The sequence below is a fragment of the Miscanthus floridulus genome, chromosome 1 (assembly GCF_019320115.1).
Source record: "Miscanthus floridulus cultivar M001 chromosome 1, ASM1932011v1, whole genome shotgun sequence".
Lineage (NCBI taxonomy): Eukaryota > Viridiplantae > Streptophyta > Magnoliopsida > Poales > Poaceae > Miscanthus > Miscanthus floridulus.
Genome location: NC_089580.1, coordinates 76,051,974 through 76,196,152, shown reverse-complemented (window position 1 = coordinate 76,196,152; position 144,179 = coordinate 76,051,974). Strand labels below are relative to the sequence as shown.

General features: G+C 45.2%; 4 protein-coding genes, 1 long non-coding RNA gene and 1 other non-coding gene across 6 annotated transcripts; 4 read left to right on the top strand and 2 right to left on the bottom strand.

Annotated features, from left to right (window-relative positions):
- Positions 1 to 26,592: 26,592 nt before the first annotated feature.
- LOC136487391 (uncharacterized) lies at positions 26,593 to 28,781 on the bottom strand. Its single transcript, XR_010767240.1, has 3 exons — positions 28,330 to 28,781; positions 28,027 to 28,134; positions 26,593 to 26,961 (listed from the first exon to the last, which is right to left on the bottom strand). It is a non-coding gene; the product is annotated as an uncharacterized lncRNA (long non-coding RNA).
- A 41,347-nt stretch (positions 28,782 to 70,128) lies between these two features.
- On the top strand, positions 70,129 to 78,349 carry LOC136458956 (actin-binding protein wsp1-like). Its single transcript, XM_066458858.1, has 3 exons — positions 70,129 to 70,568; positions 72,218 to 72,365; positions 77,771 to 78,349. Exons 1-3 carry the CDS (start codon positions 70,129 to 70,131, stop codon positions 78,347 to 78,349), a joined length of 1,167 nt encoding a protein of 388 aa, XP_066314955.1.
- A 25,643-nt stretch (positions 78,350 to 103,992) lies between these two features.
- LOC136487384 (peroxisome biogenesis protein 12-like) lies at positions 103,993 to 110,311 on the top strand. The gene is made up of 10 exons (XM_066484545.1): positions 103,993 to 104,369; positions 105,555 to 105,660; positions 106,228 to 106,376; positions 108,189 to 108,441; positions 108,764 to 108,873; positions 109,030 to 109,104; positions 109,199 to 109,285; positions 109,618 to 109,704; positions 109,879 to 110,016; positions 110,098 to 110,311. Exons 1-10 carry the CDS (start codon positions 104,262 to 104,264, stop codon positions 110,167 to 110,169), a joined length of 1,185 nt encoding a protein of 394 aa, XP_066340642.1. The 5' UTR covers positions 103,993 to 104,261; the 3' UTR covers positions 110,170 to 110,311.
- A 5,346-nt stretch (positions 110,312 to 115,657) lies between these two features.
- On the top strand, positions 115,658 to 119,306 carry LOC136487371 (eukaryotic translation initiation factor). The gene is made up of 5 exons (XM_066484537.1): positions 115,658 to 115,938; positions 117,771 to 117,939; positions 118,052 to 118,177; positions 118,863 to 118,928; positions 119,020 to 119,306. Exons 1-5 carry the CDS (start codon positions 115,721 to 115,723, stop codon positions 119,068 to 119,070), a joined length of 630 nt encoding a protein of 209 aa, XP_066340634.1. The 5' UTR covers positions 115,658 to 115,720; the 3' UTR covers positions 119,071 to 119,306.
- A 786-nt stretch (positions 119,307 to 120,092) lies between these two features.
- Positions 120,093 to 124,314, top strand: LOC136536396 (cellulose synthase A catalytic subunit 7 [UDP-forming]-like). Its single transcript, XM_066528706.1, has 7 exons — positions 120,093 to 120,249; positions 120,381 to 120,579; positions 120,723 to 120,911; positions 121,007 to 121,776; positions 121,850 to 122,914; positions 123,102 to 123,452; positions 123,536 to 124,314. Exons 1-7 carry the CDS (start codon positions 120,166 to 120,168, stop codon positions 124,121 to 124,123), a joined length of 3,246 nt encoding a protein of 1,081 aa, XP_066384803.1. The 5' UTR covers positions 120,093 to 120,165; the 3' UTR covers positions 124,124 to 124,314.
- TRNAG-GCC (transfer RNA glycine (anticodon GCC)) lies at positions 122,986 to 123,056 on the bottom strand. Its single transcript has one exon. It is a non-coding gene; the product is annotated as a tRNA-Gly (tRNA).
- Positions 124,315 to 144,179: the final 19,865 nt, after the last annotated feature.

Below are 144,179 nucleotides of genomic sequence, written 5' to 3'. Positions count from 1 at the left end.
ATGAAATTGCCCAGCCCTCAAGCTTTTCTGGCTTGTCGTCATGACGGCGGTCGCTATTGTCACAACACCGTTCTTCACGGTGGTCATCATCGCGGCATGGCATGGTTTGCTTACAACTCAGGTGGCTCGCTTAGCAGCTCGCTTGGTGGCTTGGATGACTCAGCGGCTCGACGGCCTAGGCAGCTCGAGTGGCTCCGTGGCTCAAGCGGCTATGTGGAGTCGTAGGCAAACGGGCGTAATTGGAGCCTAACGGAGTTAATTCACATGGGGAGGCGAAGCCCTTGAGTGCCTGTGGGGGTATGGCCCCCAGTATCCTCAAGATAAGACATGGGCCGCACCATCAGAGGTGGCCTGGCCCACAAGATCAAGGCGTGCACGGTGCTGCTCGGCGTGCACCGCAAGACATTGTATAGTACCAAATAGGCTACTTTACTTGTAACCCTACCTCCTCCAGAGTATATAAGGAGAGGTAGGGGTCCCCTAGCAGGGAGGATCCATCAGGATCTATCAGATCTCATTGACATATAGCAATACAATCAGATGTAGGATGTAGGTATTACACCTTCACGGTGGCCGAACCTGGATAAAACCTCATGTATGTCTTGCGTCACCATCTCGTTCGTAGCTTGCGCACCTGTCTGCCGATAATCTACTACCTTCGGCATACCCCTAGGTAGACTGCCGACCATATTTTGTCGACAGTGGCGCACCAGGTAGGGGGTGTGTGTACTGCTCTCCAGATGAACAAGATGGTCATCATCCCCGGTTCCATGGCTATGCCGAACGGCCTCACGTTCACCATCGGCCAGATCACCTAGACTACTGGCTCTGACAACTTCATCGTAATGACCACAGAGGAGGCGTAGATCCAATCTGCATCGACCACTACTTCACCATAATCAGCTATGGCTCTGACCATGTTGGATTTGGCTTCGGCCACACCAGCATTGTCTTCAGCTACACCAACAACCCGTCGCTCGCTTCCTCGCTACAAAGGGAGGCAGATCGACAACACCGACCTGCTCGACTCCATCGATCGGGTCGGCACCAAGCTTGCTGAAACCCTAGCTCTGGTAGATTTGATTCAAAATCAACCTATCGAGCAGGTAACCACTACCCACAATAGATCTACCTGACCAGCTCGGGCCAGTTGTCCTGCATGACTCGGTATGGATCTTGTGGTCACGTCTACTCCTGAAGGGCGCTCCATTCGTCACCGACCGGCCCCCGCAACGGGTCTCTGGCTCTCCGAGTGCGAAGCCTTGATGGAAAATTACCAGGCTCAGCCCTATGGCCTACGAAACACTGCTTCCAACTATGCATACAATATACAACGCTGCTCGGATCTGTGTTTTATACATCGACCTTGGCCAAAGCCACGCAACTTCATCAACATGGTTCGGATTGAGGAGTATCAAGAAGGATCGGCCCACACAGTTCAAGAGGGCGGTTCAAGCTCCCTATCTAGCATTGCATCTATTGGCTCCATCCACACTGAGCTTTAGCATCATGACAATGAAGAAGTTGAATACGATCTGGATATCCTAGACCACTCCCCGGGTTTCCCACGATTCCCATCCTTCCCACAAAGGCGAGGAGACTTGATCAATGTCGTCAGTAATGACGAGCCACCAGCAGTTGGCAAAACAGAACAAGAAAGGCTAGCACACGAAGCACGCAATATTGACCGGTTTAATCGCAGACAAGCCGAAGCCGAGGTAGAAGAGGAGGCACGATGCATAAGGGTCCAGCCACACGATCTCAACAATGCCTTTGATAGGGTAGGGGAAAAGTAGGTCTTTAGGACTCCAAGCGCTAATGTAGCTATTGCTATGGCGACAATGCAATGACTACCCAATACCCTAAAAATCTAGGTAGTTCGTGATGATGTACAAGCTTACCTGACGGCTGCTATAGCCCAGACCACAGAGAATGCAAACCAAGCCCGGGCTCCGTCCATCTTAGTCGAATCAAGTCATAGCCGCCAGTACTCAAGTCGCTCACAGCCACCCAATCAACGTGGCCCATGCAACAACGACCCATCAGACAACCGTCAAGGCGGCAACGGTGGTCATGATGGTGGTCAGGACGACAACCGCCGCGACTACCAGGACGACAACCATCGTGACTACCAGAACGACAATCGCTGAGACAACCACAACAATCGCCGTGATAACCACGGTCGCGGGGTCAACCAGGGGGGCAATCGGGATCGCCGTGATGGCAATAACGATCTCCACCATTACCTCGGAGAACGCAATCTGCGCGATCGCATTAACCAAAGAGCCAATGATCGTGCATCCCACGAAAGCTACCGCCGTATGGAATATGATACCACCCACGGCCCTCTGGGTTTGAAGCAGTTTACTCCTCACCTTCGCCAAGTCATATGGCCCAAAAACTTCAAGCTCAAAAAACTCTAGAAGTATGACGGCAAGGAGAACCCTGAGTTATGGGTCATGCTCTACGAAACCGCGTGCAGATCAGCCATGGCTGACAAGCAAGTCATGTCTAATTACTTCCCAGTCGCCGTCGGCCATGCAGGCCACCAATGGCTGGTCAGCTTGTTGGTGAACTACTTTGATTCTTGGCAAGAGCTCAAGCAAGCATTCATCGACAACTTCATTGCTACTTGCAAACAACCTGGCAACAAATATGATCAGCAGCGGATTCGAGATCGCAAAGATGAGCCACTACGTGAGTACGTCCGATGCTTCTCAGAGATGCGCATCAAGGTCCCGTCAATCTCCGACAATGAGGCAATCGAAGCTTTCATCACTGGTCTCCATTTCCATGACACCCTAAGGGACAAGCTCCTCCGCAAAAGACCTGAATCGGTCACAGCGCTCCTAGCCACTGCTAAAAAATATGCAGATGCCGATGATGCTAAAAAGATAATCATCGAAGAAGCAGCAAGGGTTCCACGCTCCGACCACCCCCCACACCATGACGACTACTGTGGCAACCGTGGTCGGAACGACAATTTTGATCGCCGCAACCAGCGCAACGATTCCCGTGACCACCACAACCAGCGTAATCAGCGGCATAATCGCCGTGACGATTACAGGGGCAAGCGTGCTTGGGAAGATGACGGCGAAGTCAACACTGTTAAAAAAAGGTGGCGGACATCGCAACTACGAAGAAGACTACACCAAAGCATTGAAAGGACCCTACCAGCTCCATCCCAAGTCAAACCATACCATGGAGAATTGTCGTGTTCTCAAATCTATCTACACGCGCCAACAGGCTCCGGATATATCCGACAAGCCTAACGACGTAGGGGAGCAGCGTAACGAGGACAACGATGATGAAGACGTAGATCCCCGTCACAAGTACGTCAAGCCAACCAACCGCGTCCACACCATCATTAGGGGTATAGTGTCCATCGAGACTAAACGAGAACGCAAGCTGCTCGCCCGCGCTTGCTTGAACGTGGCCAATGCTGACAACCTCATCGCCGATCCACGACTCTCTCCTTGGTCTCACCGTGAGATCTCCTTCAGCAAAAAGGACCAATGGGCTGTAATACCTGAGCCAGGACATTTTCCTCTGGTTCTCGATCCTTGTATCAACAAGGTTTAGTTCAATAGAGTGCTGATTGATGGTGGTAGTTCCATCGATATACTGTTCAAGAACAGTTTGCCATCCCTAAAGATAACATAGGCTGACCTCAAGCCATACGAGGCATAGTTCTGGGGTGTTCTCCCTAGACAGAGCTCCACACCTCTCGGGTAGATCACGCTACCTGTGCAATTTGGTACCCCAGACCACTTCCGCACCGACTACGTCAACTTCGTGGTCGCCGACTTCGAAGGCACCTACCATGCTATCCTTGGTCGACCAGCGCTCACCAAGTTCATTGCCATACCTCACTATAGGTATTTGGTGCTCAAGATGCCTACTAAGAAGGGGGTTCTAACTCTCAGGGGCAACATATACGCAGCTTACACCTATGAGGATGACAGCTTCAAAATAGCAGAGGCTCACAACCTCTCTATTCGCATGGCCAAGACCACGCTCGATGCCAAGAAGACCCCAGCCGATCACCTAGAGATCCTAGAGCTCGAGGCCCCACGCAAGAACATCAAATCCAAAGAGCATAAAGAGATCCAGCTGGTCAACGGTGATCCCAGCAAAACGGCCCTTATCGAGGCCAACCTGGATCCTAAATAGGAAGACACGCTCGTTAGGTTCTTGAGAAGCAACGTGAGTGTGTTCACATGGAAACCCACTAACATGCCCGGTGTACCTCGGAACTTGATTGAGCACTCCTTAAATGTCAATGGCAAGGCCAAACCCATCAAGCAGAAGCTATGATGGTTCACTCACGACAAAAAGGAGCCTATTAGGGTAGAAGTTACATAGCTTTTAGCAGTCGGATTTATCAAAGAAGTGTATCATCCAGAGTGGTTAGCCAACCCGGTTCTTGTACACAAAAAGAATAAGGAATGGAGAATGTGCGTTGATTACACTAATCTCAACAAACACTACCCTAAAGACCCCTTCGGCTTACCTCGCATAGACGAGGTCGTAGATTCAACTACTGGTTGTGAGCTGCTTTCCTTTCTCGATTTCTACTCCGGTTATCACCAGATCGCTCTCAAAAAGAACGACCAGATCAAGACATCCTTCATCACTCCCTTCGGCACCTACTACTACACAACCATGTCGTTCGGGCTCAAGAACGCTGGGGCTACCTACCAACGCGCCATACAGGCCTGCCTCAAAGACGACATAAAAGGCGACCTCATTGAGGCTTATGTTGACAATGTAGTTGTTAAAACCAAGGAAGCATACACCCTTGTTGACAACCTAGAACGTACCTTTGCAGCCCTTAACACATTCCAATGGAAATTAAACCCAAAGAAGTGCATCTTTGGTGTTCCATCTGGTATACTGCTCGACAACATCGTCAGTTATGACGGCATACGCCCTAACCTAGAGAAAGTAAAAGCTGTCTTGGACATGAAGCCGCCCAAAAAGGTGAAGGATGTTTAGAAGCTTACCGGATGCATGGCTGCTCTCAGTCATTTCATATCAAGATTAGGCGAAAAAGGACTACCGTTTTTCCAGCTGCTCAAAGCATCCGAGAAGTTTGAGTGGTCGAAGGAAGCAGACGCTGCATTTACATAGCTAAAACAATTCCTTACATCACCTCTGGTCCTCACTGCTCCCAGAGAAGATGAAACCCTCCTGCTTTACATCGCGGCAACTAATCGAGTGGTCTCCACTGCCATGGTGGTCGAGCGCGACGAGCCTGACCACGTCTATAAGGTATAGTGACCAATTTATTTCATCAGTGAGGTGCTCAATGAATCCAATACCAGGTACCCATAGATTCAGAAACTGATCTACACCATACTAATCACATCCCGAAAGTTGAAACACTACTTCGATGGATATCGTATGGTGGTCATGACTGAGTACCCTCTAGGAGATATCATTCGCAACAAGGATGCAAACGGGCGCATCGTTAAATGGGCAATGGAGCTATGCCCTTTCTCCTTGGAATTTTCAAGCCGTACTACAATCAAGTCTTAGGCACTTGTCGATTTCATCGTCGAGTGGATAGACTTAAGCACACCTACCTCTCAGGGGCCCGCCGAGTATTGGAAGATGTACTTCGATGGCTCTCTCAACATCGACGGCATAGGAGCAGGCGTCCTTTTCGTATCACCATCCAAGGAGTAGCTCTGATATGTCCTCGGGATTTATTTCCCGGCATCTAATAACATCGCCGAGTACGAAGCATGCCTACACGGTCTACGCATTGCGGTCGAACTCGGTGTCAAGCGTCTCTATGTCTATGGAGACTCGGCTCTTATCATCAACCAACTCAACAAGGACTGGGATATGACCAGCGAAAAGATGGACGCATACTGCAAAGCGATCAGAAAGCTGGAAGGCAAGTTCTATAGCATCAAGTACACACATGTGGTCCAGGACAAAAATCAAGCAGCAGATGCGCTGTCAAAGTTAGGATCATCTCGAGCCAAAGTCCCATATGGCATATTTGTTCAAGGCCTGCTCATGCCCTCCATCAAAGAAGAAGATCCCGCGGTCGACAAGCCTCTGGACCAGCTATTGGTGGCTACGGTTCCGGCGTCAAAACACCACCAAACCACCTCCAACCACCTGCCGCGTCGCTGACCAGATAACGCCATACGCCGCCGACTAGACACTTCATCCAAAGCTAAGTCACGCTTTAATATTCTTCTAAATATTCTCCAATCTTCGTATATCACCATAATGTTTCTCCGAGCTGTTTTCTCTATGTTTGCTCTCCAAACGTTTTTCTTTCATGTATACCATCTTAAAGATGACATACAGCTAAGTCTAAGGCGAACCCTCAAACAGTCCTATTGATGCTCGGACGCCTCCAAAGATGGCCCTGTCTCCAACTCCTCCCTACACATGCACGAGCGTCTGCCCACTGCATTATGGGTGGTCGGCAGTGGCTCCTTGGTGACGCCTGTTCCTCCTACACGTGCACGGGCTCCGCGCTCGACGTTATGGACTATGGGCTAGCTAGGGCTGGAGACTCAGCTACACACTAACTGTTTGGGTGGTTTATATTAAACATAAATATATTTTCACGTCAACTAATCACCAAACTGCATACGCCTTTTCATCACCATTGCTGATTTTTCTCCGGAGTTTCTTTATTTGTACATCATGTACTACCCGTTCTACATATTTGTATTGCAGGATCGTCATCCAGGTGATCAGACCACCTGGTGCTCGGGCTTCTCCACTGATCAACTGGTCGGACCGATTGGTTCATGGACTCCGTCGCCGACCAGTTGATCGGACTGTTCGCCGATCGCTTCTACTCAATGTTCACTTCACCGCCGACCAGTTGACCAGAATGTTCGTCGCTCGTGCTTCATCGCCAGTTACGTCGGTTACTCCTCGGCCCTTGGATTCTTCATGCTCGAGGACTAAGTGGGCACACCTCACTGCATGGACATCATCAGCTACGTCGGTGCTCGGACCTCGCCGCCTATGCCGGGGAGTCCTTGGTGCTCGGACCTTGCCACCTACGCCAAGGACTCCTCGGTGCTCGGACATCGCCGCCTATGCCAGGGACTCCTCGGTGCTCAGACCTCGCCGCCTACGCCGGGGACTCCTTGCTCCTCGGTGCTCGGACATCACTGCCAACGCCAGGGACTCCTCGCTCCTCGGTGCTCGGACCTCGCCGCCTACGCCAGGTACTCCTCGCTCCTCTGTGCTCGGTCATCGCCAGCGACGTCGGGGACTCCTCGCTCCTCGATGCTCGGACCTCGCCACCAATGCCAGGGACTCTTTGCTCCTCGGTGCTCGGTCATCATCAGCGACGCTGGGGACTCCTTGCTCCTCGGTGCTCGATCATTGCCAGCGACGCCGGGGACTCCTCGGTGCTCGGACCTCGCCGCCTACGCCGGGGACTCCTCACTCCTTGGAGCTCAGACATCGCCGCCTACGCTGGGGACTCCTCGCTCCTCGGTGCTCGGACCTCACTGCCTACACAGGGTACTCCTCGCTCCTTGGTGCTCAGTCATCGCCACCTACGCCAGGGGCTCCCTACTCCTCGGTGCTCGGACCTCGCCGCCTACGCCGGGTACTCCTCGCTCCTCGGTGCTCGGTCATCGCCAGCGACGCCGGGGACTCCTCGCTCCTCGGTGCTCGTACCTCATCGCCAACGCTGGGGACTCTTCACTCCTCGATGCTCGGTCATCGCCAGCGACTCCGGGGACTCTTCGCTCCTCGGTGCTTGGTCATCGCTAGAGACGTCGGGGACTCCTTTGCTGCTCGGATCTTGCTACGTCTCATCGGTGTGCTATCAAGCTGCTCCATGCTGTTCGGATCAAGGTGCTGATCTTGGGCAGCACGTCTAGGGTCTTGATACGCGCATGTCGAACGACATCGGCAAGCTTTCAGACTTCTTTTTCTTTGACCCTGCTACAAGATTCATTCTTCATCTTCTAGTAGGCTTGGGGACTAAGTGGGCACACTTCACCTTGCGGTGAATGTGCTTGTTCTCATCTCGAGGCTACGCCCGGGGACTGGCTGCCTGCTCGGCTGGTCTTCTACTTTCTGACCCTGGCACCACGTGACTATGTCACCTACTGTCAGGCTCGGGGACTAGCTGTGGGGGTATGGCCCCCGATATCCTCAAGACAAGACATGGGCCGCACCATCAGAGGTGGCCTAGCCCACAAGAGCAAGGCGTGCACGGTGTTGCTCGGCGTGCACCATAAGACATTATATAGTACCAAATAGGCTACTTTACTTGTAACCCTAACTCCTCCAGAGTATATAAGGAGAGGTAGGGGTCCCCTAGCAGGGAGGATCCATCAGGATCTATCAGATCTCATTGACATACAGCAATACAATCAGACGCGGGACGTAGGTATTACGCCTTCACGGTGGCCGAACCTAGATAAAACCTCGTGTCTGTCTTGTGTCACCATCGTGTTCGTAGCTTGCGCACCTGTCTGCCGATAATCTACTACCTTGGGCATACCCCTAGGTAGACTGCCGACCATATTTCATCGACAGTGCCCGACTGTGGCGAGGGCATAGTCCGATTTGAATGGCGGTAGTATGCGTCATCTTAAATATGTTTAGCATGGAGAAAAGTAAAATATAATCGGGGGAAAATTATGGAGAAAACAAAAAATGAAGAAAACAACATGGAGAAAATCATTATTGAAATGCATAAATACATAAGGGATACATATCTTAGTAGGATGCCTCAAGGCTAGAAATGCCTGAGGTGTTCGATGTGCCAAGAGTTAGGGATGTCTACATCGTCTTGATCGCAGAGTCTCTAGGATCTTAGTCGAGTCATAGCCAGGACAATGTATGGACCCTCCCAAGGTGAAGATAGCTTGTGCATATCGTCGGTCTTCTATTTTCTATGGAGTACCATGTCGCCGATCATGAAGGATCACTCCTGGATATTGCGGTGGAAGTATTTACACAAACTGCCTAGGTACTTGGCCGTCCAAACACATGTGACCAAGCATTCTTCCTCAAGTCAGTCGACATCATCTTGTCATGCCTGATCATTGTTCTCTTCATCATAGTTGTCCATCCTTGGTGCTCGAAAAGCAACATCGGTGGGTAACATAACCTCTGATCTGAACACTAAGAAATAGGGGGGAGACTCCAGTGTTGCGACTAGGCTAGGTCCTTAGTTTTCAGACCACAGTTGGTAGTTCTTTGAGCCATTTGCCCAGATGTTTCTGATCCTTCTCATATAACCTCTTCTTTAGGGCGTCTAAAATCATGATGTTCGCTCGCTCAACCTGGCCATTAGCCCTGGGGTGCACGACTAATACATACTTAATGAATATGCACCGCTCCTTGTAGAAATATGAGAAGCCGCTATCGATAAATGTAGAACCAAGGTCGGTGATGATACTATTTGGCAGCCCAAACCTATGGATGATATCGTTGAAGAGCTTCACTGCTTTCTTTGTTGTAGACTAGACGAGTGGCTTGTACTCGATCCACATGGAGAATTTGTCAATAGCGACATAAACCCATCAGAATCCGCTGGGGGCATTCTTGAATGGCCCAATCATGTCTAGTCCCCAGCATGCGAATGGCCAAGAGGTAGGAATCATCAATGTGGATCTGTTTGGCAAAAAATTGGCATCCCTCACACCGTCGGACAAGCATTTCAGCGTCTGTGACTGCTAATGGCCAATAGAAACCTGCTCAGAAAGCTTTACCAACTAGACTTCTAGAGGCAGCATGGTTGTCGCAGGATCCAGCGTGGATTTCTTGAAGCAATGCCACTCCTTCTTCCTGAGATATGCACTTTTGGAGCAATTCCTCCTTTGCATTCTTCCACATTAGCTTGCCATCTTCTAGCACATAATGCTTGTTGCGGCGAATTAGGCATTCCATCTCAGTCTTGGCAGCCAGCGAATTGTGCAGGTTCTCTATGTATCTTGTCATCTCTAGTAGGTACCTGCAGTTTGGTTTGAAGATAGAAATCGAAAGGAGCAAGTTTGGGGCTGTTCTGCAGAAACCGTGTATACCGGACACGTCCGGTATTTCCTACCTGTGCTGAAAATATTTATTCTCTATTCTAACTTTGTGTTGCAGGGTTGTAGCTTCTGGATATATTCTTTATACCTTATATTCTCTGTTGGCTAACTCATGAGGGGTTTATTTTTCTGATTAGGAGTTTCCAAGTGTTTGGAAACTCCAACACTAATCGTTTCCGCATTTTAAAGGGTTGAATTTTAGAAACGTCTATTCACCCCCCCTCTAGGCAGCATCCTTGGTTCTTTCAATTGGTATCAAAGCAAGGTTCTCACCTAAAGCTTCACCGCCATGAGAAAAGGATGTCGACGCCTATCGAGTTGGAGCCGATGCTTCTCTAAAGTGATGGTTTAAACTTTCTACCTTGGTCAATTCATGTACTCAATGCTTTTAGAGATATTAATCCTCTTGTTGAGCATATTGTGGATGCAAGCATACCTCTTCCTATAGTTGATTGGAGCAACTACAAAAATTTGTCAAAAGAGGAAGAGATATGCGTGCAACTCAATGCTCAAGCTATTAATATCATTTTGAGTACATTGAGTGCAGAGGTTCAAGATGAGGCAATCTTTAATGGATAACCACCTCCGGAGAGTGCTCATCTCATTTGGACTAGACTTATTGAGTTATATGGAAAATCCAAATGTGATGATGCACTTGAGATCGAGTCAATGGAAAGTATGTACATTGTGTCTTCATGCAGCAAAGAAGCCTCACAAGATCTCAAGAGCGCCAAGCCGGAGAAAGAAGTGCAAGCAGCACATGACTTGTTGTCTACCTGCACATACCAGACATGTTTGGTATGGCCGAGGCAGCAATGTAGCAAGCAGCTATTTGCAAGGATGCTCAAGACCGGTGGCGACCAAATGATCAGTCAACCTCAGTATCTCATGATTCTCATCACTTGTGTCTCATGGCCAAGAAAAGCAAGAAGAAGAGTAACAAGAATGATCAAGAAAAGGAGAAAGCACAAGTAGATGATCAAGATAAGAGTGATGTTGAAGTTGAAGACAACTACAACCTTGATCATCTCAACCGCAAAGACAAGTTCATCATCATGAAGATAGTTGAAAAGAATGATGAGCTTGAAGAAGAGATTGAGAAGCAAGAGCAATCACTTCAAAAGCAAGAATTGTTTCTCATCTCCAAGATGGAAGAATTAAAGGCTCTAAGTGAAAGGTATGAAAAATTGTCAATTCAGCATGCTTTAGTTACTAACTCCTCTTCTAGTGTTTCACAACTATAGAAGGAAAACTTTGAGCTCAAGGTAAGGCTAGATGAACTATCAAGCAAGTATAATGTGCTACAAGCAAACTATGTTCATCTAAAGTGCTCACATGAGGAAGTAGTAGAATCAAGCATCATGATTGAGGTGGCTCATGAGGTTGTGATCACATCAATAAAATCTTCTCAACCTCTCACACATTCACTCACTCGTACACCATCTCAATTAAATATTTCTTGTACTAATGAGTGTGCTTCTCAAGCAAGCCAATCTTCGATTGAGCTAAATCTCATAGAAAACATAGAGCTCAAAGAAGAAGTGGAAAGATTAAAGAAAGATATGATTCAGTTGAAGGGTAAGGAGAAAGCACAACCTTCTCAAGATAACCGTGATAACATGGTGAAGAAGATTGAGAAGGGTTCAAACCTTGCTTCCTCCATAGCCCAACAAAAGAATCACATTTCAAGCAAGGCCAACACAACCAAGAGCAAGAAACATGGAAAAAGGTTATGCTATGGTTGTGGATTATATGAACATGAGCGGGAAATGTGTCCACATAAGAGTTGGGCTGACAAGTGTGAAGTGGCTGAACAAAAGGCCTCAAACAAGTTGGCCAACCAAAAGAAAAGTGACGGACAAAGTGCTTGTCTCATGAGCAAGAAATTGGGGCATCCTACCAAGAAATGCCCAATGTACAAAGAGGCAAGAAAGGAAGCCCAAGTTGCAACAAGAAGATGCTATGGATGCAATGAGATGGGCCACAAGGTTGATAGATGTCCATACAAGCAAAACAAGCATAGAGCAAACAAAGGCCGCATATGCTATGCTTGTAGAAGAAAGGGGCATCTAAGCTATGAATGCCCAAATGGTAACACTTCTAAGCTGAACACATTTGTTTATAATGATATGCTTAGGAAGACCACAAATGGAGTTAGCACCAGCAAAGTGATGTGTTCACCACAAACTAGTACTAAAGTCATTTGGGTACCTAAGCACTTATTGACTAACCCAAAAGGACCCAACAAGAGTTGGGTACCAAAGTGTGCTTAGGTTAATGATGTAGGTACTTGGTGATGAGATGAAGGCATCGGGGTGGTTGAGCAAGCAAATTGAAAATATTCACTCAATCTATCAACCAATTCTTATCATAATCTCCTATATGGTTGACCCAAAGATAATTTAATGAATATATCATCTACTTCATCCTCACCATTGGTAACAAGTACCTAAGCCTTATAGGATAGCCACTTTGTATATTTCGTGCTCAATGGCTCACAAATAGGTCTATTTGTGAAATATTGAAAGTGGCTAATTAGATTCAATTGAAAAGTATTTTCTTTTGACATATGGTGCTTTTAATGGTTCTCTAGTAGAGCAATTCATTTGTTGAGATGCAGGTATACAAGAAATATTAGAGCTAAACGAAGAATCATAAGCAACGGAGTAATTGTCTCTATCCTGCACCTACCGGACGTGTCTGGTATGGACAGGGACAGAAAGAAAGTGTTTCTATTTTGTGTATTCCAAACGTGTCCGGTATACCTACCGAACGTGTCCGGTATTGTAGGAACCAGAACACTGATTGGATTGCAACTAAGTCTTTGATCCATATATTTTCATATATCCTTAAATTACTCAGAAGCTTGTGATTTACCAAATCTAAGTGGATTGTGAGCATCTCTTAAACTCAAATCTAAGTATGGCATAATTACTTCGTGTTGGTCAAAATAAAAAATTGACTCCCAAATTCTTAATAGAATTAAGTGTTAGATTAAAGTCATTCAAATTACTTAAAGCACTTATTTAGGGGGAGCTAAGTTTCTATTTTGCGCCATTGTGTACTAACAAATTTATCTAGCATTCTTTGTAGTCCTTTGGATGAAAACCGATTTTATATATGGCATGACTACTTGGCAAATGAGGTCAACATAAAGATTATCATGCTATGTATCTTTTTAGTGAAATTCTTGTGGGCTCAAGGCAAATGTATGTATTTACATGCATGCATTGTAAGTGCATCTAAGGCCCTTTATATGTTAGAATGTGCATTTGTGTGACATAGGAGAGATGTTTTTCAAAACCCATAACTAGCATGTGTAGGTGGTGTGAATTTGAAAAACTATTTGAATCTTGGTCTGTGACCTAGCCTTGTCATGTGATGATTATAGCTCTCCTTGATTGTTTGATTGGCTAATCACACATGACCTGGCTCTCTTAAGTCCTCAATGTACTATGTCTCACAATATCTCTCTCAAGTAATAAAAATCTATATATGCCAAATATTTGGAAAAGAGAAGTGATACTCTTGGCATTCGGATGAGAAAAATAATTACACCTTATTTGGATCAAGAACAGATATTATTTTGGAGTAAGAAATACTCCCTCCGTTCCTTAATATAAGCCATATAGTTTTTAGCACCAATATTAACGCATGGCTTGGGGAAGGATGTGAGACCGAGGAAAAAAAGGAAAATCAGGCCATCTTCTCTCTCCCAATCAGATTGCTTCATAAATCTAAGGGATTGGTTGGGGCATGTGCCATGTACGGTGGGAAGGTTTCCAAACTAATCGGCGTGGGAGCTGATACGTACCTATATTTTGGAATTTTCTTTAGAAATCTATATGGCTTATATTAAGGAACGGAGGGAGTATTTGAGAAGGGTTTTGGAATCAAGACATGGAAATTTTGGAGCAAGTGGGATCTACCCACAAATACCGAATGTGTCTGGTATAAGTACCGGACGTGTTAGGTATCCGTGGGGTGGTTAGGATAAGTTACCCCAACAGCCCAGTTCTGAGGCCCATTCTTTATTTCCCATCTTCTTCACCAAGCAGCGCCACCGCTCGCCCTGCTCTCGCCCTCACGGCATCGGCCGTACCTCTCTCGCTCTCCCTTGCCTCCACACCGCATGCCTACTGTCCTACGGCTCAACTTCGCCTTCAGCCGTAGCGACAAAGTGTAGGCCCTCAACAGGACCCGTCGCAGCCCGCACCGCCTCCTCAGACCACGGCCAAGCAAGGAGAAGAAAAGAAGGAAGAAGGGGAGAAGGAAGAAGGATTGGAGGGTTCCTGCAACAAGAATCAAGGTTCTCCTCGGTGGATTTGAAATTGATTTCAAGTTTCCCATTTTAGGTATTTCAAATCCCAGAACCCGTCCGATCTGTTGGATAGTGTTTCAATTTCGAATTCCTTGTGTCAAGATGCTGCATTGGTGGTTTAGAAGTTGTAATTAAAGTTTGAAATGGATTGGTGAGGATTGGATCAAATGCCCTCCGTGAGGGTGCTGCACGCCCATACCAGACGTGTCCGGTGTGCATACTGGACACGTCCGGTATTCCCCAGCAGAGGAGGGTTTCTGATCCATTCAATAGTTGATTCTAGGGCTAAGATTAGTTGTTGGCAATGCTTCATAAACCTTATGACCTAGGTTTGGTTAAGGTGATTGCAAAGCACTAGATGATTGGTCTTATTCCTATATTTCAACAAAAATGAGATATCTTTTGGACATGCTTCTAAGACCGATTCTATATGGAATATTTTTTATATAGGGCAGCAACCATGAGTGGAAGACAGGAGCCCAGATCCAAGCACAGGCATGATCCAGCATTAGAAAAATACAAGAATGCAAGACAGGACTTGCATCCTAGATTTAGTTAGCAGGAGCAGGGTAGCAGCAGGAGACCCTCTAGAGCCACTAGGGGGGCTCCACAGTATAGAGAGAGTGGTAATGGTATTAGCAGCCCCTCTTTTGATGATGAAATTGGGGATTACAGAGTTGAGAATAGGAAGAGGAAGAGCACTGATAGAGATTCAGACAGAGTCAGATGATGGTGATAGCTCTGAGGAGATAGAGGAGCAGCAGGCACCTCTAGTGCACCACCCAGGTGAGGGCATGCACTATGGCCTTCTTGAAGTACATGCTCTGGTTTTACCCAACTATGTTGTCAGAGTCAACTACAAAAGAAAAGGGTATGACTAAGAGAGCAAGAGATCAGAGGAGGATTGATCCTAGAGGTTTACCTAGAATTCAGTATGATCATCGCTTTCACACTATGTTTCTTCTAGATTATTACACTAGTGTGATACTTGCTAGGAATCCTGTGGTAGCCAAGTCTCAGTGGATAGATTGCAAATATGTCAGAGAGCAACGGAAGTCCTCCATTGACCATGCTATTGCCACTTGTCACCGCACAGGTGTATACTCGCTCATGGAGTTAGTACATGATTGGAACTCTAAAGGCATTGCACAGTTCTATGCCACTTTGTTTGTGGAAGAGGAGCTGAGGCGTATGCATTGGATGCTTGAGGGCCAGTGGTATAGTGTAGACTATGATGCCTTTGTAGCTTTTCTTGACTTCTCAGAGGAGGACCTTCAGAGGGATAGGATCCACATAGAGCAGGTGTTACCTCCCGAGTAGCTTGCCTATGTGTACCCAATAGGAGGTGAGAGAGGAGCAGTTGGGAAGGTAGTTGGTCTTCACCCTACCTATAGGTACCTGGACAGGATGTTTAGGAAGACCATTGATTGCAAGGGAAGAGACAAAGGGAACATTGCTGATTATTCTAGAAACTTGCTCCATAGGATGTCACCGGGTGCACAGTCATTTAGTGTTTTTTACTTTATTTTGTTAGAGATTAGGAGTGTGGGAGAGAGGCCCCTCAAGGGCTGTGGATTTGCACCCTACATCATGTATATGATTGAGAAGGTCATAGGACACACATTTGAGTATGACAAAAGGCATAAAGTCCTAAAGATAGTGGACGACTTGATAGAGGTTGGAGTACCCCCACCTAGTTCAGGGGGAGCAGCAGAGGTAGATGCACCTGAGAGTGGTGCAGCTGCAGCATGAGCTTCACCTCCACCACATGCTCCTTCACGTTCTTCTTCACGTCACCGTAGTCCTCCTTCTCCTATTCATAAGATGTTTAGTGCTATATTTGGGATGTGCAGAGACATCCAGACTAGGCAGCAAAAGGAGAAGGAGGCCAGGAGGAAGGACACTCAAACTCTAAAGCAGATTGCTGCTAGACTTGAGCTTGATCCTACTAGGTCTCCACTATCAGATGAGGTAGCTAGTGTGCCTAAGACTGAAGAGCAACAGGAGGCCAGGTATGATAGAGGGTTTGCTGAGTTTCTTCAGTGACAGGAGCAGCAGCAGCAGCAGGCACCAGAGCACCCTGACACTTTACCACTATAGGCTCATTTGCCTACTTACTCTCAGCCACATCCCAGTGCTGTAGACGAGTATGCTTTAGACTGGTGGGGTGACCTCATAGGTGGCTTTAGCTACTATGGGTCTAGTGGCTATGACTCGTCTAGTGAGGGTGGTTCTCGTCCAGCTGGTGCTCCACGCTCAGATGATGAGGATGAAGGTAGAGACGGAGATGAAGATGGTGATAAGTGATCACAACTTTTAGAGATAGCTTGCAGCCCCTTTGTGCTTAGTTTGTCATTGTTGGACCTTTGTGGTGATGGATGACAAAGGGGGAGAGAGACTGATTAAAGTTTCAGGACGTTCGTTTCATTTACTTATCTTTGTACCTGGAGATATGTACTGTAGCTGTAGGTTTTTTAGCTTCATTGATGTATCTTGAGTTTGAAATAAAGAAGCTATAGTTTTTTAGCTTCATTGATGTATCTTGAGTTTGAGATAGAATGTATCATGTGAGAGATGAGACTTATACTTATGCTTTATCTATGTATCTCTTGAGGCATGATCTTTATTTATATTAGTGGCTTGTGGACTTGAGAAAATGTGTAATGAGTGCTATGTGTGACATACATGTGTTGTATTTATTCCCATAAGGACCATGCATGCTAGAATGAAAATGTTTGATGTGATGCTTTTATATTTATTCTTGTGTGATATATCTTGTCATATGCATCACGGTTTTTCTTTGTCACACACTTGCACCTCACGGATGCAATGCTTTAGGGGGAGTCTCCTTTATGTTTTAGTATGTGCAATTGACATTCGAGGTCTTTTGTGAATTCTAATCATAAGCACATATTAAGGGGGGGCCTCTCATAAATCATTGAACCCAAAAACTTAAATGTTTATATCCTTTTGTAAGCTTTAATCAAGTTATCATCAATCACCAAAAAAGGGGGAGATTGAAAGTGCATCTAGCCCTTTAGTGGGTTTTGGATGATTTGAATGACAACGTGATTAAAGGTCCAACCTATTTGCTGAGTGTGGACAAGTAATAGGTTATCTCACAGGTACTTAATGAAAGCCAAAATGATGTGTTGTTGTATAAACAATCTAGTTCAAGCACAAGACAACTATGCAAATGGAATTCAAGCAAAGGCTTATTTATTGTGGGATTTCTATGTACTATGTGAAAGCAAGCACGGTAAGAATTAATTAATGAGACATGAGGGATTGTATATGGAATGGTCTCATATTTGAAGCTTGCTAACTTGAAATGAAAAAAATAACAATACAAATGAATGGATGATTCAACACAAGATGTGACTTGATGGCTTGAGATGGTGAAGATAGCAAGGAAAGGCTTCGAGGTACTAAGCAAGGGTGAAGGGCATGAGACGGCTTGGCGGCCAAAGAACCTAGCTAGGGTGAGGAAGGAAGTACTTGCATTTAGTTGAGATACTAATCAAGCTATGATGGTCATGTTGATGTAGAGGATCAAATCACTATTGGAGTGTTTGATGAAAGTGACTTGATACATTTGGGATTATTCATATTTGATGAATGGAATCAAGTCACGTGCTCAAGATGGCTATGCCCAAGTAAAAAAAATCAATATCGACATGTTGGCACCCTCACTTGATGAAGATTGAAAGACACGGCATAAATTCAAAAGAGATCAATTCAAGCGGTATAAATTCATTTTTCATTTGATCTTGAGTTTAATAGGTATGACATACTATTAAGAGGGATGCATCATGTTGATAGATAATCATTCATAAGTTCTCATGCTAGCCCATGTGAGTTTTGAGTGTTTGAAAGACAAAAGAGCTAACTTGTTTTTTGCTGGTCTGGCCCCGGTATTGATATCGGACGTGTCTAGTATTTGCCCAGCCACGGCAAAATTCCTAGTGTTCTCGGGTTGGTTCATCGGGAGTTCCGACGGTCAGGTGTTTCGGCAATCTTCGAGAGTTCCAACGTCTCATGCTTAACTGACTTGGAGAACTTCACTGTCCTGGTCATACCGGACGTGTACAGTATGGATGGCCAGAGCCCAACAGCTAATTTTCAAATAAGCTAAGGGTCGGGAGTTCTAGCATGCATCGGGAGTTCTAACACCTCGCATACTTTAACTCAGTGGGAGCCCAATGGATAGTTTTCAAATGAGCTTAGGGTCGGGAGTTCCGATGGTCAGGAGTTCTGGCATTCGTCGGAAGTTTCGATGCCTCACAATGATACTTTACTTAGTTACCGTGGCGCAGTGCAAGTCATACCAGACGTGTTCGATATGGCAACGGCTATAAAACGGCTTGTTTTTTCAAGGGGCTATAAATACCCCCAAGCCTCCACCTTTGGAGACTGCTAATTCTGCTGATCCTCCAGCACGTTTTTGAGCTTTGCCAACTCTCCCAAACCCTCTCTTAGTGAGTGTATGATCCAAATAGCCAAATCCATTAGTGGGTCGAGAGAAATTCAAAAAGAGAGCAATCCAACCACTTGAGCACTTGTGCATATTGTCAATCTCGTGATTTGCATTTGTTACTCTTAGACTCTTCGGTCCTAGACGGTTAGGCCTTGCCGGACAGCACCTGAGAGATTGTGGTGTGCCTCGGAAAGTTTGTAACGGCCGATTCTGCCGCCTCGGAATCAACTAGTGGAAGGAGGAAAAGGAGTAGGAAAAGACTCTGGCTAGAGTGACCTTCGTGGTACCCTCTAGGGCTGACCTTTACTGGGTCACCCATAGCCCCCTCAACGGAGAGTAGGACTCGAATGAGTCCGAACTTCGGTAAAATAAATATCGTGTCTCAATTAGGATTTCATTTGATATTTGTATTGCCCCAGCTCTTGTGCAGGTTCTCTACGTATCTTGTCACCTCTAGTAGGTACCTATAGTTTGGTTTGAAGATAGAAATTGAAAGGAGCAAGTTTGGGGCTGTTCTGCAGAAACCGTGTATACCGAACACGTCCGGTATTTCCTACCTGTGCTGAAAATATTCATTCTTTGTTCTAACTTTGTGTTGAAGGGTTGTAGCTTCTAGATATATTCTTTATACCTTGTATTCTCTATTGGCTAACTCGTGAGGGGTTTATTTTTCTGATTAGGAGTTTCCAAGTGTTTGGAAACTCCAACACTAATCGTTTCCGCATTTTAAAGGGTTGAATTTTAGAAACGCCTATTCACTACCCCCCTATAGGCGGCATCATTGGTCCTTTCAATTGGAGAACATGAAGGGTCCTAAGCACTATACCGTGGCGAAATTGAAGAACATAGAGAGTGCTAAGCACTATACCATGGCAAAATTGGAGAACATGGAGAGTGCTAAGCACTATACCATGGCAAAATTGGAGAACATGAAGAGTGCTAAGCACTATACCATGGTGAAATTGGAGAACATGGAGAGTTCTTAGAACTATACCGATGAGACATGTGGGGCATTCTATCCCAAGATTCTTGTGCATGCTTAGGAATATGGGCATCACCGAGGAGCCACTGTCGCCCACTCATGACATAGGGCGCTACTGCTCATGCACATTTAGCTGCTAAATCAAGGACAGGGCTGCTTCTGGATAACACAAATTAAAACGTGACTGGTTGGCAGCGATGAAATTTCCCAGCCCTCGAGCTTTTCTGGCCTGTCATCATGACGGCGGTCGCTGTAGTCACAACACCGTTCTTCACAACGGTCATCATCGCGGCGCGGCGCGGTTTGCTTACGACTTAGGTGGCTCGATTAGCAACTCGCTTGGTAGCTTAGGCGACTCGGCGGCTCGGTGGCTCAGGCAACTCAAGTGGCTCGAGTGGCTCGAGGGCTCGAGCGGCTATGCGGAGACATAGGCAAATAGGCGTAATCGAAGCCTGACGGGGTTAATTCGTGTGGGGAGGTGAAGCCCTTGAGCATGCCTGACTGTGGCGAGGGCGCAGTCCAATTTGAATGGCGATAGTATGTGTCATCTTAAATATGTTTAGCATGGAGAAAAGTAAAATATAATTGGAGGAAAATTATGAAGAAAACAACAAATGAAGAAAACATCATGGAGAAAATCATTATTGAAATGCATAAATACATAAGGGGTACATATCTTAGTAGGATGCCTCAAGGATAGAAACGCCTGAGGTGTTCATTGTGCTAGGAGTTAGGGATGTCTACGCCGTCTTCATCGTAGAGTCTATAGGATCCAGGTCGGGTCACAGCCTTGACAATGTATGGACCCTCCCAAGGTGAAGATAGCTTGTGTGTCTCATCGGTCTTCTGTTTTCTACGGAGTACCATGTCGCCGACCTTGAAGGATCACTCCTGGATATTGCGGTTGAAGTATTTACGCAAACTGTCTAGGTACTTGGCCGTCTGAACACATGTGACCTAGCATTCTTCCTCAAGTCGGTCAACATCGTCTTGTCGTGCCAGATCATTGTTCTCTTCGTCATAGTTCTCTATCCTTTGTGCTCGGAAAGCGACATCAGCGAGTAACACGGCCTCTAATTTGAACACTAAGAAATAGGGGGAGACTTCAGTGTTATGACTGGGCTAGGTCCTCAGTCCTCATACCACAGCCGGTAGTTCTTTGAGCCATTTTCCTAGATGTTTCTGATCCTTCTCATATAACCTCTTCTTTAGGGCGTCTAAAATCATGATGTTCGCTTGCTCAACCTGGCCATTAGCCCTAGGGTGCGCGATCGATACATACTTAACGGATATGCACCAATCCTCGTAGAAATCCCAAAAGCCGATGTTGGTAAATGTAGAACCAAGGTCGGTGATGATACTGTTCGGTAGCCCAAACCTATGGATGATGTCATTGAAGAGCTCCGCTGCTTTCTTTGCTATAGACTGGACGAGTGGCTTGTACTCGATCCACTTGGAGAATTTGTCAATAGTGACATAAACCCATCGAAATCTGCCGGGGGCATTCTTGAATGGCCCAATCATGTCCAGTCCCTAGCATGTGAATGGCCAAGAGGTAGGAATCATTTGCAGAGCCTGAGCTAGAATGTGGATCTGTTTGGCAAAAAATTGGCATCCCTCACACCATCGGACAAGCGTTTCGGCGTCTGCGACTGCTGATGGCCAATAGAAACCTACTCAGAAAGCTTTGCTGACTACACTTTTAGAGGCAGCGTGGTTGCCACAGGATCCAGCGTGGATTTCTTGAAGCAATGCCACTCCTTCTTCCTGAGATATGCACTTCTGGAGCAATTCCTCCTTTGCATTCTTCCGCATTAGCTTGCCATCTTCTAGCACGTAATGCTTGCTGCGGTGAATTAGGCATTCCATCTCGATCTTATCAGCTAGCACATCTGTAGTGGTCAGGTACTTGATAAAAGGCTCTCGCCAGTCACTGCTCGGCGCAGGAATTATCAGGATCAACTACTCGGCAAGGGAAGATTCTCAAACTTCTTGCTCTTGCTTGATGGATGGGGTTTGAAGATCCTAGACGAAGACACCAACCAGGACCTCAGCTCTGGTCAACCCTAGCTTGGATAGCTAGTCGGCTGCTTGGTTCTGATCTTGTACGACGTGGTGGTATTCAATATCATAGAATTTGCCCTCCAACTTTCTAATTTCCAAGCAGTAAGCATCCATCTTGTCACTAGTACAAGACCAATCTTTGTTGACCTAATTAATGACCAGTGTAGAGTCACCATACACTAAGAGGCATTTAACGCCAATGTCAACGGCAATACGGAGACCATGGAGACAAGCTTCGTACTCAGCGACATTATTGGAGGCTAGAAAATGAATTTAGAGGACATATTAGAGGTGATCCCCTGATGGAGAAATAAAAAAGATACCTGCCCCAGCACCATCAAGGTTGAGGGAGCTGTCGAAGTACATGACCTAGTGCTCGGGTCGGTCGGCTAAGACAAGAGCTTGCATGTCGATCCATTTGGCGATGAAATCGGCGAGCACTTGAGATTTTATCGACTGGCGGCCCCTAAAATCAAGGGAGTATGTGTCAAGCTCTACCACCCATTTAATGATGCGGCCATTGGCTTCCTTATTATGGAGGATGTCGCCCAGCGGATACTCAATAACCACTGCTACTTGATATGTCTTTAAGTAATGGCGGAGCTTCCTGGATGTAATACGGACAGCATACAACAGTTTCTGGACCTGAGGATACCGAGCCTTAGACTCATTCAGGACTTTGTTGATGAAGTAGATAGGGCAGTAGATAGGGCATTGAACTTTATAGGTGTGCTCGACTTCTTCTCATTCAACGACGATGGCAGTACTGACGACACGGTTGGTTGCAGCGATGTTGATCAATAAGGTTTTGCCAGCTTGTGGTGCTATCATGACTGGAGGCATTGTGAGGAATTGCTTGAGCTCGGTAAAGGCCTTGTCCGCTTTAGGCATCCAGGTAAACTTCTCCAAAGCTTTGAGCAGTGTGAAGAATGGCAAACCCTTTTCGCCCAATCGGGATATGAAACGACTTAAAACCGCCATGCATCCCATTGGCTTCTGGACATCCTTCACGCAGGTCGGTGGTTTCATCTTGGTCACTGCTTCTATCTTCTCTAGGTGTGCTTCGATGCCATGGCGACTAACGACGTTGCCTAGGAGTATACCAGATGGAACACCAAATGTGCACTTAGTGGGATTCAGTTTCCATTGGAATTTCTTCAGGTTTTGGAAAGTATACCAGATGAGGTTGTCGGTAGTCTTAGACTTAACTACCACATCGTTGACGTAGGCCTCGACATTCTTCCCAATTTGGTCCTAGAGGCATTACTAGATAGCACTCTAGTAGGTGGTGCCGGCATTTTTTTGCCCAAAGGACATGGTGGTGTAGCAATAGGCATCGAAGGGTGTGATGAACGAAGTTTTGATCTGGTCTTCCTCCTTTAAGGAGATCTGGTGATAACCAGAATAGCAATCAAGAAAGCACAAGAGCTCACAACTGGCTATTGAATCAACGACCTCGTCAATGCGAGGTAAACCAAAGGGGTCTTTGGGGCAGTGCTTGTTGAGATTGGTGTAATCAATGCACATTCTTCATTCATTATTCTTTTTTCGTACAAGGACTAGATTGGCGAGCCACTCTGGGTGATACACCTCTTTAATAAAACCGGTTGCTAAGAGCCATGTTATTTCTACCCTAATGGCCTCCTTTTTGTCTTGCGCGAATCGTCGTAGCTTTTGCTTGATCGGTTTGGAGGTCGGCGAGACGTTTAAGGAGTGCTCGATCAGCACACGAGGAACGCTGGGCATGTCAGCAGGTTTTCATGCAAACACATCAATGTTTCTATGGAGGAAGCGGACGAGCGTGTCTTCCTATTTGGGTCGAGATGGGCCCTAATCCGAGCTGTCCTGCTTCTATCGCCGATCACGAGCTCAACCTCCTTTGTGTCTTTGGACTTAGTCACAAACCAAGGTGACTCCTGAGTTGGGATCGCCTGCTCCTCCGCTAGGACCTTCTTGGAATCAGCGATGTAGGCCTCCATTTAGGCCGAGAGATCCATCGCATCAGTGATGGTGAGTCCTTCTCTTTCGCAGTCGTAGGCGGTGGAGACGTTGGCACGCAGGGTGAGAACGCCCTCTTCCGTCGGGATCTTCAACACCAAGTAGACATAATGGGGCACGACCATGAACTTGGCAAGAGCTGGTCAGCCAAGAATGGCATGGTAGGCAGTGTCAAAGTATGCCACGAAGTTCACGTACTCAGTACGGAAGTGGTCAGTGGTGCCAAACTAGACTGGCAAGGTGATCTGCCCCAAACGTTGGGACGCTCTACCAGGTACAATACCCTAGAATAGAGAATCAATAGGGACGAGATCATCCTTTGTGAGGCCTAACTCAGCTAGGGCTCCGACGAAGAGGATATTGAGGGCACTCCCACCGTCTAATGCATCCCATATTCAATATAATCCATCAGACACAAGACGTAGGCTATTACGTCGATCAGACGGCTTGAACCTGTCTAAATCACTTGTCTCTACGCTTGTGTTACCATCTGGCTCCTATTATGCGTACCTCCACCGATTTATCTACTACCATGGGCATATGCCTTGGTAGACTGCCAACCATATTTCGTCGATGGCCCCATAATTCCTTGGTATAGATCTCGGGTTCGACACTTAGGTATCAGACCTTTTTTGAGAAATTAAACTCTGACGGCCCACAGGTCGGATGGAGATGGAGAAAAGTCCCATAGGTACATGTGACACGTAAGCCGTCGGGTTCCACAGGTCGGATGCAGAAGGGTCCCACAGGTACACGTCAGATGCAGAAAGAACCGAACGGAGACTTTTATGATGAATTGCAAGCGTCAAGTGACATGCAAGCCATCGGGTCCCACAGGTCGGATGGAGATAGAGAATGGTCCCACAGGTACACGTGACATGTAAGCCGTCGGGTCCCATAGGTCGGATGTAGAAGGGTCCTGTAGGTACACGTCGGATGGAGAAAGGACCGAGCAGAGAATTTTGACGTATTGCAAGCGTCACAGATGAGTAACTGTAGATCCCACAGGTACACGTCGAATAGAGAATGGTCCCACAGGTACATATCAGATGGAGAAAGGACCGAGCGGGAGACTTTATGACAAATTGCAAGCGTAACAGATGAGTAACCGTAGGTCCCACAGGTACACATCGGATGGAGAAAGGACCATGTGGAGATTTATGATGTAGTGCCATTTTTTACAGATCGAATACTTCATCACAGATGTGTAATTAGTTCAATGATAAAGCCCTAGTCGTCACAGTTCTAAAGAGGATCGTCACAGATGAGCAAGAACAGTCACGCGAGAGTTTTTGCTGACGAACCTCGTACTGTTCTATGACGTTTTTACGTGACGATGCTTGATTTTGTCATAAATAGGGAGGGTTGGAGGACCGTCACCACTGATATATGACGAAACGTAAATATTCATCATAAAAAGCGATATTCTATGACAATTTTAAATTCGTCATTAAGATTTTCGTCATAGAAGTGGATATTTCTAGTAGTGCATATTAAATTTAAAAATTAATATAGTTTCATATTGAACTCATGGTTGTAGCCACGAACCGGTAGTTATAGACTGACTTTCACTAGCCACGAACCGACAGTGAAAGCCCATCTGTTATTGCTAATTGAAACTCTGAACCGACAGTGATATTCCCCGCAATGATGGCCTGTTATATGATAGTGTAAAGAATCTCTTTGAGTTTATATCATTCCTAATTGATAGGAATAGAGATTTTGGTAAAAAAATCAATAACTGCTTTAAATAGATCTTCAACTTTATTTCAGATTTCTCGCTAGCCATAAATAAATAGCATGACGGGCTTTTTAAAGTGCACACAAGATATAAAAAGGCTATAGAAGGGGAAATGTTTAAGGAATGATTTATAAGTGGTTTCTAAATTATGATTTAGAGAGTGAGTTTAAGAGAGACTTTTGAAGAAAAAAGCTAATCTTGACAGTCAAATGAACTATTGATCTCAAGACAAAGAAAAGGGAAACTAGCATCGGATCAAGGCAAAACCTCAAAAGCAAGAGTGGGGACTCACGTTGTACCATGATGACTCGAATCATTTCTACTACCACACTCCCCTCCATGCATTAATATTCACCGACTGTTAGAGGAGTCCAAGGGCCTATCCTCTAACACCGACCATCCTTTTTTGTGATCGATCTACCGATCATCCGTTTAGGCTGAAGACGTACGCGCGCATGCAGCTAGAAGCTTCTTCGCCTCTTCTAGCTCGAGATTTTTGCTTTAACATAACACTAGTGCCGCGTCCCCTTTCTCTTTTCTTTTTGCAGTATTATACATGGATGACTCAGCTCAATGGTATCTTTTTCTTTTCTTTTCCTTTTTTTCTTTAAAGGTATCAAAAGAGTGAAAGACCTCGTTTTTCGTTGATACTACAAAAATTCCTTTGATACATGACGGATTGCTTTCGTCACAAAAGCCCTGAAATCCGTCATAGAAATTTTTTCTGTCATTTATCGAGCATCACAGATTGACTACGAGCCATCTGTAACTGTTTTTGACCGTCACGGATCCTTAGCCCAGTAGCCTGTGACGAAATTTACCATCACAACACAAATTTAAATCACCACATAAATGCCATGTGTTCGCCAATGTGGAAGCTGACGTGTTACAAGCACCACGCAGGATTCAGCCCAATTGTATTTCAGTTCAAATACGGTTTTTAATAGCTTTTTTCTCTTGGCAAGACTAGCCGATTTAGTCATCAGATGGAACGGCACATTTACGTTCTCAAATAGAATAATATCAATTACAGCCCATATATAAATCCAAAATTCTTCCAATTACAGCCCATATTTAAACCAAGGATTCTTACAGCCTATATACGTATGGGAATCACAGCAAATATACATACAATTACAACAATCACATATATCAACCCATACATTTACAAAAAGATGGCCAATAGAATTTCAGTGCACCACAAAGCACGAAACTAATGTAAACATATTTATATTTATTTGTTCCACCTCGTTTTTCAATCGACCGTGGAATTTTTTTTCCAACTTTCAAGCACATGCACATTCAGCTCTGCATAATCAAGTGTTCTAGGTTTTCCTGAAATTGCGACCCCAAAAACACCATCAGGAGCTATAGTCACTAATAGTCAACACAAAATAATACATAATTAACGGAAAGACAAAAGGTAGAACAAGTTGCTTCTAATAATCACTCGGTCAATAGAGTTTGAACTTAGCACAGAATCTTGTCTATGGATTGATATCACCACAAGCAATTCACTATTTATGAGTAAGTCCAGTAGGCTGCATGGTTCAGATTTGGAATTGTTATTAAAAGAATTGCCCACTTATAATAAATGCATGGATAGTCATAAGACGAATCTTTATACCTACAGATTTGCTTTCCATCAGATCTTGCACCAAAGCAGATTGAGTAAAAAAAGTTTATTCAGTAGATGACCAGCACACATCATCACAAAATTCTTCCTCAAATCAAATTAAATAAAAAGTTATCCCCATTCAATCTTGTTTTATTTTACTCCTATGACAGCAAAACAGCCAACAGCTTAACGAGCATTTCATGAAACGCCTATAGGCCAACGGAACTACTCAGTAGCCGTATAGGATAGCAAGTCAAAGACGTTCGTCGCAGCTCACTGGATACCACAAGTTAATTTAACAAGCAACAGTACACTGAAAATCCAAAGATTAATTTATCTAGCAGTAAACTAAACAATTATCGACCTCTAGTGCAGACTTAGCAGTAAACTAAAAGTCATGACATAGAGATAACTGGTAATATTATATGAAATAAAAAGTTTGGAGATTACAATACGAGTACGAACAGCGCCTTCACCAAACTAGTTTGGCTGCAGGCTTCTAAAAACAGAACCAAACTACTTGCTTGCAAGTTGCATACAAGAACAACTTCTAAAGTTTGCACAGCTGCTGCTACTAGCCAGTTTGCACATCATATCCCTTGAGAGGAGCATAACAAACCAAGCAAAAATACATGTGCTTGCTGGCAATGGACTCATGAATGCTAAATAAAAACAGAGATGATTAAAAAAAATCTATGATACATACATACATACATGCATGTGCTGCATTTAAGTAAAAATTAAACATCCAAGCATATGTCAAGTGCATCTTTAGTCTTTACCATCTGGACAAACCACCTCAGGGTTGTCTGTTGTTGCCGTGCTCCTACCGCCGGCAGTGGTGCCGTCAACCACGATGCCACTGCCTGACGCCATGTCATTTGCTTCTGCTATATTATTATGAGACTATTAGGAAGCAAGTCAGCAAGCATCTACTACTGCTAAAAAACTAATGTCAGCGAGCAAGAATTTCTCAAAAATTACCAGCAAGCAAGAACATCTAAAGATTTGCCACATCTCTAGGAATATTCTGAAATGCAACCTAGATAAGAAAAATCATGAATGGTGACGGGCTGAGGGCGTACTTCTTCTTGGACTGGCACAGAGCTTGGGGGCGTTCCGCACTGCCGACCGGCGAGACTGACATGCTCGAGCGGCGCAGGCAAGGGACGAGGAGAGCCAGCGCCGGTGGTCCAAGGCAGGGCGGCGGCGGCGCGACGCAGAGCTGAGCCGCGAGCGCGCGACGGCTCACGGCCGCGGCGAGCGCGCGACGTTTACACGAGCTCGACGAGTGCGTGAGATGCGGCGGCGGCGGCTGGATAGCAGGGAGTCGGGAGAGGAGCGAATGAGGATTTTAAGGATTGGGTTCTCAGTTTTGCACAGCAGGAAGGGAAGAGAAGGGGCCGGTGAACCTAGTGCGTGCTCATCACCGACGAAGACCTAGGCACGGCTCCAACCTCCCCGCGCCGCCCAAGGCTGGATCGAGGCCAGGCGGCCTCAGCCGGCTGGAGCAGGAGAGGGGCATCGGGAGGTAGCGGTTGGCTGGAGCAATAGAGTCAGGCCCGTTTGGCATGGCACTAACTCTAGGTAGAGCTACTCTACTTCAGAACTCCAGTGAAGCTAGTTCTAGGTGGAGTTGGAGCTGTCTGATTGATGTATTTAGCTGGAAGGATGTCCCCAGCTTCATAAAAGAGGAGTTTGAAGGTGAATTGTCATTCTTGCCCCCAACTCATGGTCCCATCTATCATCCTCTTATTCTCCTCTTTTCTTCCTCAGGGACAGCAACGCCTCACTTGCGACGTCGAAGCTGCTACATCGACCATCGAGTACAAACCAAAATCATTGCTAATGGACGCGCTCGCCATCGCGCTGCTCCTGGTGGGCGGCCTAGACCGCACGGCACGCACGCCCTCGACGAGATGTGCCACAGGAGCGGTGGCTGAGCGGCTGTTGACGGGGGTGGGGCACTGTTGATGGCGGCAGCGAGGAGCCGAGGAAAACATTCGCAACCAATGCTCGAAAGAAAACACATCAATGGCAGCTCAGATCCCGCATCGCCAGACCAGGCCCGCGACCAGAACTAGCCACGGACCCCGCCCCCAGGGTCCCTGACCCCAACCCCAGCCGCTGCAGTACCGTCGCCCGCGCAAGCGTCCGCAATCCGGCGTGGCGCGGCATGGCGGGGAGAGGGGTGGCCCCGGGAAGGATTGGATCCGAGGACGGCCGCTGCTCGAGAGCCAGTTCGGCGCCAACCGCGGTGCCCTTCCTCATCCCCGCCATGCCCAGGGCTGTGGGTTTCAGTGGTGTGGTCACGGGCTCACGGCGGCGGTGGTCGGGAGGGGCAGCAGGAAGGGCGGCAGGAGGGGTAGTAGGAGGGGTGGCAGGAGGGGCAGCGGGGGAGGAAGACAACGGCGTAGGAGGGAGGGAGTCACGGCACGGGGGGCTCAAAAAATAGAATCGAACCGTTTTTTCTGTAATCGGTGGCATTGGTGGGTAATTACCCACCAACTCCACGAGGAGGTTCAAAAGAGAGGGTTCTGGAGCAGCAAAAGAGGTGCTCCAAAACTCCACCCCCATTTGCACTATAGCTCCATGGAGTTGACAGCTCTATGGAGTTTTGGAGCTGGGGTGTTTGGCTGAATTTTTTGTTGGAGTTGCTGGAGTTCTGGAGTGGAGCCATGCCAAACAGGCCCTCAGATAGTGAGAGCCGGCTGAAGGCCACTAGGGTTTCATCCGCATTTTATATAAGCACCATTTGAATCATGGCCATCTATCCGAGATCAATGGCTGAGATCGCCCAAACATTTAGGGTTCTTCAAATCGGGCCGATTTTTGGGCCGAAAGTGCTGCTGGGCTCTTTTTCTTTTAAGAGCTAATGAAGCCTTAATTATTTTTAGAATTTAGTTTTCTTTGAAAAGCCAACGAAGCCTTAATTATTTTGGGTTATGAAATGAATTCAAATGAAAAAGTCATAAAAACAAAGTTGTAGAACTCATGGAGATGTAAAAATTTATTTTGGTCAATTCTCCATCTGACTCTGTTTGAATAATTTGAAATTTGAATTTCAAAGTTTGAGAACTTCGAATAGAATTTTTGAATAGAAAATGATTTCAACTGAAAAAGTCATCAGCAATAAAGTTGTAGAATCCATCTAGATCTACAACTTTTATTTTGATCATTTCTTCATCCAACAAAGTGGTAGTATACATGTTCAGAAATTGACATCTCTCATATATGTCAATTTGTGAACATGTATACCATCACTTTTCATTTTGGTCATCTTTTTATGTGACTTTGTTTGAACAATTCAAAATTGAAATTTAAAAAAATGGCAACTTGAAACAACATATTAAAAGAGTATATGATTTCAACTTAAAAAGTCATGAATATAAAAGTTGTAGAATTCATTAAGATCTACAACTTCAATTTTGGTTATTTCTCCATCCGACTTTGTTTGAATAATTCAAAAATTGAATTTCAAAATATAAGAACTTCGTCGAGATATACAACTTTTAGTTTGGTTATTTCTCCATCTGACTTTGTTTGAACAATTTAAAATTTAAAATTCAAAATTTGAGAATTTTAAATAGAATTTTGAGATAGTAACTGATTTCAAATGAAAATATCGTCAACAACAAAGTTGTAGAACCGATCAAGATCTACAATTTTTGTTTTAGTCATTTCTCCATCCGAGATTGTTTAGGTAATTCAAAATTTAAATTTTTGAATATAAGAATTTTAAAAATAAATTTTAGGATAGTAATTTTTTTCAAATGAAAGCGTCGTCAACAACAAAGTTGTTGAAATAATCGATATCTATTATATCTACAACTTTTGGTTTAGTCATTTTTTCATCCGACTTTGTTTTTACAATTCAGAGTAAATAATATTACGAATAAAACAAAACTATTCTAGATTCTAACACATAAGAGCACATTATTGCAGTGGTCATGTGTGCGGCATTGGAATTAGGAGGTCGCAGGTTTGATTGTCCAATGCTGCACAATTTTTTTGATGACCGAGAAAACCAACATATGGCTCCACGGCCACGTCAGCATGCCATGGTGGCATCAACTGTGGCAAAGAGGCATCGTGACAAAATTTAGATGTCAATAGTGATGGTGAAAGCTCTAGTTTAGTTTTGGTGAATTGATGAAACCCTAAGTGCTAACCTAGTTTATCAAGTGATAATGACATAGGTAGCATATTCCAAGTGATGAAGCAAATGAAGATCATGACATGATGATGGTGATACCATGGTGATGATCAAGTGCTTGGACTTGAAAAGAAGAAAGAGAAAAACAAAAGGTTCAAGGCAAAGGTATAAATGGTAGGAGCTATTTTGTTTTGGTGATCAAGACACTTAGACAGTGTGATCACATTTAGGTTTGATAGCCATACTATTAAGAGGAGTGAAACTCGTATCGAAATGCGGTTATTAAAGTGCCACTAGATGCTCTAACTCATTGCATATGCATTTAGGATCTAGTGGAGTGCTAACACCCTTGAAAATATTTGTAAAAATCTGCTAACACATGTGCACAAGGTGATACACTTGGTGGTTGGTACATTTGAGCAAGGGATAGGAACTTCACCGGTGCCCTAGACAGAAAATACGGAGGTCACTGCAAGTGACCGGACGCTGGTCTCGGTTGGTCCGGCGTGTTCGGTCAGTGGCAGCAGAGGGCGCGCAGCGTCGGTCTCTGACCGGACGCTAGGTCACAAACTGACTGGACGCTAGAAGGCTTGCGTCTGGTCCTACTAACATGGCAACACATAGTGTTGAAAGTGACTGACCGGACTCTGGCTGTGTCCGATCAAGCATGACCGGATGCGTTTGGTCATGAAAAGTCGCCTCTGGATGCTTAATGGAAATGACCGGATGCTAGGGTTTAGCGTCCGGTCACTTTAAGCTGCAGCGTCCGGTCATCACTTGACCGTTGAGATCGGGCGATCAACATTGGAAGAGAGGGGACACGTGGCACGCATCGTATGACCGGACACTGAGGTCCAGCGTCTAGTCGATATGATCGGAGCGTCTGGTCACCCTGTGTTGTGCCCAGTGAAGGGGTACAATGGGTCTATTTCGTGGGGGCTTCTATTTAAGCCCCATGGCCAGCTCAAGCTCATTCTCTTGGCCATTTGCATTGACATAGCAACCTTGTGAGCTTAGCCAAAGCCCTCCCACTCATCTCCATCATTGATTCATCATCTTTGTGAGATTGGGAGAGAATCCAAGTGGATTGCTTGAGTGTTTGCATCTAGAGGCACTTGGTGTTCGTGTTTTGCTGTGGGATTCGCTTGTTACTCTTGGTGGTTACCGCCATCTAGATGGCTTGGAGCATCAAGGATCATTGAGCGGAGGGTGGTGATTGTCTCCGACTCCGATCGTGATGATTGTGAGGGGTTCTTGACCTTTCCCTAGCGGAGAGCCAAAAGGTACTCTAGTGGATTGCTCGTGGCTTGTGTGATCCTCATCTTGTGTTGGTTGTGCGGCACCCTATTGAGGGTTTAGCGTGTGATGCCAATTAGCGCGTGAACCTCCAAGTGAGTGAATCACCACAACGAGGAGTAGCTTGCCGGCAAGCAAGTGAACCTCGATAAAAAATCATTGTGTTCATCATTTAATTCCGAGGTGATTGGTCTTCATTGGTATTTATTCATGTGATTGTTTGGCTCCTTCTTCGACACGGCGGTATAAACGTCTTGCTCACTCTCTTTACATTACCGCAAACTAGTTGTCAAGCTCTTTAGTGTAGCTAGTTATGAGAGCTTATTAGTTTGGTTAGTGTGGCTCTTTAGTTAGCTTTTGAGAGCACACTAACTTAGTGTAGTGTCATAGCTTGTGTGGATAGAAACTATATAAACTAGAATTGTGGTAGGTGGCTTGCTATTTTAGTAGGCTAGCGCAACACTTGCTTCATCTCATAATTATCTAACCGGTTTGTTAAGTGTTGTTATAGATTTTTTAATAGGCTATTCACCCCCCTCTAGCCATTAGGAACTTTCAAGTGGTATCGGAGCCAAGGTCACCATGATTTGAGGCTTAACAACCTTCGGTGTAAAAATCGCTCAAATCAACAACACCAAGAAGCCACCCTAATTTGATGGCACAAATTATCCGTATTGGAAATCAAAGATGACCACACATATCAAGTCAATCAATAGAAAGGTGTGGAAGGTGGTAGAAACCAAAATTGAGATTGGTGATCTGGAGAATCCCACCATGGCCGAAGAAGTGCTTCTCCAAAACAATGACATTGCTCTAAGTGCCATTCATGATGCAATTGATGAGAGAACATTTAAGCAAATCAAGAATATTGAGATGGCTCATGAGGCTTGGAAGAAGTTGGAAGAATCATTTGAGGGCACTCAAGTCATGAAGGGTGCAAAGGCATACATTCTCAAAGAGAAGTTTGTAAGCTTCAAGATGAAGGAGGATGAGAGTATGCCGGAGATGTTTCATAGGCTTCAAGTGCTTGTCAATGATCTCAAAGCACTTGGAGAAGAGGTGAAGGACAAGAACTTCTCCTACAAGTTCTTGAGATGTTTGCCTTCAAGATTTGGTACATTGGTCACTATTCTAGTGAGGAGCAGTTTGGACACCATGACACCAAACCAAGTGTTGGGAGATATAATGACCGATGATACATATAGAGATGATGATGAGAAGGAAGAAACAAATGAGAAGAAGAATGAGAAGGATGAGAAGAAGAAGAGTGTGGCATTCAAGGCCACATCATCCAAGGGCAAGGCAAAGCAAGATACATCAAGTGAAGATGATGGCTCATGGGATGATGATGATGATGATGAGAAGATGACTCTCTTTGTAAAGAAATTTGGCAAGTTCATGATGAAGAAAGGGTACCATGCTAGAAGAAAGAAATCTTCATCCAAGAACAAGGAAGAGTCAAGAAGGTGCTTCAAATGTGGAAGCAAAGATCATCTTGTTGCTCAATGTTCATACAATAGTGACAATGATGATGACAACAAGAAGAACAAGATGGACAAAAAGGAAAAGAAAGAGAAGAACGACAAGATGACCTTCAAGTGATGATGATGATAGTGATGATGACAAGACCACCAAGAAGAAGGCACTTGCAAGCATTGCTATCAATGAGAAGCCTTCTCTCTTCGACACTCCATCATGCTTCATGGCTAAGGCCACTAAGGTACAAACTTGTGATGATGATGGAAGTGATGATGAACATGATAATGAAAATGATAGTGATAGTGATGATGATGAACCTACTAAAGATGAATTATTTGACATGCTAGAAGATGCCAAAGAACACTTTGACATTAAGAGAAGGGAATGCAAGAGCTTGAATAAGGAGGTAAAAGCCCTTAAGCAAGCCCTTGATGAGCTCAAAGCAACTCATGAGAGGCTAGAGGAAGCCCATGAGAAGCTTGGCAAGGCTCACAAGAAGCTTGAAAAAGCTCATTCCTCTTTGCTTAATGAGTAAAATAAAAAGAAGCATGTTAAAACTTATAATGTAGGTTTAAATTGTGATATAATTGATGAATCATTATCTATGCCTATCATTGTTGCTCCCACTAACCCTTCTTGTAGTACTTCTACTTCCACCTCACCTAGTAGTGATGGTCTCACTTGTGATGCCTCACTAATGGTTGAGAATGAGAACCTCAAGAAGGAGGTCAATAAGATCACTCACACCTTGGCTAAGGCCTATGGTGGTGAGGACCGTTTGCTTATATACTTGGGTAGCCAAAGAGCTTCTCTCTACAAAGAGGGATTGGGCTATACCCCCAAAAAAAGGCAAGGCGGCCTTTGCTCCTCACAAGACTAGTTTTGTGAAGAACCATGGTCAGTTTTGCACTAGTTGCAAGCAAGTTGGTCATAAAGAGCATGAATGCAAAAACAAGAGCAAAAATGCTAATGTGTCATCAATTAAGATTAATTCTTTCTATGTGCTTACTAAGGGTACAAATGGTGTGAAGGCTAAGTTCATTGGTAAACCATGGATGGGCTCAAAGAAGAAAGCCATTTGGATACCAAAGAGCTTAGTAACTAACCTTCAAGGACCCAAGCAAGTTTGGGTACCTAAAAAGAATTTATCTTCCTTTGTAGGTCAATTACAAAGATGAAGGAAGGCATTGGGTTCTTGATAGTGGGTGCACTCAACACATGACCAGTGATGCAAGAATGTTCAACTCAATCAACACCAATGGCAATGATGGTTATGATAGTATCACATTTGGTGACAATGACAAAGGCAAGGTCAAAGGGCTTGGTAAGATTGCAATATCCAATGATATGAGCATATCCAATGTGTTGCTAGTAGAGAGCTTGAACTTCAATTTGCTATCTGTGGCTCAATTGTGTGATCTTAGATTCAAATGCATATTTGGGTAGATGATGTAGAGATCATAAGTGTAGATGGTTCTAACTTGATCTTTAAAGGCTTTAGATATGAGAATCTATACTTGGTTGATTTCAATGCTAGTGAAGCTAGACTATCTACATGCTTGTTCACTAAGTCTAGCATGGGTTGGTTATGGCATAGAAGGCTTGGTCATGTTGGAATGAAATAATTGAATAGATTGGTTAAGCATGACTTGGTTAGAGGCTTGAAAGATGTTGTGTTTGAAAAGGATAAGCTTTGTAGCTCTTGTCAAGCCAGAAAACAAGTTGGAAACACCCATCCCAAGAAAAGCATGATGAGCACTAGTAAAGCATTTGAGTTATTGCACATGGATTTGTTTGGGCCAACACAATACACTAGCATCGGTGGTAACAAATATGGCTTTGTGATAGTGGATGATTATACTAGATACACCTGGGTATTCTTTCTAGTGGACAAAAGTGATGTGTTTGTAACATTCAAATCATTTGTCAAGGGCATTCACAATGAGTTTGAAACAACCATCAAGAGAGTTAGAAGTGACAATAGTAGTGAGTTCAAGAACACTAGAATTGATGAGTTATGTGATGAATTTGGAATTAGACATCAATTCTTGGCCAAGTACACTCCATAATCAAATGGCCTTGTTGAGAGGAAAAATAGAACACTCATTGATATGGCAAGGTCTATGCTTAATGAGTACAATGTGAGTCAATCTTTTTGGGCCGAAGCTATCAACACGGCTTGCTATTATAGCAACTGCCTCTATTGTCACCCATTAAAAGAGAAGACACCATATGAGCTCTTGAATGGTAGAAAGCCCAACATTGCATATTTTTGGGTCTTTGGTTGCAAATGCTATATCTTGAAGAAAGGCACTAGATTAGGCAAGTTTGACAAGATATGTGATGAAGGATTCCTACTTAGTTATTCCACTACAAGCAAAGCATATAGAGTTTGGAATTTAGATAGTGGTACTCTTGAGGAAGTTCATGATGTTGAATTTGATGAAACCAAGGGTTCACAAGTAGAGAATAAGAACTTGGAAGATGTTAGAGGTATTCAACTTTAAAATGCCATGAAGAACATGGATGTTGGTGAATTGAGGCCTAGGCAAGTGAATAATGATGAAGATGATCAAGTGCAAGTGCTCTCTAACTCAAATGTGCAAGATGATACAAATCAAGTTAGTACAAGTGGCTCTCATGATAATGAACAAGATCAAGTGGTTAGTACATCATCTCAACCCAATGATCAAGCAAGTGCAAGCAATCAAGTTCCAATCCTCCAATCAACCAATATTGCAAGGGATCATCCATTGGACACTATCATTGGTGATATTTCAAGAGGTGTGCAAATTAGATCAAGATTGGCTTTATTTTGTGAGCATTTCTCATTTGTGTCATCCATTGAACCAAAGAAGATAGATAAAGCATTGAAGGATGTTGATTGGGTGAATGCTATGCATGAAGAGTTAAATAACTTCACAAGAAATCAAGTATGGGAATTAGTAGAGAGACCAAAGGGACATAATGTGATTGGAACCAAATGGGTCTTTAGAAACAAGCAAGATCAATATGGGATAGTAATAAGGAACAAAGCAAGATTGGTAGCACAAGGCTATACACAAGTTGAAGGTCTTAACTTTGGAGAAACATATGCCCCCATTGCTAGATTAGAAGCAATTAGAATCTTGCTAGCCTATGCTTATGCCCACAACATCAAGCTCTATCAAATGGATGTCAAGAGTGCATTTCTCAATGGTTACATCAATGAAGAAGTATATGTTGAGCAACCTCCCGGTTTTGAAGATGACAAGAAGCCCGACCATGTGTACAAGTTGAAGAAGGCATTGTATGGCTTGAAGCAAGCACCTAGAGCATGGTATGAGAGATTGAGGGACTTCCTACTCTCTAAAGGGTTCATAATGGGCAAGGTTGACACCACTCTTTTCGTCAAGAAGATTGGAAAAGACTTGTTTGTGTTGCAAATCTATGTTGATGACACCATATTTGGATCAACAAATTAAGACTTTTGTGATGAGTTTGGAAAGATGATGACTAGTGAGTTTGAGATATCCATGATTGGAGAGTTGAGTTACTTCCTTGGTCTTCAAATCAAGCAGTTAAAGAATGGTACATTTGTGAGTCAAGGCAAGTATATCAAGGACATGATTAAGAAGTTTGGCATGAGTGATAGTAAAGCCATTAGTACACCAATGGGAACAAATGACAACTTGGATAGTGATGCAAGTGGCAACATGGTGGATCAAAAATTATATCGGTCTATGATTGGAAGCCTACTCTATGTGACCACATCAAGGCTGGATGTCATGTTTAGTGTATGCATGTGTGCAAGATTTCAAGCCTCACCAAGAGAAAGTCATTTGAAGGCTACAAAGAGAATATTGAGGTACTTGAAGCATACATCAAATGTTGGTTTGTGGTATCCCAAAGGAGCAAAGTTTGAGCTAGTTGGTTACTCCGACTCGGATTATGTGGGATGCAAGGTTGAAAGGAAGAGCACCTCGGGCACATGTCAATTGTTGGGAAGATCACTTGTTTCATGGTCATCAAAGAAGCAAAATAGTGTTGCATTATCAACCGCCGAAGCTGAATACATATCCACCGGTAGTTGTTGTGCACAAATACTTTGGATGAAGGCCACTTTGAGTGACTTTGGAATCAAGTTCAAGAAAGTGCCATTGCTATGTGACAATGAGAGTGCAATCAAGTTGACCAACAATCTGGTTCAACATGCAAGAACAAAGCACATTGATGTCCACCATCATTTCATAAGAGATCACCAACAAAAAGCGGACATTTGCATTCAGAGTGTAGGCATCGAAGATCAACTTGCCGATATATTCACTAAGCCATTGGATGAGAAAAGGTTTTGCAAGCTAAGGAATGAGTTGAACATATTGGATTTCTCAAATATGTGTTGATGCACCCCCCCCACACTTATATGACATGCCTCTCCTTTGAGTAATCCAAGGTAAAAGTTGATTGGCATGGCATACATACTTACTAAGGACATGTTTAGTGCATCTAGACATCTTTCACAATTAATAGGCTCATTAATGAAAATCAAATGAATTTGATGATTATATGGTACCACTATTGCTTCTATGCTTATTTTGATCTAGTGGTAGCATATGACATATTTGTGGGCTTGTAAACCTAGTGTTTGATCTAGAAAATGATCTCTAAGTGTTTAACTCAATATGATACAAGATAACCCTTATTTGGAGGTGTGGAGAAGCTTGTCCTTGGATCAAACCGAGTTAAATATCTTTGGCAAATGATCTAGATTGAACCAAATTTAGAAATATGATCCTCAGACCATTGATTGACATTGATAATCTCTACTATCTATATTTTGAACCTTTGTGGTCATTGATGACAAAGGGGGAGAAAAACAAAGATATTAGTACATGGGGAGAAAACACAAAGATATTCGTGTACTAAGATAGTGAAAAGACAACAAAGGAGAAGAATTTGACATAGGGGGAGGAATATGACAAAGGAAAGGAGGAATATTACAAAGGAAAGGGATCAATTAAAATTTTGAGCACACAAGTAGGGGGAGCAAGCTCATGAACTTGTATGGTGCATTTGAATGTGCATTTCATATGTTTGCTTGCATGGCACAAGTTTTACATTTCAATATCCATGCTTGTGTGGTGTATGCTAGTTGTAGGTTTGAATGATAAAATGAAAAACTAGCATGCATAGGATATCTAATGATTTCATTTCCAAGTATTTCAAAGTGGTATCGAGCTAACCATGGTGCTAAGGATGGTATAATGGTGCACTCCGATTGGTATCACGCTTCAAAGGTCCATCTTTTACACCTTAGCATCATTTGGTAGACATTGTCTCCTATATTTCCTACCTAAGCATATGTGCAAGCTATGATCCAAACTCTTAGCACATATGTAGGGAGAGCAATTGCTACCATATGGGGTTCATGAAACTTGTCCATATCCTTTTACACATGGTAAATATGCTTGGGCAAGCAACATGGATTCAATTGAATTTTAATTCATATCTTTGTGAAAGGGTTGTCATCAATTACCAAAAAGGGGGAGATTGAAAGCTCTAGTTTGGTTTTGGTGAATTGATGAAACCCTAAGTGCTAACCTAGTTTATCAAGTGATCATGACATAGGTAGCACATTCCAAGTGGTGAAGCAAATGAAGATCATGACATGATGATGGTGATGCCATGGTGATGATCAAATGCTTGGACTTGAAAAGAAGAAAGAGAAAAACAAAAGGCTCAAGGCAAAGGTATAAATGGTAGGAGCTTTGGTGATCAAGACACTTAGAGAGTGTGATCATATTTAGGTTTGATAGCCATACTATTAAGAGGGATGAAACTCGTATCGAATTGCGGTTATCAAAGTGCCACTAGATGCTCTAACTCATTGTATATGCATTTAGGATCTAGTGGAGTGCTAACACCCTTGAAAATGTTTGTGAAAATATGCTAACACATGTGCACAAAGTGATACACTTGGTGGTTGGCACATTTGAGCAAGTGATAGGAACTTCACCGGTGGAGTGTCCGTCCATAGAGTGCGGATAGTCCGACGGTGCCACCGGCGCCCTAGACAGAAAAGACAGAGGTCACTGTAAGTGACCGGACGCTGGTCTCGGTTGGACCGGTGTGTCCGGTCAGTGGCAGCAGAGGGCGCGCAGCATCGGTCTCTGACCGGACACTGGGTCACAAACTGACCGAACGCTGGAAGGCTGCATCCGGTCCTACTGATGTGGCAACACACAGTGTTGAAGGTGACTGAGTGGACACTGGCTGTGTCCAGTCAAGTATGACCGGACGTGTCCGGTCGTGAAAAGTCGCCTCTGGATGCTTACTGGAAACGACCGGACGCTGGGATTCAGCGTTCGGTCACTTTGAGCTGCAGCGTCCGGTCATCACTTGACAGTTGAGATCGGACGATCAACATTTGAAGAGAGGGGACACATGGCACGCATCGCGTGACCGGATGCTGAGGTCCAGCATCCGGTCGATATGACCGGAGCATCCGGTCACCCCGTGTTGTGCCCAGTGAAAGGGTACAATGGCTCTATTTCGTGGGGGCTTCTATTTAAGCCCCATGGCCGGCTCAAGCTCATTCTCTTGGCCATTTGCATTGACATAGCAACCTTGTGAGCTTAGCCAAAGCCCTCCCACTCATCTCCATCATTGATTCATCATCTTTGTGAGATTGGGAGAGAATCTAAGTGGATTGCTTGAGTGTTTGCATCTAGAGGCACTTGGTGTTCGTGTTTCGCTGCGGGATTCACTTGTTACTCTTGGTGGTTGTCGCCACCTAGACGGCTTGGAGCAGCAAGGATCGTTGAGCGGAGGGTGATGATTGTCTCCGGCTCCGATCGTGGTGATTGTGAGGGGTTCTTGGCCTTTCCCCAGCGGAGAGCCAAAAGGTACTCTAGTGGATTGCTCGTGGCTTGTGTGATCCTCATCTTGTGTTGATTGTGCGGCACCCTATTGAGGGTTTGGCGTGTGATGCTAATTAGCGCGTGAACCTCCAAGTGAGTGAATCGCCACAATGAGGAGTAGCTTACCGGCAAGCAAGTGAACCTCGGTAAAAAATCATTGTGTCCATCATTTGATTCCGAGGTGATTGGTCTTCATTGGTATTCATTCTTGTGATTGTTTGGCTCCTTCTTCGACACGGCGTTATAAACGTCTTGCTCACTCTCTTTACATTACCGCAAACTAGTTATCAAGCTCTTTAGTGTAGCTAGTTGTGCGAGCTTGTTAATTTGGTTAGTGTGGCTCTTTAGTTAGCTTTTGAGAGCACAACCTCAGCGGCCTCGGTAACCTGGGCCCTTTTGGAATTCCGGCCCACGTTGTGCGCAATACCCCCCAAAAAGGGTTCCAGATCATGTATCCAAAAAGCATCTGCATGACTTACTCCATCCGTCCCAAAAAAGAATATAAATCTCGCTTCGCGATGAGTCAAAGATTCATACTTTTGACCAAATATATATATAAAAGTATTGATGTTTACGATGCGTAATAAGTATCATTAGATTAATCACATCATATGTTTTCATAATAAACCTAATTGAAGATCTAAATATAGATAATATCTTTTATAAACTTAGTCAAAATTAAGATTCTTTGACTCCTCGTGGAGCGAGATTTACAATTGTTTGGGGGACAAAGGAGTAACCTTATGTCACCGCAAAAGCTGCAAGTCACAACAAAGTTAGCGAATGTTGGTCTGAATATGTTCCTTGCATACGTGGAGCAATACTTTTTTCTAGGGCTAACGTTTCAATGCCTCCGTTGGTGCTGCCCTGATCCGCTCCCATGTTGATCCTGTGCATGGATCACTCAGCTCGATGGTATCTTTCTTTCCTTTTTCCTACTTTTTGAAGGTATCAAAAGAGTGAAAGACCATGCATGTTCCAGCTGTAAAGAAAGGGTCCACGTTCCAACCTTTAGTACGTCATCTTCAGTAGTACAAGGAAGATCGTCCAAAAAGAAATAATAATAACCGGTTATTATTATTATCCATGATGAGTGGCTTGGAGTGCTCTCGCGCACATCTATCCATCGTCACTGAAGACTGAACCCACAACCGATCTTCCAATGGCATCACATCCTATATTCTTAGTCGATCTCTGATGGGATGCCGAGTTCTGCAGAACTAACACCTTGCCAAACTCGGCCGCATGCATGTCGATTAGGCCAGCCGCGCCACATGCAACTGAAACACACTGTGCACGTGGCATTACACGCCCGGCCGCCGCCGCTGCGCCCGCCATCAACAGTGCATCAAACACATCCATGGTGAAATTTTTGCATTTTAGTCCCTTTTGAAAACATTTTTTACAAAAAGACCTATGCCAAAACGTTTGATGAAAATAGACTATTTTTTAGGCGTCTTAGAACATGACGCCAAGGTATGAGGGTCGGCGTCGACTGACACGACGCCGAGGTCTTGCCACGTCACGGACGACCCCGGTCGACGGCGACACGGTGGCGCATGGGGTCCGACATGTCGGCGTTGTGTCAGCCAACGCCACAGGCCCAACCTCGGCGCGGTGGGACTACACGCCGAGATATTGGCACCATCCGGCGCGCGGCCCAGGCGGCCCAACAACGCTTCGTGGCCCAATAGCTCGGCGCGGGGTCACTTAACGCCGAGCCACCAGACTCGGCGCGGCCCAACTCAACGCCGAGGTCTGGACTCTTGAAGCCGCGCCGTGGCCCCCTTCTTCTTCCTCCCTCCATTCTGAAAGCGCCGGCTCCCTCCATTCTGAAAGCGCCGGTCTCCCCCCACGGCCCCCACGAAACCCTAACCCCCAAATGCGACCCTAGGTGCCCGAATCTTGTCTCCCGAAGCTTCCTTGAGGTAATCGTCCCTCCTCTCCTCCAATCTATCCGTATAGATGTGCTTGAATTGTCTCTAATCATGTGGAATCATGGGTGTATGGTGTTTTGGTATATGTGTATTTGCATTTGCAAAATGTATGGCTTAGGTTGATTGAGTGCATTGTTGTTTAACTGTTTTATGTGCTGAACATGTTAGGTTAGTTTGGTTTCTAACTATTTTGGTCATTAGGGTTCTTTGTTTATTGTAGGTGTCATTAGGGTTAGTTATTTATTGGTCATTAGGGTTAGTATGTATTTTAGTTATTTGTTGGTCATTAGATTTCAATTTTTTATGACTAGAAATGATTATGTTGTTGGGGTTGAAAAAGATGAAATGATATATTTTAGTTTCTACTTATTGGATTGAAACTCGCATGATATATTGATTTGTGACACTACTTGTGTGATGGCTGTAGATGGATAAATTAGTGAGGTTGCATCATGGAGGCCGTATTGTTAGGACAAGAGATGATAGTTTGGAATTTCTGGACATGTGTGAGGAGTTGTTGATTTTTTCTGAAACACCATCTTTGACCCAGTTAGTGGAGCGAGTGAAGGTTAAGTTAGGCTGGAATGAAGGAGACGTGCATGTTCAGTTTGAAGGTGTCATAGATGTTGGGTCGTCGAAGGGTCCTTGGATCAAGCGGTTGCTCAAAATTACAAGCGAGTCTGAATGGAATGATTACAAGGCAGTTGTATTGGCCTCAGAAGTGCGATCTTTGGATTTAGTAGTAAGTAAGGAGTCCGGCTTAGGAAATGATAACTTTGAAGCATGCCCATCTTCCCCCGCTCACATAGGTTATGGGCCTTTGTCTGAAGAAGAAATACTTGTCACACAACTAGGCTACGGTGGTGGTGAAGTGTTTGGATCGCTCGAGCGTGATGGAGGTTGGTTTGAGGGTGGTGGAGATGAGGAGGAGAATGCGGTTGCCAATGGTGAGGGCAATCATGATAGTGATGAAGAGGATGATGATTATGTAATTGGTGATGCAGAAGAAGGTTTGGACGACGCTAGCGGAGACTTTTCTATTGAGGATGAGCTTAGCGACGAAGATGATCTTAGTGGTGAAGAAGACTTTGGTGATGCTAGGGCTACGAACCGTTTTGACATGGAGATAGCTGGAGATGATGAATCCTTCATAGAGGAGATAGCCGAAGACTCTGATGACGATCGCCCTGTTGGTCGTCTCAATTTTAGGGAAATAGAGATATTGTCTAGGGTCTTGCCTTGGAGAGATCCACTAGTTAGTGATTTCAAGGACCTTAGCCATGGTCACAGGGCAGTAGCTGATGGTAGGCCAAGTGATACAACAGTGCCTGATGTTAGCGGTTGCCTCATCATATGGAAGGGCATATTGTTTGCTACCATTGATGAGTTGACAACATGGTTGCAAGAGTACTCCATTGTACACACCGACCTTTTAGGGTCATCAATTCATTCAAGGAGAAGAGGTACACTGTTGCTTGTGAAGAACAATAGTGTGGTTGGAGAGTATGTGCTAGGAAGACGAAGGCAGGCAAATGGAAGATTACCTCAATGAAGCAACCACATGTTTGTGCCACTTCTGAGGCAGAAGAGAACCATCTGCAGCTCAATTCTAGGTTCATTGCAAGGCAGTTATGCCCCATGGTGAAGCATATACCAACCATTACGGTGTCCGCGTTGGTTGAGATCATCTTCCAACGGTACAATTACTATGTCAAGTATGGAAAAGCATAGAGGGCAAAGCAGCGTGCACTGGAAATAATATTTGGAAATTGGGAAGAAGCTTATGAGCGCCTCCCTGTAATGTTGAACGCAATGAGGGCTGTAAATCCTGGGATGCACTTTGAGTATTTACCTAAGGAGGGTGAAACAAGGAATGGTAGCCAGGTATTTGGAAGGGCCTTTTGGGCGTTCGGGCAGAGCATCGAAGCATTCAAGCATTGCAGGCCCGTCGTCTCAATTGACGGGACCTTTCTTACAGGGAAATTTGAAGGCACAATGCTTGTTTGTATTGGGATAGATGCAGAAGACCAGCTTGTGCCATTGGCCTTTGTGATTGTTCGAAAGGAGGACACGGATAGTTGGTGTTGGTTTCTCAGACTAGTAAGACAAGTGGTAATTGGTCTGGGACGTAATGTTTGTGTGATATCCGATAGGCATGCTGGCATTCTGAATGTCGTAGAACAAGAGATTCCTGGTTACGGCCAAATACATCACCGGTGGTGCACCAGACACCTTGCTTAGAATCTTATAAGGCGTGATCACACAAAGGACAACTTCAAATTATTTGAGGAGGTTTGCAGGCAGCAAGAGGTTCAATTATTCAAAGACAAGCTAGATGCCCTGAAGTTAGCCACAAATGTTGATGGCAGGCAATTCTTGAGCGAGTTGATGGCATCAAAGGATAAGTAGTCACTTGCATATGACACCGGAGGTTGGAGATGGGGCTTCATGACTAGTAGCATGGCAGAGATGTTCAATAGCCTTCTAAGAGGTTGTCGTGGTCTGCTTGTGACTGTTATTGCCTCATTCATCTTCTACAAGTTGAATGCTTGGTTCGTTTAGAGGAAGAAGCATGAGAGGTCTCTATGGACAACAGGCAAAGCTTGGCCACTTTTAGCATCTCAGGAACTAGCTTTCTCAAAGAAAAAGTCTAAACGACAGAAGGGTTCATGTATTGATCCGATCAACCATGGATATGAGATTCTAGAGGGTGGTGGAACTAACATTGGTGGTGAAGACTGGGGTGCTCGAAAACATAAAGTAGTGATCAATGAGAACAAGTGTACGTGTGGAAAACCGACCATATACCATAGGCCTTGCTCCCACATGATTACAGCCTGTCGCCTTAGACGTGTTGACGCTGAGGTCCCTCCCCGTATGGCCACGGAGTTCTCTTTGAGGAACCTAATGAGCACCTAGAATCCTCAGTTCGAGCCATTTCTTGATGAGAGTCAATGGCCTACTTATGATGGCCCCAAGTATGTGGTTGATCTTGGTTTACTCTGGAAGAGTAGAGGACCTAGGCGGCGGAAGCAGTTCAGGATGGACATGGACCGAGCCACGAAAGGTAGATCAACCACGAGTAAGGTTGGGACACATTTTGTAGAGGACACCCAAGAGAGTCGTTGCTCTGGTTGCCATAAGACGGGCCACAATAAGAGAAAATGTCCTGAACTACTTAGACAACAGGTATCCACCAAGCTAGCTACTTGAATTGCTTTGTGTAATAGTGCATTGGTTTACTTTTGTTTTTTTTATTGTTATGTTACTTCGTACCACATATACATGATTTAACTTATACTAATGCTTTGGCATTCCTTATGTTGCAGGATGGATCGGTTCCCCCTTCTTGATCCAAAGTTCGATGAGCACCACCGGGCTCGGAGGATCGAGAACGGAGAGGTATATTCAATAATTCGTATGAAACAGTGCATTGTTCATCTTTTGCTCTATAGTCCATGCTCTTTATAAAGTGACATGAACTAATACTTTTTCATGCTTGTCTTTTTTTTTTGCAGGTTTTGAATGTGCTGAGGCCAATGACACATGAGGCCTCTACGACCATGGTCTACGACGAGAGGTACACGCCCCTCCTGAAGCTGGCGAACCTTGCTACCGTTGCTCATGTTTGTCGTCGAGGCATGCCACCTTTCAACCTAGCGGCGCTGACGGCATTGATAGATCGGTGGCGTCCGGAGACACACAGCTTTCACCTACCGTGCGGGGAGATGACGGTCACTCTCGAGGACGTTGCCATGATCCTTGGAGTCAAAATCCAAGGATTCCCAGTGACAAGACACACGGAGTCTGAAGGATGGCAGCAGCGGGTTGAGCACTTCTTGGGACGTCCCCTAGCGGCAGTTGAGGCTAGCAAGAAACGGCACAGCAGTGGGGTGTCCCTGAGGTGGCTTCGTCAGCAGTTTCGGGAGTGCCCACATAATGTAGACGCCCAGACCATGACATACTACTATCGGGCCTACGTCCTATGCATGTTTGGTACGGTTCTCTTCCCTGACGGCACTGGAGACACGGCGTCCTGGATGTACATCCCGTGCCTTTGGAACTGGGAGGATGCCGGCAATAGGAGTTGGGGCTCGGCTATACTTGCCTTCCTGTACCATCAGCTTTGCGAGGCTTGCCACCGTCCTGGAGGCGCGCACGCTACAATGTCAGGGTGCATCACACTGTTGCAGGTAATAAAGCAAAGTTGTACAAGTTTCCACTACAATTCAATGTTTTTTCTTAACAAAAGTGATTAACATGCATGTTTCCACTCTTTTTTGTAGATTTGGATGTGGGAGAGGCTTCCAGTTGGGAGACCGTATCAGCTTGATCCCCCACAACCTTGGTTTCCTCAAGGAGACGCAGTTGTCGCCCCTACCATGGCACACCTCTACGAGCGAGCCCACGGAACTTACCATGTGTCACGCCACGCGTACATCAGCTTCACCAACGAGCTGGACACCCTTTTGCCATAGCATGTAAGTTTCCCACCCTTTTGGCCTAATCGAGGATATGTGCACAAATTGAGCGTCGACTAGTTGATGACGACGTTGTGTACAGGTTGAATGGCGCCCATATCGGCGGAGGCAAGTCACGGATCTCAACTTGAGCTCCTTGTGCACGGCAGATGAGGACGTCTGGACGATGAGGACCCCCCTTATTTGTTTCTATGCAGTGGAGTACCATCTCCCTCACCATGTAGCACGGCAGTTTGGTAGGCTGCAGCCTTCTCCGCCCGAGGATTTCTCCACTGGTTGGTAGCTCCACAAGTACGTAACATGCAATATTTTGTTTGTTTCACATGAATGCATCATTGAGTAGGCCTTCATATTGCCGCTATGGTGTAAAATTTGCAAGTTCAGCAGACAAAAAAGAAGAAGATCACCAACTGTCAGCTGGAGCACTAGCGCTACATTGATGAGTGGATGTTGATGGAGCAAAACAACATGGGCATCCACGCCGTCCATCGTGACAAGGCATTCGATGATTGCCTTGTTTGGCTTGGTCAACGAACAAGGCTTCAATTGAGGCCCACTTGGACGGAGCAAGACATTGCTGACATTGCGAGCGAGGATGAGGGCAACAACCCATATGACCAAGCTACCCGAGAAGGCAGGCAAGTTGAGATCGCCCCTGTGTTAGCCAGAGCTGTAAGTAATACAACTATTTCCATCTCTGAGGTCTTTACTGTGATGGAGACTTAAATTCTTGTTTTTGTTGCATAGAGCACAGAGGTAATGAGGACAGTGGCCGAGCAAGGAAGGGCATTGATGATTCCTATGGGCGATCCTGATGAGGCCTCCATGTTACGACAACACATTCAGGTAGTCTCCTGTCATTCAGTTGATGTTACATCTTTATATAGTTTTGCGACCAACCCCACTTACTAATAGTGCTTTCAAAATGCAGTGTGCCATGCATCGCCTCCGAAAGGTAGCTGCATGCCTTGGATGTAGACGTGCCCCGGATGTGGCAGTCCCACAACAGCTTGGTGTTGTACCTTCTACTACACATGTTGGAGGGACTTCATCTTCACATGGTGCACATGTTGGCGGGACTTCTTCTTCACATGGTGCAGCAACTAGTGCAGAGGGTGGTCAAGGACATGGTCCTTATGATGATGAAGGAGAACACCAGGGAGAAGATGATGAAGGATAGGGAGAGTACTATGAGCATGAGTATGATGAGATTGGCATGTCCCAGCTTGAAGATGCACCCCAAGGAACTCAAGGCCCCTCCGGTTCTGGACGTCCACAGAGGACGCTCAGACCAATGGACAGGTACACTCTAGGTACCTATCCGTTTGGGAGGGGAAAGTGTTACGCTCGCCATCCATGTTAAGGTACATCTTTTGATATGGTAATCATGATATTTGGCTCAGATTTTAGCAAACACCAAATAGCTATGTGAAGGTAGTCTCATTAATGGTTTCTAACTTAGCTCAATATCTGCTAAAAGTTGTGAAAATGGACTACTATAGGAACAAAGAGAGACAAGGAGAAAATGATGGAGCATTAGACAAGGAGCGAGCTAAAAGATCCAAAGACTTCATATGCTATATTTTGTGCATGGACTATGTATGCATTGGACCTTATGTAATGCACTATGTATGGACCTTGTACTATGTTTGGACTATGTTGGATGATTGATGAAGCATATGTATGGACTATGTATGGATGTTGAATGTGTTGGACTATGTTGGATGTTGAATGTGTTGGACCTTATGTATGTATGGATGTTGAATGAATGTGTATGTCGGTGTGGTTATTTGTTATGTGAAATTCTGTATGCTCATGTATTCTGTCATGTATTCTGTGTATTCAGTGTCATGTGTATGCTCAGTTCATTGTTTTTTGGTGAACCCAGGAGCTCGGCGTCAATTGAACACACGCCGAGGGTGGGCACCTCGGCGTTTAGTCAATTGACGCCGACCCCTGGTGCATACTGGAATCCTTTGCCTCGAAGCGACGAGGTGCCCAAGCTCGGTGTTCCGTAAATTGATGCTGAGCCGTTAATCTCGGCGTGAAAATATTAAACACCGAGGTAGGCGTGTGGGCTGACCCGACGACGCCCGTGGCCCAAACGTCAGCGTGGCTCGACTTGGTGCCTAGCTGTCCAATCTCGGCGTTGGCCGACTCAGCGCCGAGGTTCATCCCAAACCTGACGTGGGCCGTGGTGATCCAAACCCTAGGGTTGGCGTGGGCCGACTTGACGCCGAGCCTCAACCCACACGTAAACGGCCGAGCCAAACCCTAGGGTTGGCGTGGGCCGAATCAACACCATGGTCATCTACCTCGGTGTCGTCCGACTTGACGCCGAGCCTATAAATCATAAAAAAGAAAGAATAAAGTATTAAAGACAGAGGTCTTCTAAACCTTTGGTATAGGTTGAAATCTTATTTGCATGATTCAAATGAAAAATCTTTCTCAACGATTCCTCTTCTACTAACACGAGTTATACTAATAAGAGTAGACATGCTATATTTATGTTTGTTCCTGCAGGAAAAACCAAACGTTGGCTCGATTTCAATCCCCTATTTTTAGAGAGAGTCAAATCTTTTTTCAGTTTGGGAATCAACCATAGTACATGAAACTTAGAGATAGGTAAACTGCAATTTATGAAATAGCGAATGCACAACGATTACACTCACATCAAAACTAACAATGGCATGTCGCAAACTAAACCTAGCATGCCTTAGGGGATTGAAAGAAACAAGTGATACAGACGTTGCAAAGGTACTACGATTACACACTCACATGAAAACTAACAATGGCATGTTGCAAACTAAACCTAGCATGCCTTAGGAGATTGAAAAGAACAACTCATACAAGCATTCCACATTCGGATTGACTAACAAAGGTTGGTCCTAATAATGCTCCCACATATTGAACTGAGTTGCGCCTTCCCCATAGTATCCTCCAGTTGACGACGGCGGTGGCGGTGGCGGTGGAGAAGGAGGCCCGTGCTTCTTATGGTACGGGCACTGGCAGTATGGATTATTGCATAGTGCCTCCTCTGCATCATTGTTGTTGTCATCGTCCAACTTATCCCTGTTACCACTTCCAGGGCCATACTCTAGGTCAAAGATGCGTCCCTGTAGATATGTGATGTACTGTTGATGGGGATAGATAGGAGGAGGGTCGACCCATCTAGTGAAGCCACAGTTATCTGTACTGCTTGAATCCTAAAAACCCATCTACCAATAAGTACTACTACAAACCAAATGCAAATCTAAAAAAGGAGAGAGTTCAAAGGAAATACAAATCCTCGTGGGCATCTGAAGAAACGACGGCCTCCACTGTCACAGTCGTTGTACATCTGCACAACGCAATCCAAACCATGACGGCATTTTGGCCAATCTTCAATGCGCTTGTCGTATGATCTAAGAGGTCTCTCATGGGTGAAGTCACTCTTCCTCTTCAAAGGAAATTCCTCTATTGGTTCTTCAAAAGAATCAGGACCCAGAGAACCCTCCCACACAATCGGAGGTCCCTTCCTCACCCCCTTTCCTCTCCCTCCGCCAAAACCCTTTCCACTCGAGGAACCTCCGCTCGACATTTGCTAAAACTAAACCAGAAAACAAGTTGTGTGGATATGGAGCAAGACATGGAGCACTATATATAGAGATGAAGGCAGGTTCACCATAAATGCTACTTGACAAAAAACTTGTGTGCGTACTCATTTATTGAATCTGCAAAGGCTAGATGCTTCATCTGAAAAGCCTACAACCATGACTGGTCATTTCATCTGAAAAGGCTACACCTGTGTTTTGTCACTTCATCTAAATGCAGTACATCACTCTGATATTAATTCATTGCGTATACGGATACAACAATAAACGAATCTAGGCTTTTCAGTGAGTTTTCAAATAGATTTTTCATTGACTGCAACAGTACTTGTAGCCCTTTCAGTGACTACAACAGCACAAGTAGCCTTTTCAGTGATACAAACAGTAGCACTACAGACCTAGGATAGTTAACGAAGTACAGGGAATAAGACCATCTGAAATAAAAGCATAGTGCATTACAACATAATAAAAAAAGTCCAAAGAATAAGTTCATCTGAAATAAAAGCAGAGTGCATTACAACATAGTAAAAAAAGTCCACGGCTACACGACATCGCTCATGAATAAACCAAATACCTACTGAGTGCAACGAGACCACTTTCCCTTCCTCTGGGCATCGGGATTCTCCTCCATCGCTGCCTTCGCACACGCTCAAGCTTATTCTCCCTCTCCACCCTGTACACAGCAACACGCATCTTTTCCTCCTCTTCCTTATGCTCCTTTTCTATAGCCTCCTGTCTGCGTCTCTGCTCAAACCTCTCCTTAACCTCCGCATCCCACTCCTTCAGGCCTTCTAGATGCTGCTTGTCCGACTCCTTGATCTCAGTGTCAATCCACTGCTCAAAGTCACACAGTGGTGGAACGGTCTGCAAGAAAAACAAATTGTTACAAAACAAATAAATAAGCAATACTTAATATCACAAGAAAATTAATTAACACACAATAAAAATTCCTCACAATCGATGCACATCATTCTTGCTTTGTAGGTTCCCATGCATAATTGGGACACATCCAGTACCTCTGTCTATATGTTTCCTCATCTTCAGAGATGTCTACCTTGCAAGGATCACCACAAAAACACATGGGTCGAGGAACACCTTCAGGGAGAGGCTTTAGGTCGTAGGGATTTGCCCTCTGGCGACCATAGCTACAATTGAAAGAATTTAGCCATATTAACAGAGAACCAAACCTAAACCTAGGGTTTTCTATTTGTTGCATAAATAATGAATAAACATTGGGATTACCATGGAATACGAGCTTTACCACGCCTTGGCATCTTAACATTACGTAGAAAAAAATCAATCCAAAGTACCTTGCAACGAATGTAAAGCTACTAACACTAAATCACCATACCTCCCAAATAAGCTTTTCATTACAAACCCTAAGCAAATTTGAATCCCAACAAACACAAAATTTAACTCCATGATTATAAACCAGAACATATACAACAACAACAACAACAACCATACATTTGGGTCATTCAATCATTTGAACCACCATACATTGCACGAATGACATGAACATGAACCAAACCTATAATGCCAAGTTCAAAAAAAAACACAAACAACCGAATCTAAATGGATGAAATGAAAGAGGGGAAAGAGGAGTACCTTGGCAAAACATCAAAACCCTCGATCTGGCCTCCCAAGAGCTGGATTTAGGATTTATGGTTCGTGGGAAGAGAGAGGGAGTGGGAAATGGCCACCTGTTGGTTCTGAATGGAGGGAGGAGGAAGAAGGGGGCCGCAGCGCGGCCTCAACTGACCGAACCTCGGCGTTGAGTCGGGCCGCGCTGAGGTTAGCGTCTCGGCGTCAGCTGATCGCACGCCAACCTCTTGGTCCACGAAGCGTTGTTGGGCCGCCTAGGCCGCGCACCGGATGGTGCCAAGAGCTCGGCGTGACTCCCCACCACGCCGAAGTTAGGCCTGTGGCGTTGGCTGACACGACGCCGACGTATTGGGCCCCATGCGCCAGCCCCGTAGTCGTCGGTGACGTGGCAAGGATTCGGTGTCGTGTCAGTCGACGCCGACCTTCATACCTCGGCGTGATTTCCTAAGACGCTTAAAATGATTTATTTGTAGCAAAAGTTTTGGCAGAGGTCTTTTTGTAAAAAATGTGTTAAAAAGGGACCAAAATGCAAAAATTTCACCACATCCATGGCGCTGGCCGTGCATGCATTGAACAGGCCAACGTGCCTAACTGCCGACCGACCGGCATCTCTACAACAAACCAACCGTGACCACACTCCGACATGCATGATCCAACGGCAGGACGGGAGGCAGCCGCTGACCTTATCGGCAGGATGGACAGGAAGCAGCTCAGGTGAGTAGGCGCCGCGTGGCGCCGTGTCGCTAGTTGCCATGCATGGCCAACCTCTCATCCTAGATGGCGATCGAGGTCTGATCCGTCACTAAAGCAAAAATACACATGCTTCTGCTGTTGCCGGTAGACGGTTCTCTTTCTTTCGACTGCACGACGGAGGCTTCAAAAAGATGCATACATGAAGCTGGATTTTGCTTGGAACTTTCGGATGATCGCCGTAGTGGATGCTTCGCCAGTCGTCACCATGTACGCGAGTGCGTGCTGGTGGGTCTGGGTGCCGTCGTCGATCCACGCGTGTCGGAATACTCCCACCATCCGAGCCTATAAAACTGTGCGGCATGGGAGGTTTCGGTTTGCACAACATCTTCAGAAGCTACAGCTGCAGCACACAGCAGATACTCCTACTTCCACAGCTCGGACTCGGAGCAAAGAGAGCAGCTACGATAGAGTGTCTGTGACTTGTGAGAACCGAGTGAGCATTCACATGGCGACGTCTCTGCTCGGCCTGTACAGCGGCGGCAGCGGCCGGTGCGGGAGGGTCCGCGCCAGGAGCGGCGGCTGCCGGTCGGCTGCGGTGGTGAAGCAGTTGCTGTCGAGGTTGAGACGCTCTTGGAGGAGACGCGCGGCGCGGCCGAGGCGAAGCGCGGTCAGGTTCGGGTATGACCTGCATAGCTACTACCAGAACTTCGACGACGGCATTGCCTCCTCCGGCCACCACCGCTTGTAGCTGTACTGTACTAATTGCCGGTGACTATTATTAGCTCGTGCAGTCATTGACTCATTATTTTTCATGGAAGTCATTGACTCATTATATGTAAGAGTAAGACTAAATCTGCGATCGGTCAGCAGAATAATGATGCCTTTTGTTGTAGAGCTATTTGAAGCTTGGAATAGAGATGGTTTCTGTATAATTAAACCGTTATGAGATTTTCTGTCCTGTGTTCAGGCATACGCATGTGCCACACCCATATCCAATTGTTCATCTACCTGAGCTTTTTTTTTCTCGAACACGCTCGCGAGCCGAAGAGCTATGTAAGAAGAGAAACATCTGCCCAAACTATGTGTAGCTTCATGTAGATTTTTAGGAGATAGGCAGGCACTGCTTTTTCAGTTCACAATAAACTTTTTAGATGATGGAACACTCACAAAAAACTAACACGAAACTCAAAAATCAAATCGCATGTCTTTGACGTGATTGATCCTGAGATGCAGCACAGACAAACTACAGCCATTACTTGTTATCAGTCGAGGTTATGGATGAAGGACCGACCTTACATGTTGAAGCTCTCTAGAAAATTTTGGGTGCATATTTCTTAGTTAAAATATCTACTTCTAGGTTTATAATTTTGAGTTAAGTATAGCATTAGCCCTTAAATTTTTCATTGTATGTCATTTCGGTTTACGAACTCGGAAAACGTATTTCTGGGTCACTAAATATCCAATAGTACACGAGGGGTCCATGTTGCCCATGTCAATATACGTGGCAATATATTGACATGGCGTGATGATGTTGATGACATTGACCTATGGAATCCACATGTCATCAAGATCGTGTTTCTCTTCTCTCGTCCATTGCTTTCTTTGTACAGCTTTCGGTGACAGTTGGCAGATACCCGCTAGTTGTGACCATAATTATGAGTAGGCGCCGCCATGGCACCGTGTGGTGCAGTGTCCCCAGTTGCCATGGCCAACCTCTCATCATAGCTGGCGCTGTTGGTGGTAGACGGATTCTCTTTCTTTCGACTACACGACGGCGGCTTCAAAAAGATGCATACATGAAGCTGGATTTTGCTTGGACCTTTCGGATGATCGCCTTAGTGGATGCCTCGTCACCATGTACGTGAGGGCGTGCTGGTGGGTCCGGGTGCTGTCGTCGATCGACGCGTGTCAGGATACTCCCACCATCTCAGCTTATAAAAGCTGCGGCATGGGAGGTTTCGTTTTGCACAACATCTTCAGAAGCTACAGCTGCAGAACACAGATACTCCTCCAGCTCGGGGCAAAGAGACCACTTGTAGCTGCACTGTACCTAGCTAGTGTACAACAATTCCCTCTTGCATGCCACTTCTGTACTTAGAGTAGTTACTAATTGCCGGTGACTATTATTAGCTCGTGCAGTCATTGACCCATTATTTTTTATGGAAGTCATTGACTCATTATTGTACAGGATCACTGCTCCCTTTGCTTCTTCTGTGTAGTCAGAGGACTCAGGAGTCGTATATATGTAAGAGTAAGACTAAATCTGCGATCGATAAGTAGAATGATGCTTTGTTGAAGAGCTATTTGAAGCTTGGAATAGAAATGGTTTCTATATAATTAAACCGATTATGAGATTTTCTGTCCTGTGTTCAGGCATACACATATGCGCACCCATATCCAATTGCAGAATAATGATGCCTTTTGTTGTAGAGCTATTTGAAGCTTGGAATAGAAATGGTTTCTATATAATTAAACCGATTATGAGATTTTCTGTCCTGTGTTCAGGCATACACATGTGCCACATCCATATCCAATTGTTCATCTACCTGAGCTTTTTTTTTTCTTTTTTGCTCGAACACGCTCGCCGAGTAGAAGAGCTATGTAAGAAGAGGAACATCTGCCCATACTATGTCTAGCTACTTGTTGATTTTTAGGAGATAGACAAAACTGAAATACTAAAGGTAGATGGCCGGCAGGCACTGGTTTTTCAGTTCACACAATAAACTTTTTAGATGATGGAACACTCACAATAAACTTAACGTGAAACTAAAAAACCAACAGCATGTTCGTTTGCTCGTATACGATCGTGGATTATAAGCTGAAACAGTACTTTTATCTCACACCAAACCAGCCAGCAGTAAATAATCCATGATCGTTTACGGCCTGCCGAACAGGCTGCAAATCGCATGTGTTTGACGTGATTGATCTTCAGATCCAGCACAGATAAACTGCGGCCATTATTTGCATCCTTCCACCTATAAGTTATTAGTCGAGGCTATGGATGAAGGACCGACCCTATATGGTCAAGCCCTCCAGAAAATTTTGGGTGTATATTTTTTCTTTGTTAAAATATCCACCTAGGTACTCCTAGGTTTATAATTTTGAGTTAAATATACCATTAGCCCATAAATTTCTCACTCTATATCATTTAGGTTTATGAACTCGAAAAACATATTTCTGGGTCACTGAACTTGTCCAAGGTACACCACGGGTCTATGTTGCCCATGTGAATACGTGGCATACTGGCAGTTGACATGGCGTGATGATGATGTTGATGACACTGACCTATGGAATCCACGTGTCATTTAGATCGTGTTTCTCTTCTCTCATCCATTGCTTTCTCTGTACAGCTTTGGGTGACACTTGGTGGATGCTCTGAAGTTGTGACCACGATTTTAGGGATGAGATGATACTTGGCGGATGCTCTGTAGTTGTGACCACGATTTTAGGGATGAAGGTCTCACTACTACAGATATGACATTTAATCCCGGTTGGGAACCAACTTTACTCCTGGTTTTCCAACCGGGACTAGCAATCCGGGGCTAAAGGTGTTGTTCTTTAGTCCCGGTTTACCACAACCGGGACTAAAGATCCTCCCAGCTTTAAAAAAATGCCTCCCACCGCTGCGCCCTTTAAGATTCGAACCCAAGACCTCATGCACTGCCTCGCGCGTAGCTTACCACCCCACCTACACAACACATCTAACAATGGATGTGATGCTTTCCTTTTGAACTAACCCATCCGGAGACCTTTAGTCCCGGTTGGTGTTACCAACCGGGACTAAAGGGTCCTTTAGTCCGGGTTGGTGTTCCCAACCGGGACTAAAGGGTCTACCTTTAGTCTGGGTTGGTATTACCAACCGGGACTAAAGGTTGGAGGACTTTTAGTCCCGGTTTAGCCGTTGGGCAGGGACCTTTAGTCTCGGTTGGAGACACCAATCGGGACTAAAGGCCTTTTAGTCCCGGGGGCAAAAAAAATGCCCAGGCTAATGCCAAATTGGGACATCGTTCTAAAGTCTGTTCTCTAGTAGTGTCTAGTATAGATGGTGGTAAATGGCAGGTTTCAACTACAGCATGGATGACATGTGGATCTAAGTAGCACATAAAGATAAGTTTGTGGACCACCGTTGTATTTAACTCTATAATTTTTCAAGTGAAGATGAAGAATAGAGATTTTTTTTAAAATTTTAACACTTTTTGAAAACTAATTTTAAATCTAACACTGCCTGTTTTTTTTTAAAAAACTAACACTTTTGGCCGCGCCTATTGCCCTGGCGCGGCCAAATACATGTGCCGCGCCATGCATAGTGGCGCGGCAGAGGGCTGACGTGGCGGCGACCGGAATCGCTGACCGATAACGTGGCAGGTCTGCCGCGCCATTGACCTTGGCGCGGCACTGCCGCGCCCTGATCCGTGGCGCGGCAGAGCCGAATGAAACCCCGCGGCCAGTCCCGCCTGTCCGAGCAGCAAGCCTGCCTGGCCGCCACGCCCACTGCCCGCCCGACAGTACCTGGACGGCTTAATTGGAACACGTCGTGCCGATAGTGGGAGTTATTCTAAGTATTGCTTGACGTAAAATCAATAGTGGATTTATTTTTGTCTTTTGTTGAATTTTTTTCACGAGCGAATAGAGAATTTGATAAGCCAATGATATTTTTTTCGTCTTTCATAATACGGTTAACCACCATATGTTAACTAATGGATTACAAAAAATTGGATTAGATTGAAACGATTATTTTTTAAGGGAACTTATTTATTTGGCTTTTTGGCCCCATATTGTAGGATCGGCGGCGACGCGACCATGGACCCCGGCTTCCTTGACCCCTCGCGCAAGATGCCGGCCACCGGCGTCGAGATACCCCGGGACTGACGGTTTTCGAACTAGTTGCTACTTAATCTCGCATGCAGTGATGCCACGACGCATTGAAACGAATATGAAGCAAATAAATGAAGTCCGTGTGTAAGTTGACAAGCTGCCACATAACATTTTTATTGGTTTGACATAAGTTCGACATAACATAACCAACTAAGCCTGCAAGTTTCGGACTCCAATAATAGTTCGACCTAACAAACTAAGACCCAGGAGTGTAAGGATCCCTCAGACGCCTATGTCTCTTCGGATTTGTTGGCAACACATTAGTAGTGTAGCCAACGTCGGTGTGGTCGCATTGCCGGTACGTACGGCTCGTACCCTGCAAGTATATGATATGCACGATTACTTAGAATTCTTTATGATCGTTAGTTCATGTAGCCTACGTATTTAAAGAAACTATCTTTGTTAGTACCTATGAGGCTCCTTGGGTACCAAGCGGGGCACCACCTAACTGAGACATGCCGATCTCATCCTACGGCCAATCGTTCCACTGGTCGTGATGTCTGCGAAAGCCCGAGGGTTCGTCGTCATCGTCGTCCTCGGTTGCAGGGTCCTTCCCAGCGCTATGATGTGGTGGTGTATGCACCGTGGAAGTGGCACCTGTCACCGGCTGAGAAGAGTCTGCTGGTGTCCTCAAAGAGGCTAAAGACGTGTCACCCGACCGCGCCGGGAGTGGCGGTTCCTCATAAGGAGTGTCCATGCAGCTCAGCTTTTGAGCTAGCTTTCTGCAACTCTTCTTCACCTTCTGCATAAATAGATGTTAAAGTTAGTGCATTTCCCAAACGCACAAACACTAAAGAAACCATTTCGGAATGGACTAGTTTATGTTTACCTCCACAAAAGCCTCGAGAATGCCTGGCCCCTGCCCTCTAGACTCGTGAAGCCGGAACTCTGCTTTGTTGGACAGCCTCGACAATTGTGTCGCCTGGGTACAGAAACGTGGTTGAATAGTTTTAGTATACATACTTAATACCAAATGGATAACAAATTATACCATTCAAGTATCTTAGCACGTATCTTTATAGCGGGGCTCTCTGTAGCTGTGTGTTCTCTCTAGTGGCAACGTCGTACACATCTTCGATCACATCTTCCTCCGAGTCCTCGTCAATCACCTCCTCAGTGTTAGGGGCTTGATATGTGTCCTCGTAGACCTATGAAGCCAGTGCAGGTACTCGTCGAAGGTGTGCTGGTCGTATAGAGGACCCACATGGACCGGCTGCCGTTCCCTAGTCTCCCACAAGTGGATGTGTGCGTTGTGTGTCACGCACCAATCCTTGGTCTTGTACCTCTTCCTGCGGTCATACCTGCAACAAAACGATGTTAGTTGTACCACACACCTCTGAATTGTAGCTTTGTTATTAATCGATAACACACCCGTGCAATCCTTGGTTGGTGGGTAAAGCGGTGGTGGGCAGCCTGTCATTCTTCCAAACTGTTTGTAGACCCTGACAGGCAAGTGAATCTCGACCACGTTGAAGAAAATAAGAGGGACATTGCAGCGATACTCCTCTGACTCGTCCCTAGTGATAGGACAGAGATAGTACTGGAGCTCCGAAGCATCCCAAGGATACCAATGCATCTGAACATTTCATAATTGAGTTAGGCTGTGATATAGTGTAGATCGAACAAGACACAGGTATGATAGTAAAGAGAGCGTAACCTGGAGCTGTGTCAGGACGTCGAGACCGTCCGTGTACTCCTTGTACTTGCGCCTCCCATTCCCTCTAACTAACTCTAATTCCGTTCAGATAAGCAGAGCTATAGGGAGTGTATCCTACCCGTTCCATTGCTGCATTGAACACGATAATGAATTAGCCATTAATAAACTTATCATATGTAACCATATCGACGAATATAATGAACCAAAGTATTTACCGATAAACCAGTATTAAGGGGTCTCCCAACGGGCCATCGTTCCCAACACCAAATCTAGAGTAGGTACGAGCAACCTCCAAGGTTCGCATACCCGGAGGTGCGACGGTAGGCAATACATAGCTGTCGATACGTCCATGCCAGGACTGCGCTACTCCAGTTGTACGCCGCTATGTTCTCCCACGGCTAGCGTAGTATGTCAAGGAAGATCCAGCTGATGGTGTTGCCCGAGGCATCTGGGAAGAGAAAAGCACCAAGAAAGTGCCAGAGCCACACTCGAGCGAACCTGTCGATCTGAGCCTCCTCAGCCTGTGGGTCTAAGTAATCAAAGCGCTCCGTGATCCAGGACGATGAAGCACCGGAAGTTTTCCTAAAATTTACCAAAGAAAATGAGACCCGGTGGCTGCAGGAAAGCAATGCAAGTATTAAATAGGCTTTAATTTCTCACTTATTTTTCTTGGAAGCCTCGTCGTCTGGTGGAAGAAAACTAGTAAACTGAGCCATCAGCTTCCTCCGGTGATCGTTGTCAACTATCCCCGTCACTGAAATCCACCCAACCGAAGGCCAAAATAGCCTTCACGTCCTGCATGGTCAAGGTCATCTCGCCACAAGGTAGATAGAACGTGTGGGTCTCAGGCCTCCACCTGTTATAAGAATAGAATGACATTTAGTTACCTCAAATTTGTTACAAGAAAGTTTACGTACAAAGAATACACTCGCACTTGTCTATAGCTGCAGTAAGTAGTGCTGGATCACAGGGCGAAAGATCGTGGTTGACAACACGGACAAGCTCAAGGAAGCCGGCACGCTGTATGTACGGCGCATAACGCTCGTCTCAGTGGTGCGCCCTAGTATGCGTGTGGGGCCTCAAAGTAGGCAAGGCCACCTCTACGTCGTTGTCACTCAAGATGTGTGCTCGGTGCTAGTCATCGTACTCCACCTCAAGAAAGGGGTACAACGGGTGCTGCGTGGGAGGGGTCATCCTGTTACAAATTGATAAACTAAGCATTAGAGTATTCAAATTAACAAAATTTAAATTAAAATTATGTAGCATTGCAAAATTTGAACTACTTGTTATGCAATACGAACACAATATAAAAGCACATGTATATATTCAAATTAACATTAACAGACATATCACGCACTAGTAACATAAACAACTTCACTAGGACTATAAGCATTTGACAAAACTTCATGAAGTCATCAAAATCGACGTATCACGCACTAGTAAGTACCGATATTTGTAAACTAGTATCTATACCCAAAATCCCTAACTAAATAACTAACTATAAACTAAATAATAAATACCTAATCAATCCCTAAATCCAAAATCCTAACTATACTAGAACACACAACCTCATGTAACACCCCTGGTGTTACGAGCTCGTTTAGCACCGCGGTTTGGGCCTAAGTAAAATTTTCGAAACAAGTTTCTCGGGTTTTTGATTTAAAACGTACTTGTCGAGATAAGGGAATCATGTGTGGCTTAGTTGTGTGGACTCAAATAAACGTTCAAGTTAAATTACACAGTGCGTAGAAATATTTAGGAATGTCCGATAACGATTCTAGCAAATAAATAGCGAACGGTTTGTTCTATTAGATTAAGCAGAAAAAGTAACTTTTATAAATAAAATAAAATCCATTAATAAATAGAACGATATATATATAAAGCTTTGGTCTAGTGACATGTTTACGTTTACGTATAAACTTATTTTAGTCCTTAGATAAATTGGTAACGTACCTACGATAGCTGTCGTACTGACCGTTTAAATCACCCAAATTATTGCATCGCAGCTCGCAAGCGTGCGTGCATGCACCAGGAACAGGCCCGGTCCTGGGGTGGACAGGGTGTGCCACCGACCTAGGCCTCAGATTTAGGTGGGACTCAACCCATATAGTAGATTAGTACTAGTATTAGTATAGGCCATTAGTTTATACGTTGTATAAGTAGTGTAGTACGTGGGCTTCTATAGGCTGTAGCCCAATATAGCAAGCGCAGGTATAGGAAGGCTTTGCCTTCGACACTTTCCAGTTTCCATTCAGAATTCGATGACTTGTGAACTCGTCAACGTGAAGGTCGTGACTCAGAACTGATGAACTGCTGCAGCCGCGGGGCAGTCCACGGGACGCGTAGCGTGGTGAGGCTCCTACATGACGGCCACGTAAAAAGGACACGTGTGGTGTCACGGCTCTGTACCTTCGCGAAGCCTGCCCATGTAGATGGAGCTGATTCGCGCACGCCCTATAGACGTCGTCGGACAGCTGGTCACCAGCACCACCACTTCATGCAGACCAGGCCACTCCGTACCGCTGCTGCTGTCTTGTCGCGTCACCTCCTGCCGCGCCGTGCCATTTCATGTTCTGTGCGTGAGCAGGCGTGTCGCTGCCGGCCACGTTGTGCCAGGCCACGCTCCACACCGCATTTATGAGATTGGACGTACCGCGCAGCTCCCCGTTCCCTCTCGCACGCCGCTCTTCTTTACCACCGTCCACTCTCTTTCTCTTGGCTGCCAACCGTCAACGCCGCTACTCTGTGCGTGTTGTAGGTGACAGGTAGATGCTAGAGCTGACTTTTGTGTGTGGATACCTGCTGGTGGACTCAGCGAGGAATTCCTTTATGCTGCTATCGTAGTTGTTATTTATAACTCTCACCAAATGCTTTTATAAATAGAAGTTTCATAGTCTGTTGTCGTAGTTTATATATCAATACTTCATTATGTCATGATTAGCTATTTATTTCCGCTGTAAGTATGATCACATGTTTATATTCCGCTGTTAAATTAAATTGTTCATACTCTAATAATGTGATTACATTCCGCTATTATAATAATAAATGTTGTACTCTGATGTTGTATTAAAAGTGATGTAAGAAATGGTTAAGAATGATGTAAGCGTTATTCTCTCATTTGTGATCCTGATGGCGAAAATATGGATTTTCGGGTTCTCCCCAGGGGTGTGCCTGACGGGACCGAGTAATTTAGTGTTCTCCCTCGAGTGCTTAGTGTCTAATGGAAGACAAGCACTCCTGTGAGACATTAGATTAGTTGGTTCTGCCACACCTCAAACCTAAAAACTACCTACGTAAATCACAAACAAATTCACTAACCTAACTATCCTAAATCACTAACTATCCTAAATTTGACAAACTATCATAAATCAATAATAATCAAAAAACCATAACTATCCTAAAACACTAATTATCATAAATCACTAATTATCCTAAAACAATAATAATCAAAATAACATGAAATCGAGAGGGAGGTACCTTAGGAGCGGGCGGCCTTGATGCGCCGGCGTTCGTGGCGTGGCCGGCGCAGGCGCTGCGCGGCGGGAGTGGCCAGGCGCGGCGTGGTCGTGCGGGCGCGGGTGCGGGCGGGCGCTGCGTGGCGGCGGGGCGCGTGCAGCTAGCGACGGGCAATGCGCGATGGCGGGCGGGTTGGTAGGGGTGCGTGCGGGTGGGCGGGCTCGCTCGTGATATTTATTTGGCCTAGCCGCGCCATGCTCCGTGGCGCGGCACTACCACGCCAAGATCGGTGGCGCGGCAGAGCCCTGCCACGTCAACGATCGCGATTCCGGCTGTCGCCACGTCAGCCCGCTGCCACGCCACCATGCATGGCGTGGCACGGGCATTTGGCCGCGCTAGGGCAATAGGCGCGGCCAAAAGTGTTAGTTAAAAAAAAACAGGGTAGTGTTAGATTTAAAATTAGTTTTCAAAAAGTGTTAAAATTAAAAAAAATCAGAATAGACACGACACCTGGGAAATTTTGATGTTGACTCAAAATAGAAAAACATAGAAAAATAGTAGAAAACAAGCGTTTTATATGCCTCCAACATCTGATTTGCGGAGCACCCAATTATACTAGTGATGAAGTCCCATCATCTGATTTACACATTTAGCTTCCCTATCTCAGGTGAGTGGTCAAGATCTTTGGCAAGGGTTTAGCTAGGCTTTGGAGTTCGGGGTTTTGGTAGAAAGTCTTCATATCATCTTTGGGATTAGAGGAAGAACTATATGGGTTGGTATACTAACCGATATGATGACGGTGACAAGCAAGATGATGAGGCGATGATGAACCGGATGCGGTGTCACCTGCCACAGGCAGTGTTGAACATCATGTTTGTCCATTGAAGAAGATAAGACAAACATTGGCGACACCGACATATTAGTGTTAGCTAGTGTGGCCATTGGTAGCATTTTCGGTAGCTGGGGCACTATTGTCAAAGCCAGGTGGGGAGATGGTGGCAAGCATTGCACTCGCACTTGGTTGCTCACGGGTGAATGAGGGAAGAGTGGTAGGAAGGAGCTAAAAGAGAGATATTTGGTCCAAGCCATCTATTATCGGACTTGCTAATCCAGGGCGCTAGCGTCCGGACGGTGCTGCACAGTGAGCGAGCAAGCGCCCTAGCGCATCGGGCTCGCGAGTGAAACACCCGATCTACTTTTGAAACATCCAAATGAATCAGTTGCAACATATAAAAGAACACAAATGAAACACTTGAACAAAGCATTTGAAACACTTGCGAAAACGCCTAAAAACAGTTGAAAACCATTGCAAACATATACAACATCCAGAAGAAATACTTGCAAACATACGTATGAAACATCTGAAAATACTTGAAAACATATGCTTGCAACATGCATGTATATGAAACATCCAGATCTACTTTTGCAACATCTAGATAAAACACTTGCAACATACGTCTGGAACAAATGAAACACGTGGAACATACACCTGAAACATACATGTATAGCCATTATAACATATGCAACATCTCGATCTACTTTTGCAACATCGATATACAACACTTGCAACATACCTATTGAAACATCTAAAACACTTATAACATACTATTGCAACATGCGCTTTCAGCATAGCATCTACTTGTTGCTTGGATGAATTGATGCTCGTCGACACGGAGCTCGACGCCAACGCGGAGCTCGACGCTCTGGTGGAGAAATGCCATAGTGGGTGGCTCCAGTGGAGAAGGCGGACCGCGCGCTGGAGAAGACCGCGAGGCAGAGTGGGGCACGTGCTGGAGATGGCCACGGCAGGTCGCTTCGGTGGATGAGGTAGGGCGTGACCGTGAAGATGACACTGAGGGCGGGTGGGGCTGGTGCAGGAAGCATGGATGGGAGGGGATCTATGGCGGCCTAGATTTCATGCCGCTCGGCACGGGAATGAGTGGATGCCGTGACGGGAGGCGGAGGGGCGGACAACGCGAAACACAGCGATGGGCGGACTAGGGAAGTTATTGGTCGCAGAGATGGGAGAGTAGAGGAGCAAACCGGATGCCTATTGGGCCGATCCGCTGTGTAGTAGGCCAGAAAGGACAGTGTCTAGCTGTCCGGATGCCCTGTAGGAAGCATTTCTGATCTATTATAGATGCAACGGTCAAGAAAATCAAGTGGTCATACACTTGAACACTTGATTGACACCTATCTCTACCTCTATTAAGATGAAACTGGAATCGTTCACACCCCCAAATCACTCTGCCTCTGACTCCCCTGACCACACACACACCCACCCGACTCCATCAACCGTGACTCCGCGAGTCCTTGTCTCATCATCGAAAAAGAAGAAACGTGAGCCCCCCCCCCCCCCGCGCCCTTCACCTCGTCCCCGACGCCGCCGCCGTCGTCGCTGCCATCGCTCAGTGCTTATCGCGCCGTCTAGCGGCTCCATGCTCTCCCCACACCCAGCATCCTCCAGATCCCTTCCCTAACTCACCTCCCCGAACCCTAGTGCCACAACACACCTTGCCGCCTCCACCTTCGTCTTTGTAGTGAGACGACAGTTGCGGACCACAACCCTGTGGAGGATGGGACACAAGTGACCCTGGTGAGACTGGATCCAGATGCCTCGTCTTCTCCAGCGGGCGAGCTCAGCCCTCGCGGCGGTGCCGGTGGGCGCACCTCCAAGGTTACGCGCGTGTCCGGCAACCCGCGCGAGCACCTTGAGAGCTGCTCCGATGGACGGCTGCATCGAAGGCAACCGTGGCTCTGTAGGCTTGCACGCGAGCGAGGTGAGGGCAACTCCAGCAACCTCATTTGTGGGAGATAAGCAAGGCTCCTGGTAGATTAGTGTTATTAGGAGGATCCATTTCTGTTCCTTATTTTTATATTTAATACATGGTATTTGATGGCCGCCAGATTTTAGCATGGTTGATTCTGTTCATGACAATATTGTGATGAACAGCAAGTGTATTAAGGACATCATTGCATTAATCAAACCAGTAGATGATTAGTACAATAATTAAGGAGCTGAAAATTTGTATCCACTCTCTTGCATCGTCGGCAGGTAACTTATGTTTGTCTATGTTACAACTGACAACTGAAAATTCTCAATTGTGTTTCAAGTTCCACCTATAACCCTGATATTAGTTAAGGTGCATGGTGTAAACTTTGACACTGAAACATGAGCATACTTTGCCTGCAGTTAAGGTACACAGCACACTGACAGCAGACTGGGGACCCAATAAGCTGCTGCATGATTCATGTGATTTTTGTAATGCTTCATTGTTGTGATAGTGTGATTAAATCTCTAATTAATTCATGCTTTTGTTTTCTTATATGTGGTCAAGAGCATAAAGGGGTTTGGGGAACAATGATGGCCATGCATAGGTGGTTTGAGGGACAACGAAATGTCATTTTTCTTGAACTTAAAACTTCATGTCTTTAGCTTCTTACTGAAATTTCATAAGTTTTTTTGAAAAATGCCAGTTCTTATACTTCCAGCAGTCTATTGTTGATTGGTATTATGTTAGGGTGGTTACAGTTTACAAAATGAATATGCAAATGGATATCTTATGTAATAGAGCCACATAAGGACCTTCTCAAACATCTTGTTTTACATGTCGTCTGAATCATGCTTGGCACAAGTCATTCTCCTGTAGATGTTGGTGCTAATTTGCTACCTATTTGACATCACTGAATTTGCTGCAAGTTAATTAGGCTTAATGTGTTACTGTTGTTCAGGAGCTTTTCCCCTACAGGTGCTTCCGGTATTTTTTAACATAAACTAATTGACTGATAGATCTTATACTTGTGGCAGTGCTGGTTGGGAAATGATGGTCTAATGCATATTATGCATAAAAATACCGGTGATTCCAAGGGTGTCTAACATGGGTTACAAATATAGTTGATGTTACAACATATTATCTCTGACCATTCTGCTCTTGATCTTATGGATTTTTTTGTTCTGCTGCAGATACATTTTGCTGCAAGTCCACGAGACAGGAACAATTTGGTAAAGTATGACAGGAAAACTGGATACTTTCAGGCAGGGCAAGGATTTCTGGTTATTACTATATTATTCATAGAGCTATTCCAACAATGGGTGCCTAAAGCCTACAATGGGGGATATTGAGATGTGCTGACTGTTTTCTCTGAGTGATAATTTGAGCATGGTGGTGCCAAGCTAGATGAGAAAATGAAACTGGCAAAGCTTTTGGACTCTGTGCTCATTCCTGTGAAAGGGAGCTTGGAGGATCCTAGCGCAAAGATCAATGTTCTGCTGCAAGCTTTTTTCTGTCGATTACACTTTATATAATTCTGATATGTTATACATCAGGGTTCAAACTGGAAGGCCTTTCTCTTAGTTCTGATATGGTATACATCAAGGTTCAAACTGGAAGGCCTTTTCTCTTAGTTCATGTCTGCTTGTCCCAATGCTCGCTGCGTCGTTTCCTCCCTGCGTCACCATGCCCAACCGCCCGCCCCACAACGTCTCGCCGCCGCCGGTCCCCCGCAGCGCTGCACCCTATCCCCTGCGGCCTCCACCGCGCTGCCTCCTCCGCGCCGTATTCCCCACCAGGCCCAGTCTGCCTTGCCCACCTCCACCGCGCAGCCTCCTCGCCGCGGTCGGGCCCCCTCGCCGCAACCACCTCAACCGAGCTTGCGAGCCGCGGCCGCCTCCACCGAGCCGGTGAGCCTCCACGACGGATGCTCCAGCAAGCAGGTGAGGGGGACGAGATTCTTGTGACGCTGCGCCCATCGGCGAGTTGCACGTGCCACTGCCGCACAACGAGGTCCATGCGTCGCCGTCGACCTCCGTGCCGGCGTGCCTCCATTCGTCCACGCAAAGCCCATGTTGAAAAGGTATGTTTCAAGTGTTTCAGATGTTTCATCTGGATGTTGCAAGTGTTTCATCATGATGTTGCAAAAGTAGGTCGGAATGTTACACATGTTGTAGTGGCTAGACACGTATGTTTGAAGTATATGTTCCAAATGTTTTATCTCGTTTTCCATATATATGTTTGCAAGTGTTTCATCTGGATGTTGCATATGTTTTCATGCATATGAAGTGTTTCAGGTGTTTCATACGCATGTTTCGAGTGTTTCGGTTGTTTGGTACGTATGTTGCAAGTGTTTCATCTGGGTGTTTCAAAAGTAGATCTGGTATTGCAGCTTGTGTTTCAGATGCATGCTTCATGTATTTCATTTGTCTTCAAACGTATGTTGCAAGTGTTGCATCCGGATATTTTAAGAGTCGATCGGGTGTTGCATCTCTGTCTTCGCTTTTTTGCTGCCTCACCTTCGCCTCGGTGTCTCCTCCTCCTCCCGGCGCCGGCTGGGCATCTACCGCCCCATCCCCCTTTTTCTGAATGTTGGCGTAGCCACCTGTTGCAGCTACTAGCTGCGTGCATGCGTGTGAGAAGCAGAGGGGGCACAAGCAGGGACTCCCTGGGCATGTTCGCTTGAACTTATCAGCCAACTTATTAGCTAGAATCTACAATATTTTTCTCTCACAACAAACCAGCCAAGACCGGCTTATCAGCCAGCTTTAATACCAGCCAAATAGACCCCCTATGTACAATTAGGCAGTGCGGGCCCCGCGTAGGTGTGCGCGGGATGCAAATGCACGGGGGGAGACGGAGTGCAGGCGGGTGGGCATCCGGACACAGGCCTCCGTCTGGACGTCCGGATGCTAGCACTGCCCACAAACAATTTTTATTCAAGTGGTTTTCTAAACGATGATTTAGAGAGTGAGTTTAAGAGAGATTTTTATGGATGCTCGCAGACAGCAGCACCATCAAATCAGAAAAGTCTAATCTTGACGGCCAAATGAAGCTATTGATCTCAAGACAAAGAAAAGAGAAACTAGCATCGAGTCAAGGCAAAACTTCAAAAGCAAGAGTGGCGACTCATCCTTGTACCATGATGACTCGGATGATTTCTACTACCACAGTCCCCTGCATGTATATGCTGCCATTCACTGACCATCCTTTTTCATGTATATGCTGCCATTCACCGACCATCCTTTTTGTTGATCTGCCGATCATTCGTTCATGCTGAAGACGTACGCGCGCATGCAACTAGAAACTTCACGCCTCTTCTAGAGATTTTCCCTTTAACATAACACTAGTGCGTTCCCTTGTTCTTTCTTTAGGATGTTGAAATTCGTTGTAGTCAGTAGATGACGCACATTCTATTCCGCTCCCCTGTTGATCCTGCGCATGGATGACTCAGCTCGATGGTATCTTTTTTCTTTTTCCTTTTCCTTTTTTTTTTGAATGAAGATATCAAAAGAGTGAAAGACCATGCATGTTCCAGCTGTAAAAACAAAAAAGGTCCACGTTCTAAGCTTTAGTCATCGTCAGTACAAGGATAAGATCATCCAAAAAGAATTAGTAATAACCAGTTATTATTCATGGTGAGTGGCTCCTCAACCGATCCTCCAATGGCATCACATCCTAGATTCCTAGGGCGTGTTTGGTACGCGGCCTCAAGCCAGCCCGGCCATGCCCATGCCAGCCACAGCCGGTCCAAACTACCTTGTTTGTTTCACTGTCCAGAATTAGCCAGGCCAAGCACAGATCGTGTTTGGTTGCTTGTACAATTGAGTATGCCTACCCTGCACCAGGAATCTGGTAGACTTACAAGCACACCTCTCCTTTCTCTCCTCATTGTCAATCCATCGAACACCTTGCTAGCGTGAGCACCTCAAGCACCAGAACTCCAGAGGAAGGAGGAGACGCACGTACCGATGCTGCGTCGTTCCACCATGGCTGGAGAAGGAGGATGCCTTCCGCTCGACCTGTCCCTGGCCACCACGGTGCCGTCGGCGTCGGCGTCGGCGTCGCCTGGCAAGAGGCGGCTGAGAGCGGGGCCGTCGGCGTTCGCCGGGGTCTGGGTGCGGCTGCGAGCAGCTCGCGTGCAGCCCGGCTCGGCGCAGCAGCGGCGCATCAACCGCGCGCGGCCATGGCAACACGGCGGCGAGGCTCTCCGGGAACCCCGGGACGCGGAAGGGGGCGCCGTCGGGGAGGACGTGGGCGCGTCGTCCTCCATGGGCTCCGCGGCCATGGCCTCAGCCGTGCTCCGCGTGGAGTCTCCTACGGCCTCCCCATCCTACATGGGCACCACACCGGGTGGGCCGCGACGGAGATGCCCCGTGGAGGGCCGCGCCGGTGAGGGCTCCTCTTCGTCGGAGGTTCTCCAGATCTGGTGAGGAGCGCGACGGAGATGCTCCCCTGCGGCGGCGGCGAGCTCCACTGCGTCGGACTTGAGCGGCTCCGTCCCCCTGCGTCGGCCTTTGCGGGAGGTGAGAACAAGGAGACGGCTGGGAGGTTACGCCAGCGGGCGCGTGAACGCTTAACGGAGCCGGGCCGCAGCCGAGAAACAAAGGGGGAAGGCGTTTCTCCGGAACGGCCCAAGCTGCTTTAGATCCCGTGCGGCGCAAACTCCGATGCTGGTCCAGGTGCACCAAATAAGAGCAAGGCTAATAATACAACCGGCTTGTTGGCTGTAAGATTTCTTATAGCCTTCTCTTAGCTTACTCATATAGTAGTTAGCTCTTTACAGTTAATACATGGTCCACTTGTCTCTCTCATAGATTTTCTTGGTTCTTGTGCCTAAGCCGGCTTTAAGCTTACAGCCCGCTTTTCCTCTCTCTCCTCCCCTCTCTCCTCCACCTCAGCATTTAGTCGGCTTACGGCCTGTTATTATACTTGCTCTAAGCCCTTGTTTAGTTGTCCAAAGTTGACGCCGTAGGAATTAGCATTTTGTTTGTATTTGATAATAATTATTCAAACGTTGACTAATTAGGCTCAAAACGTTCGTCTCGCAAAGTACAACCAAACTGTGCAATTAGTTTTTGATTTCATCAACATTTAGTACTCCATGCAAGTACCGCAAATTTGATGTGACGAGAAATCTTTTTTTTTTTTATAATGCCAAAGTTTAGATTTTGGGTAACTAAACACACCTAAGAGGGTTGCAGCCCACGGGCGCAACCGGGCTGTCGGGCCAAGATAGCAAACACGCACCTAGTATCTGATAGCATGTGAAATTCTGCAGAACTAACATCTTGCCTAACTCGCCTGCATGGGCCACGCCACAGGTAACTGAAACACATTGTGCACGGGGTATTAGACGCCCGGCCACCGCCGTGCCATCAACAGTGCATCAACACATCCATGGCGCCGGCGGCGGTCATCTGTTGCTCCCGTGCCTAACTGCCGACTGATGAACATCTCTATTCTCTACAGAAACCAACGGATGACCTGGTGACTCCGACATGATCCAGCGGCAGGACCGACAGGAAGCCGCCGAGAGCCTACCTTGTCGGCAGGACTGACAGGCAGCAGCTCAGGTGACTAGGCGCCGTCGTCTCTCCAGTTGCCATGGCCAGCCTCTCATCCTTGCTGGCGATCGAGGTCCGATCCGTCACTAAAGCTAAATGCGCATGCTTCTGCTGTTTGGTGGTAGACGGTTATCTTTCTTTCGACTGCACGGCTGCGGCTTTCAAAAAGTTGCAGACGCATGAAGCTGGAATTTGCTTGGACATTTCCGATGATCGCCGTAGTGGATGCCTCGTCACCATGTACGTGAGTGCGTGCTGGTGGGTCCGGGTGCCGTCGTCGATCGACGCGTGTCGGAATACTCCCACCATCCGAGCCTATAAAGCTGCGGCATGGCCCGCATGGGTTGAGATTTCGTGTTGCACAACAACTTCAGAAGCTACAGCTGCAGCACACAACAGATACTCCTTACGTCCAGCTCGGACTCGGAGCAAAGAGAGCAGCTAGTTAGTTCCGACGATAGCGTCTGTGACTTGCGAGAACCGAGTGAGCATATGGCGGCGTCTCTGGTAGTCCTGTACAGCGGCGGCAGCGGCCGGGGCGGGAGGGTCTATGCCAGGAGCGGCGGCCGCCGGTCGGCTGCGGCGGTGAAGCAGTTGCTGTCGAGGTTGAGGCGCTCTTGGAGGAGACGCGCGGCGCGGCCGAGGCGAAGCGCGGTCAGGTTTGGGTATGACCTGCATACCAGAACTTCGACGACGGCATGGCCTCCTACTCCGGCCACCACCGCTTGTAGCTGTACTGTGCCTAGCTAGTGTACAATAATTCGCTCTTGCCACTTCTGTACTTATGGTTGCTACTAATTGCCGGTGACTATTACTAGCTCGTGCAGTCATTGACTCATTATTTTTAATGGAAGTCATTGACTCATTATTGTACAGGATCACTGCTCCCTTTGCTTCTTCTGTGTAGTCAGAGGACTCAGGAGTAGTATATATGTAAGAGTAAGACTAAATCTGCGATCGAGATCAGCAGAATGATGCTTTGTTGTAGAGCTATTTGAAGCTTGGAATAGAAATGGTTTCTGTATAATTAAACCGATTATGAGATCTTCTGTCCTGTGTTCAGGCATACACCTGTGCCACATGCACCCGTATGGCCGTATCCAATTGTTCATCTACATCATGAGCTTTTTTCTTTCGAACACGCTCGCGAGCAGAAGAGGTATGTAAGAAGAGGAACATCTGCCCAAACTATTTGTAGCTTCTTGTAGATTATTAGGAGATAAGCAAAGCTGAAATACTAAAGGTAGATGATGAGACACTCACAAGAAACTAAACGCGAAACTCAAAAACCAAATCGCATCTGTTTCACATGATTGATCCTGAGATCCAGCACAGACAAACTGCGACCATTATTTGCATCCTTTACCTCTCAGTTATCAGTCGAGGCTATGGATGAAGATCCGACCTTATATGTTCAAGCCCTCCATAAAATTTTCGGTGTATATTTTTCTTTGTTAAAATATCCACTTAGGTACTCCTAGGTTTATAATAATTTTGAATTAAATCCATTAGCCCATAATTTTCGGTCCCATAAATTTAGGTTTACGAACTCTAAAACATATTTCTAGATCACTAAACTTGTCCAATGATACACAAGGGGTCATGTTGTCCATGTCAATACATGGCAATTGAAGTGGCGTGCTGATGTTGATGACACTGACCCATGGAATGCACATGTCATCCTGACCGTGTTTCTCTTCTGTCATTCATTGCTCTCTTTGTACAGCTTTGGGTGAAACTTGCGGATGCTCTCTAGTTGTGACCACGATTTTAGGGATGAGGGTCCTAATTTTTTTACTATTTAACCTTTTTTTTTAATAAAATTTATATTTGGCCCTCTGAGAAACTTAAACTCATCTTTGGACCCTAGGGGTCGGCGCCATGAGTCCTGGCGCCGAGGTAACACGTCTCGGCGCCACAGATTTTGGCGCCGAGGTACCTAGCCGTGCACAGGAGAAAATCCTACGTGGCCGGTACCTCGGCGCCAGAACACGTGGCGCTGAGCTCGGCGCCACCGATCTTGGCGCCGAGGTACCGGCTTCAAATCGTGCGGCCAAGTGAGCCCTGCAATGCCTCTCTGCTGCGCCTCTCGGTCTAATAGCGCTAGCTTCTCGCTCTGCCGCCGTCCCGTCCCATCATCTATCCATCGTCCGGTCGTCGTCCACTCGTCCAGTCCCACACAGCACACAGGCGTGCGCACACACAAGGCCGCACGTTGCACGCTCCTCCAAGCAGCAGCTCAGCTCATCGCAGAAGGGTACTGTACTCTCCTAGTCCTCCTAGTCCTCCTAGAGGAGTGGACAAAAGCAGACAGACATAGCGGGAGGAAAAGGTGATGAGGTGAGAGCGGGGTACTGCTTTCTCTGCTGGGACCAGAGAGCATAGCACTCACGGGTGCAGTGCAGAGAAGAGAGAACCTCCATATTTAGCTACTGCTTGCTCTGCTTACTTACAAAATAAACTATTCTAATTAAGCATTGATTGTTGATAGGATGCCATGTTGCTTCACATTGCCGTTTAGCAGCTGCTAGGCGTTTGCATTGGCATTGGAGTAGTGCGTTCTAATTGTTAGTCAAAGAAAATAAATTTTGAATTTTAAAATACGTGCGGGCCTTGCATTTCAGTACGGAGAGAATATAGCTTAATGGAGAGTACATATTGTTTTTACGGTTCTTGTGTTAGCAAAATGAATAGAGATAAACCGTGCAAAGATAAGCAGTTTTAAGTAGTTGTAGTTGTATGTATCTAAACATATGCACAAATTTATAATACTCCTTCTGTCCCTAAATAAATTAATTTCTATAGTTGATTTAAGCTATTTTTCTAATGTTTGATTGAATTTATATAAAGGAGCACATATACAACAGTGCCTGAAAAAGTTCACAGCTTGGCCTCTTGCTACAGTGCCCAGGCCGCTCGGGACGAAGGAAACATCATTAATCGCAAAGCTGCGTCGTGCTGCCTGCTCCGGGCTGGGTAGGTTGTGCGTGCCCAAACAAGAAAAAAGGAAGCGTGTAGGTGTAGGCGCCCGCGGGGAGTAAAAAAAAGAGAATTATCTTTTTCGTACAAAAACAAATCAGTCTTGAAAATTTTGAATTTTCTTATGTACCACGAGCGGTTGAGAGGTGCTGCCTGCTCCGTTTCCTTCTTGTGAGAGAGCGCCTGGAATAGCCGTGGGCCCGCTTGCATGCTGCTGCTCCTTTGACTTTGTGAGAAAGAGTGACTTGCACTCTGCGAGAGAGGGAGAGCCGCGCAGGACAAGAGTGTGCATGCGCTGGGGACCGCAGGGTGTGTGCTGTCGACCGCATATTGGCCAGCTTTGTTTTTCGCCTGGCCACGCTCGACCGACAGAGAGAGAATGGGAGGCGCACAGTTGTAGCACAGTGGACAGCAGTCGACTAATCGCAGCAGTGGCACTGCTAGTGCTAGCTAGCTGCGTGGGTGTATGCATGCATGTGTGGTTGTGTCTACAGTGGTGAACAGTAGCTAGTACCACAGTGAGCCATTGCACATCACAGCAGCGAGCCAGTGCACAGCACAGCAGCGAGGCAGTGTACAGCAGCGGCCGTACTCGTCATGTCCCATCGTCCTGCAGACGTCCATGCTCGGCGCCATGTATTATGGTGCTGAGGTACCGAGGTACCTACCACGTCAGTGCCACCTAGGATCTCGGCCAGGCACCTCGGCGCCAAGATCTGTGGCGCAGAGACGTGTTACCTCGGCGCCGGGACTCATGGCGCTGACCTCAGGGTCCAAATATGAGTTTAAGTCTCCCAGGGGGTCAAATGTAAATTTTCTTCGAAAAAATGGTTAAATAGTAAAAAATAAGGGATGAGGGTCTGGTGTAGATGGTGGTAAATGGCAAGTTTCAACTGCTGCATGAATGACACTGTGGATCTAAGTAGCACATAAATATAAGTTTGTGGACCACTGTTGTATTTTTAAGTGAAGATGAAGAATAGACACGACACGTGGGAAATTTTGATGTTGATTCAAAATAGAAAAACATAGAAAAATAGTAGAAAAATAGTAGAAAACAAGCATTTTATATGCCTCCAACATCTGATTTGCGGAGCACCCAATTATACCAGTGATGAAGTCTCATAATCATTATAAATGATTGTTTATGTCATCATTGTTTCAATAAAATACAAAAGGAGAGTTTTGAATTAAATGTGTAATAAAGATAATAGTTTCAAATTGACATGTGGATATGAAATTTGTAGCAACTAATATGATACAAATTTAAAAAGTAGAAATCTAGATTCATGATGCCAACCAAAGCTAAGATCTAAGATATGTAAACATATAGAGTGCCATGTACATAGAGAGATACTATATATGCATAGAAAAATAATAGAGTAATTGATAAGTTCACAACAACCAAATAGAAATGTGTTGAAAATGACAAAAAGTTAGAGAGAACACAAAGATAAGTAATTTTCATTTATTGTAGGTATTGAGCATGAACATCTAATACTTATGTTTTCTATTACGACCCTAGCCTAAGTAGAAGGTAGCACCGTTTTATATGTCGACTAGTAGTCCAAACTACTTCTTATATATATTACTTAATGCATTTTAGGTTGTTCTAAGTCAAACTATTATAAGTTTAACCTAATTTATAAAAATCTATATATATTAATTGATAATTATTAATTAAAATGTGAAATATATTTTTAGATTATTTTAGCACTTTTGGAAATAATATCCATGCTTTTGCATATAGATTTGGTCTAAGATAATTTGACGTAGGAAAATTAGAAGTCAATATATTTAAGGATACAGATCCTAGACAATAAAAGTTGCTTAGTCTGGTAACGTGTCCAAAAATTTTCTTTAACTTACTCTCTAAATCGCCGTTTGAACGAAAATCACTTGCTATATCATTCCACACCCTCCAACAGCTTCTATATATACCTTATACTCATTGTGGAGAACTAGCCCCACTTTTCATCTTCGGTTAGTGAGGATGACAATAATTGGAGATCAAATAGAAGAAGCTGTTGAATGACTTTTTTTAATCAAAATTTTAATTTCAATCATGAATATTGAGGATATAAAGAATTTTTTGGAGTCGTTCTATAACCCTACACAAATCCTTAAAAAGATCCATGTAGTTATCCCTGACTATTGATGGATCTCTTTAGCAGGCAACAACACCATGAATGCCCATTCCACTTGCTGAATCTTGGTTGAAACTGACTGAAAAACACTGTTCTGGCTAAATTGTTGGGAGAGAAAAACACTCTTTTGGCTGAAAAAACAAGTTGAATATGGGGTAAGCCGAACGGGGCCTAAATCGGAAAAGACTAATCTTGACGGTCAAATGAAGCTGCTGATAAACTGGCATCGGGTCAGGGCAAAACCTCAAAAGCGAGACCGGCGAGTTGATTTGTACTACCACAGTCGACTGCGTATATGCTGCCATTCCACCACCGCGTTACGCCGACCATCCCTTTTTTTTATCTGCTGATCATCCGTTCAGGCTGAAGACGCGCGCATGCAAATAGAAACTTCGCCTCTTCTAGAGATTTTTCGCTTTAACATAACACTAGTGCGTTCCCTTTCTCTTTCTTTAGGATGTAGAAATTCGTTGTAGAAAGTAGATACACATTCTAATCCGCTCCCATGTTGATCCTATTCCTGTGCATGGATGACTCATCAGCTCGATGGTATCTTTTTTTTTTTTGGTCCTTTTCCTTTTTTTTAACGTATCAAAAGAGTGAAAGACCATGACACAACCGGAATCTGGAAGTTTGCCGGGCACACGGCGAAGCCCAAAAAACATTCGGCGAAGGCTTTATCGAGTGTTACACTCGACAAACGGCACTCGGCGTACACAGAGTCGGCAAACGTTTCTTTGCCGAGTGTTTTTTTATCGACTTCGCCAAGTGTTAAAACCGACACTCGGCAAAAAAAGCAACGTGGCGGCGAGAAGACGTTTATGGCGCGTTTGCCGAGTGTCTAACGGTATAAGCACTCGATAAATATGTCTTGTTTGCCGAGTGTCGACCGAAAAAAAAAACTCGGCAAAGAATGGTTTTTGCAAAAATAAAAAAAGCCCGCTCGCGACGTGCCCGTCCCCTACCGGCGTGGTCCGCACCGGTGGCCGCTCGGCGTCCAACAAGCGCGCGCCGGCGGCCGCGACGGCGGCCACGAAACGCACCGGCGCCGTCGTGTCCTAGTGTTCCCGCTGCCGTTCCCGCCACTCCCACCGCTCAGCCGCTCCCCGCTCCAGCCGCCCGCACGCCCGCAGCGACCGCTGCTCCCACCGCCCTGCCCGTGCCGCCATAGCCTCGGCCCCGGCCGCCCACGCCGCCCCGCCCACACGCCCCGCGCGCTCAGCCATGGCCGCTTCCTGCCAACATGTCGCGCCGCCCACCGCCAGCCAGTGTCCCGCGCCCGCGCCACCCTGCCCGTGCCGCCACGGCCTCGGCCCCAGCCACCAGCACTGCCCCGCCCACCCGCCCCGCGCGCCCGGGCGTTGCCGCCTCCTGCCGTCGTGACGCGTCGCCCACTGCCAGCCAGTGTCTCGCGCCTACGCCACCTTGCCCGCACCGCCCTGCCTGCCCGCCCCGCGCACCCGCCCGGTGTCCCGCGGCCGCCGCCGCCCTCCTGCCCCTTGCCCCTTGGAAGATGAGGTGAGAGGAATGGATAAGGAGAGAGGGAGAAGGAAGGGATAAGAGGGGAGGGATCCAGGGAGAGGAGGTTCGGACCAATGGGAGGGCTCGATTTTGGAGACACGGATCACTGACATGGCGGGACGTGTTTTTTAAGTTTATAAAATGTTGAGTTTGCCGAGTGTGGAGCTAGGACACTCGACAATGGCTTTGCCAAGTGTCAAGGTTTGGGCACTCGGTAAATATATTAGTTATTTTTTCATTTCCTTGTTTTCCATAACGTGTTTTTCCTTTTTTTTTGTTCGATGTACTTTGAAAATACCTTATCAAATTGACTCAACAATATATATATGACTTTTCTACGAATATGATTCCATTATTTTATGCCGTTACAGCTCAAATTTAATTTATATCAATTAAAATTCCATAATTGCTCTTAATAAATTAAAATTATCAAACGGATCCAAAAAAATTATCAAATTTTCACATGAAACAATCTATGTTCTCTATTGCCTATACAAAAAGTTTTGAAGTCAAACCCCAATTTGATCGTGACTTTGACCCAAATCTTACTGATTTCTTCTCAACGCTACGATTCTTCTTCTGAGATGCTTCGGTTTGTAAACATCATACGTGACAAATTATGCGAAACCTTCTCAAATTTTTACCACAGCCTCCACATATGATATCATCACATCATCACAAATCTCATGATTTTCATACTTCATTTGTGTTTTTTAGAATTTAAAAACCATCTGACCACACGTTCGTGGTCGTGTTTCCTGAACAAAGATGTTCAAAATTTCTTTTCATTTCCCAGGTAAGGCCTCATACTTGACTCAATAACATGAATATCATTTTCTACTCATTTTATTCTATTATTTGAATCACTTACGGTTCAAATTTGACTTGATTCAAAAAATTGCTTGAAATACAATAAATTAATTACTTATAGCAAACAGATCTAGAAATATACCAAATTTTAATATAGAGTACCACATGTTCTATGTGGAGTGTAAAAACGTTTCAAGGTTACAAGAGGGAAAAAACTTATTTATTTGCCGAGTACAAAAAAAACACTCGGCAAACTCACTTCTTTGTCGAGTGTTTTTTTGCAGCACTCAGCAAAGAGTTTGTTTGCCGAGTGCAATTATTTTTTCAAGAGTTTTTTTCGTAGCACTTGACAAAGAGCTTGTGAAAGTGAATTTGCCCCCTATGTGGATTTTGGTGTATTGATGACATTCAAATTAGGGACTAATGTGATCTTAATTAGATATGTCACAGCTATTAGTTCCATGAAAGATTCAAAAAGTTGATAAAGATGAAATGGTATCCCTCAATTCTTGAAGTTGAAAAGGCGGACGAACTCAAAACGCTCTCCAAAGATTTTAATTTTGTTTTTGAGTTTAGGATCCACTGCACTATAAAGAGGGATGCAAATTTAGTTGGTCTGAGAAAGATAGAGTGCTCAAGCATTAAAATAAAATCAAAAGAGAGACACTCTAGCACTCCACGAGCACGTAGATTATTTTTCTGTGACTGTCGGTGTCGAAAGTCCCGACGTAAGCCGGAACTCCTGACAGTCAAAAGTCACAACTCTTGCCGGAAGTTCTGACTCCCAGCCACTTAGTCTGCGCGGTGACTGTGGACGTTGGAAGTCCCGACGTGAGTCGGAACTTCTGACGGTCGGAAGTCCCGACCCAAGCTGGGAGTCCCGGCACCTATGGTTCTTATTGACTGGATGTCTGCGCTCGTCGAAAGTCCCGACGTACGTTGGAAGTCCCGGACCTTGTCGGGAGTCTTGACACCTAGAGCTTTACTGGTTTGTTTAACTGTGCACGTCGGAAGTCCCGACGTACGTCGAAAGTTCCGACCGTCGGAAGTCCTGACATTTGCCAGGAGTTCCGACATTAACTTGCACACACGGACTTCTGACCCTTTGTGAACAGTGTTTTCGGTTAACGTCGGAAGTCCCAAGATCTACGTCGGAACTTTCGACGTAGATCTGAACGGTTAGATTTTCACTTGTAGTATAAATACCTCTATCTTCACTTCTAACCGTTACGGACTCATTTACAGCTGACCCACTTCATGATCAATAACTCCCAAGCAACTAAAGCACCCCTCTCCTTCTCCCTTTGCTCTAATCTTCGATTCCCTTAGGGTTTTGAGTGAAAGAAGAGTGGATTAAGTGAGATCATCACTTTGGTAAGCTTGAGCACTTGATTTCTTCATCAAGCCAGTTGATTTTGTGTCTATTACTCTTGGGGCTTTGCCCCTAGCCGGCTAGGCATTGCCCAAGAGCTTCCATCTTGTGGAAGAGCCTTGGGAAGTTTGTATCACCCTTCGATTTCTTAGTGGAAAGCTCAAATGACCTTTATGGACGCTTTGAGAGAGGCAAAGAGGTGGAAGAGACTCCGACCTTGGTGGTCACCTCAACAACGAGGACGTAGGAGCTCCTTTGTGGGGTTGCCGAACCTCAGGATAAATCCTTGTGTCATGCGTGCTTGTTGTTGTTGTTGTGATTGCTAGAGATTACTTGTATTTGTTTGTCTCTTTCTCTCCCAAACTTTCATTTTAGGGTTTGGATTTGATCTACGGTTTGGACGCATTATAGTGTCAAGGGAGTGACCCAACATCTTCACCAAACCACTAGGAAGTGAGGTTGTAAGATTATTTATTCGTAAAGTTAAATTTGGCACTGCTTTTATAGTTCACGTAGGCGTCGGAACAGCTGACATTTGCGCCGGAACTTCTGACAATGTCAGGAGTTCCGTCCCAAACGCTGGGACTTCTGACAATGTCAGGAGTTCCGTCCCAAACGCCGGGACTTCCAACATTGACTGACATATTTGAACTTAGCATTTGCAGTAAATTTTTAGATACGCCTATTCACCCCCTATAGGCATTGTTAGATCCTTTAAATTGGTATTAGAGCAAGGTCTTCTCTTTGCGCTTCACCGCATGAGAAGAAACAATGTTGAAGTCCGATAAGATGCAAGCCATTGTCGTCGAAATGGCCAAGAAAATAGCTGAAGAGTTGATGAGTGCTCAAGCCAAGCTCTTTCAAGATGAAATAAAAAAGATGCAAGATGAGATGAGCAAGATGAAGGAAGAATTAAGCAAGAAGGTTGATGATGCAATAAGTGGCAAGAATGATACTAGTGACAAGAATGAAGCAAACAAAGATGCCGCTAGTGATATTGGAGCCGGTGAGCATGCTCATGGAAAGAGAATATATTCAAACATGAGCTTTGACTATGGACAACTCATAAAAGGTTCAACACTACATACTCCATCCATCAACATTGGCAAGCCACCTCACTTTGATGGAACAAGATACACCGATTGGCCTTACAAAATGAAGATGCATCTCATTATCGCAAGACATTGGGAAGTTCTGGATGTTGGTGTGATGATTCATACCAATGAAGATAGAGAGATAACTCCGGAAGAAGTGCACAACCTCCATCAAAATGCACAAGCCATAGCATTGCTTGTGTCAAGCCTAGCTCCGGATGAGTTTAGAAAAGTGAATGGAATGGAGAGTGCAAAACAAATTTGGGATACTTTGAAAGTGTCATTTGAAGGAGATAAAAGTGTGAGAAAAGGCAACATTGAGTTACTTCATGGTGAATTGGAAAGATTTGTATTCTTGCAAAATAAAACAACACAATCCATGTTTGATAGGCTCATGGCACTGGTCAACCGCATAAGAGCTCTTGGAAGCACCGAATGGGATGACAACAAGGTTGCTAGAAAGATGTTGAGAACCTATCCAGCCAAGAACAACATGCTAGCGTCCGTGATCATGGAAAGGCCCGGTTATGATGAGATGACACCTCAAGAAGTTCTTTCAAAACTCAAGCATCATGAGTGTCTAGATGAAGATGCAATCAATGCTCACAATCAAAATCCTAATGCAATGGGTTTCAACAAGAGTGCAGCCCTTAAAGTGACTCAACAATATGAAGGTCAAGGTTTAAGTCAAGAAAAGAAGAAGAAAGTGAAGCATGATTCCTCAAGTGGAGAAGAAGATTCTGATGCGGAGGTTGCATTTGTGATTTGAAATCTTAGAAAGTTTATGAAGAAGAAAAGCAACCGCATGACCTATGGTGATGGAAAGAGAAGGTTCAAAAGAGATTTTGCTAGGGATGTGGTCAAACCGGTCACTTCATAGTCGATTGTCCTAATGAGAAAAAGAAGCACAAGCATGACAAGGATGAAGACAAGAAGAACAAAGGCAAGAAGAGAGGTGAAGCTCATCTTGGGAAAGAATGGGAGTCAAGTGATAGTGACTCAAGTGATGATGAGAAGAAGAAGAAGGGAGTCGCAAACATTGCCATCCACCACTCTTCTTCACCGACCATGATCTTTCCCGACTCAACTTCACCACCAAAACTCTTCCTTAACCTATCTTCACCACCGAAGCCCTTCTCCAACCTCATCGACAACGACTACTACACCCCAACTTGTCTCATGGCAAAAGGGGAGAAGGTACATACTACACCTGTTTCATCTAGTGATGAGTATGATAGTTGTGATGATAACATAGAAGAAATTGAAGCAACCATGATAAAGAAATTTGGTAAAAAGGCCTTCACTAAAATAAAAATACTAATGAAGAAATTAAAGAAGAGGGATGGATGCTTAGAGATGCAAGGAGATATAATCACTCAAGAGAGAGAAAAACCTTGCTCTTGAAGCATCTATCGCTGAGGAAAAGATGAAGGTTGAGAAGTTAACTGTTGAATTGTCTTTAGCCAATGACTCAATTGGAAAATTGACTAAGGAACATTCCTTGGTTAATGATCAAGTAGCTAGCCTCAAGAATGAGAAGAGTATAGCTCAAGAAAGCCTCACAAGCTTGGAAGAAAATATCGAAATCTTGAGCTAAACTATAGTCCTCTTTGGGCTAGCACTTCAACTTCTCCTAAGGCAACCGAAGACTCTAATGTCTCCACTAGTGTTGGTTGTAAAAGATGCTATAAAATTGATGTGAATGCATATACAACTAACCTTGTTGAGTTAGAGAAGAAAGACAAGGAGATTCATAGGTTGAAGATGATATTGAAGAGTGGGTGCAAGTGTCAAGAGCAATCTAACAAGACTATATACAAGTCATCAAGGCACCCATCAATCAAGGAAGGCATTGGCTACAATAGGTATGATAGAAAGGTCAATGGAAGGAACATGATCAATGGTGTGCCTTGTGTGAAGTTTAACAAGGGCGTTGCTCTTGATGAGCTAATATGCAAGGCCAACAACAAGGTCTACATTCCAAAGATCCAACCTACAAGTGACAAGACAATCAAGACGAAGCAATCCGATGCCCCAAGCCATAAGCACCACTTCCACGGTGCTATGATCTTTTTGGGTACCAAAAACAAAAGCTTAATTTGTCTTTGTAGGAATATTCCTCCAGTGGAACAAGTTGGGTGTTGGATAGTGGATGCACTAATCATATGACCGGAGAGAAGGACATGTTCACGTCATTCCAACCAAATCATGATCATAGTGGAAATATTATGTTTGGTGACAATGGAAAAGGAGAAGTCCTCGGTTTGGGTAAAATTGCTATATCAAATAATAATTCCATTTCAAATGTTTTACTTGTGAATTCATTGAGATACAGTTTGTTGTCCGTCTCACAACTTTGTGAGATGGGTTACAATTGTCTCTTTATGGATAAGGGTGTGGAAGTCTATAGAAGGGAGGATTCCTCTGTTGCATTTATGGGTCATTTAAAATGGAAACTCTATCTAGTTGATTTCACATCAAATGGAGTAAATCCCAAGACTTGTTTAATGACAAAATCTAGCATGGATTGGTTATGGCATAGCTGACTTGCCCATGTTGGGATGAGGAACTTGGCCAAACTTCAAAAAGGCGAACACATCCTTGGACTAACAAATGTTTCTTTTGGGAAAGATAGGATTTATAGCGCATACCAAGCGAGAAAACAAGTTGGAGCTAAACATCCCATCAAGAATGTTGTGACAACCGAAAGGCCATTGGAGTTGCTTCACATGGACATATTTGGACCCGTCGCTTACATAAGCATTGGTGGTAACAAATATAGTTTTATAATTGTTGATGATTATTCTCATTTCACTTGGGTATTCTTTTTGCGTGAAAAGAGTGAAGTCCATGGTATCTTCAAGAAGTTTGCAAGAAGAGCCCAAAATGAGTTTGATGTCAAAATCAAGAGAGTTAGAAGTGACAATGGGATGGAGTTCAAGAACACCAACATTGAAGAGTTCCTTGATGAAGAAGGAATCAAGCATAAGTTTTTGGTTCCATACACTCCATAACAAAATGGTGTTGTTAAGAGGAAGAATCGAACGCTCATAGAAGCCGCAAGATCAATGTTGGATGAATACAAGACTCCAACCAACTATTGGGTGGAAGCGATCAACACGGCATGCCATGCTATCAACCGCTTATATCTTCACAAGAAAAGAGAAAAGATCGCCTACGAACTTCTAACTAGTAAAAAGCCTAAGGTGCACTACTTTAGAGTTTTTGGATCCAAGTGTTTCATACTTAACAAGAAATCCAAAAGCTCTAAGTTTGCACCAAAGGTTGATGAAGGTTTCATGCTTGGTTATGGTACTAACGAACATGGATATCATATTTTCAATAAAACCACCGGTTTGATTGAAATCGCGGTAGACGTGACTTTTGATGAAACCGATGGCTCTCAAAAAGAGCAAGTCAATGTTGAGAATGTAGGTAATGAAGAAGCTCCACACAAAGTAATCAAGAAGCTTGCCATTGGTGAAGTAAAGCCCATCGAAGATGAAGATGAAGACCATGTTGTGCATGATGATCTTGATCCAACCATTCATCATGTTTCATCCAATGAACATGGTGAAGCTTCTGCAACAAGAAATAATCAAGATAGGAGATCAAATGAAGCACAAGGTCATTCTCATGAAGATGGTGTCAACAATGAGCAAGCCCAACTTCAACTCAACAATGAAGAAAGAAGTGAAGTCAACCCTCCATAAGCTCATGATTGTGATCCTCCAATCGATCATGACCATGATGATGATGATGGCCCTATCCAAAGATCAACTCAAGTGCCGCATCCTAGAGTGCATCAATCCATTCAATGGGATCATCCCGTTGATAACATATTGGGAGCATTCGACGAGGGGTAACTACATGTTCCCATTTAGCAAGTTTTTGTGAATATTACTCATTTGTTTTTCCTTTGGAACCTCGTAGGGTGGAAGAGTGAAAGGACCTAGGATACCGCCTAGAGGGGGGTGAATAGGCGTTTCTGAAAATTAACACCTTTAAATGCAGAAACGATTAGAAAAGGGAGTTTCCAAAATGGAAACTCCAAATAAAGAGTAGTACCACCCCTCACATGTTAGCCATAGAGTATACATGGTATAAATAATGTATCTAGAAGCTATAACCCTGCAACACAAAGTTAGAACTGAAAATAAATATTTTCAGCACAGAGCTCTAATACCAGACGTGTCTGGTATGCATGGTTTCTACAGATCAGCCCTGAATTTGCTCCTTTCAATTTCGATCTTCAAAGCAAACAGCAGGTACCTACTAGAGATATAAATGTACACAGAGAACCTGCATAAGAGCTGGAGCAACACAAATATCAAATGAAATGCGAATTGAGACACAATATTTGTTTTACCGAAGTTCGGACTCGTTCGAGTCCTACTCTCCGTTGAGAGAGCTGCGGGCAACCCAGTGAAGGTCAGCCCTAGAGGATACCACGAAGGTCACTCTAGCCAAAGTCTTTTCCAACTCATTTTCCTCCTTCCACTAATTGATTCTGAGGCGGTGGAATCGACCGTTACAAACTTTCTGTGGCACACCACAATCTCTCAGGTGCTCTCCGGCGACGCCTAACTGTCTAGGACCGAAGAGTCCAAGAGTAACAAATGCGAATCATGAGATTGACAATATGCACAAGTGCTCAAGTGGTGGCTTGCTCTCTTTTTCAAATTCTCTCTTAACCCACAAATGGATTTTGCAATTTATATCACACACTCACTAAGAGATGGTTTAGGAGAGTTGGCAAGGCTCAAAAATGTGTCTGTATATCAGCAGAATCAGTAGCATCCAAAGGTGGAGGCTTGGGGTTATTTATAGCCCCCTTTGGAAAACTAGCCGTTGCAATACCGGACACGTCCAATATCCGGTATGACTTACACTACACCAATGATAACTAAGTTATAGTGATGTTGTGAGGCGTCGGAACTCCCGATGAATGCCAGGACTTCTGACCGTCAGAACTCCCGACTCACGTCGGAACTCCCGACCCTCAACAAATTTGAAAAATATGTAACTGAGTTAAAGTATGTGAGGTGTCAAAACTCCCGACCATCGGAACTCCTGACTCACATCGAAACTCCCAACCCTCAAGGCTTTGAAAAGTAACCGTTGGCCTCTGGTCGTGAATACCGGACATGTCCGGTATGAATACCGGACACGTCCGGTATGACCAGGACAGTGAGCCCTCCAATGTCAGTTAAAGTGCGAGACGTCGGAACTCCCAACCATTGCCAGAACTCCCGACCGTTGGAACTCCCAACCTACATTGGAACTCTCAACAAACCAACCCGAGAACAACAATTTTACAGCTGCTGGGCAAATACCGGACACATCCGGTATCCAGACCAGCGAGAAATCAGTTAGCTCATTTGTCTCTCAAACACTCAAAACTCACATGGGTTGGCTTAAGCACTTACGAAACATTATCTATCAACATGATGCATCCCTCTTGATAGTACGGCATTCATATTAACTCAAATTTAAAAGTATAACGAAATTAAACCTTTTGAGTTGATCTCTTTCAATCCGAAGACGTGTATTCCAATCTTCACCAAGTGAGGGTGCCAGCATGTCAACTTTGATCTTTATCACTTGAGCATAGCCATCTTGAGCACGTGACTTGATTCCGTTCATCAAATTTGAATAATCCCAAATGTATCAAGTCACTTCCATCAAATACTTCATTATAGATTTGATCCTTCACATCAATATGACCATCTTAGCTTGATTAGTACCTCAACTAAATGCAAGTACTTTCTTCTTCACCCTAGCTAGGTTCTTCGGCCGCCAAGCCGTTGCTTGCCCTTCACCCTTGCTTAGTACCTCAAAGCCTTTCCTTGCTATCTTCACCGTCTCAAGCCATCAAGTCACATCTTGTGTTGAATCATCCATTCATATGTATTGTTATCTTTTTTCATTTCAATTTAGCAAGCTTCTAATATGAGACCATTCCATATGCAATCCCTCATGTCTCATTAACTAATACTCACAAGCTTGCTTTCACATAGAACATGGAAATCCCACAATAAATAAGCATTTGTATGAATTCCATTTGCATTGTTGTCTTGTGCTTGAACTAGATTGTTTATACAACAACACATCATTTTGGCTTTCACTAAGTACCTATGAGATACCTTATTACCTGTTCACACTTAGCAAACGGGTTAGACCTTTAATCATGTTGTCATTCAATCATCCAAACTCACTAAAAGGCTAGATGCACTTTCAATCCCCCCCTTTTTGGTGATTGATGACAATTTGATTAAAGCTTACACAAGAATATAAACATTTAAGATTTTAGGTTCAATGATATATGAGAGGCTCCCCCTTAATATGTGCTTATGATTTGGATTCACAAAATGACCTCAAATGTCAATTGCACATACTAAAACATATAGGAGACTCCCCCTAAATCATTGCATCCGTGGGGTGCATGTGTGTGTGACAAAATGAAACCGTGATGCATATGACATGATATATCACACAAGAATAAATATAAAGGCATCACATCAAATATTTTCATTCTAACATGCATAGACCTTATGAAAATAAATACAACACATGTATGTCACACATAACACTCATTACACAATTTCTCTCAAGTCCACAAGCCACTGAATTATATATTAGGATCATGTCTCAAGAGATACAAAGATAAAGCATAAGTGAGTCTCATCTCTCACATGATACAAACTATCTCAAACTCAAGATACATCAATGAAGCTCAAAAAACGAAAACTACAGCCTGCAGTACATATCATCAGGTACAAAGATAAGCTAAATGAAACAAATATCCTGAAGCTTTAATCAGTCTCTCTCCCCCTTTGTCATCCATCACCACAAAGGTCCAACAATGATAAACTAAGGACAAAAGGGGCTGCAAGCTGTATCTGATCTCTGACATCACTCATCATCATCCTCATCTCCCCCAGCATCTTCGTCATCTAAGCGTGTAGCACCGGCTGGACAAGAACCACCTACGCCGGACAGGTCATAGCCACTAGACCCGTAGTAGCCGCCGCCACCAGTGAGGTCACTCCACCAGTCTAAAGCATAGACATCTGCAGAACTGGGACGTGGTTGAGAGTGAGTAGGCACACGAGCCTATAGTGGTAGAGTATCAGGGTGCTCTGGCGCCTGCTGATGCTGCTGCTGTCGCTGAAGGAACTCAGCATACTCTCTATCGTACCTGTCCTGTAGCTGCTCCTCAGTCTTAGGCTCACTAGCTGCCTCATCTGATAGTGGAGACCTAGGAGGATCAAGCTCAAGCCTAGAAGCAATTTGCTTCAAGGTTCGAGTATTCTTCCTCCTAGCCTCCCTCTCCTTCTGTTGTCGGGTCTAGATGTCCTGGCACATCCCAAATATGGAGCTGAAAAGCCTGCGGATAGGCGAGGGAGGATTGCCATGGCGTGAAGTAGAACGTGAAGGAGCACGTGGTGAAGGTGAAGCTCCTGCTGGTGCACCACTCTCAGGTGCATCTACCTCTAGTGCTGCTGCTGCTCCTCCTAGTCCTGCTAGAGGTAACCCTGTCTCAGGTAGATCTGCAACAATCTTTAGGGCCTTGTGAATCTTGTCATACTCGAATGTGTGCCCTATCACCTGCTCAATCATATACATGATATAGGGAGCAAATCCACATCCCTTAAGTGGCCTCTCTCCCACACTCCTAATCTCTAACCAAATGAAGTCAAATACGTTGAACGGCCGAGCATCAGGTGCCATCCTATGGAGCAGGTTCCTGGAGTAATCTGCAATGTTGCCCTTGTCTCCACCCTTGCAGTCAATAGTCTTCCTGAACATCCTGTCTAGGTACCTATAAGTAGGGTGAAGACCTAGAACCTTCCCCACTGCTCCTCTCTCACCTCTAGGTGGATACATATAGGCGAGCTGCTCAGGAGGTAAAACCTGCTCGGTGTGAATCCTATCCCTCTGGAGATCATCCTCTGAGAAGCCAAGCTGAGCAGCGAACACATTATAATCTACACTGTACCACTGGCCCTCAAGCATCCAGTGCATCCGCCTCTCATCCTCCTCAATGAACAGAGTAGCATAGAACTGAGCTACAACCTCTGTGTTCCAGTCATGCTAGAACTCTATGATCTCATAAACCCCAGTTCGCTGGCAAATAGCAATAGCATGATCAACTAAGGCCTTTTGTAACTCTCTAATGTACTACCAGTCAATCCACTGAGACCTGACAATCACTGGGTTCCTGGTGAGAATCACACTGGAGTAGTAGTCCAGGTGAAAGGCTATCTGGAAGCGGTGATCGTACTGAACCTTAGGTAAGCCCCTCGGATCAACCCTTCGCTCATCTCTAGCTCTCCTGGTCATACCCTTTCCCCTGTAGTCAACTCTAGGAACATAAGAGGGCACATTTGGTAGACGTGTCTCAAGGAGACCATAATGCATACCCTGACTAGGCTGGTGCTGAACTGGAGGAACAGGCTCCTCCTCCTCAATCTCCTGCTCCTCATCTGAGCTATCACCATCTGATCCTCTGTCAGTGCTCTTCCTCTTTCTTTCTTCTCTAGACTCCACTCTAAACTCATCAGTGTTAGTGTCAGAAGAAGAGCTCCCTGATCCCTCTGCATACTGAGGTGTTGCACTAGAGGCAGCTCTGGTAGACCTCCTACTGGTTGGCTTGAATCCAGGATGCATTTCCTATCTTGCCTTCTTGTACTTTTCAAGTGCGGGATCATGCCTGTGCTTGGACCTCAGCTCCTGTCGTCCACTCATGGCTGCTGTCCTGTATCCAAAGTTTTTCAAGAAATTTTAGATATATGCCCAAAATTTAATCTTGAATTGCAATTTAGACATAGAATATTTGATCCATGGTTTTACATCCATCTTTGACACACAACTGTCAATAGGTTTGCAAAACGAGGATACAAAAGAAGCTAAGCCTAACATACAATTCTAATATTGGATTGAATCAAAAGGAAGTAGAGGAGCTGCTCTGCTGGGCCATACCGGACACGTCTGGTAGCATACCGGACACGTCCGATATTGGCACCCAGCAACCCTAACTAGGGTTCCTTGATTCAAACCATCACGGATCAATTCCAAACTTTGGGCAATGCAGCATATTGATCGAAGGAATTTCAAAATCATGCATTGACCATGTAGATCGGACGAGGTCCGTGATTAGGGTACCTTGAGAGGAGAGAGGAGAAAGTGATGTGAAATCCAAATCCCCGCGCTTTCAACCTTGATGCAAGCCTTCTCCAATGCAATCTCCCTCTCTCCTTTTTTCTTGGTGAAGTCCTCGGTCGCCCTAGGTGAGGAAGAAGTCAGCGGCTGGGTTGGTTGGAAGGAGACAAGCCTATCTGGGCCGAAGGGGTACGCTCGGTTTTATAGCCCCGCTCATATCGGACATGTCCGGTAGCATACCGGACACGTCCGGTATACGCGGGCTGGCCCAAGTTATTCCAAAATGTGTTTCTCTCTTCCAATCCCCTTTTTTGTTATTTCTCAGTCCAAAAAGGTATATAATCTTGATCCAAACTGAGTATCGTCACTTTTCTTATCCAATGCCATAAAATGATTTTCTCTTATCCAAATATTTGGCATAAACAAGATTTCGCTTACTTGAGAGAGATAGAGTGAGACAAAGTAGATTGTGGACTTAAGAAAGCCATGCCATGTGTGATTACCCAATCAAACAATCAAGGAGAGCTATAATCATCACATGACAAGGCCAGGTCACAAAGACCAAGATTCAAATAGTTTTTCAAATTCACACCACCTACACATGCTAGTTATGGGTTTTGAAAAATACCTCTCCTATGTCACACAAATGCACATTCTAACATATAAAGGGCCTTAGATGCACTTACAATGTATATATGTAAACACATACCTTTGCCTTGAGCCCACAAAAATACCACTAAGAAGATAAATAGCATGATGATCTTTATGTTGACCTCAATTGCCAAATAATCATGCTAGATACATTTTCATCCAAAGAACTACAAAGAATGCTAGATAAATTTGTTAGTCCACAATGGTGCAAAATAGAAATTTAGCTCCCCTAAATAAGTGCTTCAAGTAATTTGAATGAGTTTCAACAAGCATTTTTATTCTATTAAGAAATTGAGAGCCAATTTTCCATTTTGACCATAAACCTAATAAAATTGCCATATTTACAATTGAGTTCAAGAGATGCTCACAATCCACTTAGTTTTGATAAATCACAAGCTTCTGAGTAAGTTAAGGATATATGAAAATATACGGATCAAAGACAGTTGTAATTCAAATTGTGTTCTGGTTGCTGCAATACCAGACACGTCCGGAATACTTAGAACAGAAGCACTGACTTTTTGTCCCTGGCCATACCAGACACGTCCGATAGTAATACCGGACACGTCCGATACGTGCAGGACAGAATCGATTAATTCGCTGCTTGTGATTCTTTGTTTGGCTTCATTATTTATTATGTACTTGAATCTCAACAAATGAATTGCTTTAGTAGAGAATTATTAAAAGCATCATATGGCAAACATGATAACTATCAAATAAAACTAATTAGCCACTTTCACATTTTTCACAAATATGCCTATTTGTGAGTCATTGAGCATAAAACAAATAAAGTGGCTATTTATGTGAGGTTTAGGTACTTGCTATCAATGGTGATGATGAAGTAAATGATATATTCATTAAATTATCTACGGGTCAACAATATAAGAGATTATGATAAGAATTGATTGATAGATTGAGTGAATATTTTCAATTTACTTGCTCAACCACCCTGAAGCCTTCATCGCATCACCAAGTACCTACATCATTATCCTAAGCACACTTTGGTACCCAACTCTTGTTGGGTCCTTTTGGGTTAGTCAACAAGTGCTTAGGCACCCAAATGGCTTTAGCACTAGTTTGTGGTGAACACATCACCTTGCTAGTGCTAACTCCATTTGTGGTCTTCCTAAGCTTATCATTATAAACGAATGTGTTTGGCTTAGGAGCATTACCATTTAGGCATTCATAGCTTAGATGTCCCTTTCTTCTACAAGTATAGCATATGTGGCCTTTGTTTGCTCTATATTTGTTTTGCTTGTATGGACATCTATCAACCTTGTGGCCCATCTCATTGCACCCATAGCATCTTCTAGTTGCAACTTGGGCTTCCATTCTTGCCTCTTGGTACATTGAATATTTCTTGGTAGGATGCCCCAATTTCTTACTCATGAGACAAGCGTTTTTTCCATCACTTTTCTTTTGGTTGGCCTCCTTGGTTGAGGCCTTTTGATTGGTGGCTTCAACCTTGTCGGCCCAACTCTTGTGTGGACACATAGCCCACTCATGTCCATACAATCCACAACCATAGCACATCCTTTTTCCATGTTTCTTGCTCTTGGTTGTGTTGGCCTTGCTTGAGATGTGATTCTTTTGTTGGGCTTTGGAGGAAGCAAGGTTTGAACCCTTCTCAAGCTTCTTCACCATGTTATCACGGTTATCTTGAGAAGGTTGTGCTTTCTCCTCACCTTTCAACCGAATCACATCTTTCTTTAATCTTTCCACCTCTTCTTTGAGCTCTATGTTTTCTATGAGATTTAGCTCAATCGAAGATTGGCTTACTTGAGGAGCACACTCATTAGTACAAGAAATATTTAATTGAGATGGTGTACTAGTGAGTGAATGTGTAAGAGGTTGAGAAAATTTTACCGATGTAATCACAACCTCATGAGCCACCTCAAGCATGATGCTTGATTCTTCTACTTCATCATGAGAGCACTTTAGATGAACATAGTTTGCTTGTAGCACATTGTACTTGCTTGATAGTTCATCTAGCCTTGCCTTAAGCACCAAGTTTTCCTTCTCTAGTTGTGAAACACTAGAAGAGGAGTTAGCAACTAAAGTATGCTCAATTGACAATTTTTTATACCTTTCACTTAGAGCCTTTAGTTCTTCCATCTTGGAGATGAGAAACAATTCTTGCTTTTGAAGTGATTGCTATTGCTTCTCAATCTCTTCTTCAAGCTCATCATTCTTTTCAACTATCTTCATGATGATGGACTTGTCTTTTTGGTTGAGATAATCAAGGTTGTAGTTATCTTCAACTTCAACATAACTCTCATCTTGATTATCTACTTGTGCTTTCTCCTTTTCTTGATCTTTCTTGTTACTCTTCTTCTTGCTTTTCTTGGCCATGAGACACAAGTGATGAGTATCATGAGATACTGAGGTTGACTCATCACTTGGTCGCCACCGGGCTTGAGCATTGTTGCAAACAGCCACTTGCTACTCTGCTGCCTTGGCCATACCGGATATGTCCGGTAGGTATACCAGACACGTTCGATATATGCTGACAGATAGTAGATCATGCGCTGCTTGCACTTCTTGCTCTAGCTCGGTGCTCTTGAGGTCTTGTGAGGTTTCTTCGCTGCATGAGGACACAATGGACATACTTTCCATTAACTCGATCTCAAGTGCCTCATCACATTTGTTTTTTCCATATAAATCTAAAAGTCTAGTCCAAATGAGATGTGCACTCTCCAGAGGTGGTTGTCCATTGAATATTGCCTCATCTTGAACCTCTACACTTAATGTACTCAAAATGACATTAATAGCTTGAGCATTGAGTTGCACACATATCTCTTCCTCTTTTGACAAATTTTTGTAGTTGCTCCAATCAACTATAGGAAGAGGTATGCTTGCATCCACAATATGCTCAACAAGAGGACTAATATTCTTAAAAGCATTGAGTACATTAATTGACCAAGGTAGAAAGTTTGAACCATCATTTTGGAGAAGCACCGGCTCCAACTCGATAGGCGTCGACATCCTTTTCTCACGGTGGTGAAGCTTTAGGTGAGAACCTTGCTCTGATACCAATTGAAAGGATCTAGGATGCCACCTAGAGGGGGGTGAATAGGTGTTTCTAAAAATTTACACCTTTAAATGTGGAAACGATTAGAAAAGGGAGTTTCCAAAATAGAAACTCCAAATAAAGAGTAGTACCACCCCTCACAAGTTAGCCATAGAGTATACAAGGTATAAATAATGTATCTAGAAGCTATAACCCTGCAACACAAAGTTAGAACTGAAAATAAATATTTTCAGCACAGAGCTCTAATACCGGACGTGTCCGGTATGCACAGTTTCTGCAGATCAGCCCCGAACTTGCTCCTTTCGATTTCGATCTTCAAAGCAAACTGCAGGTACCTACTAGAGATATAAATCTACACAGAGAACCTGCACAAGAGCTGGAGCAACACAAATATCAAATGAAATGCGAATTGAGACACAATATTTGTTTTATCGAAGTTCAGACTCGTTCGAGTCCTACTCTCCGTTGAGGGGGCTGCGGGCAACCCAGCGAAGGTCAGCCCTAGAGGATACCACGAAGGTCACTCTAGCCAGAGTCTTTTCCAACTCCTTTTCCTTCTTCCACTAATTGATTCCGAGGCGGCGGAATCGACCGTTACAAACTTTCCGTGGCACACCACAATCTCTCGGGTGCTCTCCGGCGACGCCTAACCGTCTAGGACCGAAGAGTCCAAGAGTAACAAATGCGAATCATAAGATTGACAATATGCACAAGTGCTCAAGTGGTGGCTTGCTCTCTTTTTCAAATTCTCTCTTAACCCACAAATGGATTTTGCAATTTGTATCACACACTCACTAAGAGAGGGTTTAGGAGAGTTGGCAAGGCTCAAAAACGTGTGTGTATATCAACAGAATTAGCAGCATCCAAAGGTGGAGGCTTGGGGTTATTTATAGCCCCCTTTGGAAAACTAGCCGCTTTATAGCCGTTGCAATATCGGACACGTCCGGTATGACTTACACTGCACCAACAGTAACTAAGTTACAGTGATGTTGTGAGGCGTCGGAACTCTCGATGAATGCCGGGACTTCTGACCGTCGGAACTCTCGACTCACGTCGAAACTCCCGACCCTTAGCAAATTTGAAAACCATGTAACTGAGTTAAAGTATGTGAGATGTCAAAACTCCCGACTCACGTCGGAACTCCCGACCCTCAAGGCTTTGAAAAGTAACCGTTGGTCTCTGGTCGTGAATACCAGACACGTCTGGTATGAATACCGGACATGTCCGATATGACCAGGACGGTGAGCCCTCCAATGTCAGTTAAAGTGCGAGACGTCGGAACTCTCGACCATTGCTGGAACTCCCGACCTACGTTAGAACTCCCGACAAACCAACCCGAGAACAACAATTTTACAGCTGCTAGGTAAATACCGGACACGTCCGGTATCAATACCGGACACGTCCGGTATTGCCAGACCAGCGAGAAATCAGTTAGCTCATTTATCTCTCAAACACTCAAAACTCACATGGGTTGGCTTAAGCACTTATGAAACATTATCTATTAACATGATGCATCCCTCTTGATAGTACGGCATTCCTATTAACTCAAATTTAAAAGTATAACAAAATTAAACCTTTTGAGTTGATCTCTTTCAATCCGAAGTCGTGTATTCCAATCTTCACCAAGTGAGGGTGCCAGCATGTCAACTTTGATCTTTATCACTTGAGCATAGCCATCTTGAGCACGTGACTTGATTCCGTTCATCAAATTTGAATAATCCCAAATGTATCAAGTCACTTCCATCAAATACTTCATTATAGATTTGATCCTTCACATCAATATGACCATCTTAGCTTGATTAGTACCTCAACTAAATGCAAGTACTTTCTTCTTCACCCTAGCTAGGTTCTTCGGCCGCCAAGCCATCGCTTGCCCTTCACCCTTGCTTAGTACCTCGAAGCCTTTCCTTGCTATCTTCACCATCTTAAGCCATCAAGTCACATCTTGTGTTGAATCATCCATTCTATGTATTGTTATCTTTTTCATTTCAATTTAGCAAGCTTCAAATATGAGACCATTCCATGTGCAATCCCTCATGTCTCATTAACTAATACTCATGAGCTTACTTTCACATAGAACATGGAAATCCCACAATAAATAAGCATTTGCATGAATTCCATTTGCATTGTTGTCTTGTGCTTGAACTAGATTGTTTATACAACAACACATCATTTTGGCTTTCATTAAGTACCCGTGAGATACCTTATTACCTGTTCACACTTAGCAAACTGGTTAGACCTTTAATCACATTGTCATTCAATCATCCAAAACCCACTAAAGGGCTAGATGCACTTTCAAAGAGGCACTTGACGATCCAGATTGGATGATATCCATGCAAGAGGAGTTGAACAACTTCACTCAGAATGAAGTCTGGTCCTTGGTGGAAAGGCCCAAGCAAATGTGATTAGAACCAAGTGGGTCTTATACAATAAGCAAGATGAGCATGGCGTGGTAATAAGGAACAAGGCAAGGTTGGTGGCTCAAGGATTCACTCAAATTGAAGGCTTGGATTTTGGGGAGACCTATGCACCGGTGGCTAGGCTAGAATCAATTTGTATTCTACTTGCCTATGCCGCTCATCATGACTTCAAGTTATATCAAATGGATGTAAAGAGTGCATTTCTCAACGCCCCCCTATCCGAGTTGGTGTATGTAGAGCAACCACCGAGCTTTGAAGACCCCAAGTATCCAAACCGCGTCTACAAGCTCGACAAGGCGCTCTATGGGCTCAAACAAGCCCCTAGAGCTTGGTATGATTGTTTGAAGGATTTCCTACTCAAATAAGGTTTTAAGATAGGAAAGGTCGATGCTACTTTGTTTACTCGCAAAGTCAATAATGATATCTTTGTTTGCCAAATATATGTCGATGGCATAATATTTGGTAGTACTAATGTGGCTTTTTGTGAGGAATTTAGTAGGATTATGACAAATAGGTTCGAGATGTCCATGATGGGAGAGTTGAAGTTTTTCCTTGGATTTCAAATCAAGCAACTTAAGGATGGCACGTTCATAAGTCAAACCAAGTACACCAACGACATGTTGAACAAGTTTAACTTGGACAAGGCCAAGCCCATCAAGACACCTATGCCAACCAATGGACATCTTGATCTTGATCAAGGAGGAAACGATGTCGATCAAAAGGTATATCGCTCCATGATTGGATCACTTCTTTACCTTTGTGCATCTAGGCCCGATATTATGCTTAGCGTGTGCATGTGTGCAAGATTTCAAGCTAATCCGAAAGAATGTCATTTATGGCCGTTAAGAGAATTTTTCGGTATTTAGTACACACTCCTAATCTTGGCTTGTGGTATCCTAAGGACTCCACTTTTGAGTTACTTGGCTATTCCGATTCGGATTATATCGGTTGCAAAGTAACTCGAAAGAGTACTACCGGGACTTGCCAATTTATTGGTCGATCCTTGGTGTCTTGGAGCTCTAAGAAGCAAAATTCCATTGCTTTGTCCACCACCGAAGCCGAGTATATGGCAGCTGGCGCTTGCTGTGCCCAACTACTTTGGATGAAGCAAACACTAAAGGACTTTGGATGTGAGTTAACCAAGATTCCACTTTTGTGTGACAACGAGAGTGCCATTAAGTTGGCAAACAACCCTGTAAACCACTCCCAAACAAAGCACATAGACATCCGGTATCATTTTTTGAGAAACCACGAAGCCAAATGAGATATCGCCATTCATCATGTGAGCACCGAAAAGCAATTAGCCGATATCTTCACAAAGTCCCTAGATGAGTCAAGATTTTGTGCTTTGAGGAGTGAACTAAATATCATTGATTCTCGTAACATGGCTTGATCCCTTGCACACACATTTTGTTTGATCCAGTTAGGAGAAAAGAATTAAGAAAACATTGTGTGACACTTTCAAAATCTATTTTATAATTTTCATGAGTGACTATTGCTTTGTGTTGGTTGAATGAAATCTAGTCACTTGTGAAAATGTTAGTGTCCATCATATTTTTCCCCACATGGTAGAGTGAGTGCAGGTTGAGGTGTTTTTTTGTTCCCCTGCGTCAGAAGTCCCGATGTACGCCGGAAGTCCCAACGGCCAGAAGTCACGGCTCGCGCCGGGAGTCCCAACGTAAGCCGGTAGTTCCGACGCAGATCTGGATTTTTGACCGTCGTGTCGTCCATTTTGACCGCGCCGCACCACTTCACTGTCTCATTTACTCGGCCGTGTCCCTTCACCTGCGGTTATTCTCTCCCTCCCCTCCCTCCCATCGCCCTCAATCTCTCTCCACGCGCCGCCATCGCCTCTCCTCGCGCCGCCGCGTCGCGCTCTGCCCGCACCTTCGGCCTGCCGGGATGATGTTGATGACATTGACCTATGGAATCCACATGTCATCAAGATCGTGTTGCTCTTCTCTCGTCCATTGCTTTCTTTGTACAGCTTTCGGTGACAGTTGGCGGATATCTGCTAGTTGTGACCATAATTATGAGTAGGCGCCGCCGTGGCGCCGTGTGGTGCAGTGTCCCAGTTGCCATGGCCAACCTCTCATCCTAGCTGGCGCTGTTGGTGGTAGACGGTTTCTCTTTCTTTGGACTACACGACGGCGGCTTCAAAAAGATGCATACATGAAGCTGGATTTTGCTTGGACCTTTCGGATGATCGCCTTAGTGGATACCTCGTCACCATGTACGTGAGGGCGTGCTGGTGGGTCCGGGTGCAGTCGTCGATCGACGCGTGTCAGGATACTCCCACCATCTCAGCTTATAAAAGCTGCGGCATGGGAGGTTTCGTTTTGCACAACATCTTCAGAAGCTACAGCTGCAGAACACAGATACTCCTCCAGCTCGGGGCAAAGAGAGCACATAGTTAGTCGCAAGACGGCAAGAGTGTCTGTGACTTGTGACAACCGAGTGAGGGATCATGGCGGCGTCTCTGCTAGTCCTGTACACCGGCGGCAGCGGCCGGGGCGGGAGGGTCCACGCCAGGAGCGGCGGTCGGCGGTCGGCTGCGGCGGTGAAGCAGTTGCTGTCGCTTGGAGGAGAGGCGAAGCGCGGTGAGGTTCGGGTATGACCTGCATAGCTACTCCCAGAACTTCGACGACGGCATTGCCTCCCCCTCCGGACACCACCGCTTGTAGCTGTGCCTAGCTCCAACTGCAACATTTCCCTCTTGCCACTTCTGTACTTATGGTTGTTACTAATTTCCGGTGACTATTGTTAGCTCGTGCAGTCGTTGACTCATTGTATAGGATCACTACTCCCTTAGCTTCTTCTCTGTAGTCAGGATTCAGGAGTAGTAGTATATATGTAAGTAAGACTAAATCTGCCATCGATCAGCAAAATGATGCTTTATTGTGGAGCTATTTGAAGCTTGGAATATAAATGGTTTCTGTATAATTAATCTGATCCTGAGATCTTCTCTTCTGTGTTCAGGCATACGCATGTGCCACACCCGTATCCAACTGTTCATCTACCTGAGCTTTTTTTTTCTCCAACACGCTCGCGAGCCGAAGAGCTATGTATGAAGAGGAACATCTGCCAAAACTATATCTAGCTACTTGTAGATTTTTTAGATAAGAAAAACTGGAATACTAAAGGTAGATGGCCGGCAGCCACAGGTGCCTAGCTGCATTGCTGGCAGTAGCTTCGGTTTAGTGCTGCAAGGCGCTTAGTCGCAAAATTCAGTGTTGTATAATTGCTTATGTTCTGTGATCTGCGCTTCCGGGGGTTCTTGGTCTGCCCCTTAATTGCACCGCTAAGAATTAGCTAGAGCGCGCTTTGCAATTGTAACAAAACTCCTTCCCTCATAATGAAAAACTTACGTCCCAGCGCATGTTCGTGAAAAAAAATAAACCTTTTAGATGATGGAACACTCACAAGAAACTAAACGCGAAACTCAAAAACCAAATCGCATGTGTTTGACGTGATTGATCCTGAGATCCAGCACAGACAAACTGCGGCCATTATTTGCATCCTTCACCTCTCAGCAGTCGAGGTTATGGATGAAGGTTCGACCTTATATGTTCAAGCCCTTCATAAAATTTTGGGTGTATATTTTTTCTTTGTTAAAATATCCACCTAGGTACTCCTAGGTTTATAACTTTGATTTAATATACCATTAGCCCATAAATTTCTCACTCTATATCATTTAGGTTTATGAACTCTGAAAAGATATTTCTGGGTCACTAAACTTGTCCAAGGTACACCACGGTTCTATATGTTGCCCGTGTGAACACGTGGCAGACTGGCAGTTGACGTGGCGTGATGATGTTGATGACACTGACCTATGGAATCCACATGTCATCTAAATCGTGTTTCTCTTCTCTCATCCATTGCTTTCTCTGTATAGCTTTGGGTGATAGTTGGCGGATGCTCTCTAGTTGTGACCACGATTTTAAGGATGAAGGTCCAATACATATGGTGGTACGGTAATTGGCATGTTTCAATTGCTGCATGGATGACATGTGGATATAATAAGTACCACATAAAGATAAGTTTATGGACCACTGTTGTATTTAACTCTATAATTTTTTAAAGTGAAGATGTAGAATAGACATGACACGTGGGAAATTTTTTATGTTGACTCAAAATAAAAAACTTAGAAAAATAATAAAAACAAACATTTTATATGCCTCCAACATCTGATTTGCGGAGCACCCAATTATACCAGTGATGAAGTCCCGTCATCTGATTTACACATTTTGCTTCCACATCTCAGGTGAGTGGTCAAGATCTCTGGCAAGGGTTTAGCTATATAGGGTTTGGAGTTCGTGGTTTTGGCTTTAGAAAGTCTTCATATCATCTTTGTCATTATATTAGAGGAAGAATTGTATGGGGTGGTATACTGACCGATGACGGTGACAGGCAAGATGACAGGGCGATGAACTGGATGCGGTGCCACCCGCTACGGGCAGTGTTGAACATCATGGTTGCTCACAAGTAGATGAGGGAACAGTGGTAGAAGGAGCTAAAAGAGAGATATTTGGTCAAGCCATTTATTATAGATCCAATGGTCAAGAAAATCGAGTGGTCGTTACTAGAACACTTGATCGACACCTATAACACATATATGTAAAAAGGCACAAAAAAACTTTTTTAATCAAATCGCCACTGATGTTAAGGCGATCAAAAGGGAGTGCCATTAGTGAAACCTAAGTATCTAACGCAGGGCGAAGCCTTCCAAAATGGGCAGGTCATCCTTGTTCTATGATGACTCGGATGATTGTACAACTTGATCCCCATTCCCCACATATATAGTGCCACCACCAACGACCGAGCACTTTGTGTCATCTATCAGTTGACCATCCGATCAGGTAATGACTCAGATCACATGCAAAGTATCAGCTTCCTCCTCTCAGCTGAAGATTTTTTTGCTTTAACACTAGTGCGCCCCCTTTATTTCTTTGCATTGTTTTGGTTTCTGGATAGTGGATAGGACGACACTTTGCAGGACGTAGAAATTGGTTCTAGTGGGTAGATGAAATGAACATTATCCGCTCCTGTCTTGATCCTACGCATGATGACTGGACAACATCTTCCTTTTAAGCACGTGTTATGCGTAACATAGAGATATATAGTTTTGGAATGTGTATGTACATGTTGCTGTATGCCTTCAGTGCAAGGGTAAGGCCATCCCTCCGGGGAAAAAATTGCGTCTCCATGCAGGCCCACTCGATGGAAGCCACATGTCCCAGGAAATCCATCGCACAGTGAGGGGTGGTGTGGCTCCTCCGACGGCTCAAGCGTGGTGCGAATCCCCAGGATACTAAAAATAGGCAACTAAAATAGATACAAAGACAGATCACCCTGCCTCAGACCCTTTGTTGGCGAGAACACTACTACACAAAACTTTACCGAGGCGGGCAAAAACGATTAACCGAGGCGGACAACCGTCTCGGTGCAAACGTCACGGTAAATGAGGCCTTTTCTAAGGCGGTTAGATGCCTGCTTCGGTTAATCAAATAAAAAAACAAAAAAACAAAAACCCATGGATAGGCCCGCCGAGCCCATCCACGCGCTGCCGCCGCTCACTGGATCCACCGCCGGGGTGCGTCCTCCATCGTCGAGCCAGATCCGGCTTCCCCACCGGCATGACGAGGAGCACCGCCGCCGGCTCCTCCCTCCCCGACGCCGGAAGACGAGGAGTGTCGCCGCCTCGCCCATCCTTGATTTGCCGTCGGAAGCGGACCCGCCGGCGAGTTCTCCGGATCCGCGCGCCCTAAGGCCGGATCTGGACCTGGAGGTGGTGGAGATGATGGATCTTGCCGGACTCCACCGTCGTCGCGGCCGCCTGCTCCACCGCGCCACCGTCGTCGCCACTTCTAGTCCACCGCCGGTCGCCATCGAGGAGAGGGAGGAGCGCGGGAGGGAGGGGCGCCATCGCGCCATAGGGAGGGAGGGGTGCCGCCGCGCCTTGGGGAGGGAGGGGTGCCACCACGCCATGGGGAGGGAGTAGTGTCGCCGTGCCATGGGAGAGAGAGAGGGGCGACACACGAGGAGGGAGGAGCGGCGCACGGGGGAGGGTCGCGCACGAGAGAGAGATGGTCGGGCGGAGAGAGAGGGTCGGGCGGCTGCGGTGCTGAGGGAGTGAATGAGAGAGATGGCCCAAACCCTAGCTTTCACATTATATAGCGTGAGTAGTTTCCGGGCTGAGATGGGCTTCAAATGAATTCGGCCTTATTAACCGAGGCGGGCCCCTATTTTCTCAGGCGGGACACTTATAAGGCCCGCCTCGGTTAATAAAAAATGCCCACCTCGGTTAATCCAGGCATTAACCGAGGCGGTTGAAATGCCTGCCCACCTCCGAGACACTTTACCAAACGCTGCGTAAAAGAATTTGTGTAGTAGTGGAAAACTTCTGTCTCCATAGAATTAAAGCGAACATTATATCAAATAGAGGCCACACAAGCAATACTCAACTTTATCCATCTCTAATCAAAGCCTAACTAAGTTATAATCTTTTCCAGAAACACCCACTCTACTCTATTGTATGCTTTGCTCATGTCCTTCATCGCACAGAGTCCTCTCCATTCTCACTTTCCTTTTTTTTCTAAACAAAGGAGTGCATTTCATCAATCAAAAATAGGTTCGCACAGTCCATCTTTCTTCTTAACCAAATTTATTTTTTAAAAAATTATTAACATATACAACATCAAATTATATATAAAAATATTTTTTACAGAATAGTCAAAATTAAAAAATGAAAAAAGATAATAAAGTTAATAATAATTTGAAACAGATGGAGTTGGTATTAAAACAATCCCTTTTTATATATTTTTTGTTTTTTGAGAAAATTGTATATATTTTTTGTGGATCATCGTTTTTATATGCCTTGGCGCTTGATGATGAAAACCGAGCCAAAAACTGATCGGGCTAGGAGACTTTCGGGCCATGCAGGCATACAGCCCACACTTTGCGGACCGAGCCACATGTAAGCAGGCCGCAGGCAGGCCTCCTCACGCGCGAGGGCCCGTTCTGTCCGTCGCGCGTGTGTGTTGCCGTTCCTCTTGCATCTAGTTGTCTGTCGTCTGATGTATCGTCTCCCTCCCACACCCATCGCCCATCTCCGGTCAGCACGCCTCCCCTTCTGCGCCCCGCCTCTCCTTGCCTTTGCTTGCCTAGTTCCCCTCACCGCCGTGGACGCGCGAACCAACACCCAAACTGACTGTTCCCAACAGATAACAACACCCCGTCCGCGGCAGCTGCAGCGCCCACGCTGCCGGGTGCCAGCGCAGCTCCAGCGAGCGCGGCCAGCCAAGCTCTGGGCTCCGCCTCCGGGCCCAACCCTAGCCACCTCCCGCGACGACGGAGGCGGGGGGCGCCATGCTGTTCCAGGTGGGAGGGCAGGGCGCGCGGCCCACCTTCTTCGAGATGTCCGCCGCGCAGCAGCTGCCCGCCAGCCTCCGCGCCGCCCTCACCTACTCGCTCGGGGTAAACCCGCCCGCCTCCTCCCCTTGCTCTTGCTCGTCTCCGATTGGATCGATCGAATCGCTGAGGTTGTGTGCCTGGTTCGGGGAGTGTTTAATCGTGCGTGTCCCCTCTGGTATGGCTCGTAGGATGGTGCAGCTTCGGGGCGACGCATTGAAACGCTCTAGCTTGAGGACGATTAAATAGCTCAAGCACTGTTTCTGGTTTGACTGTTTTATTAGCGGTTCGAAATGCAAAACTGAGCCGTCAAGTGCTGAATATCTCTGTTTAGCTACCTTTTGAGACCCAGAGTGGACTAGTAGTGATATGGGATCGTCAACATTCACTGACATTTTGATGTTCAACATGTAGTAGCAAGAAAAAAACCCACATAGATCTTGAAATCTACTCCTTTCATTCTATGGCAGAAAGTGAATATATGTTCAACTGACATTCTATGGTACTTTATGTGCAGCGGTATATTAGGTATGAACTTCTGTAGGGATGTGAATTGGTGACCCTAAGGGCATCCTCCATGTCTCTTTAGTTGTGCAAATTGTACTAATTTCCCAGAGGGCTCATTTTGGAAACCATGTACGATTTGTTGAACTAAAGAGGGTGGTGAATATGTGGATACCCTTAGGGCCACCAATCCGCATCCCTAATTCTGGGATAACACCTTGTGCAAAACATGTTGGAGCGTGATTTCAGGGTTCTTGATGTAATGATGTAATAATGATTTGATTGCATCCTTTGTTTGTACATCTGAAGTCTCAAGTTAATATACTTTTGTTTCTTTGCTGCGCATGCTATTACATTTCCTTCGTGCTGCCTGCTAAGTGCTAAACCAACTGATAGCCACGTCTCAGTCTATGAAGTGCTAAACCAACTGATGCCCTTTTGCTATAGCTATAAAGAATTATCCAGTTGTTTCAGTTTATATGAAGGAACTTTTCTACACCATCTAGTTAATCTTTTTTATTGTTGATTGCACAAATATCAGTGCAGCAGCATCCAGAAACTTTAATGGTCGTTTTTGAAAGGAGGTGGGGGGAGGGGTTGCCTTTTTTCTCAGAAATTTACAAGTGCTATTGTAGTTTTGGCTAAAGCAGCATAGTTTTGTGACCAGATCATGTTCTCTCTTCTCCAAATTTATTATTGTCAAACATCCATGTATGTCCGATTATGGTCAACTTCTTCTATTTGCAGGTTTTTGCGCTAAGAAGACCATTACTACACAAAGTTTTAGATTATGAAGACGAATTCTTTGCTTTGTTAATGGGTGTCCTTGAGTCCCATAGTCTACGGACAACAGGTTCGTTATTGACTCTTTCAGCATTAAAAAGTTTGACATGTTTAGGACACTTGTAACATAACTGGGCATGCAGGAAAGCAATGGAACAATGCATACAACTTGAGTTTTCTTCTTACTTTTTCTTTAGCAAGCCCCCTTGGATACAGATTACTAAGAAATGAATCTTTCTTGAATGTGACTGAGAAAAGAAATTCCATGCATCAATATAGTGATATTTCAATAGGGTCAATCGTCATTCTTTACGTTTATGCTTTCATCATATATCCTTATCTGTCTCATACTCTCCTCTCCTACATATATATTAGGTTATTGGAATAGTACTATCTAACTATACAAGTCTGTTTGGTTAGTGGAATGAAATGATCCCCTTCTTGAACGAACTTATTGTGCAAACCAAACACTGAATCAAACAGCCTAGAAGTGCTATGTTAACTTAGGTCTTACTTTAATCTTCTTATGTATGTGAATTGTTACCCATGCAACTTGTCAAATAGACAAGCTTGACTAAGCACATGGATCCCTAATTTTAATTGTGTAATTTTAGCTGTCCTGATTTTTTCCTTCCAGACGGTTCCTTTTCAGAGTCATTATATGGTCTCAGGAGGAGGCCTGTTAAGATTTCAGTGAAGAGAAAAGGTCCTGGTACAGAATCCAGTGACAAAGTCTATGATTCTGCACTAAGGAAGCGCCAGAAAATCCTTTCGGTTGTTTTTTTGGTAGGATGCCCTCAGCTTCTTTCTACTGTAGTTTTCTGTCTTCTTTGTTTTGTTTTGTTTTTCCTTTCCTGGGGGAAACATACTTATGCTCTTGCCAGTTAGCTAGTGGTATAAAAGAATGAATTGATAAAATAATCGCCAAATTCTGTTACTGCCAATAGCATATGAACTAGATTTTAGTGCTGTGACTTGTCTGCTTACTGCATGTTTGTTACTCTTGACTCATAAGATATTTCTTTTCCAGTATGCACCTTGAGTTGCTCGTTAAGGTCAAGCTGACTTTTTTTTTCTCGAACTATGCATGAGAACTGTGTGCCATTTCATTAAGTAGAGAAAAAAAGAAAAAAACAAAGGAGAGGCAAAGCCAACTCCCTTAGGCGGTTAGGCCACTAGTACAAGACTAACAGCACCACTCACTGTAAAGAAAGAAACAAGCTGACTTGTTTGACAGTGTGATTTGCTTTTCTTGAACACATAGGAGAGCTGTGTATCTTATATTAAAGACAAGAAGCAAAAAGGTCCCTTAATGACCCTTACAAACAACCACTCTTAACTCCACCAGGAGATCAGAGGGATTGTAATACTGAAAACAAAAAGATATCCCAAGTAAATTAGGATAACAAGCCGACAAAGACTTTACAACTAGCCCTCATAACGACCTAGATCCTGTTATTGGAGCTTTTTGGCTCCAGCAAGACCCCAAAGTCTCAACTCCTCCATGAAGAATTTATGTGTTGTCTGTAGGGAGGGGGAGACGCTATCAAAAACATATTTGTTCCTATGATTCCATAAGGTCTAGGTCCCCAAAATCACAGCGCTATTAAATCCCTTCCTTAGCGTTGTTAATGCGACGACTTGCTTCTCCAGCAAAGCTTGGTTCCGATCATCTGGGTGTAACACGCCCAAAACCAACAGGTGCTAGTGGAGTGTGCCGAAACTACCGAGAGAAGACACAAGTAGTTAAGATGTGCTGGACATTCTCCTCATCATGATCGCACATCACACATTGCTCAGGATGAGGAAGCCCTCTATGTGCCAATCGATCTGCTGTCGAACATTTGTTTCAAATAGTAAGTGACAAAAATATTTTGCATTTGTCCGGGGCCCAAGATTTCCACAAACGCCGTCATGCTCGAATTTAATAGAGCCACAAAAGAATGCCCTGTAGGTAGATTTGGATTAGAATGATCCGCTTGCTTCATGCCCCCAGAAGCGCTGATCAACTTTCTGAGTTGAGGTCACCTGTTCTGGAGTGAAAATTACAAAGGCCTTTTGCTTAGTTGCTCTGATACTGTTACTGTATTACTGATTTCATTAATCTTCAATTTTGTTAGTTTGTTGGCATTTGGTAGTGATATATGTGCTGCAATTGCTTCTTGTGGTAACAAGTTGCTGTATAACGACATATAATATTCTAATTTCTAATACGGTACATTGTACTATAAAACAGTTGGTTTATGGCTGCTTACCGACATATTCTAACGTACTCCTTAGTGTACCCCTTTCTTTGGGGAAATGTATTGGGGATGCACTTTAGTAAAATTTACCTTATGAATCGCAAATTTAAAGTATATCTTGTTGTTTTAATCTTTTTGTATGGAACTGTTCATTTCTGATTTCAGTACTCCATGTTTTTTGCATTGTGCCATTCTCAAAATGCAGCCATCTATAACTTTAGTCATGTCTAAGATAATTAGACAACTATGTGTATTTATATAAGCAAATATGTACCAATTTTTGTTATATAATGATCTTGTTGGGAGACAGAATATTTCTTCTCTTTACGCTTAACTCCTGCCAATACTATTGCAGGTTGTTTTGCCATATTTTAAGTCAAAGTTGCAGTCTATATATAACAAAGAAAGGGAAGCCAGGTTGCAGGCAACCCTTTGGGGTCAGGATGATGTTAGATTTGATGAAGCTGGCTTTGTATTAGATCAGGAGCAGACTTCTCAAGCACATACTGAACCTACTACTGGAGAGGTGTCAAATTTGACACGTTTTAAAAAGAATTTTGTCTCACTTATAGGTGTTTGCTATCCATGGATTCATGCAACTAATGAAGGTTTGTCTGCTACTTCCTGACTTTATTTGCTTCAGGGAGTTGACTCTGTCTTTATTGACTTCAGGGAGTTGATGTTATTAAGCACCAGTAAAAAAATCACAGTCAATTCTAATTTTCTTGTTATCTTTGTATTATCCTTTCTTGACTCTTTATCATTTTAGTGTCCAGTGATGGTGTTTTTGGTCTGTTTGTTCACTATAATTCAATTTCATTTGCGTTTCATGTAAAATCAAAAGAATTTTGCACTGCCAGCTTAATTTGTTTCATTGGGTGGTTAGTGGGTAGTATAAGTTTCACCTATGACGCCCTATATTGTTTGCAGGTCTCTCATTTGCATACCAGCTCTTGTATCTGTTGGATGCTACTGGATTTTATAGTCCAGCACTGCATGTGCTTGGGCTTCATGTTTGTCGTGCTACTGGACAAGAGCTGGTATACTCCCTAATTTATTCTTACTGGTATATTTGTTATTGTTTATGTAGATGTAGACATATATTTAGAATCTTATTATTACATTATTTTACCAATGTGTTCTTTTATACGATTCAGTGCCTGATGTGTCTTTTTTTGCTTCCTCTGAATAACTAGATGGAATCATCTTCTAGGATATCAAGGATTAGAAATCGTGAACTTGAGAGACTTCGTGGTCCTCCATGGTTCAAGGTAGGAGAGGACTGTCAGTGTTCAGTAGCTTGTTTCAATTATGAATTCTTGAGTCCTAACTCATGACAAGAACTTTTTTGTATGGCGTCTGCAGGCTGTGCAACGAGTGTTCCTTAGTTGTGTGTACACAACTCTAGATTATGCACAAACCGGTTTAATTGCTGCAGTCTTCTTTTTCAAGGTCTGTTCTACAACTTACTATCAGAGAGAATCTAGGATCTTTTAACGTTTCCCTCACTCTATATCTTCTTACAAGTAGACTTCTGAGTTTGGATGGTTAACAGTTATTGAATACTTGATTTGAAATGTGATAAATTATTCTAGAAGGCATCCTCTTAACTCTTTGAATTTTGCATAACTAAGAAATGAAAGTCCTCACTCGATGATATTTGCAAAACTTTCGCCATATAGATGAACTATTAGCTCTATCCCTGTGGTAGATGTCATGTAATGTGAACCACGATTCAACTACTCAACTGTACTCAGTGTTCTCTTTCTGGTAACCTTATCTAGATGATGGAGTGGTGGTATCAATCCGCTGAAGAAAGAATGTCAGCTCCAACTGTATATCCGCCACCCCCTCCTCCTCCAACTCCGAAGGTACATCTCTTGATTATACTCATGCCAGCAAGGAGCTACAACCATTCGTTTGTCACAGAATAAAGCTGTGATTCTGTTTTATGTTTAAGTCCCCACATTTGGTGTTAAATTATAAAACATGAAATCTTTAGTTCATGATCATAATCTTATGTGGATCTGTGCCATTTTTATTAGGTTGCCAAAGACGGGATTCCCTTGCCACCTGACAGGACGCTCTGCCCCCTGTGCTGCCAGAAGCGCGCTAACCCCTCTGTTCTTTCTGTTTCTGGTTTTGTTTTTTGCTACAGCTGCATATTCAAATCCGTCTCTCAGGTGGGTGTTCTACAGATCTAGTATGTCAAAGCCAAATTTTCTCTCCATCACCATCATATGTGACATTGTCTTGTGCTCCAGCATAAAAGGTGCCCTGTCACACTAATGCCTGCCAGTGTTGAGCAAATCAGGCGTCTCTTCCACGATTTGTAGCCATGAAAGACCCCAAAACTTCCTGTTTTCTAAAGAGCACGGACATCGTTTTGTTACATTACAAGAAACATACATCACAAGAAACTCGGCCTCAATGTACCCTTTTCATACTGAAGCAAATGCATGGATGACACTTTCTTCTCGTTTTCCTTTGTACTTTTATTTTTCGTCCATTGGAAATTGCACGGCAAAAACAAAGCTGAAGTTTGAGCTTGACAGTCTTAGAATAGGGTGTATAATCTGTTGTTAGGTGATACTAGCAGATCCATTTTGATGAGGTGACTAACCAGTTACCCACTGGGAGGTAATTATATACCTGCATGACAATTTGCGGTCATGTAAAGGTTATAATTAGTCTTCATTTCATTGTAAAAAAAAAGTCTGTACTTTTGGAATGGTCCTGTTTTTGGCGACGTATCGGCTGTTTGGAGTAACCTGCCAGAGTATATGTGTTGTATTTTTCTGGCGTCGTACTTAGACTGTAATGCTCCTAGCATGAGTTTTGTTTACATTGTTCGTCAACTCTGTGTTCTCTTGAACTTTGGTGCTTCGGTAAAATTATAATTGGAAAAAGTCTACTTAACCTCTACCTTTCATACTTGTCTACTTCACCCCCCAACTATGAAACTGTCTGTTTTACCCCTTGAACTTTCCAAAACCATCTATTTTACTTTTGAGCGGTTTTCAGCGGCGGTTTGCTACGGTAACAGCAGGTCTGCAGCAGTACTGGTGCGCTTGACTTTTTTTATTTTTGGTAAATTTTTGAAAAATCATAAAATTAAAAATCTAATTTTATTGGACTCCACATGAGTAGATCTATATAGTGAATATATAATACGGTATGCTTTAGTACAAAAATTTTTTTTGTAGCTTTAGATTAATTGGAAAATCCAATTTTGTCTGTAATTAATTAGAATTTATCTATAACTAAGTTATATATTGTCCAATGAGTACGAAATTTTTACTATAGTTTAAGCATACAATAATTAGCGTACCATAAAAATTTCATTACAATTGGACCATAGAAGCTGCAGCTATGAATTATTTCAATTAATTACAGACAAAATTAGATTTCCCAATTAATCTAATGCTACAGTACAATTGGACCATAGACTCGTTGTTACTGTAGTAAAACCGCCGCTGAAAACCGCCCAGGGGATAAAATTGATGGTTTTGGAAAGTTCAGGAGATAAAACAGACGGTTTCATAGTTGAGGGGTTAAGTAGACTTTTTCTAATTATAATTTGTAAGTGCCTATTTGGCATGGGTCCCCAAGTGGGAGCCACAAATTGCAGCTCTGGCTTCTAAAAAGAACAGTTCTGGCTCGTATATATGTAGAAAAAAACAGCTCCTTATTCTAGGGTGTTTGGTACGGTTTTTTTTTTTTTTTTGAAATCATTTGGTCTGGTTTCTTTAGCTTTTCTGCTTTTGGGACCAGAGCGGTGTTAAACAGTCCTTAAGTTCCAAACATACTCTAAGTTTCATTTTAGTTAAATGTTGATCAGACGTATTTTTTAGGGATTCAACATTTCACTGCCTGTGTAGCTAATTGAACGTCAGATTTTTAGAGTCGTTACTATGTGCTCCGCACGAAATTCTCCTACTTCGTTAAGGTTCTGCCATTAAAACAAATGAGAAATGCAAAAAAAAAAAGTTGCATGCGCACCCCTTTAATTAAGTTTCCTGCAGCTGAAGAGGCGGTGCCGCTTTGAACGCTCCAAGAGATCCAAAATTAGCCATCAACACACTACTTACACGGGAGACTCATTTTGAGTTATCTTAGAGGCACAACCAAATATGAGCATCCTCTCTCATTAAAACCCATTTGTAGAAAGAATTCTCTTTTGAGTTTTGTTGTTGGAGAAGATGTCGAATGGGTATTGAACCCTTTGCCTGTAGCGCTATCCAAAGGTTAAATGAGTCTTGTATTTTTTGAAGATAGTCTTAGTCGAAACAGATTGCGATTTCTTTTCCTCTTCCTCGTCCTCTTCCTCACCATATACCTCTCCTTGCAGGAAAAACAATGTCTCCTCGCAGTAACAGCCGATCGACTCCATGAATCTTCAAAAAAATGTCAGTGGGAAACTCCGCGGTTTAACCGATAGCGCAGGAGAGAGATAGAAGAAGGCGAGAGCGATCCATAAACTATGACCGTAGTCCAAGCCTCTAAAGAAAAAAAAACATCAATAACTCCATGCTGTTACAGTCGGGAGCTCAAGCCATCACAACGCGTTCTATATCCTTGTATGCAGGAGGTATGTTCTTTTGGTCTGTCCAGAAAATTTTCTTTCATGGTGTGCTTTTCAAAGCCCCTTTTTCTCTCATGAGCTCTGTTATACCCTGCTTTTTTAAAGTCTATACATTTTGCATATGACTATATGAGCTTGACAAGTAATAATTATTTTTTAGGACATGCCATTAATATATTTTTACTGCAGCGATATGCAGTGAGATGTTCTGTTTATCGCATCAGTTAGCTTAAAGTTTTGATTTCTTTCTTTACGTTTTGTACTGGTCGACCCCTTCGAGTTCATCTAGATGTAAACTAATTATCATTGATGAAATTTTCATATTTCAGTTTCAAATGTCACTGATGGTATGTTTTTAGTTTTACCATAGAATGATTGAATTCTCAAATGTCTGAGTTCTCGATTCTAGCTTCATCATGGCTACACTATTAACTTTGTATCCAAATTAAATTTAGTTTTGAGATATCCCAACAATGTAACTTCTATATTAAAGCATGCATGCACTTCTTGAGAAGAATTTGTATCAACTTCAACATGTATGTCCCAAGGCATTGGGAATTCATCTAGTTATACATGTTAATCATACATCATATTAACTTATTAACGTTTTTAGGCACAGACGTCCAACCAAATAGAATTTCTTTAGATTTGCATGTCGAGGTGAAACTCATCAAGTTTCAAGATAATTCCTAAGTACCACTTTTTGTCAGGTAAGTAATCTAGGGCATCTAACAAAGCATGCCCTCAACGCCTATTGCCGACACTCCCACCGCCTAGTCTCCCACCACTATGGTGGTCAGCCCACTCGATCTGCCACTTTACCATCTTGCCCTGTTGCAATAGCTCACTTTTACTACTAGCCAATAGCCTTCCTAGCTTTCCATGGTCCTCCCACGAGAACCCTTGCTTTGGCAACACATGTAAATGTAAAATCACTAACCCTAATATGGAAATATTGAGCCCTAGCATTGCGCCTGTCAAATCTCAAGTGGAATTGGAGGTTCCTTCTTAGACTACCCACAATATAGTCGAGGTTGTGCATGGTATGTGGAATTGATGCTGAGCACCCAACGTCACCAATGTTCAGTGCATCGACATGCATGTGCCTATAGGGACCAACATCAGACCATCATCTTCAATTCCCATGAGTGAGAAAACATCTACGCCGGCTGAGAGACAATTATTTACTTACTGTGCATCGATGCAAGTAGATCACTCAATGCTGTTTTTTTTTAAATTTGAACTTGACATCGCTTCACACAATGGCACTACCCTATGCCCAAAGTCACATTTTCTTATTTCAACATCGATTCTGATTCACATCGTGGTTAATCTTAGTTCTTTCTTCACTACTCTTGATATAACGCTAAAATGAGAGCTTTTTTCTCAAGGTAGATGCCATGTAAAATCTATATGACATGCAGCCTGATAGAATCATAGAACAACACACTTTGGCTTGCATGTTTCATGCTACTTGGTACAACGCTAATTGCATCTCCAATCATGAGATGTAAGCGAGCAAAAATAAAGAGTCTGTCTACGCATCACTCAAGTGTTTCTGGTGTCCAGAACACTTGATTTATTTCCTTCACGTCTTCTTCCTCCTCCGACGCGCCGTCGCCGCCCACTATCCACCGCGTCCGCGGTGACCTCCTTCATCCCCTCCCTCCCCCACCATTGTCGTGGCCATGGCCGCCCTAACCTAACCTGGCTCGGCCGCCTCCTTTGACGCCCGCTCTGGCGACATCACCGCCGTTTCTCCTGCCCCCACCGCCTAGCCTATTTGCTGTTCTAAAAAAAATCTCTTGTAGACCCGCCGGAGATGGAGAAGAGAGGGCTGGGGATAGAGAAGAAAAGAAATCTACTGTTCCAACATTTGAGTGAAATCTACTGTTCCAACATTTGAGTGAGGTGTAGAATACCAAAAATAAAAGCATGGACCAGGATTCTTGTGCAATCCAACATAAACTGGGCCGGAGCCCAGTCAAAACCCACACGCCTCTTATTACACGCGCGTCCAAACACACCATCTTTTTATTCTCATCATCATCAAAAAGCCCGACGCCTTCTCCGTTCTTCGCCTTCACGTCTCTTCGACAGCCGCAACCTCTATCCCTCGTCGAGAAAATTGCAATTATAGGACGCGAAACAATGCGCTTCGCTATTATAGGACTCCAAACATCGATTTCGCTAAAACGACCCTTGAAACGTTGACACTTTGTTATACATGACATTTGGTCTTTTTAATCACTTTTCTCAACTAAAATACATGTATTTTGCCATGATGTGACCGTATTGGCAGTGGATGCTGGCTTGATCACCAGGTCATCACTGATCACAAACCGCTGTTTCCCCTCGACCAATTTCCATCCGACTTGTTTTTGGTCGAACAGATGCGCCACTCTGGCCATGACTTGCCAACACCTGCAGTCCGAGCCATGGCCCTGTAGGCTCGGCTCGCTCCTGACGATCGCACCAAGGTAGCAGCTGCAACCATGTTTCCCGTGCCAGGAGCACCAAATCTCCCTTTTTTATGAAGAAAAAAGTACAGATCAGTGCCGTCTCTGTGCCTCTGTGATCAGCAATGCTGTTAAGGTACTAATGGTATGTATTAGATTCAAAGGCAGCGCGGATGAGATAACATACTTGAACTCCTCTTCATGCCGAGGCCGGAGAAGCATGTCGTGGCACGCGTCGAACCTCAGCAGCTTGCTTTCCCTGAGGCAGCTCACGCCCTGGCAGAGGGTCGAGAGGCAGCCGGGCGACGACGCGCCCGCGACGAGACGCACGGCGGACATTGGGAGCGTCAGAAAGCTCAGTAGCACGTCGACAAAGTCGGAGCTCGCGTCGGCGAACAGGACGCGGTTCCGCGCCCTGTCCACGGCGAGCTTGATCTTGATGCTGCCGTCGGCCATGGCTTCACTACCCCAGGGAACCCTCCCAAACCCTACTGGTGCTGCAAGATGAGACGGCCGCCCGGGGACCTATATACTGGCAGTATTAATCTATGACGGGAAGATGAAAAGATACGATCGATCAAGGATACAAAAGTCAGAAGGGCAATACGGTCACATCATGGCAAAATACATGTATTTTAGTTGAGAAAAATGATTAAAAAGACCAAATGTCATGTATAACAAAATGCCAACGTTTCATGGGTCATTTTAGCGAAGTCGACGTTTGGAGTCCTATAATAACGAAGCGCATTGTTTCGCGTCCTATAATTGCAATTTTCTCTCCCTCGTCTGGTATCGTCTCTCCCACAACCCAAAAAAACCCTCGAAAATCGGCGGCGGCGCGACATGGCGGAGGTCGAGGTTCCAGCTTCTGCGGTCGCGACGACGACCCCTGAGGAGGCGGCGACCGAGGGCGGACCCGCTACGGAGGCGAAGGGTCCGCACAAGCTGCACCGGCAGTGGACCTTCTGGTACGACATCCAGTCGAAGCCCAAGCCGGGCGCTGCGTGGGGCACCTCCCTCAAAAAGGCCTACACCTTCGACACCGTCGAGGAGTTTTGGAGGTACGTTGGCGCTGCCGCGGATATACCTTCCTTCGTGCCCCGGTTGCCTGCCTGAATCTGTTCTGTTCGGATCTGATCTGGATGCCGTGGAGGTTCCTGTGTACCAGTTTCTGTGCGTGTGTTGGGCGGTCATGTGGCGGCAGGAGTTGTTCATACAGTAGTTAGGGTTCTAGGTAATCTTAGTGCCAACAAATCTGACACGATTAGATGACAAATTCGATTAGGTTTTGTTTATTCATTATATCGCTGGTTCCTGTTTGCATCGGATTTGATTGCCTGATCGCTGATTGCCCGTGGCTGATTTTTCACGTAAGCCGTCCTGTGTAGTTGTGTATGTATAGGGTATGGTAAAAGCTGAAGTGAGAGGCCTCTTGGTTAAGCTAAATCAAGAGCCCAAAATGGAAATATACTCACTGTCAGAATTATCAAAACCAAAAAAGGAAGGAGAAGGAAACAGAAGCCAAATCCGACGGTTACGTCTTCGGCAATCTCCACCTCCAGCGAGCTCCGGTTTAAGGTTTTGGGTTTTGGGGAGCTACACCATTTCTGTCCTTAGAAGGGGAGGGGGGCCAGGGGCGGCGGCTGGACTGGTGGCTGGAGGGGCGGTGGCTGGACTGTCTGTTGGGCGGAGCTGGCAGCGGGGGCTAGGGGGCTGGGCTTTCCTCCTCCGATTGAGATTAGGGGAGGGCGGGGGTGGGCGGGTGGCGGAGGCGCCGCTGGACAGGGCTGGCAGTGGATGCCGGTGGTGAGGTGGGGATGGGGGAGCGACGATCTGTTGAAGGATGGGCTGGTTCCTGTTTGCGTCGGATTTGATATGCCTGATTGCTGATTGCCTGTGGCTGAATTTTTCACGTAAATTGTCCCGTGTAATTGTATATATAGGGTATGGTACGAGAGGCCTCTTGATTCAAGCTAAATCGAGAGCCCCAAAATGGAAATAAACTCATTGTCAGAATTTCCGAAACCAAAAAAGGAAGGAGAAGTAGAAGCCAAATCGAACGGTTACGTCTTCGGCAAGGTCCGGTGAGGTTTTGGGGAGCTGCACCATCTCCGAATTTGGGTGGTGGTGGTGTGTTGGGGGGGGGGGGGGGGGGGGGGGGCGCTAGACTGGCGGTAGGCGGGCAGTGGGGGTGCCACTGCACAGGGCTGACGGTGGAGGCCAGTGGCGGGGTGGGATGGTTGAGTGCCGAAAGGATGGGGGGTGAACCGATGATACCAGCGAATAGGAGGCGAGCGTCCGAGGGCGCCGGGGGGGGGGGGGGGGGGGGGGGAGGCGCTAATGGAGGTTTGGATGGGGTGTAGGACGGGAGAGCTGGAAAACCAAAAGAAGAAGACAAGAAGCTGGGGCTCACGTGGGGAGGGAATGTTGAGTCCTATCTGGAGATCCCTCTCGCCATGGTCAGCTAGTCACCTCCATAGGTTATTCCTTGTTGTAGATTGGCTCTCTGAATTATATTGAATGAACTGTTTTACAATTCTACTATGTTAATTATTTTTGGTTTGATGCTTTGAGCAGATTGCCTTGCTGCATATATGGAGTGAGTCTTCTCTAACTTTTTTTTTCTGTTTGTCTTTGTGAACCTAGTCTTTTATGAAAGATATGCTCTGCTTGCATTAGACCCTATTCAAATATGTAAAAAGTTAGCATCTTATGTTTAGCCTTAAGTAATGAGCAATATCTTCTATTAGTTATAATACCTGTGTATGTGCTGTCTTTTGAAGTCAAAACTTCTATATATGTTACTGCAGTTAGCTGATGCAATTTTGCCTTGTGCCTTCAATTTGGTGGTCTTGTATCCATGTACTTACAGATCCCTTCTTTCTTGCTGTAGCTTGTATGATCAGATTTTTCGTCCAAGCAAGTTGTCTGGGAATGCTGATTTTCATCTGTTCAAGGCTGGAGTAGAGCCAAAATGGGAAGACCCAGAGTGTGCAAATGGTGGCAAATGGACTGTCCCATGCAACAGAAAGGCAACCTTTGAGAACATGTGGCTTGAAACGGTACATCTTTGTTATATATATTTGATTTGTTCAAGATCAAGCATCTGCTACCAGATGTTGCCTGAGATGTTCCATTAATGGACTGCTTTTGAATAATTGTTTGAATATGCAGTTGATGGCTCTTATTGGGGAGCAGTTTGATGAAACAGAGGACATTTGTGGAATTGTTGCTAGTGTCCGTGCGAGAGGAGATAAGCTCGCATTATGGACTAGGACTGCCAGCAATGAAGCTGTCCAGGTTGGTTTTCAAAACCATTCTAATCAAGTTCAGTGCTGATATCTTCTTATGCATCATAGTATCTAGGTTCATATATCCTGATAAGGGGGTGAACTTAGTCCAGTGTTTTCTGTGTAAATCCCTAGCTGCTATATTGCCTTATGGAATACATCACTATATATGGTTTGTCCTGCTACCTTCGTTGGGTTCAGCTTTTGTAAGTTTTTTTATTATTGTTATACCATTATTCTCTTCAAAGGATCAAATTGCTATACCTAAATCATCTCTCTGGAAGAGAACTATATAGTTTGCTAGGAATTTTTGTGCATGTAATAGTGGAGTGATGTTGCATGAAAGTGGGGACTTGGATTCTCTATTAAGTGTGTTGTTGCAGGAAATACCTGTTGCATTTTCTGGTACTGTTTATGTTGTAACATTGTTACATGAACAATATTCTTCATCCTCTATGCATTGAACGGAATATTGGAAAAAAGAGGATACAGAAGCCTTTTCTTTTGGAGAATCTTTGATCATTAACAACCCTACTATAGTTTCATCTTCTGTGGGGCATGGTTATCTCATTGGACCAACAGTGTCCCATGCTGCAGCTGTGATACCTTTTAAGTCTCCGTTGCCCTTGTTCTCAAAAGGACATTATTAACGTGCTGTTCTGATTTCTGAGTTGGCCTATTCCTTTTTTATACAGGTGAACATTGGCAAGAAATGGAAGGATGTCATCGACTACAATGACAAGATCACCTACACTTTCCATGTATGCCTTCAGATTATTTCTTAAGCTGCTGCTCATAGCTTATTTATTTGTTGAACACTGAGCTCACTATCTTGATGCCTCTCATGTGCAGGACGACTCGAGAAGAGACAAGCCGAGCAGAGGCGGACGGTACACCGTGTAAGCTGCACATCAACAAGGTTGCTTGGACTGGATAGCGGGCGGAGTGGAATTTTCTGCTGAGATCAGCTCCGACTTTCATTTGATACAGCCTCGGCTTACCCAAGGCAACTTTCGCACCTATTATGATGTTATTTTGCTTTCAGATAGCTTATGTAGTACAAGAAAGAGGTGTTGGAGACATTTGACGATTTTGTATGCAACTGAATTTCTATCTGAATATGCCCCGATTCAACAGCACCTAAACGAGTCATTGCGTTCTGGAGATTCTTGCAATGCATATCCATGTTTTAGACCTTGTTATAAAATGTCTGCCATTCGTGGAGCCGTTGTGCATCTTTCTGCAAATGCGCCGTGTCGGTAAGATGTTGGCCGAAGTAACCAATGTTTGTTGCCTTTTTTGTGTCGAAGTAACCAACATTTGTTACCCTTTTGTGTCGGTGTTGTATAAAGTACCTCAATGACGATACGGACTCAGGGTGCTTGTTGCTTCTGCACTTCGCAATTCGGCATTCAGGCGAGTTAACGAAGTATCAGACGGTTCTCAAGAGAGGCAGTGTTGTGTGTTGTCGGCGTGGTATCGCGCACGCACATGTGTCTTTGGTAAGATGGCCTGGGCTGGATGGCTGTCCTACCACCAGCCATTTATACACGCACTGACTTGACCGTCACACGACACGAGCTCGCCATCCTACCAGAAACGCTGAGGCGTCACCGCGAACCACCCCTTTCGCTCGCGCTGGCCTGTGGCCTCTGCTTGCTCCTGATTGATTTGGACAGACAATTGCCCAGGGCGCGCGCAGCACGTTTGCTTCGGGAACACTGCGAGTGTGCAACACATTTCCGGGCTTGATCTCGAAGCGAGCCCTGCTGTGTTTGTCATGCACCTGCCTGCCTTGGCTTGTGCTCTAATCAACGCCGGACTTCCCAACTCACGGTTGGTGCGGGACGCCACCCCTCCACCTTACCGCCCACCTCCCTCGGCGCCTCACCAGTCACCACATCACCTCGCGCCATCAGCTATATCACCCTACTAGCCACTTCCGTGTCCCTTCACGGATACCTCACCCCCTGCTTGCTCGCTCGATCGGCAATCGGCATGGACACCGGCTCGGTCACCGGTGGCCTCGCCGCGGGCTCGCACATGCGGGACGAGCTGCACGTCATGCGCGCCCACGAGGAGGTTAGTTAGTTCGTTCCTGTTGCTTTAGTTCGCTCTCGCTCGCTTTTTTTTTTCTTTGTCATCAGTAATTGATGGCATTGTTACTGATCGATCGGCGGTTGTGGCGGCGACGACGACGACGACGCGCGCAGCCGAACGGCAAGGTCCGGAGCGCCGACGTGAAGACGTGCCGCGTGTGCGCCGACGAGGTCGGGACGCGGGAGGACGGGCAGCCCTTCGTGGCGTGCGCCGAGTGCGGCTTCCCCGTGTGCCGGCCCTGCTACGAGTACGAGCGCAGCGAGGGCACGCAGTGCTGCCCGCAGTGCAACACCCGCTACAAGCGCCACAAAGGTCGGTACTTGGGTTGGTGCACCTCACCTCACTAATAATAGATAGCACACGCCACCAGGTCGGTCGCGTCGCAGTCTACAAAATTTTGGAAGCTTTTGACGGCTAAGAGATTTTTGGTGCGTGCGTGCGTGATCTTGTTGCAGGGTGCCCGAGGGTGGAAGGGGACGAGGACGAGGGCCCGGAGATGGACGACTTCGAGGAGGAGTTCCCCCTCAAGAGCCCCAAGAAGCCTCACGAGCCCGTCGCCTTCGACGTCTACTCCGAGAACGGCGAGCAGCCGGCGCAGAAATGGCGGACGGGAGGCCACACGCTGTCGTCCTTCACCGGAAGCGGTGAGTAGTGCTAGCTCCAGCTGCATTATATTGATGATGTTGGCATGTTGCAAGATCGATCTGCTGAATATATGTGTGTGTGTGTGTGTGTGCAGTGGCCGGGAAGGACCTGGAGGCGGAGAGGGAGATGGAGGGGAGCATGGAGTGGAAGGACCGGATCGACAAGTGGAAGACCAAGCAGGAGAAGAGGGGCAAGCTCAACCACGACGACAGCGACGACGACGACGACAAGAACGAGGACGAGTACATGCTGTTGGCGGAGGCCCGTCAGCCGCTGTGGCGCAAGGTTCCGATCCCGTCCAGCAAGATCAACCCGTACCGCATCGTCATCGTGCTCCGCCTGGTGGTGCTGTGCTTCTTCCTCAAGTTCCGGATCACGACGCCCGCCATGGACGCCGTGCCGCTGTGGCTGGCGTCCGTCATATGCGAGCTCTGGTTCGCCTTCTCCTGGATCCTGGACCAGCTGCCCAAGTGGGCGCCCGTGACGCGGGAGACGTACCTGGACCGCCTGGCGCTGCGGTACGACCGCGACGGCGAGGCGTGCCGGCTGTCCCCGATCGACTTCTTCGTGAGCACGGTGGACCCGCTCAAGGAGCCGCCCATCATCACCGCCAACACCGTGCTGTCCATCCTCGCCGTCGACTACCCCGTGGACCGCGTCAGCTGCTACGTCTCCGACGACGGCGCCTCCATGCTGCTCTTCGACACGCTGTCCGAGACCGCCGAGTTCGCGCGCCGCTGGGTGCCCTTCTGCAAGAAGTTCGCCGTGGAGCCCCGCGCGCCGGAGTTCTACTTCTCGCAGAAGATCGACTACCTCAAGGACAAGGTGCAGCCGACGTTCGTCAAGGAGCGCCGCGCCATGAAAGTACTACCTTCGTCTGTCTCTCTCTTTGTTATAACAACATCGATCATATATAACATCGATCATATATATTCAGAGGGAGTACGAGGAGTTCAAGATCCGGATCAACGCACTGGTGGCCAAGGCGCAGAAGAAGCCCGAGGAAGGGTGGGTGATGCAGGACGGCACGCCGTGGCCCGGGAACAACACGCGCGACCACCCGGGCATGATCCAGGTGTACCTCGGCAGCCAGGGCGCGCTGGACGTGGAGGGCCACGAGCTGCCGCGCCTGGTGTACGTGTCCCGCGAGAAGCGCCCCGGGTACAACCACCACAAGAAGGCCGGCGCCATGAACTCGCTGGTGCGCGTCTCCGCCGTGCTCACCAACGCGCCCTTCATCCTCAACCTCGACTGCGACCACTACGTGAACAACAGCAAGGCCGTGCGCGAGGCCATGTGCTTCCTCATGGACCCGCAGCTGGGGAAGAAGCTCTGCTACGTGCAGTTCCCGCAGCGGTTCGACGGCATCGACCGACACGACCGATACGCCAACCGGAACGTCGTCTTCTTCGACATCAACATGAAGGGGCTGGACGGCATCCAGGGCCCGGTGTACGTCGGCACGGGGTGCGTGTTCAACCGGCAGGCGCTGTACGGCTACGACCCGCCGCGCCCCGAGAAGCGGCCCAAGATGACGTGCGACTGCTGGCCGTCGTGGTGCTGCTGCTGCTGCTGCTTCGGCGGCGGCAAGCGCGGCAAGGCGCGCAAGGACAAGAAGGGCGGCGGCGGCGACGGCGGCGAGGAGCCGCGCCGGGGCCTGCTCGGCTTCTACAGGAAGCGGAGCAAGAAGGATAAGCTCGGCGGGTCCGTGGCCGGCAGCAAGAAGAGCGGCGGCGGGCTGTACAAGAAGCACCAGCGCGCGTTCGAGCTGGAGGAGATCGAGGAGGGCCTGGAGGGGTACGACGAGCTGGAGCGCTCCTCGCTCATGTCGCAGAAGAGCTTCGAGAAGCGGTTCGGCCAGTCGCCCGTGTTCATCGCCTCCACGCTCGTCGAGGACGGCGGCCTGCCGCAGGGCGCCGCCGCCGACCCCGCCGCGCTCATCAAGGAGGCCATCCACGTCATCAGCTGCGGATACGAGGAGAAGACAGAGTGGGGCAAGGAGGTGCTGTGCTTTTGATTTTCTTCATTTTCATTAGTAATATTATTATTACTGGCAAAAAAGAAAAGAAAATTTGCACCAGCCGGGAATCGAACCCGGGTCTGTACCGTGGCAGGGTACTATTCTACCACTAGACCACTGGTGCTTGGATGCTGGAACTGATCTTTCGTCCTTCTTGAACCAACACCAGATTGGGTGGATCTACGGGTCGGTGACAGAGGATATTCTGACGGGATTCAAAATGCACTGCCGGGGATGGAAGTCGGTGTACTGCACGCCGACACGGCCGGCGTTCAAGGGTTCGGCGCCCATCAACCTGTCCGATCGTCTCCACCAGGTGCTGCGTTGGGCGCTGGGGTCCGTGGAGATCTTCATGAGCCGCCACTGCCCGCTCTGGTACGCCTACGGCGGGCGGCTCAAGTGGCTGGAGCGCTTCGCCTACACCAACACCATCGTCTACCCCTTCACCTCCATCCCGCTGCTCGCCTACTGCACCATCCCCGCCGTCTGCCTGCTCACCGGCAAGTTCATCATTCCCACGGTGAGTGATCGATCGAGGTGCATGCATTGACGACGACTGTACATTCCTGTCCATGTGTGCTTACTTGGACGTACGACCGACAGCTCAACAACCTTGCTAGCATCTGGTTCATCGCGCTGTTCCTGTCCATCATCGCGACGAGCGTGCTGGAGCTGCGGTGGAGCGGGGTAAGCATCGAGGACTGGTGGCGCAACGAGCAGTTCTGGGTGATCGGCGGCGTGTCCGCGCACCTCTTCGCCGTGTTCCAGGGCTTCCTCAAGGTGCTGGGCGGCGTGGACACCAGCTTCACCGTCACCTCCAAGGCGGCCGGCGACGAGGCGGACGCCTTCGGGGATCTGTACCTCTTCAAGTGGACCACGCTGCTGGTTCCCCCCACGACGCTCATCATCATCAACATGGTGGGCATCGTGGCGGGCGTCTCCGACGCCGTCAACAACGGGTACGGCTCCTGGGGCCCGCTCTTCGGCAAGCTCTTCTTCTCCTTCTGGGTCATCGTCCACCTCTACCCGTTCCTCAAGGGGCTCATGGGGCGGCAGAACCGGACGCCCACCATCGTCGTGCTCTGGTCCATCCTCCTCGCCTCCATCTTCTCGCTCGTCTGGGTCAGGATCGACCCCTTCATCCCCAAGGCCAAGGGCCCCATCCTCAAGCCATGCGGAGTCGAGTGCTGATGAGCGAGCTCACCTAGCTTGCTTGTTTGGACATACATGCAGCAGGCACTTTCGGGCCAGGCTTCGATCTACTCATTTTCGACTTGTTTAATTTTGTACAAGTTTTGTGATCGAGTGAGATAAAGTGTTGGGTGTAAGAACTGTGGTGGAGTACTGGAGTTCGCTCAAATTAAAGGACATTCTTTCTTTTTTTCTTCTTCAGTTGCAATTAATCAGAAATAGTATTCGATAAACATCGCGACTTGCCCTCGAGCGAGGTCAAATCCTAGTAGTATCCTACAGCCGTTGGTCGTCTGCATATTCCGCGATTTGTCGCGAGACTCGCCGTTCCTACGGTCGTTTACTCGTTTCCACCGCAGCTAAGCTTACCTTCTCCACGCGCACGAGAGGACGCCAGTCGTCCCTCCCGTGGGGCCATCGCAGTTGTGTGGCCCTGCAGGCTTCTTGGGGTGGTGGGCCGCGAGAAGGCCAGCAGAAGGTGGCCAAGGCAACTCAGGGGACGACGGCTTGTCTGGCGCGAGCGACGGCAGGGAGAGGCGTGGGAGACAGGGAACAGATGACTCACCGACCCGTACATCCACATCCACATCCACTGATCCACCGCCGCCATCGTCATCTCCTCAACCGCTCTACGCACCACGCTGCCGACTACACCTCATGTTCTGTTTTTCATGACAAGTGCATGTAACGTGCTCGACACAATGCCTTGGGCCTGTTTTTGTGATTCTCTCTGCCGTAGATCGGCGCCCTGAAATAAGCTAGAGAAGGTTCAAATTCAAATTGTGTTTCTACTTACTAGCTCTTCCAATGTATTGGTTGTATTGTATGAGATCATTCAGGTATAAACCTGCCTTTTTTTTTTTAACTTTCTAGCGTAGATCATTCAGGTATAAACCTGCAATTTGTTGCACAGAAAACTGAAAGTTAACCACTTTGGCCAATGATTTGTTGCAAAAATCTAGAACTCCTCAATAGTCCTAACGTGATCACTGTAGTTGACATGTTGTTCTCAGGATAGTTGGGCAAAGTCATTAACAACACTGCTCGACAAACCTTTGCCCTCCTTCTGGTTCTCTCTTTCTTTATGATAGCACAACTGTCTAGTTACCGATTTTGAAGTCAGATATATGATGCTCGATTAGGAAACAAAGCAAGTGATACTTAAAATGCTCATAATTTGTTGTAGCTTCTTAATTTTCCATTTAGCTTACATCTGAACTTAGCAGCCTGGGAACAGGAACATGGCCCACGTTCCTGTTCCCATGTTCCACGTTCCGCGAAGGGGAACGGGAACATTGCTGCTAAGTATCTGAACAGCCTTTCTTTGATGTACTGTTTATCCCTCAGAATATTAATTTGTACTGTAACATGTTGGAAAGTTCATGTTTATACAAAGCATTCATTTCTTACATGGAGTCTTGAAATCAAAATGGTTAGGAGGTGTTCATCTGCTGTCTTGCTTATTAGGAGTTTCTAAAACCGGGCATAATTGTGCTACATCGACCGGGACTTAATGCCCTCGCGCCACCCATGAATGCTGACGAGTTCCAACTTCGAAGTATGGTGGCGACGAAGGACGCGGAGGGCGCACAAGGCAGTCAGGAAGGGGCTACATTTTTTATATCCTTGTTGCTTGGACTATCTGGAAACATCAAAATCGATGTGTGCTTGACGACATCTCACCCTCAGAGGCAATTGGGCTACAGGAGGTACACGACCAGGGTCACCTCTGGGCAGTGGCGGATGCACGATGCGGGATAAGGGGGGGCTAAAACAATGGAGATGTTGATTTGCATGAAGATTTAATGGTGAAATCAAGCTTTTGCTACAGTGATTAGGCTTGAAATCAAGACATTAGGGGGGGCTGGAGCCCCCCCAGCCCCCCCTTTGGATCCGCCACTGCCTCTGGGTGATGGCAGGAACAAAGGCGCTAGACTCACTTCTAGAACACTAAGTATAGGGCTGTGTTGTTTTTATCTATTTAAAACACGTGAATGTGAAAAAAACTAACCCAACATGTAATCATACCGCTTTTTTATTAAAAAAAATGCAGCTTTATTATAACATAAGGGTTTCGACGGTATCACGAACCGCTAAAGAATTTACGAACTCCAAGAGGGAATCTACCCATGAATAGGATTGTTCTGGGTCCCAGGACAAAAACTATGTGAGCTAAGAGCATCTCCAATAATTACTTCTCATCCTCAACACAAAAAAAATGTAATATAAGGGATTGTGGTTACCCCAACACATTAATTATCTTATCCCCAATACCTAAAAGTTTTAAATAATTACTTAAAATCCACTCCCTCCCACCCGATGTAGGAGATCCACCCCCTATCCCCTATCCATTTTAAAGGTATTAGAGCAATTTCACCACATTGAGACAAACGATCCTCTTTTCCTAAAAGTGTCATATAGGGGAATAAGGTAAAAAAAAACTACTCCAACAGATCCTCTTTCTCAATCCTATTTTCCTATATTTTTCTCAATCTCTCAAAAGCTCCCTTCAATCACTCAAAGAAAGGGGAAGTGCACATATTTTTCTCAATCCCCTTTTCCCCTCATCCTGTCACTGACACGTGGGTCCCTAGGTTGGTGGAGGCACCGTGTCATGGTGCTCTGGCCGTGCCGCCATCGCCGCCGCACGCTCGCCTTCTTGCTGCGACGAAGGGAGAGGAATGGAGAGAGATGCCATTGACATGTGGGTCCCACATAAAAAGAAAGGGGGTGGAGTTTCTCAATCTCTCCCCTGTAATTTGAAATTGAGTTTTCTCAACCCCATATACTAAATTTTAAGGGAAGGGGGGGGGGGGGGGGGGTCTGGTGGAGTTACACTACTACTAAAAATAGGTCACCTATACACACTTTTAGAAGACGCGGAATAAGTAATATGTCGGAGATGCTCTAACTCATGTGCACGTTCCTTACAATTAAGAATGCATAGCAAAATTCACATCAACGGAAGCAAATTGCATGAATAAAATAAATTTAGAGGAACAAAACACCTCTAGGTGAAAGATCATATTCAACCGACTTGATGACCTTCACAAAAACTGGGGAATCTCACTTAAGCTGGGTTTGCAACATAATGGCAAATATCAATGTATTACTTATATTACAAAGTATAGCAGCATAGACCAAGAATTATACCTGTTGTATAACTATCACTTGAGAAGTATAGCAGCATAGACCAAGATTAACTAAATAAAAATATAAAATAGGGGCTGGGCATGGAATTTACCAGACAATTTACGTCTCCGATCTGGTCTGGATTGTGACGAACAACGAATAACGGCAAGGGCGAGGCCAAGGAATTGGAAGTCCATCTAGGCGACGAACGGGGAAGGGTTACCTAAAAAATTGGAATCATCGTGTGCTCCACCTCCAACATGCCATGTTTTTGGGCCAAGGAAGATAGCTTAGGCTGATTTTCTAATTAAAACAAAGCCCAAAATTATTATATATACTTAGAATACTTAGTAAATCTTGGGGGCCCATGATTTTTGGGGGCCCAGTTCGGTCGCACAGCCTGCAGGGCCCGAGGACGCCCCTGCTGCCAAGCAAGCTTTGCCTTCTACACATGAAGCATTACGTACATTTGCCAAATTTCTTGCTCATGCCAAAACCACCAAACCTTCATGATCCCAACCTTCCTATCTTGAAGAAAAGCACCATCAAAATTAATCTTCATTAACTTAGGTTTTGGCCGATACCATCTTACCTTCTCTTTCCATTTTTTTCTCTTGCCATTGTAGGAAGCTATTGAGATTTATGGATTGAGCTCTGTGCACAATCTCCGGCCTGTTCGCTTGGTCGTATTTGGTTTATAAGACATGGCTTATCAACCAACGAATAGTATTTTTCTCTCACACCAAACTAGCCAACAGTACTTTCAGTCATGGCTTATAAGCCAAACCAGCCCAAACGAACAGGGCGCTCGACGCCAGAAGAAGGCTTGCATGTTTGGTTTTTAGGGACATCTCGTCTAACCTTGCCTTGTTCTGCTAACACAAATAATAAGAAGCATGCCCATATTGGTGAGCCATTTTGACTCTCACTCAAGAGCAAAGCAAGGGCCTATTTGTTCGTGACCACAGCCTGTCATGCCATAGATTAGTCATGACACTATTTGTGGGTGACCATCGCATTAATTCACCTAAACCGAGTGTCGACTACTTGACCCCTCAATTTAAGCAAACTAATCATCGCGAGGTCCCCAGGAGCGCACATGGCAACTCCTCTTCAGGATCAGTTAGAGAGAGATAATACATCACAACAGTGCTTAGATCACATTACAAGTTCAGAGCATTAAAGTTTAAAAGTCTTGGTTCGCACACTTAGTTCATCACATGGTCACACATTACAGTCTACATCGAAGTCTAGCAGAAGTCTTTCAACATAACATAGTTTATGATAAATAGATACACGGGTGTGCCACGTCCAGGTATCTACGGGACATGGGATTCTTCACTACTCCTTATCCGACGAAGGTTCAGGAGCATAGAAGAATCCATGCACATGGGCTACGGTACCTGCAAAACTTAAGATCACACAGATTGAGTACTCGAGTGTACTCCGCAGGACTTACTCAATATAGTAAACAAGGATTATGCATTTGGGTAGTAGCAAGGAATGTGTATCTTTGCATAAAAGCATTTATACAATAAAGTAAAGGTGATCTATGACGTAGCAGAATTAAGCATAGCATAGGTAATCAAGTTAAGCATTAGCAAAAGGGAACTCAATCTTCCATAAGTTCTGATCTCCAATCCCAACACTAGTCCGTATCTAGAAGTAGAATTTTTTGCTTTCAATCTTTTATACTCTATAGAGGGGTACAAGTTAACCCTACTCAAAAACAAGGGATATCGCCCATAAGACCCATCGGTACAGAAGGGATATCTCCATGCTTCAACCTTTCCCCAACCCGGCCACAATGTCCGACGAAAGGTTCGACTGGATACCTGGTCAATGTCCCGGACATTCCCGACCGACGTCATCCCCCTCGCCAGTTTCACGGATAAGACGGTCGCGATAAGTTACTTGGCTTGTCTCCCGCATTGGCGACAAGTGGTCTGTACAGTTTTATGTTCGTACTCACTACCACGAATACACGGTCCTTAATCGGTAAACAAGCTATGTCATCCAAGAATCTCCATCTTGCCATGACCATACCCCTTGTCGACCAAAGCTCATACCATAAACAAGTGTTGATCCCTTCCCAAGGTGTTGCTTAGTGGATTATCAACCTATCATCGAGCGAGTAATGAGAAACCCATCATTAGCTCGACTTCTAAGAATCTAAGCATACTAAGCATGATTATTAAACAAGACATGTATGGTTGATTGGTGAGGCAATATATGGATAAGGCTTGACATAGGTAATTCCCTCCCGGTTCACTAGTCATATAGTAACATAGCAATGCAATAGATAACCATAGTTCATTATGCGCTTGTAAAGCATAGGGATGCATAGGGGCCTGCCTTGGGGTCGTTGCTAGGCTCGATGGCTTCTTCCTCCTGAGGCTCCTCCTCAAAGGGTTCTTCGGGAATCGGATCACCTATACATGCATGATGCTTGATGAGTGAACTGCATAAAGTACATGCTCATGCTATGCGATGATTCTTAGTTGATTATGCTTTAGTGACACAAGAGTGAGTGTGTAGTTGTACACTAGTGGTCTGCTGACTGGTGACTATCGGATAATCCAGCGTGGATATCGGACGATCTAGTGGTTACTGGGACTTAGTGGGAAATTGGCTCTCTAGGGCCATCGAGTTCTCTGAACTAGGATCGGACCCTCCGGTACGAAGTCTGTGCTCTCGGGAACCTCTCTGTGTAAATTATAATCCTATCGGAAGGTTCCATCAACTATGGCGGACCATCCGTCAGGTCAGGTCTGTAGGGTACTGTGGGCTGCTAAGTGTTCAGGCTCCATTGGATACTCTATGTGAGTGATGGATCATCAGGTATAAACTGGCTGCTCTCGGGTTTTTGGTTTATATATCAGTGGACGCTCTGGAATATCGACGGACACTCCGTTGTACCAAAAACTATGATCTAAGTTCTCTGGACACTCCTCTATCTCTGGTGTATAACTCATCAGACGCTCCGGTGGGTTACAGACGTGTTCTATGCAGGTGAGTAGAGAGACATTCAGTACTATCGGGCACTCCACCGGTGATGTTGAACTCTCCGTCAGTACTGACAGTGAACACTTCATAGCAACTCGGTATCCAAATCTTCACCTATGGTGCTTGCATGTGTAAACCATCTTCAGGGTAGGCTACTAGGATTCTATGGAGCATATCTAACTAGTTGGTTCTAGCTACATTGGGTGCAAACTAACTCTAGGCCACAAATCGATATTCTCTAGGTTTTGGCTCCTCAAGATGCAATCCTATATTTGGCTTGGTTAGATTCTTACCAAGTGTAAGGTCTTAATGGCTAGAGGGGGTGAATAGCCTATTAAAAATTTCTACAACAATACTTAATAAACCGGTTAGACAATTATGAGGCGAAGCAAATATTGCACTAGCCTACTAAAATACAAGTCACCTACCACAATTCTAGTTTCTATTGTTTCTAACCACACAATGACTATGGCACTATACTAAGTTAGTGTGCTCTCAAATGCTAACTAAAGAGCCACACTAACCAAACTATCAAGCTCTCACAACTAGCTACACTAAAGAGCTTGATAACTAATTTGTGGTAATGTAAAGAGAGAGAGCAAGATAGTTATACCGCTGTTGGTGCGGGACCGACGGGATACCCCACAAGGAAGGGAGAAGAACTAGTCTAACTAGGATTCTTCCCCTGTAATCTTAGTAGTAGTATTATTCTGTAATCCTACTAGGAACTCTCATTGTAAACCGACTAGGACTCTGGCCTCCTGACTATATAAAGGAGGGCAGGGCTCCTTGAATCGGGAGTTTAGACAACAATTGTACAACACAACACTTTATAATCAATCCAACGCAAAGGCTAACGCTGACTGGACGTAGGGCTATTACTCGATCAAAGATCGAGGGCCCGAACCAGGATAAATCAACTGTCTCTTGCGTTAACCTTCGAGTTCTGCATATGCTGAAGCCCGAACATACTGCCCCGAGGACCCCCGTGGTAGGCTATCGGTGGTCAAACATCGACAGCTGGCACGCCAGGTAGGGGCTTTCGGCGACTTTGCATCCGAGAGCTCGATGGACCTCGACAACATGATCTTCTCGAAGGGATCAATCTTCATCTTCGGTTCATGGATCTGCGAGGCAAGCGATGATGACAAGCTCCAAGGCCGTCTCTGTAACACCTCTGGTGTTTTGACCTAGCACTAAAATTTGACATGTCATCATATGCATTGCAAAGCATTCATGAAGTAGAAATTTTTTGAATGCATTCACTAAATAAGCTTTATTTCATAATGTTGTTATTTTATGTGATGTGATTCAAAACCCTAAATAAAGATCATGACCACAAGGGTCAAATTTCATGTGATCATGTGAGACCATGTGTCATTTGACTCAAATAACCCTAATGGGCCATGTTACTGGTAAAAAAAACAAAGTTAAAGTAAAAGGTAAACAAATCAAATTTGAATTCAAATTCAAATCATAAAGGTCCTTTTGCCCCTTTTGTCTAATTCAAAATCCATTTGGAATTTGGGGTTGAGGCAAAAAGCAAAGTTGAAGATTATTTTATAAGGATCAACTTTGGTATTCAAAGTTTTTCAAGTTTACATATAAAATTTGGAGTAATTTTGAAATGATTCAAATGCTCAAATGCACCCCAAATTCAAATTTCAAAATGGAGGCAGAATTTGAAAATGTTCCTTGAAGCAAAGTTGTAGAGTTTGAAAAGTTGAGCAACTTTCATTTATGGAGATTTTCAACTTCTTTAGAAATTTTGTGAGTAATTTGAAAAATAGACGCAGTGGCAAATCTATAAATACTTCAAAAATCAAGATAACCACAGGACGCCACCGCCTCACCGCCGGCGTCCTTTCTCTGGCCTTCCAGGTGAGCCTGCGATCGCCCTTGGCTTTGCGCTGGCGTGGGGAGCACGCTGCGTGTCGAGTCCGCGCGCTCCTGGCCAAGCTAAAAGATCCAGACGGCGTCCTTGGTTTTTCTTTCCTTCCCTCTGTTTTCCCGACGCCGCCGTCTCAACTCCGGCGAGCTTCTCTTATCTCCTCAACGCAAGTTAGCCCCGGAAAAGCCATGTTCCACTTCTGCCTGCTCCTTGCGCATCCGACCAAGCTGTTGCTACCGCCTGATTTCGCCGAGAGCTCGCTGTCCACGTTCATCTTCCTCGCGGCCGGCGACCTCAACGGAAACTCCGATTCACCGTGGCCAGCATCATCCGGTGAGCCGTTGCCCTTGCTTGTTGCCTCTATGGCTTCGTCTCGATGCTGTAGTGCTTATTCCACTCTTGCTTGCTCGTTTTGCCCACTGCAGTCGCTGGAACGCTGTCGTCGACGAGGTCCGCTCCGCCGTGATCCCGGTCACCGTCGAAACACGTCACCATAGCTTCTCCGGTCTCGCTTGTTGCTTCAACACGATCGGGGTGAGCCACTGATGCTTCCTGAACTCTCTATTTCACCGTTACTGGCCTTGTTTCGCTGGCGTAACGTTTGAAGGGTCGAGATGGCGACTAGAGGGGGGGTGAATAGTCTTTTCTAAAACTTAAACGCGTCGGCTAACCGATACAAATGTGGAATTAAAACTATCGATCTAGCCAAGACTATACCCCACTATATATGTTCACTAGCACCTTGCAAAGATAACAATTATGCAATAAAGGTGTCGGGCTAGTTAGAGCTCTCCTAAACAATTCTAGGAGCATGGTTACACAAACCTATGCCATTAGTTCTTTAAGCAACAAGGGAGCTCCTACACATGCTAGTAAGCAAAAGCACAAAGCCAACTAAGCTCACTAGCAATGCTCAATAACAAGGCAACCAATGCCAAATTAGAGAGCGCAAATACTTAGTTACACAAACTAAGTAATATGACTAACAAGGTTACACAAACCAAATTAGCCACGCAAGGGAGCTACTTCTATGCTACCCAAGCAAGAAGGTAATTAGCAAGCTACACAAGCTATCTAATTACAAGAGCAACTACACAAGCTTAATATGTATAAAAGTAATTGCAAGCTTGTGTAATGGGGATGCAAACCAACGGGAAGAACAAGGTTGACACGATGATTTTTCTCCCAAGGTTCACGTGTTTGCCAACACGCTAGTCCCTGTTGTGTCGACCGCTCACTTGGTGGTTCGGCGGCTAATTAGCATCACCCGCTAAGCCCGCACATCGGGCGCCGCAAGAACCTACCCCTTGAGTGAGGGTAGCTCAATGACACGCTTTACTAAAGTTGCTCTTCGCGACTCCCATGGGGCGAGCACAAGTGCCCCTCACAAGCACTTCTCCGGAGCGCCGCACAAGCTTCTTGCGCGCTTCAACGGAGACCACCACCAAGCCGTCTAGGAGGTGGCAACCTCCAAGAGTAACAAGCACCACCGGCTTGCAACTCGATCACCTAGTGCCACTCGATGCAACCTCATGATGCAATCGCACTAGAATCGCTCACTCACATAATCGAATGATCACTATCAAGTATGTGTGAGATGGAGGGCTCCTAAGCACTCTCAAGCATGGACACAAAGTCCCCTAAGGTGCTCCCCACCAGCCATAGCCGAAGGCTACTTCTATTTATAGCCCCAAGGGCTAAACTAGCCGTTACCCCTTCACTGGGCAACGGTCGGGCCGACCGGACGCTCCAGTCGTGTTGACCGGATGCTAGACCTCAGCGTCCAGTTGCCCGCAGACGGCTACGTGTCCCGGTTCCAATGGTCACTTGACTTGACCGGACGCAGCAGCTTTCAACTAACCAGACGCTGAACCACCAGCGTCCGGTCGTTTCCAGTAAGGTACCGACCTCGACCGGACGTGTCCGGTCACACTTGATCGGACACAGCCAGCGTCTGGTCACACTCCAACTTCTGTGTCATCATACATCAGCCTGACCGGACGCAGCCTGCCAGCGTCCGGTGCTTTCAGACCCAGCGTCCGGTTAGTTGACCGACGCCAGCGTCTTCGCGACCAATTCGTTTTCACTTCTAACTTCTTCACCCTTGCTCCAATGTGCCAACCACAAGAATTTGCATCCGGCGCAATAGAAAATAGGCATTCCATTTTCCCGAAAGCGCCGAATCCCGACCCAAACCCATCTCAACCCTGCAAACACCACCTCCTTTGTAAATGTCCCAACACCACCAAGTGTACACCACCATGTGTATGTGTGTTAGCTTTTCACAATCATTTCCCAAAGGATGTTAGACACTCAACTTGCCACGCCACTCGATCCTAGCGACGATGCAAAGTTAGATCACTCGAGTGGCACTAGATGACCGATATGCAAACAAGTTTGCCCCTCTTGATAGTACGGCCATCTATCCTAAACCCGATCATAAACTTCTCTACACACCTATGACCGGTGAAATGAAATGCCCTAGGTTATACCTTTGCCTTGCGCATTCCATTCCATCTCCTTCAATGTCGATGCAACATATGCACCAACACGATCAACAATGATATGATCCACTTCATATCATCATATGATCATATTGGTTCATCGATCTTGACTCTACTTGCTCTTCACCGTTGCCATCGTCCATCGGCGCCAAGTCTTGCTCAAGCTTCACTGCCACACGGTCCATCACTCCAAAGCCTTCGACTTGCCCTTCACGCTTGCAACCGGTCCATCAAGCCAAGTCTTGTCTTGATCTTCTCCACCTTGATCACATGACTCAATGTCATGTCTCATGTGCATTTAAGCTCCTTCATCATCACATGTGTGAGCTTTGCAACATTTCCAAGCCATTTTCACCTTCATGGCATATGTTGCTCACACACATGTACCTGTGGATTAATCACCTGTGTATCTCACATAAACACAATTAGTCCACCTAGGTTGTCACTCAATTACCAAAACCAAACAAGAACCTTTCAACGTTGCTGTGCCACCGCGTCCGCCATGGCCGGTGTCAGCCTTGTTCTATGTCGTAATCAACCTCCAAAGTACCATTAATCGATGCGCCTAACTCTGGTGAACATGTTAGTACTTTGGCCGTCGCTGTTGGGCTCACCGTCGGCGAGTTAGCGCCGGTCAGCACCGTCGATGCCACGGTCAATGCCCGAGGTTGGGGATGACATGTGGGGGCCGGCTGTCAGTGAGAGAGAGAGAATAGTGTATTTTGATATTTTTTGATTTTGAATAGTGCTGAATCTTTGGAAATTTGTAGGAAAATAATCATAGCTCCAAAAATTTTGAAAATTTGTGTGTAGCTTCTGTACATGTTCTAGTATGTTTCAAAAATTTGAAACTTGAAATTTGAATAAATTTTTAATGTTCAAAAAATTCAGTCCATTAATTGATAAATGTAATTTCCATGATTTTTGTAGGCCACTATATAATTCCAAAAATTATGAAATTTGTTTTGGTATACTAATTTGTCAGGAGGAAGCTTACATAAAATTTTGAGGTCATTTGGAACAAGTTCATTTTTGGGCTTATTTCCAAATTAATTCAAAAATAAACAAAGCAAACCCTAAGTGTTTAATTAGTGTTTGATCTTGTTTTGATCATGTTTTGTGACTAGTAGGGTTTCAAGATTAGTTTGGTCAAATCACATATGTGATCCTTGATGGTAGATTTACAAGTTGGTTCTGTTGGCTTGCAACTGTACCGTGAAAGACAATTGTATTCGAAGTGTTGTTATATTTCATGTATCATGACAGCATCATGTTTACATTATCATCATGTTAAAGCATATGTTATCGTTTCATGTAGAATCTGAGAGTGAAATGATTCTAGTTGAACAAGTTCTGGAAGAATCCTTGGTTGTCACGGGATTCGATAATTGTGGTACTGATCGGGAACCTGAGATCGTCAACGAAGGCAAGCCCCGGTTTAAGCATTAAACCATTACCTTGTTTACTTTGAAAAGTTTAGCACCTATGTTACCTATTGCATTAAGTTGATAAATTCAAATGTTACCTACTTGATGCATTACCTACCTTGTTAATTGTTTATCATCCTTGAAGATGTTTTCATTTACAAAGGCGTAGAATGCTTAGAATGCTTTATGATAAGCTTTCAAAATAAAAGTTTTGATACAATCAAAGATGGCATACTGGCCAAAGAAAGAAAGAAGGTTGAATGAACTAGAGACTAGATGGGTGACTTATCTTGAATTTTGAGTAATGTTGCCGACTATGTCGCTTAAAGGCCACTCATTGTGGATCTTCTGAACGAGACACGTTGTAGTACTGGTCACATACTACGGTAAGCCTACTTCAGCTAATCCGATACTAAGACGAATGTCCACGCACTGGGAGTGGAGAGATGGCGGGAGTAGCATGTACCCTCGTGGCTGAAATGTGGCTGGATTTGAGGTGTGCTGTACTCTCGGGTGGCATGGAGACGGCTTAGTATAGGAGGATCCGGTAGCGAGGTTGATATATGCAAGATTAAGTTCTACATATGTCGTGTGATAAGGAATCCCTAGCTGGGACTTGAATCAATTCGAATTGTCGGTGCTCCACGGATATGGAGACTCGATTCATTACAGAAGCAATGCAGGACTGGTGAATTACTAAAATATGAGAAAAGAATGGAATGAGAAGGAATGGAATATGGGAAATGCACATTTAGTTGAGATAATGAACTAAAAGAACTTAGGGGTAAAACTTGAAAATAGAATAAGAATAGTAAGCTTTTGGCAAAGAACCTTTGAATCTTGCTACATCCTTACCTTGCCCCAACACCTGCATCTTTAAAGTCTTTCACCCCCTATTACGTCGGGTTAGTCTTGTTGAGTACTTTTGTACTCAGGGTTTGTTAACCCTTGTTGCAGGTGAGTCGCATGCGCAGGCTTGTTTTGGTCCCTGCTGCATGTTTGTATTTGAAGTCAATGATGATGAGGAGTGATGAATGGCCTTTGGACAAGGCACTAGTTTGTATGATAAATAAAGTTAATGTAATATTATCCCGCTACTATGGTTGTATGACACTTATGGTATTGTAAGTTTGAAAGCAACTGGTTTGTAAACTATGTTATCTTAAGACTTTAGCTATCTTTACTCTGATGTATATATTTGAATAAACTATTGTAATCTGCAATGTCTGTGATTGGGATCCTGTTTGAAAAGAGAATCGTGGATGATTCGGGTTTCCCGAGGACACCCGACAAACCTGTTGAGTTGTTAGGAACTCGTGAACGCTATCCGAGGTCTGTTAAGACAATGATAGGTGCATGTGGGCCTAATTTCTTAGGAGGTTCTGCCACAGTCTCCTCAAAGATTCAGATCATCATTAGGACTCTTTCATTTCAACGACAACGACAGATCAGCTTGCCGGAAGATTCGCGCAGCTCGTAATGTCCAATCTAGCTCAGATTCCGCGACTTCACGCATCCGATTCAGACTCAAGTTCCATTTTCGAGACAAAGTCTTATCCGAGTTCTTTTGGAAAACCGAGTTCTTTTCTGACAAAGCTCCGGAACATGACATCAACCTATCAAGAATACTACTCGGAGTACACCCAGAGTACTTCAAAGAAGTCGGGTCCTCTTCCATTTGGACCCCACAACATGGCGACACCTTATCAGATATGGCACGAAGGATCCACCTATCCCGTGGTTAGAATGCCACTGAAAGGATCCTAGGAAGGTCTGTTTTAACTATAACATCTCAAGACTGCATCGTTCACTGGCCAGGTACTGTTTCTGAGGATGACAGCACCCAACTAGTCGACGATACGACAACAGCAATTCTACCCTACCAAGAAGGAGATTCGATCTATGATCTTGAAACCTCTACTAAAGTTATCAACAGCTCTGGTAGTACGGAAATCAACGACGATGATAGAACAACTCACGCTAGAGAAGTATTCATGATTCGCCGTCCTCGATCACCATTGATCCCCCTAGAAGCACCCGACGTAAGGTCTTCAGATGAATCCAAATCCAACATATCACCATTTATCCAGGGGCACGATGGTGAGACTAAGAGTTAGAGGCAAGCCAGAGAGAGAAAGAACAAATTAAAACAAGGACGTCAGCGCCGTGCTAAGCAGCGAAAGGACACTTGGATCAAATATGAGTCAGACCTAGCCGAGTACAATAGAAGAAAGTCAGAGCGAGAGGTTGAAGAAGGACGAGCAGCGAATACACCCTACGATAAGATCCGAGAAGCACTAGAAGAACTCAGGGCGACTTCATATCCTAATGAAAAACAAGAACAGCTCCGAGACTTTCTCCAGTCAATAGTCCTTAGGACGCACGACAGAAGGGCAACATCTCATGAACAGGAAGATCAAAATCAAAGAAAGTCCGCTTTCGAAAGACTTGGACCAAGCAGAAGTCACAATGGAGAGAGCCAAAGAAATCATAGTCAAAACAACCAAGTCGAACAACCAAGAAAGGCCAGAAGCAAAGCACCTACTCGGACAGCCACACAGAACTACTCTCACCAAGACGATAGTTGGCAAGAAGGGGGCGCAGAATCAGAATATACAGAAGCCAGAACACACGATAGATTCCCCTGTTTTGCAAATAGACTTGCTTCAATACGACAACCTCACAAGTTTAAGCCGTCCAACCACTCCAAGTATGATGGCAAGACCGAACCAAAGCAATGGCTTAGGATTTACTCACAATCGATTGAATTGGCCGAAGGAGACGATGACATCAAAACCTTGTTCTTTCCCATGGCCCTAGAAACCATGCCACTTCAATGGTTCGACAAATTAAATCCAGGATCAATCAGAAATTGGGAAGACTTGCAAAGAGCTTTTTGTGAAAATTTTGCGAGAATTATTACACATCCAATCACCCACACAGAGTTAAAAGGACTCAAGTAGAAGGGAGGGAAAAGTCTAAGAAATTACTATCGATGATTTGGTGAACTACGAGCTCAAGTATATGACATCACCCAACGAGAAGTAATCGAAGCTTTCTCACACGGAATCATGGCCAGGTGGCAATTTCAAGACTTCTGCAAAGAAAACCCAAGAAATAATAAAAAATTTAGACGGACAGTGGAAAAGATGATTACCGCGGAGGAAAAAACAAGAGAAAGATTCCCGGATAGAAACAACAGAGACAACCCAGACAGGCAAAATCCTCGAAACAACAGACATCAGGAGAGAAAGCGAGGTCCAGACAACACAGTAGCAATGGCTGACAAATCAAAGAAATTTACCAAGCCCAGAAGATATGAAGACATTGAGAACATACGTTGCCCCTTGCACCCCAATGGAAAACACACCATCGGAAATTGCTACACCTTCAACGAAAGATACACTAGAAAAAATAGCAAGGGAAACAATAAAGAAGACAATCAGAAAAAAGGAGACAACCATGAAGACAAGGCATTCCAAAAATCCAGAGGGACAGTGGCAGTAATCTTTGCTGGGGTTCCAGATTCTAGAAGCAAACATCAAGAAAAACTAGCGTTACGAACCATCATGGCAGCATAACCTGCTACACCAAGATATCTCAATTGGTCAGAGTATCCAATCCAATTTTCAAGAGAAGACCAATGGATCAGTGTAGGAAATGCAGGTCATTACCCACTGGTTCTAGATCCAACCATTGCCGATATGACTGTTACAAAAGTACTAATTGACGGAGGAGCCAGACTCAACATTATTTTTTCAAAAACTCTAAGGAAGATGGGACTACAACTCGCCGGGATGATCACACCAACAAGCACACCTTTTTATGGCATAGTACCCGGGAAGGCAGCAATGCCACTTGGACAAATCACTGTATCGGTTACTTTTGGGACTCCCTCGAACCACCGCATAGAATTCATCAAGTTTGAAGTCGCAGACTTTGATTCATCATATCACGCAATCCTCGGGTGCCCAGCACTAGCGAAATTCATGGCAATACCATATTATCCGTACCTGTTGCTTAAGATGCCAGGGCCTAATGGTGTTCTTTCTCTTCGGAGTGATTTAAAGCGTGCATTTGACTATGATGTTCAGGCAATCCAAATTGCAGCAAAAGCACAGACAAACAATGGAAGAAAAGAAATAGCCACTATCGCCGCAGAAATAAGCCAAGAAGAACTAGAGATACCGGCTAAAAGACCAACCATCCTAGCACCACCAAAAGAAGCCGACGTCAAGCAAATCGACCTGGGCACCGGTGATCCCTCAAAAACGGCAACCATCAGTGCACACCTATCAGCAAAATAGGAACTCGCGCTCACCAACTTTCTTCGAGGCAACAAGGATATCTTCGCTTGGAAGCCGACCGACATGCCAGGGGTCCTAAGAGAGCTGGCTGAGCACAGAATTGATATCAATGAAGGCTCCAAGCCTGTGAAACAACGACTACGACGATTTTCTCCCGACAAGAAGGCTGCAATTAAAAAGGAAATTACAAAACTAATGGCAGCTGAATTCATCAGAGAAATCCTTCATCCAGATTAGCTAGCAAACCCAGTTCTAGTACAGAAAAAGAATACGGACGAGTGGCACATGTGTGTCTACTACACAGATCTCAATAAACACTGCCCGAAAGATCCGTTCGGGCTACCACGCATTGATCAGATAGTTGATTCAACAGTAGGATCTGCCCTATTATCCTTTCTTGATTGCTATTCCGGATATCACCAGATCACATTAAAAGAACAGGACCAAAGCAAGACATCTTTCATCACTCTGTTCGGTGCCTACTGCTACAGGACCATGTCGTTTGGACTTAAGAATGCTAGAGCCACTTACCAAAGAGCTATCCAAACATGCCTTGGTGATCAGATCGGCGAAAACGTAGAAGCATACGTGGATGACGTGGTTGTAAAAATGAAGAACCCAGATGCACTGATTGAAGACTTAAAACAAACCTTCGAGAATCTGAAAAGGTGGAGGTGGAAATTGAACCCAAACAAGTGTGTATTCGGAGTTCCTTCAGGACAACTACTCAGATTCTTGGTTAGTCATCGTGGAATCGAAGCAAGCGCCAAGCAAATTCGAGCCATAATAGAGATGGGCCCTCCTCGAAGAGTCAAAGATGTACAAAAACTAACAGGCTGTATGGCGGCACTCAACCGTTTCATATCAAGACTCGACGAAAAAGGTTTACCTTTCTTTAAACTACTAAAGAAGACAGACAAGTTTGAGTGGACGGAAGAAGCCAATGAAGCTTTCAAGAAACTTAAGGCATACCTCACCTCCTCACTAGTCCTCACACCTCCAAAGAAAGATGAAGACATGATGCTATACATTGCAGCAACTTCTACTGTAGTCAGCACGGCGATAGTAGTAGAAAGAGAAGAAGAAGGGCGCGTGTATAAAGTACAACACTCAGTATACTACATCAGCGAAGTACTGTCAGAATAAAAAATCCGGTACCCACATGTGCAAAAACTACTCTACGCGCTACTGATCACTTCACGCAAGCTTCGTCACTATTTTGAAAGCCACAAGATTACCGTGGTGACAGATTTCCCACTCAGAGACATCTTACACAATGGAGACACAATAGGGCACATATCTAGTGGGCGGTTGAACTCGGTGCTCTCAACATTGATTTCACCCTGCGGAAAGCAATTAAATCTCAAGCCCTTGATGATTTTGTTGCCGAATGGATAGAAATTCAACAACCTGTGTCAAGCACCATCCTTGATCATTGGAAGATGTACTTTGATGGATCACTCAAGCTAGGCAGAGCCAGTGCGGGCATCCTCCTAATTTCTCCGGATGGAAAACAACTCAAGTATGTCCTTCAGATATTATGTCAAGCTACCAACAATGAAGCAGAATACGAAGCTCTCATCCACGGGCTACGAGTGGCAATTACCCTCGGAATCAAGCGATTACTCGTATACGGCGATTCGGCAGTAGTCTTCAACCAAGTCAACAAAGATTGGGATTGCACCAAAGAAAACATGGGTGCTTACTTTGCTTAAATCTGAAAACTCAAAAAACATTTCTAAGGATTAGAAATTCTACATGTTCTACGGGATTCCAACATTGCAGCAGATGTCCTTGCCAAGCTTGGATCAGACAGGGCAGAGGTCCCACCCGATGTGTTCATAGAGGAGTTATCAGCCCCCTCTATCAAACAACCCGGTGAAATAACCCCTCAAATCTCAGCCAAAGGCAACCAGATTCTGGTAATCAACACTTTATGGACACATGCTTTTATTGATTATATCAAAGAAAATAAGTTGCCAGCAGATAAAGAGGAAGCTACCCGAGTAGTTCGCAGAAGCAAAAACTATGTCCTAGTGGGGGACAAGCTATACAGAAGAGCCGCATCGTCAGGAGTACTCCTAAAATGCATCTCATTTGTAGAAGGCAAAGAAATCTTAGGCGAAATACACTCAGGTTGCTGCGGAAATCATGCTGCTTCAAGAACACTAGTAGGCAAGGTATTTCACACTGGATTCTACTGGCCAACCGCTTTAAAAGACGTAGAAGAACTTGTCAGAAAATACAAAGGTTGTCAAATGTTCGCAAGACAAGCTCATGTGCCAGCTCACAATCTTATCTGCATCCCACCCGCTTGGCCTTTCTCCTGCTGGGGGCTAGATCTAGTAGGACCTCTCAAGAAAGCAAAGGGCGGTTTCAAGTACATCTTTGTAGCAATTGACAAGTTCACCAAGTGGATCGAATACAAACCACTCGCAAAATATAGCGCAGCCAAAGCAGTCGAGTTCATCCAAGACATTATGCACCGCTTCGACATGCCCAATCGAATCATCATAGATTTGTGTTCTCCCTTCATAGCTACAGAATTCAAAAGTTGGGCACAGGATTGTGGCTTCAGCATAGATTATGCATCAGTCACACATCCAGAAGCCAACGGACAGGTAGAAAGGGCTAATGGACTCATACTAGCTGGATTGAAACCAAGACTATATGAAGAACTAGTAGACTATGGATCAAAATGGATTGAAGAATTACCCAAGGTTGTATGGGGGCTACGGACTCAAATAAGCAAAGCCACTGGATACTCACCTTTCTTCCTGGTGTACGGATCAGAAGCCGTACTACCCAAAGAAAATGGCTGAAAAGACGCCTGAGCATCCCAGCCGAGAGCAAAATAGCTGAAAAGATGCTTGAGCCCGCCGATGAGGGTAGCTAACAAGCTAACACCCGAAATAAAATACAAAATGGCTGAAAAGACGCCTGAGCATCCCGACCAAGAGCAAAATAGCTGAAAAGATGCTTGAGCCCGCCGATGAGGGTAGCTAACAAGCTAACACCCAAAATAAAAAGCAAAATGGCTGAAAAGACGCCTGAGCATCCCGGCCGAGAGCAAAATAGCTGAAAAGACGCTTGAGCCCGTCGATGAGGGTAGCTAACAAGCTAAAACCTGAAATAAAAAACAAAATGGCTGAAAATACGCCTGAGCATCCCGGCCGAGAGCAAAATAGCTGAAAAGACGCTTGAGCCCGCTGATGAGGGTAGCTAATAAGCTAACACCCGAAATAAAAAGCAAAATGGCTGAAAATACGCCTGAGCATCCTGGCCGAAGCAAAATAGCTAAAAAGATGCTTGAGCCCGCCGATGAGGGTAGCTAACAAGCTAACACCCGAAATAAAAAGCAAAACAACTGAAACTAAGCCTGAGCATAGACCACAACAATTTCAAGACAAGACCCTCCAGCTACTTGTTCCAAATAGCAAGAGGCTCGGGGGCTACACGAGAGATACCCAAGAACACAAAGATCTACATATAACGAGTTGTTTACATGGCACAAAAGAAGGCCAGACAAGCACTCGACAGATCAAGAAAGGTTGTCAACACTAAGATCTATATATAACGAGTTGTTTACATGGGACAGAAAAGTACTCGACAAATCAAGAAAGTTTGTCAAGATAGCGCACAGAATTGTTTACAAGGCAAAGACGAAAGCAAGACAAAGTACTCGACAATTCAAGTAACTCTGACCAATTGGACAAATCATCCAAGGAATAAACAAGGCATCCAGGCAAAGAAGACATCAACAAAAAATCTTCATTCAAAAAGAAGTAT

Coding starts and splice junctions, on each gene's coding strand:
- LOC136536396 (XM_066528706.1), top strand. CDS start 120,166: ATGGACACCGGCTCGGTCACCGGTGGCCTCGCCGCGGGCTCGCACATG. Junction 120,250..120,380: donor TCATGCGCGCCCACGAGGAG/GTTAGTTAGTTC, acceptor CGACGCGCGCAG/CCGAACGGCAAGGTCCGGAG. Junction 122,915..123,101: donor AGACAGAGTGGGGCAAGGAG/GTGCTGTGCTTT, acceptor AACCAACACCAG/ATTGGGTGGATCTACGGGTC.
- LOC136487384 (XM_066484545.1), top strand. CDS start 104,262: ATGCTGTTCCAGGTGGGAGGGCAGGGCGCGCGGCCCACCTTCTTCGAG. Junction 104,370..105,554: donor CCCTCACCTACTCGCTCGGG/GTAAACCCGCCC, acceptor TTCTATTTGCAG/GTTTTTGCGCTAAGAAGACC. Junction 108,874..109,029: donor GTGCTACTGGACAAGAGCTG/GTATACTCCCTA, acceptor CTGAATAACTAG/ATGGAATCATCTTCTAGGAT.
- LOC136458956 (XM_066458858.1), top strand. CDS start 70,129: ATGGCTGGAGAAGGAGGATGCCTTCCGCTCGACCTGTCCCTGGCCACC. Junction 70,569..72,217: donor TCGGAGGTTCTCCAGATCTG/GTGAGGAGCGCG, acceptor CGTCTCTGGTAG/TCCTGTACAGCGGCGGCAGC. Junction 72,366..77,770: donor CCGAGGCGAAGCGCGGTCAG/GTTTGGGTATGA, acceptor AAATAAAAAAAG/CCCGCTCGCGACGTGCCCGT.
- LOC136487371 (XM_066484537.1), top strand. CDS start 115,721: ATGGCGGAGGTCGAGGTTCCAGCTTCTGCGGTCGCGACGACGACCCCT. Junction 115,939..117,770: donor ACCGTCGAGGAGTTTTGGAG/GTACGTTGGCGC, acceptor TTCTTGCTGTAG/CTTGTATGATCAGATTTTTC. Junction 117,940..118,051: donor AGAACATGTGGCTTGAAACG/GTACATCTTTGT, acceptor TTGAATATGCAG/TTGATGGCTCTTATTGGGGA.